Raw genomic sequence first — 144,179 nt, forward strand, 5'->3', positions numbered from 1 at the left:
CCTTTAATACACAAGGCCTCCAATTTCACTTCCTCCTCCTTTGGGTGCCATAGGCCCACATCTGGACGCTGGAGAGGAGGAGGGATCAGCAGTGCTCACCCCTCCCCTCTACATAGAGAAGCACAGAGCCGTTATTGTAACACGTGAGATACAGGACATGTCCTATATTCCTCTGTGCACAGTCACTCTGACCAGGCACCATAGGCGGCAATGGGACCGGTATGCAGCCGCAAATTGTGCAACCGCAAATTGGTCCCCATTATGTTTTTTCATATTTTTTTTTCTTTTCTCGTTAAGAACTTCTTCAGTTACAAAACTTTACAGCACAGTATGATGTAACATTTAAGAGTTACTTTAATATTACATTACATTCAAATATTATTTTTTAGTAAGTAAAAATATAAATCCTAATGTTCTGAGCTGAAGCAAATATATTATATTATATTATACAAAGCAGATATTCACGATAAAAAATTGTTCCATAAACAACTTAGAGACAAATGCCATGGTAGCCTGTAATGGCCTGATTTCAGTCACATAATTGCTTTCCACTGTGATATCCAACAAGGCAGCGAGCCAGCAGTCATTTATTCTGACATTTTCTAGCATTTCACTGGACATATTGTCAGTTGTAACAAAAAATATTATTTTTTTCCAGAGCCAATAATGTCTCATACATTTATGCCATGTGTGTACAATATCAATAACATTACAGGCAGTCCCCGGGTTACATACAAGATAGGGTCCGCAGGTTTGTTCTTAAGTTGAATTTGTATGTAAATCGGAACTGTATATTTTATAAAAAGGTAGATCCAGACAAAAAAATTTCTTGCCCCAGTTACAATTGGTGTTTCAAAATTTTTTGCTGTAATTGGATCAAGGATTATTAACAAAGCTTCATTACAGACACCTTACAGCTGATCATTGCAATCTGGGACTATAGTAACATCCAGAGAGCTTCACCAGAGGTCACAGTGGGCCTGTCTGTCTTAACTATGGGTCGTCTGTAAGTCGGGTCACGGTGTCCTTAAGTAAGGGACCGCGTGTAATAGGATCTGAATATTTTTGTTTTTTAAACTGGAATTCAAAACTTTACTAGAAGAAAAAGGTTCCTGACCTGCATTTATTGGTCCAGGCTAGTGGACAGGTTCTGGGCACACCGGCAGGTGGCTGATTCTGTTCTTTTCAATTTCATGTGACTAATGGGCAGACCTAAAGTGGTATTTATGACCTCACAGGGGCTTCCGTCCTCTAAAAGAATCAGTAAATCCATTAATACTTTAACATCAATGTGATCTGCATAATACAGTAGTAATTTAACCCATTGACTAACTCTGCTATCCTTCAGGATTATAGCTGACCACTGTGAGTCTCTTGGTAGACCCTACTATCAACTAAAATGAGGTTGACCAAAGAAGATAACTCTTTAAATGCTTGCTAATTACAGATCTAAATACATTGGGAAGATAGTCTTAGAAAAAACATGAAAAATTTGAGTCCACTTTTTATTGGACCTTCTGTTCCAGAGTCATTTTCCGAGGGCTCATCCGACTGGAAGTAGTGATGTCACTTCTGTCCTTTATAGGACCACTTAACCATTTACTGGCCATAGTGGCTATGTGTGCATGAACTGAGCATAGCCACTGAGGCCAGTGATTTTTGAGCAGCCAAGTGAACAAAGGATGTCATCAATTTTGGTTTGAAACCCTGCAGTCCTAGAAAGTCCTTTAGTAGTTGGGTTATTTGTATACCTCAACTCCCTTATAAAGTGATTGGAATAACCCTTTAACTTTTGCACAGTTGGAGTAATACTACAGTAGAAATGCATTTGCTGTACAAGAACTAGGGTCCCTAAGTTAATGAGTAATCTTCAGGGAAGCTTACATTTCTTTCTAGTCTCCATGGGAACACGGATCACATGTTGATCGGGAAATACATGGTTGTTCTGATAAAAATAAGATTTTGATTTTCATCGTTTAAAAGCATAAATATTTATTAGCAGGAGCTTTAACCATATAAAATGCAGTGTTTTATATATTAAATTGATTATACAAATATCAGTCACTTACCTGTAATTATTTAGTAGAATTTTTAAACAAGTTTTTAAATCCAACAACACAAGAACATTACCAATTAGTCATCAGATTTACTGATTTACCTGTTTACTGTGTGCAGAACCTCAGTAGGCTTCTTTGCAATGAACTCACATGGCGGCATAAAAAAATTCCCTAGTTTATCAAACCAAACAGCCCCCTCATGGTAATTTTATATAAAGCTCCCCTCACGCCCTTATAAGCAGCCTTATGTGGGGCCCCCAGCAGCTCTGGGCCCCGGCACTTGCCCGGGTATGCCCCATTCACTCAAGCCTTAAGGTGTATATTTTGCTATTATAACATTTATCGGTTTTGCTTATATGGTGTTTGGAGTAAAGACAGAATTATGTCCGGTTGAGCATGTAAACACTTAGATTATGGAGTTCTATGTTTTAAAACCATTTAATAATTGTCCTTGTGTTGCCATATTGGAAGACCAATCATTTTTATATTTCCAGGAGCTGTTGTATTTGATGTGACTTTTTGATCACTTTTAAAATGTTTTGGGGAAGCAAAGTGGCAAAGTAATGTTTTGGAAATATAGATAGATATAGATATAGAAGATAACTTAAAGGAACGCTACAATCAAAATCAAGCATGAAAAACCAGGGGCACCTACTTATAGATCCAGGCATCTTGACTGTGGTAATCTTCTTATATTTGTCCATGGCCTCTTTACTTCTAAATTCAACTCTTAAAATTCTGCTAATGAGCCAGAAGAGTTACCAGCGCTCCTTTATGCTGTAGCTTCACAGGCTGTTACACTGTCTTCACTCCTTCAGCTCTTCCCCCTCCCTCTGCCTGCTGTTATCCCATGACAGCAGACTAAGTTTCAGCAGATATTGGATACAATGTATCTACAGCATGGAGGGACTCAAGTAATGTCTCCCAGAGACCTTTAGGCTTATTAGCATAATTTTAAAAGTTGGCTTTAGAAGGCCATGGATAACAAATATAAGAAGATTACCACAGTCACAGTGCCGTGATCTATGAGTAATTGTCGATGGTTTATCGTGATGGACTTTGATTGTTCCTTTTAAAGGCATTTTCAAATAGAAAAGGAATGATTTTAATAAAATTTTTAAATAACTAATTTCTTATTTTTCAAATATGTTAAATCTTAGGGTTTATTCTTGTCATCACATACATCATACATATATACCACATGTACCAAGTACTGAAATTCGCTAGCACTGGAAATCCTAAACAGGTGAACATGTTAAATTAACCAGCAATCATTGCGTTTGTCCTGTGAACTAGGAAATTCTGCCACTTATTTCCATCTATTGAATATTCGCCATCTAATTGTCTGAATGTAAAGGTATAACGTGGTACCGTATGAATAATGTTAGCATTATGTGACATATAGTGATCAATTCTAATTAGTGGATTAATTCATGTGGAAGGAAGGAAGGAAGGAATGTGAAGAAGAAGATGACAGCCGCATAGGGGATCCTTGATACTGTGTCATGGAAATGCCATTATTACTTAGTGAACACCTTCCATGGTTGTCATCCATTTCTTACTTTGCTGACAAGGAGGACAGCTTCTTATTTCACTACAAATGTGTTTGTAAGTCTATGTTATGTACAACATGTCTTAGGCAATGGTTTTAGCAATATAGAATCTGCTTATTTTCTAATTAAATATGTATACAATCAGGGGTGTAACTAGGAGAGGCAGGGCCCCATAGCAGACTTCTGAATGGGGCCCCCATCCCCTCAGAAAATATACATCTTTGTATACTATACTTATATACATACACACTGATTTATACACTTATGTGCATACATTTATGCACTGATACATACATTTCTACACCTACACAGATCTGTCCCAGTAGCTGCCAACCACACGGGGGAAGTACATGGCAGGAATTAGAGATGAGAGATCACTAGTCCTGTCGGTTTGCAGTTCTCTCCCTCTCCCCTGACATTTCTTTATATAAGCTGATGATTCATGTTGTGTACTGCTATATACACGTTTTTCTGTACAATACGCAGGATAATATGTATGTAATAGTGCACATACTCCATTCATTAGTGTGTTAGGTGGGATGCCGGTGGCCCCCTGACACTGCGAGCCCCATAGCAGCTGCCATGGCTGCTACCGCTGTAGTTACACCCCTGCATAAAATGATACCCCAATTAAGCAAAGTAATTTTGGAATACAGAGATGCTAGCGATGCACTGTGATGTCAGAGTACAGGAATTATACACACAGTGATGTCACTATACAAGGATAATACACACATGAGGTTACAGTAAAGGTATAATACACACAATGATGTGACAGAACAGAGATAATACATACAGTCGGGTCACAGATCATGGTATAACATAGACAATTGAGAGCTTAAACGCAGAAGCATTTTGTAACATTTTGCACACTTTGCCATCAAAGTGGGTGGAAAAGTGGCCATTATTAACAGGTTTAGCCAGATTCATCAGCCTAGACATATTTAAGCAGAAATATTTCTTAGATCTCACTCTAGGAGGGTGTCGAAAGAGCAATAACATCTGAAGAGTAAGGGATCAAAGCGGCAACTAATTTATCAAACAGTTCAAGGTCACTAAGGTTCAAAGTGTATGGGGTTGCTAAGGGGCATTTTGCTTTCAGGGCATCATAAGGAATTTATTCTCTGTAGGGCTCTGATCAAGTGTTATACAATGGGGGAGTCAATAAAGACATTTCATTACTTTTATGTTAAGACAAGGGAGGAAGCCCATCTCTACCCATCAATTTATGACACTGATGGCCCTTGCATAAATACACTGTTTCCACAGGCCAATGTCATTGCCGAAATATTTTCGCTGTCATTATGATAAAGAATGTCCTTGGCTCTATTTGTAAATATGGATTTGTTTTTGAGTGTTATGCAAATTGTGCCGGGAGACAGACTTAGAAATGAATAGCTTTCTGGCCTCTTACACTATACAGATAGGAAATCTATTCATAAAACCATTACTGCATATCATTTTGTTTTATAAGGTCAAACCGTGTCTAGTAAATGTGAAGCCTGTATTACTAATGTACCGGATATAATTAGTAATTCACTGTTCGCTTTTCTCTTTTACTGAAAATCAGTGAGAACCAGTGGAATAATTCCAACATCTTCCTGGCGAAAAGCTAACTTTTCCATAATATTAATAGAGAAATGAGCTATTTCTGGTCTCCTCCAATAGGTTTATCTCAAATAGGAAGAAATAATAGGGGGGCCAACCATGTAGTTCCGATTCTGCTCCCCACTACAGGCCAGGTAGGAAGTAGAGGGCAGCATTTGAAACGGAGCAGTGATTGATCAGTGAGTGATGACTACAATATTTAGCTTTTTCACATATATTTTCATTTCACTCAAATTACAGATTTTTTTTCTACTAAAGAAACTTTGTAGCATATAGGGGCACATTTACTTACCCAGCAACTGGAGTTCACCGTAAGTGCATTGTCTGACTACAATGCACTGTGCCGCGATTCACTAAGATTGTGGTCCCAATATCCTGCATTTGTCGCTTCCCTGCTCAGGTTCAACAGGGTCCACCATCTTTTTAGTGGTACATGTAAGCGCTTGTGCTTGCAACACAATTTGAAAGTTAAACTTTGCACTCAGTCCGAATCGGTCGGATCGCCCTTTAAATTGTATTGCATGGAAGCCAGCGCAGCTGTGCCAAAAAAGGGTTGTATGAGACACAATCGCAAAGCCCCCGCTACTTAAATACCCGTGCAAGCTTTTTTTCAATTGAAAAAAGGTACACAGTCCGAAAAAAAGTGTGTCAGGGGCTTCACTGCAGCTTCATACCTGCCAGTGCCTGTGAATTAGAGTCTACAATCTTAATAACTCTGTCTCTGTAAGTGCAATAAGTAGCTAGTATTCCTTCACCTTTTTCAGCTCATCTCTTTGTTTTTAATAGCCACTCAATAGATTATATACAGCTGCAGCCTGAAAAAAAAAACAGGCATTGCTTTCTCTGAGGTTAAGGGGAGATTCAGTTAATTCAAGGTCAATGATAAACTCACATTAATATTTAATGACAAAGACAATAAATATTTGCCACCTCAATGGTGGGACTATATACGTTTCTCCCATGGTGTGGCCTCTTTTCTCTCCCAAATGAGTCCTCCCTCTAAGTTCACCCTTAGCTCATGCAGGTAGTCTCTTTCCACTCCCTTCTCCTTCCATTCTGATCTTGTTCACTTCTCTCCTTACAGTTGTTTTGGTTTATCTTGATGGGACCTTACTATGTTATTTGGGGCTTTTGGCCTCAGTTGGAAGCTGTGACCTCACTCGTCCTCAGAAGCTTTCTGACTATGTACGCTTAAAACAAAGTGATAAGATATAATATGCTGTATAAACACTATAGGGGATATTCATGAAGGCTTGTTTGCCAGTTTTCTTGTGCTGCAGCCCTGAAATAGTCATAATTCCTTGTGCCAGGTATTGTGACTTTTTCCTCCCTTACTCCACCTCCACGTCAAGTAGCTGTGAAGGGGTATGAAGGTTGCATGCCCACAGTGTTCATGCCCCGTACCTGCACACTCACCCTTTCAGGCCTGAACTGGCAAAGGTTAAAGTGCAATTCAGCCTGGCTTACCGGTACCAATCAGCTGCCGGATACATCAGGAGGATGGAGCCTCTTTGTGTATCTTGCATGGAGATAAGACAGGGATTTACTATAAGCTGGCTCACCTAGTGCCCGTGTGTTAAATAACCCCCTATGGGCCACATTTATCACTTTTGTGCGCCTAAGTGTAGTAGTTGCGCCTAAATTCGGGCGCACTGTTTTGCCAGAATTATCACAAGCTACAACCATCTGTGATAAGTATATTTTCTGCCTCTTATTAATCACTTTACTTTAACACAGTTTAGGCGCAGTTTAGGCGCAATGTTAGATTCGGGAACTTACATGTCATCCTGCTACAAGCTCCTCTCTGCTTCTCCCACAGCCCAGAATGAAGATAACACTCACAGCAGCACCCAGGTGTGTGACACCCTGCACCCAGTGACCTCCTCAGCAGGGGCTTCTCCTAGAGGGGATCCCCCAGTGCTGGTCTCCTGCTGCACCCCTGTAATTCTGCACAGTATCCCCCTCAGACACTGTGCAGAATTACATGGGGGACACTTGTTTGTAGTATCTGCAAGCTTCTGCAAACTTGTGCAAACTTCTCTTGCTCTTGCTGTGAGCTCAGCGTTTTGCAGAATATTTTGTAAATAGAAGGTGATGAACTGTAAATAGAGTCTGCAGCTCCTGTCTGCAGAGTATCTAATGTATCTATTATATGTTCCAGTGTCTGGCTGAGCTCTGCTGCTAGAAATGAGCTCTTCTGCAAAGGGGCTCAGTGCTTTCTTCTCAGATAACGCCACCTTCGGGCTGGAGTGTTTTTGCGCCCGTTTTTGCGCCTAAATACAAAAGTCGCACGTGATGAATATCATTAGGCGCAGCAAAACATCTGGAATTGAACGATAGATGAGGGAAAGCTGGTTATTTTAGCTGCGCGGCTAATTTGACGTTTAATCGCAAAAATGGCGCAAAAACGGTGCGCCTAAACGAAAAGGCGCAAAAACAACAGAAAAAACAAGTGATAAATGTGGCCCTATGTCTTTTTTCAACTTGATAATATATGTGTGCAAACAAAATAAAAACCATCATATGAAAACACTGCAGGTAATTTATGAATCAATTTATATCAAGATTTTGCCAATTTTGTTGCGACCGCTGGTATATGACAATTTACAGACTAATGTGACACTTCTATGTGATCACATCCTTTAATATAATTTATCCCAGAAACCACAGATCAGTGTGGTGAACCCTTCCAAATTCTGTATCAAGGATAGGCCGTGAGGATTTTCTCTTTTGCCTATCCTAAAATCTGATCAGGACAAGGACAATAAGACAGGATAATAAGGACAACGATTTCTATGACGGCCTTTGAGGAGTTGCTATTGATGAGACAGATAAGATGATTAATGACTTCGTCACAAATCATAAATCATTTGCCAGTCTCCAATAAACTTTTATGGAAGTTAATTATTTTACAAAAAGTTTTACCTTATCTGCCACACAGACTAATATAACTGATCCATGTTACACTTCTGGAGCGCTGCTGAGTAGTGTAGGGGGATGAACTTGTAAGTAAAATCTACCATCATGGATTATCATTTTTTTTTTGAGCCTTAAGATATTGAACATTACCAGAGCCCCTCTGTGATACAGGTTCACAGGCTGTTACAATGTGTCACCATCCCCCTGTTCCCTTGATACCGTCTGCTGTAATGTTACGTCAGCAGAGGGAGTTTCAGCACATAGTGGGAGGGGTAAAGTGCTCCTTGCACTATGTAACAGGACAGGGGTGTAACTAGGAGAGACTGGCCCCCATAGCTGAGAAGGCATGAACCCCCCGCTTCCCCTTAAACATAAAAAATCCATAGCTCCCAACTTTCATAGCAGAGAAACAACACAGAATTTTTTTCCAATAACTACACCTTTTGCCCCACACCCACACTGCGTAATTTCCCTCTTAGTGCCCTCCATCATCCCCTCAAATTGTGTCTCTTCAGCTCCCTGTCACACTATAGACCCTTTAATATTGTGCCCCCAGGTCACCCTCATAATTTGTGCCCTCAGAAATGCCCCCTCTTACTCTGCCCCAGCAGCTCCCCTCTTAATGTGCCCCCCCAGAAGCTCTCCCTTTTACTGTACCAAACAGTCCTATATAAAGTCTTCTCACCCTCTATGGATTCATAAGGTCCCCTCACGCCCATGGATTCCTTATGAACAGCCTTTTGTGGGCCCCCAGCAACTCTGGACCCCAGTACTTGCCTGGGGATGCTCAGTGTTGTCGCTAGCTCTGGGTCGGATAGTGATCCCAACTTTCGACAGACATTGCCAAATCACTTGGATTTGTTGTGGAATGTATTTGTTGAAGTTTGTGATCCTTTCCTTGTTCCTTTACAAAATTTCCGATTATAGATGACAAAGGTGCGACACAATTAGAAAATCTAATTAATACAATTATCTTTTAATTAGAATACATTGACCCCATCAAATGGTAACTTCCTTTCAATAATTGTTAAAGATGGGAGTACAAAATCGTATAATAGATTTTCTTTATTTTTGTGATGTTTTACACAATAAACTCACACAGTAGCATTTGATTTTACTTAGATAAAATACATTTATAGCAATTTACAAAGTTTTTGAATTTTTTCTGAAAACATTTGCATAACATTTTATTAAACACAATACTTTACATACAGGTCATTTTGTTGAAAAACATAGTCATATTTTATAGTCTTTATTCAATAAAGCACAGCCTCACAAAGAAATTAGTGCCCCCTTTTTTTAGCATGTAAGAAAATTAGAAATTTAAAAAGATGTCATCTGGTACTTGAATTTTTTTTTTTCTAAATTAAGGTATTAGTAGAATGTAAACAAATGTGACATTTACAAAAGGCATTTTAGTTATCAAATATTCATGCAGGTGTTTACTTGAAACAACTGATGTATCTTTTCGAAACTGATGTGTTACTGTATACTATTATTATGTTACGCCCTCTATAAAAGAAAGGAACAAAAAAAGAAGAAAAAAAGTCAGTTTTGGCACTTTAAGTATAAAATGACTTACATGGACAAAGTCCATGTAACGAGCACAGTTTCAGGGATCACTGAAACAATCAGAAATCATGTTTAAGACTTTGGAAAGTTTGAGTAGAAAAAGTCACATACCTGATACACTGTACTAAGATCACAACTTTTTGAAACTTTGACTTAGAACCACCTTATAATCCGAAATCCCAAATAGGGATCAATACAATATGAATGTGGAAACGGGATAGAATTATTGTTTTCCGACAGTCTGCTTTGTACTAACCAGTTAACACTGAGTTCAGAAACAAGATGCTATAAACTCAGTGTTAGATGCTTTAAAAAATGTGCATCACATTCATTCAGGGTTACATCCACATTGGTCTTCATCCATTGGTGTAACAAATTTTTGACTAAATCAATTTCTCAATTTACTCTTTTACAATACTTTAACTCTTACCACCCAAAGTCTGTAAGAAGTGTCAAAAGTGCTTAGTCAAGGGACATCTAGAAATTGAATCCATGGTAGCTTTGTTGTACAAAATGTTGAATGTTGGACAAGACAATTGATCAAATGTTACCGTTCTGTATGGTAGAGACACCATCCAGGGGACCCTTCATTGTAAACACATAACCATCCAAACTACTAGACCGTGACATACTTCTTTTGCAGCAAAGTCCACATATTTACCACAGTATATACCAATAAAATTTTCCTTCCGACTTTTTGTACCTATCTTCCACATTTTTGTAAACATGTGCTACAGTTTTCGACATTAATATAATCTTTATAACTTTATATCTATACTCAGAAAATATAACTTCTTCATCTTCTATATTTTGGTCTGGCAGTGTTCTCTATATCTTATATTTCTTATATATCTTATATGTTGAGGAACCGATGACCTCCGAAGGTCGCCGGAATGATGATTTATACATACTTCTTCTTAAACCCTGTTTTTGTGAGGTTATGAAAGAGGAACAATCATGAAAAGTGGTGAGACATCCAAGATATCTGAATGTCTCCCCTGTTGAGCACCTTTTCTTTAGTATGATTTGCACTCTTAATAATAAGCAGGTTACAGAAGAACTAGCTAACATAATAAAACAATTATACCATTGTAAGTGAATTACACCCACACTTTGTCAAAGTAAAACTGTGAGGACAGATCTGCACAAAATTCTGGTAAGTCAAGTGCGATTATTCCACAATAACAGAGCTGAATGTCGTATTCTGTACAAAGGCAGTCCCTACTGTCCTAGCAGAAGAACTGTTAAAAGAACTACGTAATCATAATGTGCCTGCGCAGATATGCTATCTAGACTTGTAACAAGCACCAACCTCCTCATGTTAGCTCAGAATCATCTGCAAATATAAGTATTTTACAAAAAAAAAAAAAAAATTGCAATTGAAACAATTTCTGAGATTAAGGACCAGAAAATTTCAGAATTGGCACATTCATGAAATAAAGTGTCTACGTTCCGTTCTACTTGCTCTGTAGTAAATTTTTGTAAAGTAACTGATTGTATGATGCTTTTATCCCTTCGCATTGGTTTCATTTATTTGCGTTGTGCTTTTACCTTGTCCCATTCTGCACAAGTGTGTAATTTGTTAGTGTTCAAGTCAGTATTCCTTATCCACAGACCATCTGACCATTTGTAATTTTGGCACGTGTAAGATCATTTTCTGCTTTATCTCCAAACTAATAAGAGCACAAGCTTTATCAAAGTAGAATACACTCTAGAAAAAAATTTGATGGAAACATTGTTCATATTTCTCATTCTTTGTATGTGCGTGTTGGTGATGTTCCTTTATAGAAGATGTTCCGAGTGCTTTCTGGGCTGTTACTCCTTTCAGGAATTAAAATGATGTTGCCTTTTCTTCTTAGAGTAGAGTCGCGACTTGATGCTATAGATACAGTCTCTGAGCCAATTTCGCTACCTTCTACCGGTGTCACTCGTATTGTGGTTATTCCATGAAGAAGGTGATCATTATCAATGTTGCTTCTCTTTCTTTCAGTTGTGCCAAAAGAGTCTTTTAACGACTCACAACTTTCTGAGTCCCTGTTGAGGTCATTCAATTCATAAGCTTGACGCAAAGTTCCTTTCTCAGGAGCTTTCCATTTCCATGATCCACTTCCTTCACCCTCTAGAGGCATTTGAATAATTGGCCTGTTATTTTCAGGATGGGCTTCAATCCGGACAATATTTGTTGGTTCATGTTCCGTGAGAGCTTTGTACCTGATCGATCCAGTACAACTGACTGTACTCCCCTCTGAACTTTTGGGGCTACCTTGAAGCATCCCTTGTTGTTTTGACATGGCTATGACTTGCATAATTCTTGGCTGACTATTGCTACGGCAAGCAACACTTTTCTCTGCCACCTTTAGCCACTTTGATCTGGCCGAACTACATTTAGGAGATGTAGATATGATGTTTTCATGAGTTTCTTCAGGAATATGAACGAGTTGAGAAGATCCAGGGCGTGATTGTATAGAAACTCTTGGTCCTCCAGGGATACCAGTATTATTGCAGCCTGGTACACTACCAGGTTGTAATTTGAGGTATGGATTTCCTGGTCCAATATGGTCTCCATTTACACCAACCCGGACAGGCTCAGAGCTAGATCTCATTTCTATAATTCTTTGAGGTGAAAGTCCTGATTCAGTTTCGATGACCTGCAAAGATAGTTTTCGGCTTTCATTTTTAGTTTTCCATTGAGACAACAGTTGTTTAGAGCGAGCAGAGTCCATTGAAGCATGAATAGTTGCATTTCTCCTTGCTGGATCTTCTAATGATGGTGTATGAACCCTGGGCAAAGTATTGCTAAAAGTAACCATGTTCTCCTTGCCCATGGGACTTCGAGGGGTTATAACTTCTACATCAGTACTTGCTCTTTTAATGTTTGTCAAAGAACCTGTTTCACGGTTATTTCGATTTAAGATAATTTCAGAAGGATGCGAAGAAATACCATCAATGCTGCTGCCATTTTTCCCAGGTAATATCCTACTTGCATCTTGACTAATTTCCGTTAGTGACCTCAATGGTTCTCTAAGTGGAGGAGGAGGAGGTTTCTGTGGAATGTTATCCTCACTGGGCTGAAAGTTTCCAACAGCATATAGACCCTGGAATATGAAACATTGACAACATAAAAGTACAGCTCTTAGATAAACAAGAAGAACAAGCTAAAGATCTAAGATAATAATGATAGACGAATGATAGACATAGACGTCACCTCCCTCTCCCAGCAAGGTAGAGGGAGGTGCAAGAGGCATGCATAATTAGCAGCACGGAGAGCGGGGATGAGATGCCCAGCACTCCAGGCTGCTAATTATGCATGCCTCTGGCACCACCATCTCCCATGCTGGGAGAGGGATGTGATGTCACGAAGGGGGCAGGCATAACTATACGTTTTTTTTCTAGGTAATCCTGGGTGTCAAGACTAGCAAAGGATCACCATCAAGAGGAGCGTAGGTGAGTATTAGAGATGAGCGAGCATTAAAATGCTCGGGTACTCGTTACTCGAGCCGAACATTTCCTGATGCTTGAGTGCTCGTTTCGAGTAACGAGCCCCATTGAAATCAATGGGAGACCCGAGCATTTTTTAGTAAAATTAAAAACTGAACGAGCACTGTTCAGTGCAGATGTTTTCACTAAAAGAACAGAGTGAAAGAACACTGCAGAACAGATTGCAGATGGTCGCGAACATCTGCGATCTGTTCCGGAGACACGCGTGCAGAACGATGTTCTCTGCAATAGTATTTGAAGAACAATATGTGTGAAGAACAACTTGCAGATGTTTGGAAACATCTGCAAGTTGTTCTTCACACATATTGTTCTTCAAATACTATTGCGGAGAACACCGTTCTGCAAACGTGTCTCCGGGACATCTGCGATCTGCTCCGGAGACACGGTGTTCTCCGCATATTCACACATCTTCACACATATTGTTCTTCAAATACTATTGCACCGTGCAAGCGTGTCTCCGGAACATCTGCGATCTGCTCCGGAGACACGCGTGCAGAACGGTGTTCTCCGCAATAGTATTTGAAGAACAATATGTGTGAAGAACAACTTGCAGATGTTTGACAACATCTGCAAGTTGTTCTCTACACATATTGTTCTTCGAATACTATTGCGGAGAACACCGTTCTGCACGCGTGTCTCCGGAGCAGATCGCAGATGTTCGCGAACATCTGCAATCTATTCTGCACAGTGTTCTTTCACTGTGTTCTTCAATTAAATGATTAAATTAAATGTTTTAATTGTATTTTTTTTACTGTTCTTTACTTTTTTTTTTTTTAATTAAATGCTCGTTATCGAGCAGGGCAAATACTCGTCCGAGCAACGAGCCGGTCCGAGTATGCTAATACTCGACCGAGCATTAAGCTCGGACGAGTATACTCGCTCATCACTAGTGAGTATCTGAACATGCTTTTTTTTTGCTATTTTAAATGTAAGATTTCCTTTAAAGTTTTTATGGATAGTTTGTGCAGCTCAGAAATGTCTTAGTATTTCGTTTTTTATTTGGTGATGGTCCAAAGCAAAACAACAAGTCTGCTGTTTGCAATTGTATAGTATGAACACGTTTAAATTAGGGGGTTTTTGATAATAATTTTCTTTTCATAGATGGATTTTTCTAATACAACATGCTTGACAAAGCACTATTATTATGGGGGCTGCAAGCTTTCATTTATTGTGTTAGCTTTCCAAAACATTTTGCTTTTAAAGAGAACCTGTCAGCTTCTCTTGTGGATCTGTTTTGGTAAATACATGCATTACCAATGAAATAGCAATTTGAGACACATCCTATAGACGGGTTCAATGGTAATGCCCAGATGTCAAGTTATTTAGACATTTTTAGTTGAAAACAAGTAATGGAATGGCACTCACCGCAATGACTCCTTCTAATGCAAATTTATTTGTGCATACTCACAAAAACAAGATGTGCTTGTTACAATTCATGGGGAGGGGAGGACGCAGGGACTCACAAAACGACAAATAGGACAGCTGTTTCGCGCACACGGCGCTTCATCTGGCTTGTCTATTTGTCGTTTTGTGAGTCCCTGCGTCCTTCCCGTCCCCATGAATTGTAACAAGCACATCTTGTTTTTGTGAGTATGCACAAATAAATTTGCATTAGAAGGAGTCATTGCGGTGAGTGCCATTCCATTACTTGTTTTCAACATAAGTTATGTTACATAGTTACAAAGCTATTCAACATGTTTAGAGCTTTCTAGAGAGGTAAGTTCTTTTAAAAGAGACTTTACCAATGTCTTAATCTGGCTTTTCTTGAAAAGACCTAAATAAGGGCACAACGGGCATTAACATGTATTGTACACCAGTTTACAATAGTAGCAATTTGTGGAACACGGTCAAGAAACGGTGGCTTTTCCCACTTTACACCCTGCAAATCACACTTTTATTGAAAAGTGGGTTCAGCGAGAAGGCACATAGACTTACTATAGCCTGGACCAGGATACCGGTGAAGGTTATAGCTGAAATCTTTGCCAGGCCGGTATTCCAGACTAGCTGGTTACTAGGTGAATTAAAAGTGGACTAGGATCTGCCAGACTAAATAAATCCCCATACTTAATTGGTAAAACATATTTGTGGCTTATCCAGAGTATAGTATAACATAAGATCGGGGAGGGTATGACAGCCAGGACCACGTTCATTTAATAGCAGAGCTGCAGTTTTCATATAAACAATAGAGATAGTGATAGCAAGCATAAATATATAAATTAGATATAAGTGTATAAATATTATGTTTCCCATGATTCATACTTACCAGATAGATAGCTATTCCTCCGCCCAGGAGAAAGCCGCTATATACATCTATTGGATGGTTCTTGTACTGAGTGATACGAGTAAATCCACATATAATCCCACAAATTATAAAGGAGAACACAAGCAATGGCTTCAGCAGTTTAGAGGAATCTGTAAGTGTCGCATTGAAATACATCTATAAAGTAAGGAGAATAATATTAGTATTGCATTTTTATAGAGAAAAGTTCACATCAGATTCCAATACAGTAGGAACAGTAGTTGCCATCCCATCCTATAAAACAACAGCTATGGCTGCTACTGGTCGCTACTGACGTGCAAAATGTTTTATCTAGTGAACAGATTTGATCTACAACAGTGGTCCCCAAACTTCTTGTATTTGGGGACCGGCTGCACCCAAAATATTTTTCCTGGGACCGGAACCATGGTCCATTGAAAAAGAAATATTGTGTCCAGCAAATTTTCCAACCAATATAATCCAACCAACTAATTCCTGCAGCCCCCAATCTAAAATGCCCCCTTTTCTGTACCATCCTTTACTGTAGCTCCCTTTATAGTTCCCCCTTTTCTGTAGCCCCTTCTGATAGTGCTCCTTTTTCTGTAGCCCCCTCTGCATCCCACGCATGAGTCCACCTGAGTATAAGCCAAGGCACCTAATTTAATCACAAAATAAACTGGGAATCTTAGTGACTTGAGCATAAGCCTAGTGTGGTAAAAAGCCAATACTCATTAACAAAATGCCTAGCAGAGACCCCCTCAAAAATACCCAGCCCCCATAGTGATGTCCCCTGCTCAGCCCCCATAGTGATGTCCCCTGCTCAGCCCCCATAGTGATGTCCCCTGCTCAGCCCCCATAGTGATGTCCCCTGCTCAGCCCCCATAGCGATGTCCCCTGCTCAGCCCCCATAGCGATGTCCCCGGCTCAGCCCCCATAGCGATGTCCCCGGCTCAGCCCCCATAGCGATGTCCCCGGCTCAGCCCCCATAGCGATGTCCCCGGCTCAGCCCCCATAGCGATGTCCCCGGCTCAGCCCCCATAGCGATGTCCCCTGCTCAGTCCCCAAAGTGATGTGCCCTGCCCAGCCCTGCCCCCATAGTGATGAGCACAGCCCAGCCCCCATGGTGATGAGCACAGCCCAGCTCCCATAGTGATGGGCACAGCCCAGTTCCCATAGTGATGAGCACATCCCCGCCCCCATAGTGATGAGCACATCCCCGCCCCCATAGTGATGTCACCAGCCCCCATAGTTATATGCCTTGCCCAGCACCCATACTAATAAAAAAAATGTATACTTAACTCCGATCCTCTTTTTCTCCCCACGGCTCCAGATTCTTCTATGTATGCTGCCAGTGCACACAAACTATATCAGGCGGCCAATTATTTCATAGTGTGTGGCACTGGCAGCGCACATAGAAGTGCCTCTGGCCGTCTACCGTGAGCCGCGTGCAGAGGAAGAACCAGGAGCCGTGGGTAGAAGAGGAGCATCGGAGGTGAATATACAGAATTTTTAAAGTTCCTTCGGCCGCGGCCCAGGACCGGGTGTTCCACGGCCCAGTCTTGGGCCACGGCCCGGTGGTTGGGGACCACTGATTCTACAGTACTGTGGTAAAATACAAACTGTATTTCACAAAGGACAATGAGCCAGTGAGATACTGTGCAGCAAAACTATACCATTAAATAAGAAAATAAAGTAAACATTTTTTTACATTTTTTTTACATTTTCTTATTTAATGGTATAGTTTTGCTGCACAGTATCTCACTGGCTCATTGTCCTTTGTGAAATACAGTTTGTATTTTACTACATGGAAATGAGAACATTATCCATTTAGAAGATGTCTCCTGGGATGTTGTAATTGCTTGTTAAAAAACTTAAAAGTGCTAATCGTATGCAGTTTTATATAATAGCTCATTGTAATATATGATATGTGAACGTGTGATCTTTCATTCAGGGCATTTTTTAAAGTATCTTCATAAATCTATTCACACATTTGCTAATCCTGTTATTAATTCTCTTTTTTTTAATTCACCATGTGTGTTGCTTATGATTTAATAATCTATATATTTAAGAACAATTTAGAAAAGTAAAAACTATCACCGGGTAACAGTCACAGTAACAGTTTAAAGGGAACCTGTCATCAGCATATATGCAAGTCGGAACTGTATATTTTATAATTGTAACCCCAGCCAAATTTTTTTTTGTCTCTGTGACAATTAGATTTTAAAAAACTGTTTATTGTAGTCTAAGGATAAAGTACAGTAAATTACCAACATCCATAGGTCCGTTTGTAACTAGGGGTCGTCTGTAAGTCTGGTGTTCTTAAATAGGGGACCGCCTGTATTTGTGTTCACATCTTATGCTATACTGAAACCCTTGTTAGTGACACAAGTATCCTGCTACCTTTTTTTCCTTGTCTATGTGTGCACTCTATACGACCGCTTTGACGGTTTCCACACAAAACATCCTATGTAACCAGTGGTTTGGGATAAATCCACTCAGATTCCAATGAAGAGCAAGACAGATTTCTTAAACGGCCTGTCACGGGGGACCCACTCTGCTGCACAGCCCCCGATCCGGACCTTTGTCACGGGTACCCCCACGATCCATGTCGCGGATCGTGGGTGCAGCCGTGCTCCGCTGCATGTGCTGTCCAGGCCTGTACTTACCTCTCCAGGCTCCAGGCTGTGGTTCGGTCCATGCTGCACACCTCCTGCGACTAGGCCGCTAGTCACACACACTCTCCCCGAATTTAAAGGGCCAGAGTCCTCCTAATTGGCGCTGGCATCCCGGCTCTGCCATATATTCTGGAAGCTCCCAGCATCCCCTGACGGAACTTCAGGTCTTTCTGCTGAAGAGAAAGCCTCCTGTGTGTTTCCAAATGACTCCGAGTTTCCTGAGCATTTCCAGACGCCTCCGAGTTTCATGAGCGTTTCCAGATGCCTTCGTGATTCCTGTGATGTTCCCATGTTCCTGTGGTGTCCCTGTAATCCTGTGGCGGTCCTGTAATCCTCTGGAGGTCCTGCCAGCAGTCCTTCCGAGGGTCCTGCCAGCCGTCCTTCCGAGGTCCTGCCAGCCGTCCTTCCGAGGTCCTGCCAGCCGTCCTTCCGAGGTCCTGCCAGCCGTCCTTCCGAGGTCCTGCCAGCCGTCCTTCCCGTGGTCCTGCCTTCTTGTGGTCCTGCCTTCCTGTGGTCCTGCCTTCCCTGTGTCCCTACCTTGGCTGCCACCGCGGGTCTAGTCGCACCCGTGGAGCAACCTGGTGGCTCCCCGCCGCAGCAAGACCATCCCGCTTTGCGGCGGACTCTGGCGAAGACCAGGAGTACACTTAGACTCCGCTCCCGGGTTCCGGCTAGTATCGTTATCCCCCGCGGTGGTCCAGGGAGTCCACAGACTTTAGCCTCTGAGACTCTTCCTGCACCTTAGTGCGTGACACGGCATACCCAACACATTCAGATTTTAACCTGAAACTAGAAGGTCCGATTTCTCTCATTCTATTATGGTATATGGAGATTATTCTCTACCTTTCTCTCCCCTATTTTTGGCCTTCATTGGTATACTGATTGGTATATTGAATAAATCACTTTGTTTTAAATACAGAATTAAAAGTTATGTTTTTATCACTAGGTGTATTTTATTAAAAAAAAGTTTAGTTGGAAATGCAGGAAGGAATAGACTTTAGTGCTATGAGTCAGCATGGGGCTGTGTATTAAAAAAATTCAAAAATGTAAACATTTTTACAAAAGAGGTTACTGAGCAAAATGTTAAACAGTAAGGCTACATTCACACTAACGCATGGGGGACGTATATACGGCCGACGTATATACGGCCGTTATACGTCCCCCTACGGGAGCGGTTCCGTACCCAGGGAAAAAGATAGGACCTGTCCTATCTTTTCCCGTAATACGGCGCCGTGCGCCATAGGTTGCTATGGAGAGGGGCGGGGGTGAGCTGCGCTCACCTCCTTCTCCTCTCCCCGTACACTGCCGTTGCCCGCTACGGTACGGTACGGGCGGACAACGGCAGTGTGAATATAGCCTTAAAGCATGTGAAATAATTCCAATTTACATGTTAAAATCGGGTCCATGAAAATAAAATTCTTTTGCACCTGCCCTGGACCAGGTGCAGAATTGCACCAAAATTGGCGCAAAAATGACGCAAAAATGTCACACGGAACATCTGGGAAAACAGATACATGAGGCACACTGCAAAAATGGCACAAAAACGGCAAAAGTTGCTAAAATTAGACAATTTGGCTAGCTGAAACTATGATACATGTGCCCCTGTATGTCATGTTCTGTATGTCATGTATCATTGTGAAAATAGGGCTCAGTGGTATTGTTCAGCAGCATTAGCTTTCATGGAAATCCACAGCAGCCGAGATGAGAACACATATAGTAGGTCATGTTTTTTTTCTAGTCTTCGCTGTGGTGCGCAGTGGGTTAATGTGTGGGTTTGGGCAGAATATGAAGAATTAATTGATAGTTAGGAGGTTTGGCTGCCTGCCTCTCCTGTTTCAGCTGTTCTATCTGTAGGAGGGAAAAAGATGTATTTTCAGCACAGTTAAAAGCTTGTCGTCGTGTCAATCACTGTCTGATTTTGTATTGCTTCTAAAGTTATCGGAACATTCCGTATGCAAAATATTCTGTTTTACAGAACCTTCCTGACAGATGTAGAAAGCCTTCCAAGTGACTTGAGCTATCCGTCACCCTATGTTGGGATATTTACTCTACATAAAATCATATATGTGTAATAATATATATGAAAATCACCGTTGTGATTCATTTATCATGTGTCCATTTGGCCCCTAGTACATACACCTAACACAAAACAATATATATATTGAGACAAGAAATATTGATCACAGGTAGATCACTTTGGATTAGTGAGGGCATTGCATAGGAGCATAAAAATCGTGGGGCGGTAAAGTATGGCACTGTTATTAAAGTTATAAGTTATTAAAACAAGTGGAAGAATATTTATATTGCAGGGTTATAACATACCCACAGCCATAATGTACCACCCGTCTACTACACTGAAATTCCCCAACACGTGTTTCGGCGCTAGCCTTCATCTGGGGGTAAAGTTCCTTTAACTATACTGGAGTTTTATATGTCCACCAACCAATGACGGCATCGCTCACTCACCTGTAGTGAGATGTTTATTGGTCCGAGCTGAACTATCTGGCGCACATTATCCGGAGGGAGTCCACCCCCTCCCACCCCCACCTGAGTCTAGTTCTGCGCATGTGAACCATCATGGACGCGAAGAGTCACTGTGGGACACCTGACTGGAACCAGGGTCAGGTGATCAGTGGGTGGGTCCCACCGCATATGTGCGCACCCGGACAGATGCATGAATGACAGGTGAGCGGAACACATGTATTAGGATGGATAGTGTGGACAAATTACATGGAAGAGTATGGAAACTCATCATTTTACCCTCTACATACTTGCGGTATGGATAAAAGCACAATATTGCATTGCATACAGCAGTGATATTCACATATATATTGATTGGCACATATTTCGACATCCATAAGAACATACAGTATCTACTCAAGGTATAAACTATCATGTAGCGTAATGCTCATCCTAACTGTAAAGTAATGATGTATTGTACCCCTCTGTTGGGTTTTGTGTTGTACAACTACCCAATCTCTGAGTCTCATATATAATTAAAGCACTATATGATTGATGAAAACGTGAATAATTACCGACAACCAAATCTATAAGTGAGGTTGTGAAAATAAGGTGGTAAAAAAAGTGCAAAGTGCATAATTTATAAAGTGATGAAGTGCATTATGCAGTAATGTTGATCTATGTGGCATATATCCACAAATAAAGGTGAACATATCTAAAATGTTAAACTTATATATTAGTACATGGAGCTGTAACATGAATAGTCCAAGTAAAAACTTTGAACTTGTTCCTCAGATCATTCATGACTGCTTTTCCTATCATTATGTCATGGTGCATTACTCTGCCTTTTGATGCGGACAGCAATAGGAACATCATTTGATATTACAATACCGCTGAATATCGTAGGTGTGGAAATGTTCTCCCCCTTTCTTCCTAGTTTTCTCTCCATAAACCTCAATGCCCATGTCTGTGCATTTGTGAGCTTGCACCCCATGCTGTAACACTTGCGATCAGTGCTGGCACCGATCGCAGGTGTTAACTATGTAAATGCTGTTGCATCTGCGGCATTTAAACTACTTCTGCCTTGCATGCGCTGGCATTGGGCTCCGCCATTTTGGGGAGGGTTATTTTTTCCGATGACGATTTTGACAGTGGTATTTAAAAAAAGAGTTAACTTGATGGAGGATGTTGAGCCGAACCCGGTCATGGCACAAACCTGAACATTGCGGTTTTGGTCCACCCAAGACTAGTGAGGTTACATGATAAGTAGATAAATACAACTATAGACAACTATAAAAATAGTTTATATCCTAGTAGATCACATCGTCCACCATAACATCATTACCGTTAACATTATAACCATAATATTGGGCAGTAAATTTGCATTTTGGGTTTAAATGAGTGAACAAAAAATCAACTTACAGAAATGTAAACAGCTGCGAATGCTGCCAGGGTGGCATGTTGAGAAGGGAATGATTTCCTGCCAAAAACAGACAAGCAAAATTATAGTGTGTTTGTAAAAGTTCCTTTAGAGACATAACCAATTACGCTTCAACAAGAAAGCCCTAATTAGTTTACATTCGCTTCTGAATTTGGTAACATATTTTAGTTATTCAGACTAACTCGCTTTAACCTTAAAGGGACCTTCTTCTGGATGTAAATGACTTCCTGAACATGGTAGAAATGCAGTTTTGGTGAACATATTAACAGGTATTGGTTAAGTAAATATACTTTTTATATCAATGGCCCACAGTTTGCCTGTAGAGGGTGCAGGGGGCACCGGATTCATGAATTGTGTCGCCTGTTCTTCATGAATCTGGCGCCCCCTGCACTGCTCCGACAGAATGCAGCTGCAGTTGTAATGAAATGCATCATTAAATAGACCACTGTTGCACACAAAAACATATATAATCTGTGCATGCTTCACTAAGAATTTTTAGGAAGAAATATGCATTTCAAGTTGGAAAAAGGAAAACTTTGCAAAACAATTTGAAAGTGACTCCAATTCACATTGTTCAAGAAACCTTAAAGGGGTTGTCCAATGACAACAAGTTATGCCCTATTCACTGGATAGGGGCTCAAAATTTCTGATTAGTGGGAGTGTCAGTGATGGGACCCCTGTGATCAAAAGAAAGGGGTTTTGTTGTATCCCTATTACACCCTACAAGAATGGAGTGGCGGTTACACATACGCACTGCCGATCAATTCTCTGCCAGAGATAGCAGAGCATGGCACTCCATTTTACTGCAGATTAATAGGGGAGCCAGTCACGCACGTGAACAGTGGCGTAACTAGGAGAGGCAGGGCCCCATAGCAGACTTCTGAAGAGGACCCCCTGCTGGCTTAAAAATATGCATATATTACATTCCTATATACATCAACATACAGCTCATCACTCATACATACACATTTATACACTGTTACACACATATAGGGCATATACACATCACATATACACACATAGGGTGCCATATACAGACATACAGCTTACATACACACATAACATACTGTATTTATACACACCATATACACATACAGCATATACACATCACAGATACACACACATAAACAATATATATACCACAATGTGCAGCACAATATGTATATAATGGTGCACATTCTTCATTCTTTAGTGTCAGGTAGGATGAAGGGCCCCATAGCGGCTGCTACCGCTGTAGTTACGCCCCTGCACGTGACTATTTTTCTCTATGGCGCTGATGGAGAAAACTGAGCATCATGATTGGATATTTCTGTTAGTTCTATAGGCAGGGTGCATGTGCGGCCAGATGCTCCATTCTTTTGGGTGTAATGGATCCCGATTCTCATGATCCTTGTGGGTCCCATAATTGAAACTCCCATCGTCCAGGAACTTAGTCCCTATTCTGTGAATAGGGGGTTACCTTGATGTCACAGGACATTCCCTCTAAGACATGAACTGGGATTTTGCACAACGAGTGTCATCTACAATTGCTATTTTGGAGCTGTTTCACCCTAGTGAAATAATATGCGACATCAGTAAGCAAACTCTTTCTAATGGACATTTAAATTATGTCTTTTTTTCTTAACTCAATAGATTATATATGAAAATCAATTCCCGGTTATGTATCTTCAGTATATGTTTGCATTAAAATTTTCATCCAGGAAAAATATAAAACAGTTAATCTGATAATTGACTTTACCTTCCAGCATTTATGATGGCGAGGTCTTGCCCAGAGCAAATGTCCTCTAGCACATATGGATTTTCTTTACAGGACACATTTAGGGAGGTGTAGTTAGGTTTGCAGACTGTCAAGAAATATGGGGTCTGGTAACCAGTAGATAGTTGGATAATATCAGTAATAAGAGCAGTGGAGCAAAGTCCAAATACATGGACACCTTGAAGAGAAACCAAAGAGAATTCTCAGTGCTGAACACAACAGACATTTCATTTTCATACAACAGTCATAAAAACATTGGGTTCAATGGAATAATCTGTGCTGGGTAACAAATACGCATCTATAGTATCAAAGGGAAATAGATCAGTATATCTTTAAATCACACTTAAATAACAACATGGCTCTCCAGACAAATGTAGATGAATGAAGATTTTCTTTTGGAAAATATTAATAAAATTCCTACAAAACTACTGTACATGTATCTGAAGTCCTACACCACAGACATTCATGAGAACAAGTCTGCTGAACTGATTTTGACATGGCCAGTCAACCCCCTTATGCAAACTATAACATATCAAAATCCTTGTTCTCCCAGGAGATAAGTTACTATCAGAAGAGTCTGGTAGCTGCTTAGTACTCTCCCCCAATTCACAATATCTACATGTATATGTAAAAACAATTTCTAACAAAAAACCCTAAATTGACTCAAGGAATTTATATGGATTAACACAAAGGGGTTAAAATAAAAAAGCTCTTTATTGGCATCTATTCACTGCTGCTAAGGTTTGTGCTGGGACTTCTGTGCTTGGATAGAGGGAGAGAAAGCTGATCAATATACAGTTTATATTGATCTTTATTTACTGTATATAACAAAAGCCTGCATAATTTGTACAGTTTATCAAATAAAAATAGGAACAATGGGAAATAAATCCCGAGATTTGACAAAAGTGATAAAAATAATGATATCCATAAAAAAATGTTATAAACGAAATCAACATACTCCACAGAGGTGTGCACTAAAGTCATTCCTTGTCCAAGTCATCTATTACCTTTAAACTGGGGGTCTACAGACTCGTCACCCTTAAAAATAATAAATCTGTTATTTACCCATGTGCATTCTCAGTCTTTTTTCTTTTAATTAAGGCTCATATCAGGGACAAAACCCTAAGAAACTATTGTATATGGCAAAATGAGGTCAGCACTTAGTGGTACAGAATATCCTGACCTATATACAATAAAACTATACTTTGGGAGCAGTATAATGAAGAAGCTGCTGGGAAACTGAAGGCACTGCGCTGTTGTGTTTGTTGTTTATTCCGTTTTACCCTTCTTCTGTTGTGGTTTTTATAAGACCACGATTACAGCCTAAGCTTTAGGATCTCAAGTATGTGGTAAGAAAGAATATTGATGGATGAGCATTTTACAATGTCTAGTGTCTTACTATGCATTGACTTTGCAGTACAGTAAATACAAGTCTATGGTCTCAGAAGACCAGTGTGAGTATCATTGTAGTAATTGCGGGTAGGTCTACAAAACATAATGAAATGGAAATCGGAGATGACAATGACGAGCAGAGTAAAGCGAGCATTAGGGGCCTCCTGGAGGGGTTTTATAGTAAAGTGAGGGAGATAAGTGGATTTGCAGTACATGACTGTGCTGAATGAAATCTTCTGCTATCAGTTAATTGAGAAATTTAAAATTGAAAGACAAAAAGTTCTCATTACGGCAGAGATAGAGCTACAATGGATGTACAACCCTAGACTCCACTCATCATTAGAGTCATTTTATTACCAGGAATAATAAACATTTGTAATAAGATTTTCCAGGCTAAAACATATTGATAACATATCCATAGGTCCTCTATATAAAAAAACAACAACTAATTGGAGTCCAATGCCAGGCTCCTTCAGTGATCAGCTGTCCTCAGCGGTTACACAACGAATGGAAGGGGAAGCAGACAGCTCTGTTCTAGGGGTTTACCCTGAATGGTTCCTATGTTACTACTCCTAAAGGTGTTTCCTGGGCGTCACCAGTCTCAGTTGCTGACGTGGAAGACATATACCCACCAAATCCCATTTACTATAACAGTGGTGGCAAACATATGGCACTGGTGCCAGAGGAGGGTCCTCTCTGTGGGCACCTAGGCTGTCACCCCAGCACAAAGTTCACCAGACAGGACTCAAGGCCTCCTACAGTTCCATGCCACCCTGTGTGTGCCATAATCAGTGCTGTTTTAAAGTGACATATCCTTGGCTTCCTGGGTTACAGGAGAAGCGAGAAGATGTGGACAGAGCTGGATTATCATTGGAGCTTCAACTCTGGGTTCTTAGTTATAACTATATAAGAGTTAAAATAACAAAAAAGCCCATACTGCCTTTATAATTCCCTTGCCAATTCCACAATGTCACTTCTATTTTTTTTCTGGGCCAATGGGATGATATGACAGCCAATCACTGGCCTGCGATGGTCCTGTTTCATCATGACAAATGATCTTTTCAAATGATCAACATGTTATTGTTGTCAGACGCGTAACTAGGAGAGGCAGGGCCCCATAGCAAACTTCTGAAAGGGGCCCCTCACCCCCTCAGAAAAGATATATATTTGTATACTGACATATTTATAGACTTATGCGCACACAGATCTGTCCCAGAAGCTGCTGACCACATAGGAGGAAGTAGATGGCAGGAATTAAAGATGAGAGATTCCTAGTCCTGTCGTTCTGCTGTCCCCTCCCTCTCCCCTAAAATTTCTCATCTGAGCTGTGGATTCATGCTATGTACTGTGGAAGATTATGCTGTACAATGTGCACATAACATGTATATAATGGTGCACATCCTCCATTTTTTAGCATCAGGTCGGATACCGGGCCCTCTGACATTGCAGGCCCCATAGCAGCTCCTATGTTGTGACTAAGTAAACCTAGACTGACACAGGGCTAAAGAACTATCAGTGAGGAATTTGAAAGATACAGTATGTAGTCTTTTGTTATGTCTAGTCTTGGTCTGGGCTATCAAGGGCCCACCAGAAATAATGATCCTGAAGGGCCCAACTGCAAAATATTCCCATTTCAGATATGCCCTCAATAACATCTAATAATAATATTTGTAAGCAATCCTTTAAAAAATAGACCATAGTGTCAAGTAATTACCCGGCATATCCAAATTGGTTTGCCTTCTTCAGGATATCGGGGGCCCATTATTTTGTGGTAGAGCCTGGGCTTAGTCATAGGATCCTCTGGTGACCCCATCTGACCCTGGCTACTGCTGCCCACATATGCAAATATTGTTTGGTTTTCCAAAACAATAGAAAACCCCTTTCATTGCCGGAGCATATAGATAATAACAGACAATTGTCACATTAGGACATACCTATAAACCTGACTGCTCTTCTCAGAAAGGAGTTGAAGTTGCATCCACCAGCATTGATATTTGCCTCTGCACCAATCCCATTTTTCCTCTTGGATAGACAACAATATAGAACACCTTCACCCACCATGATCTAGAAAGAAAATATAATACAAAAATTAGAAAAAGTGGTAAAAATGAAAAAAAAAATTTTTTATAAGAAAAGGAGGTTGCGTATCTTTTTTAGCGTAGGTAAGACATATTTCACAATTACATTTCTATGAACCTGCAATTTCATATTGGTGAATAAAATAGGAGTGCTTTTAGTATCTTTGTGCTGATTTGTAACCCACATGTAACATAATATAAAGAATTATAGTAATAGATTTTAATAACATATCACTCTGTTACAGGAGAACATTGCATATAGGGTAAATGGATACAGTATACACTGACAGCAGTCACAGATATTCTGTAGTGAGAGGTCAGTGTATACAAAGGCTGTTTTGTCATTAGTATCACAAATAGTGATGGGAATAACGGCTCTTCCTAGTGAGCTGGCTCATTAGGCTCTGCTCACTAAGAAGAGCCGTCTCTTCTGGCTCCTGAATGGCTCCCTACAATAGGGAGCCACAGGCTAGGCAAGTGCCCCGCACCACTCCACTTTTAACCCGATATTATCAGGTTAAAGGGGGCGTTGCGAACCGTTTAGGGGCGGGGTTAAGTGAGACATCGGCTCACTGAGGTGAGCTGGCTCACGTCGTTCACGCAGATGAGCCGGCTCTTTGTGCGAACAACCCATCACTAATCACAAAGGCCTTCAACAGGAAGAAGCCACCATGAACCAAGTGTGAGATTCTCTCCCTGCACACACTGGGGTCTATCCTAAGTGGTCTTAGCGTGGAGTTACCCCTGTGGGCAGCCCAAGCCCACCCCATATTTAGGCTGCTGAATCCAGAAATCTTGCTCTCTTTGATTACTGACCCTTCCTGGAGGAGCAGCACATGACATAAGGAACCAGGTTATATTGTGTGCATGTATATGACTTTATAAGAGTAATTACCATATAGTAGACTTTATACATTGAACCTATAGATGTTCCACGTGTTATGTGTTTTACCATATATACATAACTGTCTGCAGTGAGTGTGTATATAAGTGTATCTACATTTACAACCTGTAGCTACCATTCTTATGTGGATCTGTGCCCTGCAAGTGTATTGGAGGAGTATATATATGGTATTGTGTGTGAGCCTCTATATGTACATGTATATAGTCAGGAACGGGATGTGACTTCTGCTTCAGGATATATCCAGGAGCAGCTGTATTGTTAGAATATACAGTGTTGTATATACATACACATTATTGGGGGTCCAGGAGGGGGCAAGAAAGGAGGCCTCTGTGTGTAGTTGTGTTCTCTATGTATTTTGTATTGTATTTTATGTAGTTACTTTGTCACATGTATGTTATTAGTAAAGTCTTCATCTCTTGCTTTCCAAAATTTTTTTTGTAACTTCTCCCTTTTTGATTTGTTTCAATAAACTTGCCTTAATTTAAAAAAATAACATGAATGTGTTTATTATTTATACAGAAAAAAAGAGATAAAATTTGGCCCAAACCTGCCGAGTGTGAAATTCTCTTGTAAAGCAACAGGGAAAAGTCGAATAAACGATGATTTGATCGTGAAGACCCAGAATATGCAGGGAATGGGAGAATAAGGCGAGAGGACTTTTTTTGGACTGTCCCCTATCTTTTAATGGGAAAATGTCTTCCACAGGTATTTAAGTAGCGGGTGCATTGCGATTGTGTTGCATGCAACCTTTTTAAGGCGCAGCTGCACCTGCTACCATGAGACACGAGTTAGGGGGCGTGCCATCGGACGATCCGACTGATTCAGATTGAGCGCGGGATTTAACTTTCAAATTGTGTCACAAGCCCAAGCATTAAAAAAATGGTGAACTCTGTTGGACCTGAGCGGGGAAGCGACACATTCACAATATCAGGCGCACACTGTTAGCGAATTACAGTGGGAATGTAAGTCGAAATGTGCCCCATCCGTCAGGCAGGGTATGACCTCTACTTTCTGCTATTCCCTCTTTTATGTAAAATCTCATCCATTCATCCATAAAAACAACTCCAAAGCCACATGTAAATGAAGTGAGAACCTGAGAGGAGTCACCTTTAGAGGTTGTTGAGGGAGCATCACTTTAGATGCCAATATCCTGCGCTCAAGAGTATTTAGTTCCATGCTTTTGGTCCCAGAAACTTCTGATAAATCTCCCCCAATCTATCAATGTGACAATGTGACTCTTCTCTGCTCATTGCCTATGACTTTGGAGCAGAGGCGTAACTAGGAGTGGTCGGGCCCCATAGCAGATTTCTGCATGGGGCCCCCTTTCCCCTATAAAAGATATATGCAAATCTGTACAGACATATATACACACACATATAAAGTTCTACACTCATGCATTCACTTTTCTATACTCACACCCACATACATACATGTACAAACTTATACACACACATTTGAGTACATTTATACTCTAATATATTGAATATATACAAACTCATACCGTATATACACCTCAAATTTGCACACATACTGTATAGTACATACACATTATATACATATAGTGTGTGTATATATATATATCACACACACACTTATGTATACAGTTTAAACACACCATATACACACATCCCGCGTTTACATACAGTACATACAGCATTAACACACATATAGCAAACGCATACATACACATACATACAGTATATACAGCCTACACACATGCATACAGTATATACAGCATACACACACACATGCATATAGTATATGCAGCATACACACACATACATACAGTATATGCAGCATACACACATACATACAGTATATGCAGCATACACACATACATACAGTATATGCAGCATACACACACGCATACAGTATAGGCAGCATACACACACACATACAGTATAGGCAGCATACACACACATACAGTATAGGCAGCATACACACATACAGTATAGGCAGCATACACACATACAGTATAGGCAGCATACACACATACAGTATATGCAGCATACACACATATACAGTATATGCAGCATACACACATACAGTATATGCAGCATACACACATATACAGTATATGCAGCATACACACATATACAGTATATGCAGCATACACACATATACAGTATATGCAGCATACACACATATACAGTATATGCAGCATACACACATATACAGTATATGCAGCATACACACATATACAGTATATGCAGCATACACACATATACAGTATAGGTAGCATATACACACATACAGTATATAAAGTATATGCAGCATATTCACACATACAGTATATACAGCATATACACACAATAAATGCAGCATATACATACACATATGCACCATATACAAAAACACACATACAGCATCATACACATAAACATATATATATATATATATATATATATATAAACGTATGTACACAGAAACATGTAAATAATAGTACTTTTTTGATGTCCGGCGTGGTGGCTGTGCGGGTCAGCAGGCAGGTGTTCCGGGGAGCCATCAGACGGGTGGTAAGTTTGATGGTCGGTAAGATCGGTGGGCGGGCGGACGGTAAATTTCGGTGGGTAGGAGGTCTGCTGGGTGGCAAGTTCAGTGGGCGGGCGAGTGCGCAGGAAGTTCGGTCGACGCGCGCGGGCGGAAAGTCCAGTGGGCGGGCAGAAAGTCCAGTGGGCGGGCGGAAAGTCCAGTGGGCGGGCGGAAAGTCCAGTGGGCGGGCGGAAAGTCCAGTGGGCGGGCGGTCGACACGCGCGGGAAGAGCTGTGAGCGGGCAGGAGCAAGGGAAGTTTGGTAGGCGGTTCGTTTTGCGGACGGGCAGGCTTGTCAGTCACTCGGTGGGTAGGTGGTCCGTCCTCTGTGTCGGCCGGCGGATGAGACGCAATGGGCGGGTCAGGCACATAAGGCTATGAGCTCGGCAGGGACACAGAGGGAGGGGCCCGGGGGCACGGTATCTTTAAATTATGACTCAGCCGTGCGTCGCCGGGCCCCTTAACCTCATGGGCCCCGTAGCAACCGCTATGGCTGCTACGGCGGTAGTTACGCCACTGCTTTGGAGGTGACTTTCTATAGGTAAATTTCACAATATCCTGGGAAAATCTAGAAAGGATATTTCATACCTTACCTGAGGGTGTCTAGTGTGGTAAAAGCTGATGCCAGGTTCCCTTTAACCTTTCATTATGCCAGGACTAAGATGTATGATGTATGATCTATGCTACAAGTGACAGCAAACAGCTAGGATATGGTCTTGCATCCTGACTGATAGGATCTTAAATTCTGATTCCTTCTGAATGGTGGTAAGGTCATGCAGGCTCCGTGCATAGAACCCACCACTAGTGATGAGCGGACCAGTTAAAATTTGGGTTTGAGTGAACCCCCACCAGTAACACCTGTGATTGGTGCAGGCACAAATTGTGGGTGTAACTGATTAAGTTTCAATGGCAAAGTCGTCAGAAGCATTTAAGCACCTTGTGACACCATTTTGGGGAGGATCCACAATCTGAATTACTTCATACTGTGTCAGCACAGATTGTGGCCGGGAAATGGGTTGAGCCGAACCTGGGCTCAAACATTTAACTTGGGTCGTCTCAACACCACCCACCACTTTTGTCCTATAACCATTGGTGGCCCCTGTGGCCAGACCCCCAACATTGTAACAGTGTAAGTATGATCATCCAGTTATTGATAGGTGTAGACGAGAAACTAATACACTTATTCTCTAATTGACCCCAGCTGTCACTACTGTTATTCAGTATATTATATGGAAAATCTCATTATTACTGTCGTTCTATTTTCATTGCCTGTTACATGTAATTTTTTGGTATGGTGCTGAGAATAATTTGATAAATGTGAGACCTTCTTTATCGTAGCAATGCAGGGAATATGAGTCATCTCCTCCCTACTCCCACTGCGCCTGCAGCCAACTCTATGGCTCTTATTATGTAATAATTACCACTGACGAGCACACGGCACAACATTACGGGCAAATCTGCCCGGGCAAATCTATCACAAGCAATACAGGCTGATGTGTCACAGTGAAATACACCTACATCATGACATTATCACTTATAATAAAGTTACTGCCATGTGAATACCGGAGATTTATCACCAGCCAATGACAATTAATTTATATCAAGAAACCGTACAGGAAATTGTGGAAATGAAGAACTAGTTGCTAAGTAACCACACAAATATCTACTCTACGGGGATGGTGGATTTTCTTATAATTATTCCCACACAATTGCATCGGATCTTAGAAATTGGGTTGATTACATACATTGGTGTAATGCAGTTGGGTCTACTGGACCAAAGCAACTGGCTCAGAGAACCAAGGAGAGGTGGGATGCTCACCAAAATACTTTACACCGGGTGGGCATCTCAGCACGGCACTCCAGATTATTTTATTGTAAAACAGGGAGAAATAGACTCTCCACTGAGATTTCTGGGGCCCTAGTACAAAATTCTGCTCCAACTCCAGCATTGGCAAATCTTAATCTGCTAATGTGATATTACAGACTGACATGGAGTGGCTAACCAGAAAGCGGGTCTTCTGGAGAGTTAGACTAGTAGACTATGTAAGTTACACATAGTATAGTGAGCAGATGTTTAAAGAAGACCTGTCACTAGAATGCTACTCCTCACACCATTAATACCTGCTGGTAAAGGGTCAAAAGTAATTCATATGACCTGAACTTATCTGCCACAGAGGCACTGTACACCATAGTAACAGCCGTTTCTGTCATATGCAAATGAGTAGATAGTCAATTTCTGAAGAGAAGAGTCATGCTTTCTCTAAGCTCAGTGTCTCAAATCTCATGCTGAGCAGGCAGGAGCCAACATAAAAAAGGCAGGAAAAATTTGGGGAACTATTTTACTGGTTGATGATTTTACTTTTATTCATCAAAGGCATAGTGTGTGTGAAGGGAAGAGTGTGAGTAAGGGTTATTGTTCCTGCTCACAATTATAGGCCCCCTTTAAAGTAATTGAATTTTTTTCTGCAAGAAGTTTCTGCAACTACATTTGAGAGTATTCAGAAAACATGTGTCAGGCACTTTATTAATTAGATTCAAGGTTATAATTTTAAAAGATCCCTCTAGTGGCAGCTGCTAGCAGTCAGATATTTATTGCTTAGCTGCATTTGACCTCTACATGAGTATGTCATGGTGCTGTAAGGGCTGAGTGGAGATGGCTCATGGGCTCAGCTCTCTCCATACAGGGCAGGTGTCAGCTGTATTTTACAGAAGACACCTACTGTTTACCTGGGTAACCTGAGTGTCACTATATTGTATGTCATTGGGGGTGCTGATCGGCTCCCAAGAAAGCTGTGATTCTCTCGGAGATTCTCAGGTCTGTCATAAAACCTCATCTGTAATAGTCTCCTGGAGGCAGACTGTTACAGATGAGCAGTGTATTCTAAAGTATTATTCGATAGTAGTATTGCGCTATATTGTATAAAATCAGATCCCTTGTGGTTACAGTACCCTTAGTTAGTCTGAAATAGTAGTAAAATAAATTAATCAAAAAGTAAATAAAAAATATAAAAATGATCATCCTGGGGGCGTGGCTAGCAGCCAAGATGGCCGGACGTGTTTAGCGGAGCTCCATGGAGACCCTCAGAATCCGCAGGTTAAATCCTGAGCCACCCAGGCTAATACCGGCAGCAAGCAGTGACCCCACTCACTGTAGTCCCCGGGGACACCGGGAGCAGCTCCGACTCCGCAAGAGAGTGCGAGGAGAGGTCGGAGACCGGGCAGCCGCGGGCCAGCGTGTGCAGCACCTTGGGCGTGATACGAACCACACTGAGGTGAACCTCGGGCGCCAGTGCCGCAGCCGAACCGGCAGGGAGACCCCGCGAACCGGGCGACGTAGTTGGACAAGCTAGAGTTACTGGCGCGTAACCACGAGCGAATCAGGCTGCAAAAATGATCATCCTGCCGTGAACACTGCGACAGAAAACAATCTCTTGTCAAGAACATCACGTTTTCACCATTTTGCCACCCATGAGTATTTGAATAAAACATAATTTAGAGGTTGTGCCATTCCCAAAATGATATCAATGAAAATGTCCTTTTTAGAGATGAGCGAACATGCTCGTCCGAGCTTGATGCTCGGTCGAGCATTAGGGTACTCGAAACTGCTCGTTACTCGGACGAATACTTCGCCCGCTCGAGAAAATGGCAGCTCCCGCCGTTTTGCTTTTTGGCGGCCAGAAACAGAGCCAATCACAAGCCAGGAGACTCTGCACTCCACCCAGCATGACGTGGTACCCTTACACGTCGATAGCAGTGGTTGGCTGGCCAGATCAGGTGACCCTGGGATAGACTAGCCGCTGGCCGCGCTGCTCGGATCATTCTGTCTCTGGATGCCGCTAGGGAGAGAGCTGCTGCTGGTCAGGGAAAGCGTTAGGGTGTTCTATTAGCTTACTGTTAGGCAGGAGTGATTCTCAAAGAACCCAACAGCCCTTCTTAGGGCTACAATAACGTTCTACTTTTTTTATTTTAATTTGCATCTTTTACCATTTTGTGAGGAATTAGCAGGGGGACTTGCTACCGTTGTGTTTAGCTCTTAGTGGCACACATATCCATAGCAAAGACCGAAGTGGGAAAATTCAGTAGGGGTTGGATTTCTATTAGGCAATAACTCAGTGTCATCTCATCTGGCATAGTAGTGTGCTTCCTTTGATACTTGGCTAGAAAATAGCCATAGGAGAATACAAACAGCTTCTTGAAGCCTACAGTAGCGTTCTATATATTTGATTTCTGGTTGATCTGCTGGTGGCTGTAGTTTCTGCAGTGCATGTACTTGCCAATTCTGAGCAATTTGTAGTGAGACTTGCGACCGCTGTGTTCTGCGCTTAGTGGCGCACATATCCATAGCAAAGGCCGAAGTGGCAAAATTCAGTAGGGGTTGGATTTCTATTAGGCAATAACTCAGTGTCATCTCATCTGGCATAGTAGTGTGCTTCCTTTGATACTTGGCTAGAAAATAGCCATAGGAGAATACAAACAGCTTCTTGAAGCCTACAGTAGCGTTCTATGTATTTGATTTCTGGTTGATCTGCTGGTGGCTGTAGTTTCTGCAGTGCATGTACTTGCCAATTCTGAGCAATTTGTAGTGAGACTTGCGACCGCTGTGTTCTGCGCTTAGTGGCGCACATATCCATAGCAAAGGCCGAAGTGGGAAAATTCAGTAGGGGTTGGATTTCTATTAGGCAATAACTCAGTGTCATCTCATCTGGCATAGTAGTGTGCTTCCTTTGATACTTGGCTAGAAAATAGCCATAGGAGAATACAAACAGCTTCTTGAAGCCTACAGTAGCGTTCTATATATTTGATTTCTGGTTGATCTGCTGGTGGCTGTAGTTTCTGCAGTGCATGTACTTGCCAATTCTGAGCAATTTGTAGTGAGACTTGCGACCGCTGTGTTCTGCGCTTAGTGGCGCACATATCCATAGCAAAGGCCGAAGTGGGAAAATTCAGTAGGGGTTGGATTTCTATTAGGCAATAACTCAGTGTCATCTCATCTGGCATAGTAGTGTGCTTCCTTTGATACTTGGCTAGAAAATAGCCATAGGAGAATACAAACAGCTTCTTGAAGCCTACAGTAGCGTTCTATATATTTGATTTCTGGTTGATCTGCTGGTGGCTGTAGTTTCTGCAGTGCATGTACTTGCCAATTCTGAGCAATTTGTAGTGAGACTTGCGACCGCTGTGTTCTGCGCTTAGTGGCGCACATATCCATAGCAAAGGCCGAAGTGGCAAAATTCAGTAGGGGTTGGATTTCTATTAGGCAATAACTCAGTGTCATCTCATCTGGCATAGTAGTGTGCTTCCTTTGATACTTGGCTAGAAAATAGCCATAGGAGAATACAAACAGCTTCTTGAAGCCTACAGTAGCGTTCTATATATTTGATTTCTGGTTGATCTGCTGGTGGCTGTAGTTTCTGCAGTGCATGTACTTGCCAATTCTGAGCAATTTGTAGTGAGACTTGCGACCGCTGTGTTCTGCGCTTAGTGGCGCACATATCCATAGCAAAGGCCGAAGTGGGAAAATTCAGTAGGGGTTGGATTTCTATTAGGCAATAACTCAGTGTCATCTCATCTGGCATAGTAGTGTGCTTCCTTTGATACTTGGCTAGAAAATAGCCATAGGAGAATACAAACAGCTTCTTGAAGCCTACAGTAGCGTTCTATATATTTGATTTCTGGTTGATCTGCTGGTGGCTGTAGTTTCTGCAGTGCATGTACTTGCCAATTCTGAGCAATTTGTAGTGAGACTTGCGACCGCTGTGTTCTGCGCTTAGTGGCGCACATATCCATAGCAAAGGCCGAAGTGGGAAAATTCAGTAGGGGTTGGATTTCTATTAGGCAATAACTCAGTGTCATCTCATCTGGCATAGTAGTGTGCTTCCTTTGATACTTGGCTAGAAAATAGCCATAGGAGAATACAAACAGCTTCTTGAAGCCTACAGTAGCGTTCTATATATTTGATTTCTGGTTGATCTGCTGGTGGCTGTAGTTTCTGCAGTGCATGTACTTGCCAATTCTGAGCAATTTGTAGTGAGACTTGCGACCGCTGTGTTCTGCGCTTAGTGGCGCACATATCCATAGCAAAGGCCGAAGTGGGAAAATTCAGTAGGGGTTGGATTTCTATTAGGCAATAACTCAGTGTCATCTCATCTGGCATAGTAGTGTGCTTCCTTTGATACTTGGCTAGAAAATAGCCATAGGAGAATACAAACAGCTTCTTGAAGCCTACAGTAGCGTTCTATATATTTGATTTCTGGTTGATCTGCTGGTGGCTGTAGTTTCTGCAGTGCATGTACTTGCCAATTCTGAGCAATTTGTAGTGAGACTTGCGACCGCTGTGTTCTGCGCTTAGTGGCGCACATATCCATAGCAAAGGCCGAAGTGGGAAAATTCAGTAGGGGTTGGATTTCTATTAGGCAATAACTCAGTGTCATCTCATCTGGCATAGTAGTGTGCTTCCTTTGATACTTGGCTAGAAAATAGCCATAGGAGAATACAAACAGCTTCTTGAAGCCTACAGTAGCGTTCTATATATTTGATTTCTGGTTGATCTGCTGGTGGCTGTAGTTTCTGCAGTGCATGTACTTGCCAATTCTGAGCAATTTGTAGTGAGACTTGCGACCGCTGTGTTCTGCGCTTAGTGGCGCACATATCCATAGCAAAGGCCGAAGTGGCAAAATTCAGTAGGGGTTGGATTTCTATTAGGCACTAACTCAGTGTCATCTCATCTGGCATAGTAGTGTGCTTCCTTTGATACTTGGCTAGAAAATAGCCATAGCAATAGGATAGGATTGTTTGGTTTTAAAAACTCAAAAAAAAACAAAAAACACAAAAAAAAAAAAAAAAACACAAAAAAACACAAAAAAAAACAAAAAGAAGTAAAAAAAAAAAAAAGTTATAACTCTCATTTTAAAAATGTTTAACCCGAGGGCTAGGGGTAGAGGACGAGGGCGGGGACGTGGGCGTCCAACTACTGCAGGGGTCAGAGGCCGTGGTCCTGGGCGGGGTGAGACACCACCTGCTGATGAGGGAGCAGGGGAACGCCGCAGAGCTACACTCCCTAGGTTCATGTCTGAAGTTACTGGGACTCGTGGTAGAGCACTGTTGAGGCCAGAACAGTGCGAACAGGTGATGTCGTGGATTGCTGACAATGCTTCGAGCAATTTGTCCACCACCAGTCAGTCTTCCACGCAGTCCACCCATGTCACCGAAATCCCCACTCCTCCAGCTCCTGCACCTCAGCCTCCTCCCCCCCAGTCTGCCCCCTCCCAGGAAAATTTGGCATTTGAACCGGCATACTCTGAGGAACTGTTTTCTGGACCCTTCCCACAGTCACAAACCACTTGTCCGGTTGCTGCTGAGCAATTTTCCGATGCCCAGGTTTTCCACCAGTCACAGTCTGTGGGTGATGATGACCTTCTTGACGTAGTGGAAGTGTGTAAAGAGGTGTCCGACGATGAGGAGACACGGTTGTCAGACAGTGGGGAAGTTGTTGTCAGGGCAGAAAGTCCGAGGGGGGAGCAGACTGAGGGATCGGAGGATGATGAGGTGACAGACCCAAGCTGGGTTGAGAGGCCGGGTGAACACAGTGCTTCTGAGACGGAGGAGAGTCCTCGACCTGAACAGGTTGGAAGAGGCAGTGGTGGGGCCAGACGGAGAGGCAGGGCCAGAGCTGGTGCATCAGCGCCACTGTCAACTAGTGAAGCTCCCGTGGTGAGGGCTCTTGCGGCGAGGGCTAGATCTTCAGAAGTGTGGAGGTTCTTTAAGGAAACACCGGATGACCGACGGACTGTGGTGTGCAACATTTGCCAAACCAGGCTCAGCAGGGGTTCCACCACTACTAGCTTAACTACCACCAGTATGCGCAGGCATATGAATGCTAAGCACCCCACTCAGTGGCAACAAGCCCGTTCACCTCCGGCCGTGCACACCACTGCTCCTTCCCCTGTGTCAGCTGCTAGTCAGCCCCCTGCCCAGGACCCTGGCACAAAAACCCCATCGTCGCCTCCACGATCCTCCACAGCATCCACCAGCGTTCAGCTCTCCATACCCCAGACGCTGGAGCGGAAACGCAAATATAGTGCAACCCACCCGCACGCCCAAGCCCTTAATGTGCACATCTCCAGATTGCTTAGCCTGGAGATGCTGCCCTATAGGCTAGTAGAGACCGAGGCCTTTCGCAACCTCATGGCGGCGGCCGCCCCTCGGTATTCGGTCCCCAGCCGCCACTACTTTTCCCGATGTGCCGTCCCAGCCCTGCACCAGCACGTGTCAGACAACATCATCCGTGCCCTGACCAACGCCGTTTCTGACAAGGTCCACCTGACCACGGACACGTGGACGAGTGCTGCCGGGCAGGGCCACTATATATCGCTGACGGCACATTGGGTTAACTTGGTGGAGGCTGGGACCGAGTCTGACCCTGGGGCTGCTCATATACTGCCGACGCCGAGGATTGCGGGGCCTACCTCGGTCCAGGTGTTTCAGGCCTACTATGCCTCCTCCTCCTCCCACCCCTCCTCCACCTCCTCCTCCGAACTACCATCCGTGGGCACGGCGCCATCAGTCGGTAGCTCTAGGCACAGCAGCAGTGCCGTCACTAAGCGACAGCAGGCGGTGCTCAAACTGCTGAGCCTAGGCGACAAAAGGCACACCGCCCAAGAGCTATTACAGGGCATCACGGCGCAGACTGATCTGTGGCTGGCACCGCTGAACCTCAAGCCGGGAATGGTTGTGTGTGACAACGGCCGTAACCTGGTGGCGGCTCTGCAACTCGGCAGACTGACACATGTGCCATGCCTGGCCCATGTGTTAAATCTGATAGTGCAGCGTTTCCTCAAGACATACCCCAATCTGTCTGATTTGCTCACGAAGGTGCGCCGCATCTGTGCGCATTTCAGGAAGTCCAGCCCAGATGCTGCCACTCTCAGGGCAGCGCAGCGCCGCCTCCAACTGCCCGCTCACCGACTGTTGTGCGACGTGCCCACGAGGTGGAATTCAACACTGACCATGTTATCCAGAGTTTACCAGCAGCGCAGAGCGATTGTAGACTGCCAGATGTCAACTTCCACCAGAACTGGTAGTCAGGTCAGTCAGCTTCCTCAAGTCTACAATGAGGAGTGGACGTGGATGTCTGATATCTGTCAGGTGCTGAGTAACTTTGAGGAGTCAACACAGATGGTCAGTGGCGATGCCGCCATCATCAGCCTCACCATCCCGCTGCTTGGCCTGTTGAAAAACTCTCTGGTCAGCATGAAGTCGGAAGCTTTGCGCTCGTCACAAGAGACGGGGGAAGAATATTCCCTTGTTGATAGCCAAAGCACCCTGAGGTCTGTTTCTCAGCGCATATCGGAGGAGGTGGAGGTGGAGGAGGATGAGGAGGAAGAGGAGGAGAATGTTGGCGAGACACAAGAGGGGACCATTGTTGAGTCCTTCACTGTTCAGCGTGTATGGGCAGAAGAAGAGGAGTTGGAGGAGTTGGAGGAGGAGGAAATGGACAGTCAGGCCAGTGAGGGGAGTGAATTCTTACGCGTTGGTACTCTGGCGCATATGGCAGATTTCATGCTAGGCTGCCTATCCCGTGACCCTCGCGTTCAAAGAATTTATTCCAGCACCGATTACTGGGTGTTCACTCTCCTGGACCCACGGTACAAGCAAAATCTTCCCACTCTCATCCCTGGAGAGGAAAGGAGTGTGAGAATGCATGAATACCAGCAGGCCCTGGTGCACAAGCTGAAACAGTATTTCCCTTCTGACAGCGCTAGCGGCAGAGTGCGTAGTTCTGCGGGACAAGTAGCGAGGGAGAGTAGGCGAGCAGGCAGCTTGTCCAGCACTGGCAAGGGTACGCTTTACAAGGCTTTTGCCAGCTTTATGTCACCCCAGCAAGACACTGTCACCTGTCCCCAGTCTCGGCAGAGTAGGGCTGATCTTTACAGAAAGATGGTGAGGGAGTACGTAGCTGACCATACCATCGTCCTAAATGATCACACAGCTCCCTACAACTACTGGGTTTCAAAGCTGGACATGTGGCACGAACTGGCGCTGTACGCCTTGGAGGTTCTTGCCTGCCCTGCCGCTAGCGTCTTGTCCGAGCGGGTTTTCAGTGCAGCTGGTGGCATCATCACCGATAAGCGTACACGCCTGTCGACTGACAGCGCTGACAGGCTGACGCTTATTAAAATGAATAAAGGCTGGATTTCTCAGAATTTCCAATCTCCACCAGGTGAAGGAAGCTCAACCTGAATAATTGATCCACTCCTCCTCCTCCTCCTCATTTTCCTCCTTCTCCTCCTCTTTGTACAGTAAAGCAGAGGAAAATGGCTATTTTTTGACAGGGCCCACTGGCTCTTGCTATAGTACTTCATGCATTTAATTTTTCTGGAGGGCCACCTACCCGGTCCTCTGTTTGAAACAATTTTTGTGAGTGCCACATACAGGCACTCAATCTATTCCATTTTTCTGGAGGGCCACCTACCCGGTCCTCTGTTTTAAAAAATTTTTGGGACTGCCACATACAGGCACTCAATCTATTCCATTTTACTGGAGGGCCACCTACCTGCTCCTCTGGTTTGAAACATTTTTGGGACTGCCACATACAGGCACTCAATCTATTCCATTTTACTGCAGGGCCACCTACCTGCTCCTCTGGTTTGAACAATTTTTGGGACTGCCACATACAGGCACTCAATCTATTCCATTTTACTGGAGGGCCACCTACCTGCTCCTCTGGTTTGAAACATTTTTGGGACTGCCACATACAGGCACTCAATCTATTCCATTTTACTGCAGGGCCACCTACCTGCTCCTCTGGTTTGAACAATTTTTGGGACTGCCACATACAGGCACTCAATCTATTCCATTTTACTGGAGGGCCACCTACCTGCTCCTCTGGTTTGAAACATTTTTGGGACTGCCACATACAGGCACTCAATCTATTCCATTTTACTGCAGGGCCACCTACCTGCTCCTCTGGTTTGAACAATTTTTGGGACTGCCACATACAGGCACTCAATCTATTCCATTTTACTGGAGGGCCACCTACCTGCTCCTCTGGTTTGAAACATTTTTGGGACTGCCACATACAGGCACTCAATCTATTCCATTTTACTGCAGGGCCACCTACCTGCTCCTCTGGTTTGAACAATTTTTGGGACTGCCACATACAGGCACTCAATCTATTCCATTTTACTGGAGGGCCACCTACCTGCTCCTCTGGTTTGAAACATTTTTGGGACTGCCACATACAGGCACTCAATCTATTCCATTTTACTGCAGGGCCACCTACCTGCTCCTCTGGTTTGAACAATTTTTGGGACTGCCACATACAGGCACTCAATCTATTCCATTTTACTGGAGGGCCACCTACCTGCTCCTCTGGTTTGAAACATTTTTGGGACTGCCACATACAGGCACTCAATCTATTCCATTTTACTGCAGGGCCACCTACCTGCTCCTCTGGTTTGAACAATTTTTGGGACTGCCACATACAGGCACTCAATCTATTCCATTTTACTGCAGGGCCACCTACCTGCTCCTCTGGTTTGAACAATTTTTGGGACTGCCACATACAGGCACTCAATCTATTCCATTTTACTGGAGGGCCACCTACCTGCTCCTCTGGTTTGAAGAATTTTTGGGACTGCCACATACAGGCACTCAATCTATTCCATTTTACTGGAGGGCCACCTACCTGCTCCTCTGGTTTGAAACATTTTTGGGACTGCCACATACAGGCACTCAATCTATCCCATTTTACTGGAGGGCCACCTACCTGCTCCTCTGGTTTGAAAAATGTTTGGGACTGCCACATACAGGCACTATCCAAATTAAATTGTCTCCATAGCAGCCTCCACACGTTGTCTCCATTGCTACCTCCAAAAGTCGTCCATATAGCTGCCTCCATACATCGTCCCTTTATCAAACGAGGTGTGTCAGGCAGAAATTTGGGTTGTTTTCATGGATTCCACATCAAAGTTGTTAACTTTGTCGCCACCCTGCTGTGTTATCCACAAAATATACTGGCAAACTTTTACCATTTAGGGATATTATTTCAGCGCTTCTTGCGCATCTGTTTACATTCCCCTCACCCGGCATATCCTAAACTTATAAGAACGCTACTACACTTGATCTTATACAAAAGGTTCTTAGAAGTGCTGTTTGGGGAGTAGCCTAGAGACAGGGGCTTGGATTGGCGAAAGCTCGCCTGGCAGCGGAACGCCAGCTCCATGCGCATCATGCGCTTCTTGCGCATCTGTTTACATTCCCCTCACCCGCCATATCCCAAACTTATAAGAACGCTACTACACTTAACTTGGTGCAGGCTGGGACCGAGTCTGACCCTGGGGCTGGTCATATACTGCCGACGCAGAGAATTGCGGGGCCTACCTCGGTCCAGGTCTCAAAGGCCTACTATACCTCCTCCCACCCCTCCTCCTCCTCCGAATTACCATCCGTGGGCATGGCGCCATCAGTCGGTAGCTCTAGGCACAGCAGCAGTGCCGTCGCTAAGCGACAGCAGGCGGTGCTGAAACTGCTGAGCCTAGGCGATAAAAGGCACACCGCCCAAGAGCTATTACAGGGCATTCCACATCAAAGTTGTTAACTTTGTCGCCACCCTGCTGTGTAATCCACAAAATATACTTGCAAACTTTTACCATTTAGGGATATTATTTCAGCGCTTCTTGCGCATCTGTTTACATTCCCCTCACCCGCCATATCCTAAACTTATAAGAACGCTACTACACTTGATCTTATACAAAAGGTTCTTAGAAGTGCTGTTTGGGGAGTAGCCTATAGACAGGGGCTTGGATTGGCGAAAGCTCGCCTGGCAGCGGAGCGCCAGCTCCATGCCAAGATCCAACTAACATAGTTTTAACTGCAGCACCTTTAATCTACTACTAGTTCACTGCCTCCATACATGGTCCCCTTATCAAACGAGCTGTGTCAGGCAGAATTTTGGGTTGTTTTCATGGCTTCCATGTTAACTTTGTCGCCACCCTGCTGTGTAATCCACAAAATATACTGGCAAACTTTTATCATGTACCGATATTATTTGAGCGCTTCTTGCTCACCTCCTTTGGTTCCTCTCTGCCACCCATTGGTTTGAAGCCTGAGTCCATTTAGGGTATGTCGCCATGACACTCTCTAGCCTGCTGCCGCTGCCTCTGCATGCCGTCCCCTATAGTGTCAGGGTCAATTATTGGATGTTTTAGATGCTATCTAGCTTCATTCTGTCACTCTGTCATGGCCATGCTGTTGCCCATAATTTTGGCATAATGGTGCGATTAGGCAGCCTCAGAGGCATCCATGCATGCTGCCCCTGCTGTTTCCTGTCCATTTCCGTGGTGTTTCCATCCTTTTCTGAGGTTCCCAGGTGTTTGGCCAAGCTTCCCTGTGCAGAGCCTTGGTCCCCTTGAAAAATGCTCGAGTCTCCCATTGACTTCAATGGGGTTCGTTATTCGAGACGAGCACTCGAGCATCGGGAAAAGTTTGTCTCGAATAACGAGTACCCGAGCATTTTAGTGTTCGCTCATCTCTAGTCCTTTTATAACGCAACCAAAAAAAAAGTAATCCTTACACAGCTCTGTAAACTTACAGGTGACAGAATGGGGGTCATTTACTAAGGGCCCGATTCTCGGTTTCCCAACGTGTTACCTGAATATTTCCGATTTGCGCCGATTGTACCTGAATTGCCCCGGGATTTTGGCGCACGCGTTCGGATTGTGGCGCATCGGCGCCAGCATGCACGCGACGGAAGTCGGGGGGCGTGGCCGAACGAAAACCCGACGGATTCGGAAAAACCGCCGCATTTAAAAACGGAAAATGTGTCGCTCGGGACGCGCTTACCTTCACTCAGCCCGAGCCGGTGAACTCCAGTGTGTTCAGATGCTTTTCAGTGCAGCAGCGCCACCTGGTGGACGGCGGAGGAACTACCTTATTAAATCCCGGCCGGACCCGAATCCAGCGCAGAGAACGCGCCGCTGGATCGCGAACGGACCGGGTAAGTAAATCTGCCCCAATGTTGCAATACAGGGGCATTTTTTCATAGCTTTTTACAATTAATTTTTAAAAGTATTAAGACATATCAAAGCTATTTCTGTAATCACACTGACCCAAATAATAAAAGGTCAGGTGTCATTTGGAGCACACAGTGAAAGCCATAAGTACAATGCTCATGAGAAAATGGCACGATGGGGGTCATTTACTAAGGGCCCGAATCGCATTTTTATGTCGGGTTACCCGAATATTACCGTTTTTCGACGATTTTCCCTGAATTGCCCCGGGTTTTTGGCGCACGCGACTGGATTGTGGAGCATCGGCGCCGGCATCCACGCGAGGGAAATCGGGGGGCGTGGCCTTCAGAAAACCCGACGGATTCGGAAAAAAACCCCTTTTTTTTTTTTTTTAAAAGTGTCGCTTGACACGCGCTTACCTGAACCCAGCAACGGATCGTGAACTCCAGGGAACTCTGATGGACTTCAGCGCAGCAGCGACACCTGGTGGATATCGGGCGCACTACCTTAGTGAATCGCCAGAAGACACGAATCCTCCTCAGACAACGTGCCGCTGGATCGCGAAAGGACGGGGTAAGTAAATCTGCCCCAATATATATTTTATTTCAATTTTACCAGATATTTGGTAACATTTTTCAGATGTACAGTACACTGCAAGGATTATTAAATGGTGCCACTATAAAGTAAAATCTGTCCCACAGATAACGGTCTCTCAAATGCAAACTGTAAGGCCCCTTGCCCACAAGCATTTTTCTTGTGCGAGTCCAGTGTGAACCAGTGTGAGTCCAGAACGCCTAACCCAGGAACTTGACTTCTGCTTATTGAGCCACATTTTGGCACCATTTTCTCTGGCATTCCTGCTGTTGTTTCTGGTTAATTTGGTAGGATGCCACGACCCATGGAAGTGGAGAAATTAATTGCGATGGTCCAAGAACATCCTCTACTTTGGGACAACAAGATTAATGACTACAATGACAACAATGAAAAGGAGCAAGCAGCTGGAACATTTGTAAGGGGCTGTTTCCTTGTGAGTGGCACAAGAGTACCAGCATTGCTTGTGCCAATAATTTTGCCTGTCCTTGGTTTTAAGAGAAAAAAAGAGCAAAATCACATTACACTCACGCATGCGCAGCCCACCTGTCAGTACGGCTCTGGTATGCATGTCCATGGCTGGCTCTACAGTTGCACTGAACATGCGCCAGTGCACAGACGGCTATCTCTCAATCACAACAATGCCCTGCACGTAACTGGTACATGCGCTGTGAACCTGTAGAGCTGGCTATAAAAGTGCCAGATGGTGCCGAAATAATAGGTGGACTGTGCATGTACAGAAGTTTTAAACTGCAGAGTAATGGCGTAAAGCTGGAGGCAGTGCGGAGAGACGTGGGTCCGAGCCAAGGGAGCCATGAGGAGGCAGGGGAACTTGACTGGATATGAAAGCTCTCCCGCCTCCTTGACAGGATAAATGAAAGACGACAAAAGGAATAAAAGATGTTTTTATCCCACAGCAGCAATGCAGATTATCTGGATTAGAAGCATTGAGATGACTTAACGGTGTTCTGTAAGACATAGCTCTTTTTTTTTAGCTGGTTGAAGGTGACAGGTTTGCTTTAAGCATTACACTGTAACTAATATGCAGATAAAATGAGTTAGAAACCCAATGATTTGGCTGAGAATGCATGTGACCTTCACGGGTGAAAGGGAGTAGCAACTGCCAGGCTCTTGCAATTCTTGTAGAAATTCCACTTCACTCCTGTTTCAGTATTTGATGGTGCCAAAATAGGGTCCCAACCCAGTATGCAAGTAAGGATATGGAAGATAGCACTCAATCCAATTTTGAAAATAAATGATTTTATTCTTGTACCAATCCACTTTAATATATTTACATGATGTTTTGGTCAAGAAGACCTTCCTCAGATGCGGATTGTAGTGTATAGCGATCCTAAACCTGGAAGATAGAAGCGGTATCCGCCGCTTCAGACCTTGACTGTGTGTCAGCCTTGTTCTGGTCTCAGAACACACAGCCAAGGTCTGAAGCGGCAAATACCGCTTCTATCTTCCAGGCTTAGGATCGCTATACGGTACAATCTGCATCTGAGGAAGGTCTTCTTGACCGAAACGTTATGGATTAAATGTGGATTGGTACAAGAATAAAAACATTTATTTTCAAAATTGGATTGAGTGCCATCTTCCATATGCTTAGGCTCTTGCAATTCAACATGTCACTGAGAGTAGCCCTTCCCTGATTACAATAAAAGTCATCCAATCCTATTAAAATTGGTGGGTCAAGTTGATTTTACTTATATTTGTAAGGCCACTTTAAGGCCTACAGAATGTGTTTTAGGGTCCTTAGCTACTCATTTTTTCAGTGGCTAGCATGCTTCGATTCCATTACCCATGCTTGAGTTGACTGCCCAATCTGCAAAAGGTAGAGAAGGTCATACTCCTGCTCATCGTTATGGTTCAGGAAGTCTTTTTCTATAATCATTGGTGCCTGACGACACAGCATGCATAGGCGTAACTAGGAGAAGCAGGACCCCATAGCAGACTTCTGTATGGGTCCCTCTTCCCACTTAAATATATATATATTTGAATACTTACATGTGAGTTACAATCACACACATTTATACATTCATATACACATACATTCATATACTTACAGCATAAACACACCTTATACACACATACAGCATAAACATACAGTACAAACATACCATATATACATAGATCATATACACACATCTACACCCATTCAGCATATACACATCATATATGCATACATTGAGCAAATACATATCACATATTCACACACATACAGAAAATACAGTATATACCCACCACCGATATAGCAAATACACACCCAATACCCCAGATGCCTGGGCCCCCTCACACTGTGGGTCCCATAGCAGCTGCTATTGCTGCTACCAAGCAGCATATGTGCCTGTGCATGATGCTGTAGATGGCTTATTTTACTGATGGATGTCGTAAAGAAAATACATGAAAGAACAAGGTCTATTGTTTTGTGCTACAGAAAAACTTCTAAGACTGACTATATTTCTAGAAGATTCATATGTAGCAGATGGCAGGTTCCATATTCAATATCTGTCTCACACGATTACTGGACTTACTGGGTTCATCAGCAGAAGTGGCCAAGTGTTAAGTCTATTACTTTGTTACTGATGTTTTACAGTAGACGGGTTGTGTGGTTAATCTGCTGTCAGTGTTCAGAAGGAAGAGAAACGCTCGAGTAAAAACCCCTTTGTCGGAAAATTGATGAAATGCCAGAAATAAAGGAAAAAAAATTCAACGGGAGATGTTCACCAATTGGATAAATTAAAGCTGTTTACAGCTGAACTGGTTCACCCAGCCGTGGTTCAGTTCAATACGCTATATGATAAATGAGATTTCACTGGATTAGACAGGGATGCTGAAATCTTCAAATCAATGAGATAATCTGCAGGTAAAGGGTCAAGGATGTCAGACGACTGTCAGCACATAATATGCCCACTGACCTCTCGTTTCTCCTTTACCCTTTCATGAATTATGATGACCTCTACAAATTGTTTTCCTCCATGAGATTCCTGACAATATAAAGAATCTGGTATTATTCCACCTCAGTAAGTAGACAATGGGGGGCATTTATCAATTTGGGCACAGGGTGTCGCTGGAAACATGCTGTACTCTTCAGTGGGATGTAAGTTTTTTGCACAAGGGATTAATGATTTGGGGCACAAAAAGGATTAGAAATATTTCCCCATTCATGAAGTTAATTTATTCATTCACGAAATAGAGCTCTCTAGTCCAGCTTTTAGCTGCTCTTATTTTGCAGCAAAAACTGAGCCACAAAAGGAGTCAGAAAACTAGAAGTGACAGAAAAGTAACAAATTCAAAAGCAGCACCAGCATTTTGCGTCCCGAAAAAGAACAAGTCGTGAATGTCAGAAAACCACCAAAATATTTTTTTGTGACTCTTCATTGAACCCTCTCCAGCTCCAGAGCCTCCTATTTATGGTGCCCAGAACTGGATGGCATATTCCAGGTGAGGCCAAAAAATGCCTTGTGCAGTGGTAATATTACATCCCTATCCCGAGAGCCCATACCACTTTTGAAACCTGACACGATCCTACTGGCTTTAGTGGCAACTGATTGACATTGCATGCTGTTATTTAATCTATGATCTACCAGTACCCCTAGGTCCTTCTCAACAAGGGACTATCCCAGATTTACTCCCCCAAGGATTATTGTTGCCAGTGGATTATTAGCCCCCAGGTTCATAACCTTACATTTATCCACATTGAACCTCATTTGTCAAGTGGATAACCAAACTCTCAATTTGTCCAATGATACTTCTATATCATTAATACATATATTAAATAGTAGTGGGTCAAGCACAGAACCCTGGTGACCATTCCGAGTAGGAATCATTGACCACAACTCTCTGGATACGATCCTTCAGCCAGTTTTCAATCCAATTGCAAATTATTCCTGACAAACCAATAGACCTTGTTTTACCCATCAGGCGTCTATGAGGGACAGTGTCAAATGCCTTTGCAAAGTCCAAGAACACAATATCCACAGCAGCTCCTCCATCCAGGCATCTGTTCACCTCTTCATAGAAGCAGATCAGGTTAGTCTGACAACTTCTATCCTTAGTAAACCTGTGCTGGCTGTCACTTGTTATATCATATGATGCCATATAGTCCTGTATGTAGTCTTTTAGTAATTCTTCCAATATTTTCCCCACAACTTAAGCTTACAGACCTGTAATTGCTTGGCAAAGGTTTAGAGCCCTCTATAAATATTGGCACCATATTTGCCGTGTGCCAGTCACTTGACACTGTAGCAGTCATTAGGAAATCTTGATGAACCTGTATCACACTATATCAGAACAAAAATTTTGGAGATACGGGACTCTTTATAATAATGGAATTATGTATGTAAATTAATCCTTGTGGGCACTTTATATACATGTATAATTTGAGGACCATAAAAATGACAGTAATAGTAAAGCCATTTATTGATGGGGGCTATATATAAAACAATTCATAGGCTAACCATAGCATAATTTGTTTAGGGGCTATATTATACATTGTGCTATATATGTCATATTTAATATATGCAGGAGCTACAGTGCAGTTTTATTATGGAGTAGTATATTTGATACATGTGGGAAACACAGTGTGGTGAGTTGCAGTGTAAGGGGTATATATGGTATATATAGTGGGCAAAGCATGGTCAACTTTGTTGTGGGGGAAATATTATTATTAAGAACAGTTAGAAACTTTGTTATCCAGGTAAAACTATACTACCCTGTTTCCCCGAAAATAAGACAGTGGGGGTCATGTACTAAGGGCACGATTCGCGTTTTCCCGACGTGTTACCCGAATATTTCCGATTTGTGACGATTTCCCCTGAATTGCCCCGGGATTTTGGCGCACGCAATCTGATTGTGGCGCATCGGTGCCGGCATGCACGCGACGGAAATCGGGGGGCGTGGCCGATCGAAAACCCGACAGATTCGGAAAAACCGCCGCATTTAAAATAAAAAATCTGTCCCGGAGCTTGCACTTACCTTCACTCAGCCCGGCTCGGTGAACTCCAGTGCGTTCCGATGCTTTTCAGCGCAGCAGCGCCACCTGGTGGACGGCGGAGGAACTACCTTAATAAATCCTGGTCGGACCGGAATCCAGCGCAGAGAACGCGCCGCTGGATCGCGAATGGACCTGGTAAGTAAATCTGCCCCAGTGTCTTATATTAATTTTTGCTCCTTAAGAGGCACTAGGTCTTATTTTCAGGGGTTGTCTTATTTGTCCATGAAGTAGAATTTACATTTATTGGTGAACAAAAAATCATCTTCTAAAACATCCTTATAGCTCTCCAAACTCTGAATTATTGGAATATTTGGCCCTAACCTCTCATATTTAGCAATAGCACTTTCCTTAAATTACCACTTCATGTCCAGTAGTTGCTTGTAGCTTATTGGTCCTGCAACAGTCAGTAATTTTATTCTGCAATTCTTCACCCATGTCACAACCTATTGTAGCATCTAAAAGATCTACTAATACTAATGTACGGCTTGGGGGGAGATGTAGCAATGTCTGCCACTAGGTCTTATTTTCAGGGGAGGCCTTATATTTCTAAGATTGAACAAAATTGTACTAGGTCTTATTTTCGGGGGATGTCTTATTTTAGGGGAAATAGGGAGAGATATGCTGCATAAACCTGAAGATATCTGGCAGACTATTCTTTGGAAACCTCACAGTTGGGTGAAGTCATTGTGCACTTCTATACCCAAAGGAGAAGACTGTCACCTGTGGGGATTCCACTTCTGCCTGTCTGATGAGTACTGGAGTCACAGACAATGCTCGGTCTGGGTAGCGTTTCATCCATAGTGATAGTGAGCCAAGTTTTCATTCTAAATTTTGTCCAGTGACCTCATGGTAACAGAGTAGTTATCAGTTATCCTAAATTTTCATCAGTTCTTATAAATGTTGTCAGCATTTTTAACTTGTAACACCCTGCTTGTAAATCTTGAGCCATACACTGGAAGAGAGGAACAGAGAAATTTATTACTTTATCATTTATTTTACTACCTCCCTCACAAGTGCCTAGAAATACCCAGTTTTAGACTCTCATATTATAGGTAGGTAATATATCAGTAGGGTGGGCTCCTAGAATCAATTTCACTGGGGGACCTAGGGATCCTAGTCCAACACTGCCCAAAGGTAGCCACCGTTTCTTCTGTGAACCTTTTTCCTCATGATTGCCACCTTCCACTATATGTATTTTTTACTTTCTATCTCACGGTTCAAAGTTCTAAGAACTTTCATTTAATGTTTTATGAAAAAAAGAACATTCTAAGACGTCAGGTATTCCTGCCTCCTGCAGTGTACTGTGAGGCTGAATGTACCTCATTGTTAGCAGCATAAAGACTCGGGTAGAACAGAATCCACTTATGCTTAGCAGGAATATTTTCAAAGCTGTGTGGATGGAAAGTGTACTTTACATTATGCATCTACAGGGTCTCTATACTGTAGAGTATATGGTTTTCAGTAAATAGATGTTGAGGGACAATTATCATAGTTTTGTCTCTCTGTGGTGAATTTTTGAGACATTTGGAAGCTCTTTTTTGCACCTTATGTATGATCCTGTCTTTTTACTTGTGATACATGTTCAGTTTCTCCCATCCTGGCAGGTGCAAATTTTGGCTTTTTTTTAGACTTTTTGTTGCAAATGTCTCAAATCCACATGGACACAAGCCACGTGAGGGGGTTATATACAGGAGAGGACACAAGCCACGTGAGGGGTTTATATGCAGGAGTGGACACAAGCCATGTGAGGGGGTTATATACAGAAGAGGATACAAGCCACGTGAGGGGGTTATATGCAGGAGTGGACACAAGCCATGTGAGGGGGTTATATACAGGAGTGGACACAAGCCATGTGAGGGGGTTATATACAGGAGAGGATACAAGCCATGTGAGGGGTTATATACAGGAGAGGACACAGGCCATGTGAGGGGGTTATATACAGGAGTGGACACAAGCCATGTGAGGGGTTATATACAGGAGAGGATACAAGCCATGTGAGGGGTTATATACAGGAGAGGATACAAGCCATGTGAGGGGTTATATACAGGAGAGGACACAAGCCATGTGAGGGGGTTATATACAGGAGTGGATACAAGCCATGTGAGGGGGTTATATACAGGAGAGGATACAAGCCATGTGAGGGGTTATATACAGGAGAGGATACAAGCCATGTGAGGGGGTTATATACAGGAGAGGATACAAGCCATGTGAGGGGTTATATACAGGAGAGGATACAAGCCATGTGAGGGGGTTATATACAGGAGAGGATACAAGCCATGTGAGGGGTTATATGCAGGAGTGGATACAAGCCATGTGAGGGGGTTATATGCAGGAGTGGACACAAGCCATGTGAGGGGGTTATATACAGGAGAGGATACAAGCCACATGAGGGGGTTATATGCAGGAGTGGACACTACCAATAATTTGGAATTTGAGGCTGTGTCCTGCATTTCTAAGCCCTCTAGTCATACCCCAGGGAGATGACGACATATGAGGTTGCGGTCACACTTGGTGTTAGGGCTGCGAGCACACATTTTGATTGCGTTTTGAAACCTATTACAACAGCTGAGGAGAGGTGATTTGCCTAATTACATTACTGTTAACATTTGCATTTACAAAACGCATAGTAAACACAATGTTAACACATGCATTAATGTCACGTTTATATAGCATTTTGTAAACGCATATGTTAACAGTAAAGTAATTAGGCAAATCACCTCTCCTCAGCTGTTGTAATTAGTTTAAAAACGCAATCAAAAAGCAACGTCTGACCTCACCCTTAGAAGTAACCAATACATTTAAAAAAAAATGTAAATGAAAAAATTTCAGAATTTTCAAAAAACAGGTTACTGTGAAAAATGTTAAACATTTAAAGCATGTGAAATAATTCATATGTTAAGATAGGGTCCATGAATAAAATGCTTCCTTTGCACCTGCCCTGGACCAGGCACAGATTTGCGCCTAAAAAGCCGCAAAAATAAGCAAAAAAAGTGATACATGAGGGGAAAGTCACACGGAACATCTGGGAAACTAAGGCCCCTTCTACACTTGTGTTTTTCATCCACGTGTTCTGAGCATGATTTTGGCGTGCAGAACTTGCATTGCACTCTGACCCATTGTAATTAATGGGCTTTTTCAGACTTTTTCACGCACACATGCGTTTTTTTTTTAAACACACGTTTAAATCTCAGCATGCTCTACCTTTGCAAGTCACGCACGTGAAAAACGCAACATACAAGTCTATGGAGATGCATCTGCAACATCCCCCACCGGGGGCCTAGCCTTTTCTCGGGGTCTGGAGTCAGCCGGGGCCCGCGGTACCTGAGTGGCTGGCCGTTGCGGCCTAGGCACGCTAGTGTCACGGTGCTTGGTATGGGGAACCGGAGGGCTGTCCTACAGCCTGGCAGGTCTCCAGCAGGTGGTGTGTGCAAGAAATGATGAGGGAGAGGCTGCTATAGTGGTTCTCCCTGGGGAAACCATTTGGTGTCTAGAGTATGGGTGGACAGGGTGCCCGTGATGGTGACAGCCGTAGTAGCAGGGACCAGACGGAGGCAGACGTTGAACAAAAACAACTTACAGTTCTTTACTGGAACTGACAGGAACCGCAGCAACGTGCCTTAACAGGATGGTAGATTGCTGAGATGCAGTTGGAGGGAGCCACAGGATGTAGATCATCAGCCTGGATGCCAAAGGCATGCTGGGAGATAGCTGTGTCCTAGTAGGATGCTTCAGCTTGTCCTGGGTTGCTTCAGATATCACCCTTGAAGGTAGGATGAAATCCCTTTCCTAACTAACTGTTTCACTACAGTCTTCAGCAGGGAGCTGGGCTCACCTGCTCTGGTCTGATGTGCAAGCTGCACTGACTCCTCAGAGTCTCTAATCTGAGCGAGTGAACTCTCTCCTCACACTGCACTCTCTTCTTCAGACTCCTGGGTCTGACTCTCTCTCTAGAAGTTTCCTGACCAGGGTTTTTGTTACTTCCACTGGTCAGGTGGTGGCTACTCCTCCAATTACTTCTCAGCTCACAGACATTAGGATAACACATGTGATTGGATGATACATCTTACATCACATCAAAGAATTAACTCCTACCTTACAGGGCAGGATCTACCACTGCAATGCCCATCCTTGTGAGGTATTTGTTATGTAGTGACCTGCTGTGGGGTTGATCAGACCCTTCACAGGCTGCAAACTATATGGTGGGACGTATACGCAACCACTTCTCTGCCTTGCATCGGCGAGGGTGCTGCACATCAAAAACGCATTGCACTCTGAGACACATGCAAGTCCAATGCAAGTGCAATGCATTTTTCACTCATCAATTGCCATAGAAAAGATAGAGCTCAGCCCTGAGTCCTTTACAACTGAGACACTGAACAAACTCTGACTGAAAACTGATTGAACTCTGATGAGAAATGTCAGTTTTTCACTGACCAAACACTGATCGCACCCTGATCAGACTCTGATGTGATCTGCAATGCAAGTGTGGAAGGGGCCTAAGATACATAAGGCACATTGCACAAGGTGCAGACCAAGGCGCACTTGAGAAACGACAAGTGAAAAGTCGCAAAAATGAGACAATTTATTTCCCCCGTCGTCTCTTTAGCTTTACTGTGTGTCAGTGTTCTTTAATACATACAAGATGGATTTTTATCTCCAGTTTTGAGGTATAAGGAAGAATAAATAATGGCTGTACTTACTGTTGCTGCAGGTCCTGCGAATGCCAAACAAAGCAACATGAGGAAAGGGATAGATTCTTGGGTAGGTTCAATATAGGGCATACTAAGGCTTCTGTCATAGCAGCTGAATCCTGAATGAACTGGCTTGAAGACATCTGTCAATTCCAGGAAGTACAGGCTGACCACCGATGAGGCCAGGATGGGGAGCTATGTCAAAAAACAGACAAAAAACATTAATCAATATGTGCACTACGGACAATAATTTTATTTTCTGGCATTATGAAGGACACCCATTTTTGATATCTATTTTTTGTGATTTTGTGGACTCCAGACTATATTCGATAAGTAATCCCTTAAACTTTTTGATCCATAATAGAAATCTACATCAGTAGGCAGGTCATCAGAACTCGTGCTGTATTTGTCCACTGGATCCCCGGGTGAGGTCAGTGAGACACAAGGCCTTCACCTGCTTTCCATAGTATGAGCAAATCAAATACAGTACATGGATTTGTACATAAAAATGTATGTGATTTTATTAATAAACCAGAAAATTTTAAGGCGTAACTAGGAGAGGCTGGGCCCCATAGCAGACTTCAGAATGGGGCCCTTTTACCCCTTCGCCAGACAGTCTTCTTATCCCAGGGAGGTTGAGGGCACATATCTTTCCCAGTAACTGCAAATCACATGGGGGAAGAAGATGACAGGAAGCTAGAGATAAAAGATTATTAGTCCTACCATCCCCTCCCCTGACATTTCCTATCTGAATTCCTGACTAAGCTGTAAGCTGAGGAAGATTTCACTGTTTTATGCATATCATGCTGTACAATGTGCAGCATAATATGCATAAAATGGTACACATTTCCCAGTCTTTAGTGTGTCAGGTCAGATACCGGGGCCCCCTGACACTGTGGGCCCCATAGCAGTCGCTATGGCTGCTACCACTGTAGTTACAGGCCTGAGAAAATTATTAATTGAAACAGGTATATATAGAAAACCAAAGAAATGTTGTCAATTAATAAGTAATGTACAGGTGTGTCCATTGTTAACATATTTTCCATCCATTGAAGTATCATATTTCTCAAGAATGTAATGTAATCATTTACAATATCGCACCATGCTAAAAAATCTATTGATAGGCTGTAGTGTACAAAACAATCACTGGGTGACTGCACATATCAGACATCACTATGTGAGGCATAAAAATATGGACATGTCTGGGAATAGGGAGGTGGTACCCTTCTGAACAATACAAGTGAAAGATATGTAGAGCCATATATCCCATTAGACACCGGAGACCCAGTGTCTGAGGGGTTAAGTTGTGGAGGAAGTTTTAATATTTTCATTAAAATCAATCTAACAATCTGTCATTAGATGTGATCCAGAACAGGATTAATGCTTTTTGTGGAGATTGTACACCTTTTAATGTATACAGAGTCTTCAAGCCCATGCGTGCTCCATTGGGAATTCTGGGTAAGGAATTTAGAAATAAGAGTGAAAAGGCAAGCTGTCCCTCACTGCTATAGTGAATAAGACGATATCCTCTACATCAACGTGTGACTTTTAAGAAGCCTAGTCACATAACGTGGGATAATAAGAAATGGGTGCACAAGGGGTAGTCATGGTATATAAGAGTTGAGGAATTAACCCCTTAACGACTTGGCCTTTTTTAGTTTTTTCACTTCCATTTTTCACTCCCCACCTTCAAAAATCTATAACTTTTTTATTTTTCCACACAAAGAGCTCTGTTATGGCTTATTTTCTGCGTAACAAATTGCACTTCGTAGTGACGGTATTTAATATTCCATGGTGCGTACTGGGAAGCGGGAAAAAAATTCCAAATGCAGTGAAAATGGTGAAAAAACACATTTGCGACGTTTTCTTGTGGGCTTGGATTTTACAGCTGATAGCACATTGTAATGAATTGGTTAAAAGACCCGAAGCTGTCATGGCAACGGATCACCGCTCCCCGTCGGCTAGCACCGATCGCGGGTGTTACCGGTAAGCCTTTGCTGCAATATGCAGCAAAGACTTACCGGCTATGGAGAGGGCTCGGCCCGCGAGCCCTCTCCATGCACCGGGACCCGGTCGGGAAGGGGTTAAAGGGGTTTTCCACTGTCATAAAATACATTTTATTATTTGTACAATGTTTCAATATACTTTCTGTATGCACACATGGCTATTACCGATCAATATAACATCACTGCCTTCTTCCTGTACTGGTGCAGAGCACAGGGCAGATGCTATTGTATTGAATCATGACAGCCACAGGCCCTCCTCTCCCTGCGGGCCCGGTTGCACCTCCTGATTATAAGGTGTTTGCAATAAACCTTTATTGTTAATTCTTGTTCCTTTGCCAATCCAAACTTTTTAGAAACCAATAGGGACCAATAAATACAATTTGTCTGGAGTTACACTAAATATACCTGTTCCGACTTACATACAAATTCAACTTAAGAACAAACCTCCAGAACCTATCCTGTACGTAATATGGGAACTGGCTGTATACGCAATTTAGATACAAGCAGTATCATTGATGGCTCGATAGCACATGATAGAACAACACCACCAATCCCACTACCACGTGCTTTATAACAAGTAGTAAATTGAGAGGTATGTTGCTCAGGTGTAACATTATGGAGGAGTTATCATCCAATCACTTTATGATGATGATGATAATGATTATTATTATTATTATCACAAAGCAATATTATAATAGTTGATGTCTCTTGTCAAATCCAACCATATATACTGGAGTATAAGCCTGGTTTTTCAGCTCAAAAATGTGCTGAAAACCCAAACTCTGCTTTTTTCGAGTAAAAAAAATATAGGTTTTACCAGGTTTTTGTGGTAAAATTAGGGGCCTCGGCTTATACTTGGGTCAGCTTATACTCGAGTATATATGGTAGGTCTTTAACATGGGTGTAATTAGGCTTAGTGCAGAGGGCAACCCTGGAGGTATAATATGAATAACATGTGACTTTCATGTGATCGAGACATAGTAGAGGATAGAGGCAGATTTTTATCATTTGTCTTTTACAATAAAATGAGGACAAAAACAATCAACTTTCTGTACGAGGACCTTGAAGCATAAGTAGTTCAGACATTGCAGTATAAATGTTACCCAAACGCAGTTTCTTTCCCCAAGGTAATGACACGAGGGCCAAAAAATGTGACATCAGCTGCTCCAAGCAGAAAATGCCATGAAACATTATTATTTTTCCTGCTATGTTTCCTATAGCCCAAAGCTCTGCTGGAATAACATGATGTACAAATACTCCCATATAATCCGTACAGCTGGGACAGAAATATTTGCTTTGTCTGGGATGACGGATCATGTTTACAGGGATTTTAGTATTTGTTTTATCATTAGTAGTATGTATTTATTTAAAAAAGAGAACTATACAATCTTCTAACATACATCTCACATACATCAGGCCTCAGACGCTGCTCTGCAGAATGGTATTCTCAGGGGTATTAAGCTTGTGGATCTGGATCGGGGATGCCAGCTGTCCTGAGCTCTGTCTGCCTGTCTGCCAAATGTCTAGTAAATGGGAAAAGGTATGAGATCTTGGTAATGGCTCAGCTAGGATGGAGAGTAGAAAGCAGTAGTGGATTATAATATAGGTGGTTTGGGTAACAAGCCTTCTAGGGGGCCCATGACCACCCAGAGCAGCCACCAAACTTTATACTGAGAAGGAACTTCAACCATTTAAATCCTTGTAAACCTGCATACATGTTTAGAGCCATTTCAAGACCTTTGAAGGTCCTCCAAAGGTCCTGAAAGTGCAGATTGAAAGAAGGCAGAAGAGACGCATCCTCCATTCCCCTAAAGGCTCGATTTTAATACCGTATGTAGGAAGTGAATTTCAGTCTCGTCAAGGCTATAATATTCATACAGCCCAGGGACTTTAGCCCTGGCCTTCATCTGCCCTTGCTAGACAGGGATGGAATAATAGCCCTCCCCAGTGGATGATACAGCAAATAAGCATGCATAGTTGTTTTTCTCCCCACTCCACAGAAAAAAGGGTGGGCACACCAATGACCCTCCTCAGCTGCTCATTGGCTGAATAGCATCTCCTAGTGTGAAAGTGGAGCATAAAGTATAGTTTTAATATAGAGCCTGGCACATATAAGCTCCGTTTAAAGCTTAAAAAGTTGTGACAGGTTAAGGTATGCTTCAACTGAAATGTGCAAAAATTTGCCCAGACTTAGCACAATTATGGTTTCATGTTGTACGGATAATTTAATATTGATGTGACATCTGCACCCAATCGTGAATTGGCATCCTTACTACCCTGTTATGAGTAGTACTTTATGTTTTACACCATATTGGATGAACCTTCCTACTGTATTTTGTTTTGTAGGAAAAGAAAAAGAAAAAAGAAAAAGAAAAAATCTCCGCACTACCCTGATGCCGATATTGGGATAAACTGACAGTGGGTGTGCTAATGGTGATATACAGATGCCTACCTGTTTTAAGCTGAAAGGAAAAAAGAAAAAAATTGCACTAATTCACGCTGTAAGTCTGAAGTAAATTCTAATATAAAATATATTTATTACAGTACTTAACACATCAAATGGGATATACAAACAAATGTATGCTAAGTGAATTACACATCTAATTACAACTGATATAACATGTTAATAACAGTTAAAAGCATAAGGTAGACATATCAATATATATAACATCTCTCTAGATCGCAGGCTGGGCTAAAAAGGCAGAGGGGCACTAAAGGGCCCATAAAAATGATTGATATAAGATAAGAAACAAGTTTGTAACCGTGGGTATTTTTATAAAGGTCCTTGACTGTATGGTGTTACAGATGCATTCTTAATTGGTCACAAAAATCTGGGTGTTCAGAGACGGACTGACATTTTGTATCCTTAAATATTACAATCTCTCCTTTAGGGTGACAAGTATTTCCTTTATAATGTTTGTAGAAACAAGAGAAAGGGCAGTAGAAATCCTGTGCAGACTTAGGACACATACAAAAGAATGATATCTTCTTTAATGTCAAATTTGTTGTATTCAAAAGATGTTTTAGCTGTTTGCAAGATACGTTCAACTCCCGGTTTCGCCGTATTGCTGGTATGTCCTTCTTAAAATCAACTGCCACGTTCTTCAGGCATGGGGCTGAATATAGCTGAATATAATATACTTTTAGAATATAACACAATGTTTATAGGCATGAACAACACAAACAAGGAAGAACATTAAATCATCTATTAAATCCTCCATTTACCTGGCTGTCCCGGATCCGGAGACTGACAACTTTGAACGTTGTGACCGTGATTAGACGGAGTGTAACCGACCTGCGCATGCGCACACGAATTTGGAGGACGCAGAGACAGACACCACTGTCCCCATGCCCTAAGAGCGTGGCAGTTGATTTTAAGAAGGATATAGCAGCAAGAAGGACCTTTATAAAAAATACCCCCGGTTACAAACTTATTTTTTATCTTATATCAATCATTTTTATGGTAGAAGTGTGCCCTTTAGTGCCCCTCTGCCTTTTTACCCCAGCCTGTGATCTAGAGAGATGTTATATATATTGATATGTCTACCTTATGCTTTAACTGTTATTAACATGTTATATCAGTTATAATTAGATGTGTAATTCACTTAGCATACATTTGTCTGTATATCCCATTCAATGTGTTAAGTAATAAATATATTTTATATTAGCATTTACTTCAGATTTACAGTGTGAATTGGTGCTTGGTGCAATTTTTTTCTTTATTTTGTTTTGACCTTTTTTTGTTTCTTTGTTTGACTTTGGCTCAGAAAGGGAATGTCACCCAGTTGTCACTTACCATCTATGGTAGGATTGGCATGTAGTTAGAGACAGCTGGTTGAATCTACTGTTAGGGCTCACTGTCTGTGTCTTCCATTACTCTTTCTTTTGGTTGTATGTCCCCTAATCAACAATGGATTTATGTAATTTTTTCTACTGTGATTTTTGGCTTATTCCCCAAGCTTTCCAGATTTGTGATTTGGAAGCTTTTAAAATGTGTACAAAATCTTTGCACAAAAGGTTCCCAATCCCAGGGTTACATCAAAAGAAGCAAAAAAAAAACAAACAAATGTATAGTCTGGCTGCATCTTTTCATTTGAATTCATCAAAATTCAGTGAATTTACAGAAACGTATTATAGAAAAATGATCAATACTCTTGCATCTGATTATTATATAGGACAGAAACCTGTGACTTAAGAAAAACAGAAGAAGATAAATGCATACATAGTGCATGCCTCCCCTTTTTTCTACTGCTTTGACTCTCAAAATTAGCTATTTAGTTGGGGTACTATTTATTTTGAATTCCCAATATTGTGATATTGATGACCCTGCCTAAAGGCTAACTTCAGTCTATGAACTACAATCCATATGTTGTTTTTGAAAGGACCCAGCAAGCAAGAAACCGAGGGATATAAAGGAATCTGGTGTGGGCAACGGTAGATCCTCATTAGGCCTTTTGGGTGGTCACCAAGGGTCCCACGTTCCTGGGTCCATGGCTGTTCACAATGTTGCAGTAATCTTGACATGGACCAGGAGAAGGTTCTTATATCACATTATAGCTTTACAGCACCGCTGTGTTCTGTCTCTATCCTTGGGTCTGGTATACAGTAGATGCAGCGGATGACTGCAGGGGTGAAGGGCAAAATATGTCTTGGTTGAAAACATTTTGATTGGAAGGAGAAGTTGTCAAGGCCAGAAGTAGACAAAAAGGAAAAAGAATGTCTACCATGAGACATGCATCACCTGACATGAGTCACTGAATGTAAAGGGCACCTGCCACCCTTCCTGACATGTCTTCCTGACGAGTCTACAATCCTGGTATATGTTTACTTGCTGTGTTCAAAATGTATCAATAAAACATTTTTTTGTAATATTATTTAATTTACTCTTTGGCCAGTCACAGTCATACACACAGGCACATGGGCTATGTACAGACTGCAGCTGTCACTTAATGGTTAAATAAAACCATCAGAAGCCTTACAGAAAGTCTCTGTAGTCTCCAGCCCAAAATGGGATTTACTGTTTCCCATGTCAGAGTGATGTCACAGTCAGATTGACTGCATCAATAGTAACAGACAATTATTGCTCGAAAGAATAGCAATAGAATAGAATGTTACTTAATTCATAAACATGTTTCAGAATGGAAAATGTATTTTCCAGTATTTCTTTATTAAGATTTTAATATTATGTAACACTGGTACATAAATTTCATACATTAAGACAAATTAAGGACAAAAGGAAAATGGGAACTTTCCTGCAGAATGCTATAATGTCAGGGTAGCTGACAGACCCTCGTAATTGTTATCATGTCTGTAATGTCCAGACCTCAGACTAGTTGGGTAGACACAGTGCTGCATCTACTATGAAGCCAGCTGAGCCTTTGGCCTCAGGCCTCTTTTGTGATATCAAGCTAATGGCCCTATTTGTGACTGACAGTCATCTTTAACTGAACAGCACAGAGAGAACAGAAATTTCAAAATATAAAATACAAGATATATGGAGTCTATATACTTAAAACTACATATTAATATTTTAGGCTCCTCTTGCTCTATAACATGCTGCCTTCAAAAAGGACTGTTATAGTGAAAGGATCACGTTAAGGACATTAACTATGGTGACATCTAACTGCTGGCACCCACACCAAACATAAGAGCAGTGGTCCTGGTTAAGAATGTGTCCTGTCGTTCCATTTAATGCTATGGGAGCATTGGAAATAGCAAAGGACAGCGCTTTTCTATCTCTAGTACTGGGGAGATAGGTGAGTGCTATGCTCTGAAATTTTCAACACTCTTGTATTATTGAATGAAGCATCAGAACACATTTTCATCCTACTACTTCATGCAACAGAGCCCCTATTCCATTTACGTGATTGGTGTAGGACCGTTCTTGTGATCGGTGGGGTTCCCAGGAGTTGAGTTTCCACTTATTAAATTATCATCCTCTATTTTGTGGATGGGGTTAAAAATCAAAGTTGGTAAGTTTCCCCTCAATCCCTGCACAGTTTTATGCGCAAATTTAAAAAAGTTAAATAAAAATAAAAAGTAAAATAAAACTCTTACTGACTTAAGTAGGAAACTGTGTTATTTCAAACACATTATTTTGTGGTGGTGAGAAAAAATAACTACATAATATACCGTACATATGCGAGTATAAGCCGACCCAAATATAAGCCGAGACACCTAATTTTAACACTATGAACTGGGAGAACGTATTGACTCGAGTATAAGCCTAGGGTGGGAAATGCTTTCCCTCACTAATAAAATGTACAGCAGCAACCTCCCCTCACAGCCTCCCCTTATAAATAAAATGTGCAGCAGCAGCCGCCCCTCGTGGCCTTCCCTTAATAATAAAATGTGCAGCAGCAGCCTCCCCTCACAGCCTCCCTTCAATAACAAAATGCACAGCAGCAGCCTCCCCTCACATCCTCCTTTCAATAATAAAATGTGCAGCAGCAGCCGTCCCTCATAGCCTCCTGTCTAGAATAAAATGTGCAGCAGCAGCCTCCTTTCAAAGCCTTCTTTCAATAATAAAATGTGCAGCAGCAGCCGCCCCTCAAAGCCTCCCTTTAACAATAAAATGTGCAGAAACCGCCTCCACTCGCAGCCTCCCCTCAATAATAAAATGTGCACCAGCAGCCTCCCCTCACTAATTAAATCTGCCATAGCCTCCTTTCACTAATAAAATGTGCAGCAGCTTCCCCTTGCTATTAAAATGCAGCAAAGTATATAGAGTAAGTAAATAAGTTTATATTCAGATGAATCTATTGTATTTTGTATCTACTTTAAATATTGATGAGAATGATCCCCACTGCTTTTTTATGCTTGCTGTATGTAAAATCTGTATAGTCTGACATTAAAAGGGGTTCTACATTTTGTGTTAAAAATGACTATAAAAAATATTCTTGACCCCCTCAATTCTATATACTTGAGTCGGTCTCATCTCATTGGGCTATTGCTGTATGATACACAATTGAGGTAGGTTACTGCTGAGGCTAGTGATTTTCCCAAAACATCATGTCAAACAGGGCTGATGCAGTCAGTGCCAAGCTGCTGGTTCTGGAACACAAAGGTCAAGTATTTTTAGTGTCATTTATTATTTTAATATGTGATGCAGTAAAATCTGTATGTGTTTTCTCCGGACAACTGTGTACCATCTGTAGGTATTCTTCCTCCTCACCAGTAGATGGCAAACAACATTGCAAAATGCAATGTAGTCAGCCAGAAGAAGGAGGGGTGGAAAAAAATTCCAATGTCTCCCTGTGTCTTGTACCAGTAACCTGAAAGAAAGGCATGTGGTGTATGTGATTGTTTCTCACAGTGTGTATACCGTATTTATGTGTATGACTGTATTTATTTATGTGAATGCGTTTGAAAGTTTTGGAGCAAAATCGGGTTACTAGCAGACTTCTTCAGAAACTAGAAGCGTCAAAGGCTAAGAAATAAACAGCTTTTATGACAGCAGGAAAGTGTAGAGGATCCATTCATATTCACAGCTCCTTCTGAACTCCCTTGTTGAGGCCAAGAACACCACTGGCACAAATAGCTGGAAGAAGTTGTGAAATCTCCATTAACAGATATGAAAACAATAGTGGTTCTTCCTCATAGAGATTCTGTATAATAATGAGACTGAATGACAATGATGGCAGAATTCCATGGAGTGAGGTTGGAAATGCATTTCCTCTAGAGTTTTCTCATTTTTGTTTGGAAATGAATAACTCATCCATATGAAAATATAATGAAAATACCTGACCTGCGGAGTGCATGTGTTTGTAGCATTCATCTTACTCTGAAGGGTTTATTTTAGAAATATTGGATCAGAGCTAAAATGTATTCCATAATTCTTTTTTTTCCAGGATTACTTTATTAGTTTTACATTAAGGATGTCATATACAACATCCAAAAGGAACATGAAATATAAAGGAAAAATTTATACTTCTTCTTGTTGGATCCCTTTTTGGCTCTAGTTGAAAAAATGCATCATGTAATGGATACTGGACGATACATCTGGAGCATCAGGTAATAAACGATGGGGATCATGAAGACCTGATCTTTTCATCCTAGTATGTATGATGAGGAAGGCCACAACAATAGTGGATTATAATATAGATGGTTTGGTTGTACCCCAGGGCCCAAGCTTTTAGGGTCCCCATGACCACCCACACCACCTACCAAATTTCATATTGAGGAGGACCCTCACTCATGAAATCCTCAAACAGCTGTTTCCAGTGATGTAACTAGGAGAGGCAGGGCCCCATAACAGACTTTATGGGGTCCCCTTACCCTAAAAAAAGATATACATATTAGTAAACAGTCATCCTCCATACACCAATAAGCTGATTCTAGTACCATATGTAGGAAGTGATTCCAGACTTGTAGGGGGCCATTATATTCATACAGTCCAGGGCCTGTACTACATGTCCAGAAGCTAACGCTAAAGATCCAGCAGAGGCCACCCTTACCATGCCTCTTTTTAGGGGAAAAACCACATTTGTGAAAAAACATTTTTCCAAAAATAAAAAGCTACATTCAACAAAACTTTTAGTTAAAAGTTTATGTCACCCAAAAGAAGACCTACTTTGCTGGTACAGTAATTCATCTTCTACATGTCCACCATTGCACACCAGCAGCCTGGCTCTCATTTCTGGCTCTGGCCTCTTAATGTATCCCGCAGGGTCCAGCGCTGCCGGTGAATTTTCACATTCAAAATTCCCCAGCTGCAGTGAGTTCGCAGGGGCAGAGACAGGAACCCCTGCGCCGACCCCTACATGCCGACCTACCACCTGGGCGTGAAGGTCGTGGATTGGGGGTGAAAAATTGCAAGTGCTAGCAATAAGCTAGCATTTGAAATTATTTCAGAGCTTCTATCCCCCATGGTATAAATGTCTTAATAATGGAGTTGCAGTATTTACTATGACTTAGATTTAGACTGGAATACCTTCTGGTAATGTTTTGGAAACCCCAATACACAGAGGTGACCATTAAGTGATTACACTGATTTCAATAAAATAATTTTGTTATTTTACATATCTTACATATTCACTATGTAAGTGTGCTTCATTTACAATCTTCATCCTGGTCGCAGATTTCCTTTAATTGCTATTGACAACCTTCAAAATAGATACAAGATTCTGAGTGGAATAACAATTTTGATTGTACATGTATTGATGTGACCCAGTCAGAACAAACCTGGCTTAGCACAGGTTTTGAGATCTTTAGTAGATTGGAGGTTAATTTCATTTTAGAAAAGTATTTCGATTTGCTGAGATAAGAAACGTAGTGTGGTGGGTAATGAAAAGGAAAATTGAGAGTCACAAGGTGCGAGTTAGGGTTTTGCTAGAAAGGTCTTCTGATTTATTAAAGTTAATTTTAGTCCCTGTCATCTAGATGAATTCCTATGGAGAAGCTGATACATTGTGAAGTTAAGCAAGAGGTATAGTCAGAGTAAGATATAAATCTTAAGAAGCTAACATAAGATTGTGTTCATATTCATATTCCAATACCATCCCATAAGTAATCTCAGATCCTCAGATTCAGCTTCACTTTACAGTCATTCCCCAGGTTATGTCCTGTGGTTTTGTTCTTAAGTTGAATTTGTATGTAAGTCGGAACTGTATATTTTATAATTGTAACCCCAGCCAAAATTATTTTGGTTCTGTGACAATTGGATTTAAAAACTGTTTGGTGGCGTAAGAAGCAGGATTAACAATAAAGCTTAATTGTAGACACCTTTGATAACTGTTAGAGCTGATCATTGTAGCCTAGGGCTAAAGAACAGTAAATTACCAACATCCAAAGGGCCGTTTGTAACTTGGGGTCATCTGTAAGTCGGGGACCACCTGTATTACCAACCGTGTCAGACTGTCCCCCAGAACTTTCAAACCTTCAAAAGTAACCTGAAAACCCATCTGTTTAGGAACGCCTACAACATGCAATAACTCCACTGCTTTGAAGAGTGAAGGGTTTAACTACTAGTATAAAACAATGCTGGAGAGAAGTGACATCCCTCTTCTTATGTCCTAACTGTAGGCCAAGAGATGTCTATCTTGCTTGGGCCTGCAGTCATGTCTTCTGTCGTACAGTAAGCGGTCTCTATACAGGCAGTCCCCGGGTTACATACAAGATAGGGACTGTAGGTTTGTTCTTAAGTTGAATTTGTATGTAAGTCGAAACTGTATATTTTATCATTGTAGTTCCCGACAATTTTTTTTTTTGCCCCAGTGACAATTGGAGTTTCAAATTTTTTTGCTGTAATAGGACAAAGGATTATCAATAAAGCTTCATTGCAGACAATTTTAAGCTGATTATTGCAGTCTGGGACTATTTTAAAGCATCCAGAGAGCTTCACCAGAGGTCACAGTGGGCAGAGGGGTCTGTCTGTAACTATGAGTTGTCTGTAAGTCGGGTGTCCTTAAGTAGGGGACCGCCTGTATTGAGTTAGAGGCCTGCGATTCTTATAATTTAGCTTGATACAAACTACTACCTTTCAGAAGTTATTTGAGGGGTGTTATTCTGGGATTAATCTTAATTGGTCTGTGTGTATCAATGAAGGTAGGTAGCAAATTGATTAGAATAATTTGTGAAAAAACAATGCGACCAGAGATGAGCAGAGCTATTTGTTGTTCATAGATATGGTACAAATTTGCTGATTTTCTAGGGTCGATTCAGAATCCATTTTTTTTTACAGGACTAGAGGGGGTTATCAATTTCTAGAAAAATTGGAGCAACATTGGTTCTGACCGATTCAATTCTGACCCAAACCGAATCTTAAGAGAAATTTGACGTAGCTTCAGCCAATAAAATATTTCATGATTACTTAATCTCTTGCCATTACCCATCAGATATAAGCATTTTTCTTAATTAAATGTTTTTTACCAACAGAAGATATTTGAAGCAGGCGGCAGTAGTTAGATGGTTCCCTAGGGTCTGGCAGGAAATAAGATTCAGTTCTGAATGGAGTGGGTGCTAATAAATTCTTCCATTGCTGAAGTTCCTTCAATGTTTAATGTGCCACAAATAGACATAAAAACCCAGCTCCCAGCTTGAGTTATGGTTAAGGCCACAGATGCCCCAGATTAAAGCAATTTACCCTTAGCAAGTTACCCTCAGGCTCCTCTATGATAACCACAAAAAAGGGCCTTGCTTGAATCCTGAAGAGCAGAGGAGGATAAAGGTTACTGCTTTCTGAATTCTGATGTGGATAGCTCAGAGGATTGATGGGGATAAGGATGAGGAGGTCAGAGCTACCCAGAATTATTTCAGTACTGCTCATTATTTGTTACTTTAAAGCCAAAGGTGCTGATAATAAACCTAGAGATACTAAGCTGAAAGTGAATCTCATGTTAGCAATACCATCCAGAGAGTTATATATCTGACTGTGAATAATTCGGTTTTACAAACGACAATTGAGAGCCATGTGGCAAGAATTGAGAGATATTGGTGGCAAGAAGCAAACTGCACACTATTAGTATATATGTTATTCCACTCAATTTTACTGGTCATTATTAACCAATCACTGATTACAAGTGAATACAAAAATACCTTTGTGTATTTTATCTCTTCTTTCTAATTTGTTTTTCAAATTTCTGCTGAATTCCCACTTGCTAGTTCTGTGTGATGTCAGATTATAAACATACTCTATGGAGAAGTGCTGAGGGAGCAGCTAGGTTTCCAAGATTATAACAAACCCCTTCCTCTGAGCTAGCAAGGCTACTAGTTGTTATTTCGTTAGCTATTAGTTGACCTGGCTTAGTAGGAAAAAGTCCTCTAGATAGCAGGAACTTGAAGCACCTCAGCAAGGACCCTTGATCATTTTGGCAGGCAATGATCTCAAATGAGCCATATTGGCTCTGCTACATCAGCAGCAAAGAATAGCAGGATGCAGTTTTGTTTGTAGCTGAAGAACTCCAGCCTAGTGATGGGTCATGAACCAACTCTTTCGCATGAACGACGATAGTCAGCTTCCTTCAGAGTACCGATAGCTCACTTTAATGCGCCCCTAATCCGCTCACCATGCCGCCTTTAACGATATAAAATAGGGTTAAAAGTGGAGTGGGATGACTGGCTGGACTGAGGATCCCTATTATATATTTAATAGGGAACCATTCAGGAGCTAGAAAAGCCGGCTCTTCTCAGTGAGCAAAGCCTAATGATCCAGCTCACTAAGAAGAGTCGGATCAGAGCCGAAGCCGTTACATTTAAATATCAATAGAACTAATAACCCTTTGGTATACATACATAGGAATAATGTACATTATATTCCATCCATTGCAGAAGGTAGCAGCAAATGGCTCAGCAAAATAGCTGGGCAGAGTGTATTGGCTCTTAAAGAGACACTCAAGAAATGATCAAGGACCAAGCTCCAGATCATTACACAGACATTGGACCCAGATGCCAAATTCACTTCCCAGTTGCAAACACTAATGGCAAAGGAAATTCCCGTCCTGCTCCAAAGTGCAAAACAAAGAGAAGAATGGTCACCAGAGCCGTGTCACAACTATGAGAGCAAACACAGTACTCTATGGTCAGAAATCCAGTGGGAGTGGGCAGGACTCTCTGATCCCAGGCCTAAATAGTGAGTCAGTACTCAAAAATCCAAACATCAAAGGGAGCAGGGGACTAGTGTAAGAAACTGGCTTATACAGTGGGCCAACTAACTATGAGCCAGAGCTTATAGTGCAGGGAAGAGAAGGACCTGGTTCTAATCAATCCAAACAGCATAGACAACTAACACCATGTTCACACTTGGGTAATTCAGAAAGGCATAATAATACAATCAGCGCCTCCACAGCTGGATACCAAGGACAGAGAATGACATTAACACATATTACACATATATTGACCAAAAACAGTGTTACACACAGTACTTACAATTTCTGCAGAATTTATTGAAAATATGTTCACTTTTAAAGCAGCGATCGACAACTTTTTTGCCCCAGAGACCTGTATAGGACATGCTCATTTTGCCGAGAGCCAGGGTAAAAGAGGTTGGCAACGGTGGGTAAGACTAAATGACTGGGGAATGACTGAGGTAGTGGGTTCTTGACCATGGTGCTTCTCCTCCTCACACCTCTCGTTGCTCAGTTTAGGAGTGACCATTGGGTGAAGATGTGGTGGAAGTGCCCGGGTGGTGCTACTGTTTCCTGCATTTTCCAATGCCCACGCACCAGCTACTGCTCCTACCTCATGCTTTTTCTTTGGCTCAAGATTACAATGTCCCAGGCCTGGCATTGGGCCTCAAACTGATATCTAGAGATATCTAGAGAATACAAAAGTTTTATTTATAAATGGCTTAAAGTAGAAAAAACTTGACAAAGTAGAATGAACAGAGTGGAAGGGGGTAAAAAAAAAAAATATGGGACTAAAATTTGATAAAAAAGGGGAAAAAATAATAATCACGAATTTAAGAATCCTAAAAAGGCCACAAGAGAGACAGAAAGTGTAGCACTGCAAGGTGTGCAATGGCTCGAATCTTCCTACTTTTTTCCTTTTATGCATTACACATTACTTTTTGTTACCCAATAGAATGAGAGAACACTGTTTTAAGGGATAGAAAAATCCTAGACACTGGTCTAGCAGTAATAAATCATCCAACTTATTACAGTTGTAATATATGTAACCAGTGGTATAATTTTACCGTAAAGCAGATTTCTGCTGCAATGTACATTTATAAATTTACAAAACATCTTTTATTCAACTTAATCCAGACTCAGAGACACTTTGGATACATAAAGGGTGAACACTGTAAAACACGACACTTTACACTTTTTAGAGGCTTATTTCGGTCGCACTGAATTGCTTGCAGCATTCAACGCTTTGCTAATTACTCCAATAATTATAGTAAGTGCTGCCTTCTTTCTGAACTCGTTTTAGACACGGATGCCGTCTCTCCAATAATTAGGAAAGTGTTTGTTCTAACACTAGATATCAGCCTTTCATACGGTGCGGTGGATGAGAAGAATAAATTAAGCAGTTGTTTCCCCGTGTGGTTCATGAAAAGGTACTGTAGCAATTCACCAAAATATAATTACAAACAATGCAAAAGGTCAAACTTATTCCCACTGATCAGCCATAACACTGAAGCTGATGATAATGAAAAACATTGAGTAAAATGTTATAATGGCCAAATAGTGGGATTTATTGGAAGCAAGTGAAAAGTTAGTTCTTCATGTGTTGGAAGCAAGAAAATTGGCAAACCTAAGGTCCTAAGCTACTTTGACAAGGTCCAAATTGTGATGTCTACACAACAGGTCTAGAACATCTCCAAGTGGAGAGAGAAGAGTGGTTACTGCCTACCAAATGAAGCAGTGGAAGATTATAATGTAGGCATTTGGGTGGTAGCCCGGGGCCCAAGCCTTCTAGAAGGCCCATGGCCACCCAAACTACCCACCAAATTTGATCTCCACCCATAAAATTTTTGTACATCTATTCTCGCTCTCAAACCTCCAAAGGTCATTAAACCAGAGATGGAAAGCAGGCAGAAGCTTCTGCTACCATATGTAGGAAGTGAATTCCAGATTTGTAGGGGTTATAATATTCATACAGACCAGGGCGCCATTGCAGTTTTAATTCACCCCTGAGAAGAAGTTCAAGGAAGAGCAAAGAGTGATCTCTAAAGTTTCTCTGCAAACTCTTGGGACATGGCATTCATGTGGATTGTACCAACTGCTTTTTCCATTAGGGAACCATGACACGACTTGCCAAGACATTATTAATTCATACCCACCCCTCCCCCCAAATGGCAGAAATCAATTTAGGACATCCAAAAGATATCTCAATGTCCCTAGATAACAAATATAAGAAGATAAATCAATTTAGGACATCCAAAAGACATCTCCAGGTGCCAATTTATACACTGTAAATCTGATTAGTAAGTAAGTCTAGGACAAGAATAGGACAAAGTCAGGTAGAATTTTGCTAACTATGGGACAATTTACTTCTGCCTTTTGTTTGTTTTTTAACTCTTTCTTCTGGATCAACACTGTCGGACATGATGGACCTTCTGCTTCTGTGATATAAGTGATTGATGTTTTTGAACCAAGTATAATACCAAAGTGACTCCTGTTTCTTTTGGAGTACCTCTGCTGAAGCATGATCATGTGAGTCTGGCGCCGATTGGTGTCAGTGAACTATAAAGCTTCCAAGGCACCACAAGATTGGGGAGGACCCTATAAACAGGCACTAGTCTGGATAATATTTTTGGAATGTAATTTCCTCTGCTCAAATAAATGTAACAAAATCATGTAATCCCTGGTCACCTGGCACAGCACCCCACAAGATCAGTGTAAGTACCCTGTAGTGATACAGTGAGTGCTCCTCTTTGGTACATGAACCGCACTTTGAAAATTCAGACTTCGGCTATGTGAGGAATTTGGATTAAAATAACAATAGAAGACCTAAATGTTATTGTGTAATTTTTCCTTCCAACCACTAACACTGTGAGTGTCAAAATATGATTTCCAATAAATAATTCACATCATTTTGACAGTAGTAGGTTACATGATATTGATCTCCCCGTGTGCTCCGTATGAATTAATAATTAAGGTGAAGTGCTAGATCCTATGGCACAAGGACTTGAAATGTGAAAAAAGAATTACTAACAATTATATTCTGCAGAAATCACCTGTCCACAGAATTCTGTCCACCTTTTAAAGATATGAGATCTTCAGGGGTTATGGATTTCCGGTGATGGCTGCTTCTGTTTCTAAGGCCAGTGGTAGTCCAAAAGTCCAAAATTCAAGAACTCACATCTTCTTGAATCATTTAACATTAAGGGCCACACTTACAAGCTGTGATTTAGTCGCAATTCCCGGCACAGTGCTGACTTCCACGCTAAATTCGGCGATTGGGCGGGGAGGGGGCATTGCAGGGTCAGACGTGCGGGGGGTGGGGCAGCATTATACACGGGCGCATTTAGCCCCAACATATGATAAATGTGTCCCTATGGTTTTTCCCACTCTATGTACTGGTTAAATTATTTGACTGCAAGGGAATCATTCATACAATGATTTCATAGATCGTGCACCAGAGTAAAGTCACAACAGAGGAATAAATAGTCCCATTGATATCACACAGAAAGAATGACATCATAGCACAGGATAGTGATGTCATAAACTAAATGATGAGATCTGTCATCGCAATAAGGGAATGTAGTGTAGAGTGTCACATAAAAGAGATAACTAATACAGTAATGTCTTTGATAAAGACTAAAGGTCATAGTGATCTCAAAGCAAAGATATAATAAATCCTACACCTAAAAGACAATAGACAAAGACAATACTATGACATCATCCTACAGGCATAGTCCTTTGTGTGCCAGAATATCTCTTTACGTTGTAGAAAAATTGTTGACTGTATATTTCTGCTTTTTATTTTTCATGTACAATCTCTGTATTGGATTTCCATCAGAGGAGCATTTAGGCACAATGGATCGTACATGCACATGACAGTTTAAGTCAAATTGTCATAAATTGAACAAAAAAAGTATTTTCTCCACATTTATGAAATGATTGATAAATGTTTTAAATCTTTTTAAAGGTAAAGTGTAAAGTGCAGCATTTCATTCACACAAGACGATGTACTAGCAAATGTCTCTTTGCCAAAAGGCAAATTTGTCTGAACCTGTCTCAATTTGTCAAATCTGTCTTGTCTGAACAGATACGGTTGTAGCATATGATCTGGCTGGATTTGATAGACTGTCTGGTATGTTTGGGGTGGAAGGTGTTATTTCTCAGGTTGAGTCTCATGACCACAACCCTGTGCTTGTTCTGTGGAATTGGACCCACGTGCTGGTCAGATCCCATGAGCCGAACTCTGTGTAGTGGACAGTGAAATATGATGCAAGGACTCCCCTGCATGCTACCTGAACAGCAATAGTAACACTATTTTAACTGTTAAAGGGCTAATTGCCCATACAACATTTTTTTAAATCAGGTAATGTTTATTGACAATCAATAATAAATGACAGTATACATATGTACACTTGTTATATGTTGGTATTACAGCTTTTTGTACAGGAATAATACACAGGCAAAACAAGAACAATCCCTTCACACAATACAACTCCACCCTTCCTCCAAGCCCGGTGATCCAGCCCTTTGTCCAGTCACCAAAAAAGGCCCCCTGTAGGAGTGTCTCATCTAGCATCACATCCATACACACATATTTCAAAACAGAACATTTATAGTCCTAACAACCCACCAGGTCTGGCTCACAACCAACATCTCTACAGTTCTTCAGAGGCGATCCCTTGGCATTGCACCCATTTCTTCCATTGTTTTTGAAACTTAGTCACAGCCTTTCTTTTAACATACCCTCTCAGTTCCATATGGATAGTATTGTTCAACATACCCTTTTACCTCTCATATATCTGCAGGGGTGGTATCTCCAGCCAGTGCCGAGCAATAGATTTCCGAATTTGGTACAGAATATTTGCCACCGCCAACTGTTCCTTTTGAGAGATATTCAGCTGTCCAACGCAGCCAAGAACACATATGTTGGGTTCCCTCGGGGCCCGCACCGGAAATACCTCATAGATGAGCCTGATCACACCTTCCCATAGCTACGACAAGGAAGTGCAAGACCAAAACATATGCATCACATCCGATTCATCCGCCCCACACTTGGGCAGCATGCATCTCCAGCACCCCTATCAGTCTAAGCACCAACGGCGTCCAATATACCCGATGTATAAGAAAAAGTTGCAATCTCCTCTGCGCTAAATTTAGGGACAATATACCAGGGGATGTTACCACTTCTTCCCATTCCTCATCCAACAAGGGACCAACCTCTTCCTCCCATTTCCTCCATACAACATATTTTAAAAGCGGACCGTCTTCTTTGTCCCAAGTTCCGATGCCAGTGCTCTGGTCTCACGGATTATAGTGTGTCAGGACTGAAATTAAGATGCCGCCTTCATTGTGCATTTGATGGCTAATCCACACAAGTCAGGGCATTGTTAGTCTTTACAGTCACATGCAAATTCACTACATGTGATCACTGCGGCCAGAGATGCCGGACTCGCCTACAATTTTTATTCTATGGTAATTGGAAATGTCAGGAAACAGGGAACCAACACTGGAAGTAGTAAATTGATAGGAAAATATATTTTTTTTTTATTTCCTACCCCAAAGCATCACTCTGGGAAAGATACTTTTCTCCATCCTTGAACCGCTCATCTGATTGAATGTCACTTTCACTTTTCCATGCTCTGCTATTCCACAATGTCGCATCACATGGCATTACATGAGACACTACCATCTCTGCCAACTGTGCAGACAATGTGATAATATAAGACCTTCTTAAATAATCTAATAAATCATAAGTAAAGAAGGCTGTGTGATGTTTTTGCAGTTTTTGCTTGGTCTCAGATGCAGAGGGTTTGTCTCATAGTCAATGAAGTTTCATTATATGGGAATTTGACTTCTGTAATTCCAAGCAGTTCACAGTAAGAGAAAAGAAGAGAAGAATTTAGGAAATTTTCAGATAGAAAGTAATACCTTAATGAGGTGGTACTAGCTGAACCACTGTACATATTTAACAACCCATTCCAACCACACTAGCAAAGAAATCCATAGATGTCCATGAATTATGTATAATAACATACAATCGGTTGAGTACATTGCTTATTGTTTTTTTTAAACAATTGGAGATGAATAAATCAGGTCTTCCTGTAGCTCTCGACTGGTGATATTTCTTGAATTACTCCCTTGAAATATTATGGAAAGCACATGGTCATGGCTGATTTATGATGGAATGATATTTTTCCACTTCCAGATTATTGCCCCAACACAGCTCACTGTAGTTTAGAAATTGTTCTGTAACCAATGCCATCAATTCCAACAATGCAAAGTTCTTGAGATAGGTTACTGGTTTTACCCTAAACTATCCAATGTTGCTTGTGTGGCACCTTTTTAATGAGACAGCTGTACTAGCTGAAATAAAGGTTTGCTTTCTAATTACTGATAGATTTCAGCTGGTGTCATGACTTTCCTTGGCTCTTCATACCTTCTTTAATTTCTCATTAGTATACATTACTTCAATTATGGACATATATGGGTTAATTTCTTTGCCAGTGTGGATTGGATGCATTGTTACTGACAATAGCACCTTTAGAATGATATTTACTTGGTTCAATACCCATTTTTCCTACTGTGTTTCTATTTTGGGAACTTAAGTGCATTGAAAGGTGGAGTAAAATGTTGCTCTGAATAAAGAAAATCCCCTTAAATTAGAAAATTATGAGTGCTAGGTATAAATTGAAACATGAACATTTATGTGTGGGATTAATAACACCATTCAACACAAGGAGTAAGATAAGAAATATGAGTTAATGAGATTTTCACATTGTGCTTCTAAAATTTTTTCTAAAATTAATAAAACTAATCCACTAATGTCAACTCGTCTTGCAAAAATAAAATGACACTTTACACAGGTCTATGCTCTGTAGTATGAAAAAGGTATTGGTATGAGATTATAGCCAAATGAAAAAAAACATTTCGCACAAAAGGTTTTCATCTTATAAAATGTATTAAAACATAATAATACCTACATAAATTTGCTATCCCCTCGATTGTGCCAGTCCAAGAAAGGGGATTTGTTATTTAGAACAAAAAGTGAAAGCCATAGATACAAAGCCCACAAGAAAATTGTGCAATAGAGTGTTTTCTGCCTATTTCACTTTTTAAACTCCAATTTGGATTTTTCTTCCTGCTTTCGAGTACACAGCATAGAACATTGAATACTTTCACTAAAAATTACAATTTGTCACACAGAAAAATAAAAAAAGTGATGGATTTTTGAAGGTGGGGAGCAAAAAATGGAAACACAAAAATGAAAAGAGGGTCTCATCTTAAGGGTTTAAAATACTTTTTTTTAACTCTTTTACTAAGTAGTTAAACCAGGAAAGGTAGACTATGGCAATTTACACTATTGTAAAACAATGGGGGTATTTAATAAGACTGGCGTTTTAAACACCAGTCCCCCCACAAGTGTTCTACATGTCAGATCTACTAAGAGGCATTTAGGAGACTAAATAAAATATAGTGTTTATTCACCTACCCGCCCTCCATCCTACCCTAATGCCAACCCTGTCACACCCAAAGTGGTATGACGGGGTGGAAATCTGACAAAAACTATCAAAAGATCAAAAATGATGAGCCTATGATTATTTTACATACAATATTTTCCTTGTCACTTTAAGGTTATACATTAGAAAATGTTATGTTTTTTACAATAAATACCAGGGACTTACAAAAGGCAGAAATGTTCTGTATCACAAAAAACCTGACAGATCCACATAAAAAAGTTTAGTGTCACATCCCTGGACACATAAAACAACCTTTGCACCAACACATGGGTACTTTTCAGACATGGTTGATGAAGGCCCCTAATAAGTGGAAATGTTCCTTTTTGTAAAAATGTGACATTGAAAAAATTTGTTGATGCTGATCGTTCTTACATGACAGAAAGTATTGGCCTTTATTCTGCACAGTTAGTGTAAGTACACATAACAATACAAATGTTGACTTCACATTTACGGTAACATGTTGTCACAATTATGTCAAGTTAATGTTTGTTAATTACTCATATTTTCAGCCATCCGCTCACATTAGCATTTTGTGCAATTGTGAATTTTGCATCCTTGGCTTCCATATTTCCATGAGATAACTCCTACAGGAACAACTATTTTCAACTTTTTTTGTAAAGATGCCATAATTTTTCTTTCTTAGGGTGTGGACAAGGGTAGAAGTTAACATTTTTATCAATGAACAAAATTACAAAGAAAGTAAAAGGTAATTAGAGCTAGGGCTAGGGTAATTAGGGCTACATGCATAGGACCATATTTGGGATCCATGAGCTAGCAGAACAAATTGTGGTTGGCTCATGGCCCCATTGAGGTCTCATAGGCACGGTCACAGTGAGGTGGGTTGCTGCACTGTTAATGTGCCTAGCCAGTACCATTATTTTCGCATTGCATTTCCTTCTAGTCAGGGTATGCTCCAGGTTTTAGTAGGCCCCTGGGTGATAGAGCCTCAGTGGGCTCCTTTGCAGTGAATTAAAAATGCAGAAACTAAAACAGTCTCCTGTTCCATATAATATTTCCTAGTTTATCGTACCAAACAGCCCTTCCCATGGTTATTTTATATAAGCTCCCCTAATCCCTATGGGTTCCTTAAATACAGCCTTTATTAGGGCCCCCAAGCTGCTCTGGGCCCTGGCACTTGCCCAGGTATGCCCAGCGCTGGTGCTGGCCCTGCTCCTAGTGTTGCCATTTTCTGTCTCACTAAGAGGCAGAACTTTAGCTGTCTGTATGGAATCTGGTTCTTACACTGAAACAAGGCTTGACACATGCATAATACTAGGGGCCTTATTACAGTATAACATATGTACTTGGATCAGTTGACACATTTACAGATTTCATACTTGAAGACATAAGGCTGGCTTCTGGCAATGCATTGTGATGAAGAATGAAATTTGTACTATAAATGATGGGGATGTAACTTCAGACAGGTTGATGTTGACTCCACTTCAATACCTTCAATGTGATCTTCAGAATTTGCTACAGTTAAATGACAGGTCAAAATGTTTCCTTCTTTATAGAAAGTGGGTTACTACTAGAGATGAGCGAGCACTAAAATGCTCGAGTGCTCGTTATTCGAGACGAACTTTTCCAGATGCTCGAGTGCTCGTCTCGAATAACGAGCCCCATTGAAGTCAATGGGAGACTCGAGCATTTTTCAAAGGGACCATGGTTCGGGAATAAAATGTGTTAATTAATTGAAAAAGAATGTCTTCTGATAAGTTAGCAGATGTATGCAAACATCTGCAATCTATTCTTCACTGTTCCGCGCGTATATTATCTCCCGACAAGTTAGCAGATGTGAAGAACAGTGAAGAATAGAATAAAAACAGTGAACACAGGATCATTTAAGTGAAAAACACAGTGAAGAACACAGTGAAGAATAGATTACAGATGTTCGGCACATCTGCTTACTTGTCGGGAGATACACTGTCCCGGGATCCGCTGCTCTTCTTCCACTGAAGTCTCCCCGATGTCTCCGTGCTGCTCCCCGATGTCTCCGTGCTGCTCCCCGATGTCTCCGTGCTGCTGCCTGATGTCTCCGTGCCGCTGCCCGATGTCTCCGTGCCCCGATGTCTCCGTGCCGCTCCCCGATGTCTCCGTGCCGCTCCCCGATGATTCCGTGCCGCTCCCCGATGTCTCCGTGCCGCTCCCCGATGTCTCCGTGCCCCGATGTCTCCGTGCCCCGATGTCTCCGTGCGGCTCCGTGCCGCTGCCCGATGTCTCCGTGCCGCTCCCCGATGTCTCCGTGCCCCGATGTCTCCGTGCCGCTCCCTGATGTCTCCGTGCCGCTCCCCGATGTCTCCGTGCCGCTCCCCGATGTCTCCGTGCCGCTCCCCGATGTCTCCGTGCCGCTCCCCGATGTCTCCGTGCCGCTCCCCGATGTCTCCGTGCCGCTCCCCGATGTCTCCGTGCCGCTGCCCGATGTCTCCGTGCTGCTCCCCAGTGTCTCCGTGCTGCTCCCCGGTGTCTCTGTGCTGCTCCCCGTTGTCTCTGTCCTGCTCACCGTGTTCTTCAATGTGTTCTTCACACATATATATTGTTCTTCACATACTATTTTGTTCGCACCGTTCCGCGCGTATCTTCCGACAAGTAAGCAGATGTGCCGAACATCTGTAATCTATTCTTCACTGTGTTTTTCACTGTGTTTTTCACTTAAATGATCCTGTGTTCACTGTGTTCACTGTTTTTATTCTATTCTTCATTGTTCTTCACTGTGTTTTTTTTATTAAATGCTCGATCTCGAGCAGGGGAAATACTCGTCCGAGCAACGAGCCGTTTCGAGTACCTTAATACTCGAACGAGCATCAAGCTCGGACGAGTATACTTGCTCATCTCTAGTTACTACCAACCCTGGCCATATTCCTTAAACAACGACCAATACAAACCACATACAGTTCCCTGTACTTACTCTCCAGGAGTACAAGAGGCCTCAGGGCAGCTAATCCACCACTAAACACTGCTAAAACAAACCCATCAATATCAACAGCATCAACAGTATAGTACAATACAGATAAGGTTGGGTTGTTATACAGGCAGAAACAAAGCATATGCATATATAAATGTAGCAATAACAGGTATCACAAAAAATAAATTCTGAATATTATATATCCATAGTCCTTTCCATAAAGGTGGTTGGGATATTGTCCTGCCATACAAGCCAGCCTATATGATGACAATGGAGTTATTTAAAGTGGCTTAGAAGCCGTGAAAAAAATCGCAAATGCTAGCATGTTACTAGCAATTGTATCCAACAAATGTGTAGCAGGGTGGTATGGGCAACTTTGCAAACGTACCCCCAGCTATACAAATATCAATAACCAAAGTTTGAACAACACAAATATAGTAAATGCATTTTATAGATTAATTACACATTTTTATTAAATTTCAAAGGACATAATTACAACAAAGCCATCAGTAAAAAAAACTGATTAAAAGTATGTGTGTCCCAATACATGTTATCAGTTATCCTATCCTTTCAGTATGAAATTGAATATTATCATGATAGGTAAAACCTATATTACTGTAAATATAACTAGCACATATTAGGCCCCTTCCACATTTGCGTTTTTCACGCACGTTTTCTACGTGTGCTTTTGACGCGCAGTACTTGCATTGCACTCTGACCCATTGTAATCAATGGGCTTTTTCACACTTGCATTTTTTTTCACACACACACGAGTGTAAAAAACGCACCATACAAGTCTATGGAGACGCATCAAAAACGCATTGCACTCTGAGACACTTGCAAGTGCAATGCGTTTTCCACGCATCAATTGCCATAGAAAAGATAGAGCTCAGTCCTGAGTCCATTTCAAGCGCAATATCTGCGCGTGAAAAACGCATTGAAATTGCATTGAAAATGTGTGTGAAAAACACTGAACAAACTCTGACTGAAAACTGATTGAACTCTGATGCAAAATGTGCGTTTTTCACTGACCAAACCCTGATCGCACCCTGATCAAACTCTGACGTGATCTGCAACGCAAGTGTGGAAGGGGCCTTAGGCATAGGTATAAACTTAAAGAAATACATTGATTATACCATAGCAAGCAGATGGACACCACTGTGCAGCCCCGACACGTGTTTCACAATATAGGCTTCCTTTGGAATTTAATATAGATTTGTAATAAATCTATAAAATGCATTTACTATATTTGTGGTGTTCAAACTTTGGTTATTCATATTACTAGCAGTTGTGATTAGGGCGTGAAGAGGCGAGAATGGGGTGTGGCCGGCGGGGTAGTAATCTGACGTGGGGTGTTCATGACCCCACACTGGCGCACTCTCTGAAGCCAGCGACTTTTCACGTGTGGCCTGAGCCTCTTGATGTATCCGGCTGTGGTGGAGCGGCAGCGGTGCTATCGTGCCCTGTGCGCCCAATTGTCTTGAGGTATTTTGACATACTGGGGCTTATTTACTAAGGGTCCTGGATCGCACTTTCGTCGGACTGTTCGCGATTTTCGGGATTTGCACAGCTTTGATAGGTATTTAATAAGGGTTTGGGCAGGGATTGTGTCACACGTGATTGGATTGTGGTGCAGCTGCGCTGGCTTCCATACTTCAAGAATCGTGCCGCCGGACGATCCGACTGATTCGGACAGAGGATTTAACTTTCAATGTGTGTCGCAAGACAATGCAGTTGCATGCACCAGGAAGAAGAAGGTGATCAGTGATCCGGTGATCAGTGCATTATAGCCAGACAATGCACTTTCGTGAACCCCACGGTGCGGGGGAAGTTATTGTGCTTCACATTGGGGCACATTTACTTACCCGGTCCATTCGCGTTCCAGCGGTGGCTTCTCGGACGAGCGTTCGGGTCTTCTGGCGATTCATGAAGGTCCTGCGCCCGATGTCCACCAGGTGTCGCTGCTGTGCCGAGGTCCGCCGAGTTGCGTCGGAGTTCACTGATCTCTTCCTGGTGCATGTGAGTATGGCCCGTGCAACCAATTTTTTGTTTTAAATGCGTCGGTTTTTACGAATCCGTCTGGTTTTCGTTCGGCCATGCCCCCCGATTTCTGTCGCGTGCATGCCAGCGCCGATGCGCCACAATCCGATCGCATGCGCCAAAAACCCGTGGCAATTCATGGAAAATCGGCGCAAATCGGAAATATTCGGGTAACACGTCGGGTAAATGACCCCCATTGTGTTTAGACTTTGGACCCAATGGTCTATATTTTTATGCCCTAATATTGTAAAGATTACTATTACCCATTTTATATATACCTCAATGCTTAATCTATAACATGCTCTCCCACCTGCCAAATGTGTTGTTTATTATTCTAGAAACTTCTGAGCCCATTTAGTCACAGAACCTAGTTGTTATGTACTGAATCTATACTTAATGAACTATACTGAGCCAAATATTTAAATAAGTGGATAAATGCTACAAAGTACCCACTTAGGCCATGTTCACATGTCTGGATATGTTGTAGCTTCTATACTGAAATACTAAGAAGAATCTGATGATATTTCACAGCTAATACCATAAAACGCCATGTTTTCATAGCCTATTCACATGCAACGGAGAAATTCATATGGAATGAATTGCTTTGGACCCAGATTTGATGGCACAGCCACTTCAGCGACCAGCATGTGACCAATATAGCCAATCAGTTGCCTTCAGTGATCACATGACACCCTATTACTCCCACCAATCAGGGATGGAAGCCATGATGCCAGCAGTATGTGACCACAAAGACTGATTAGCTGTAGAGGACACATGCAGGCTAAGATGAGGGAAACCACCAGAATATCAGCGCTGGATAAATAACTATAATTTCTTTTATTATTTTGTATAAAGAACAAATAATCCCTTTATTAATCAGTTTAGTTTTTTACTTTGCCAAACAAGTTCTCATTATTATAATCAAATAGGTGGGCGGCAAGCAAGAGCAACACATTTGTATCCTAAAAACCATCTGTTCTTGGGAACATTTTGATGTCCGCATTTGGCTTCAGACCAGTCTCTGCATGTGTCATATTATTCATATCCTGAGAATTCCAGTATAAATGACTTTTTATTAAATAGAAATTAAAAAAAAAAGAAAAAAAAAAAGAAATAGTGTCTAGAAGAAAATTAATTAAAATAAATATCTAAAAAATTATGTTTAACGTTTGAAACATTCTCTGATGACCCCTTCCTGGTGCATCTGCCTAGTATCTCCACTATACCATACTCGTATACATTCCTAAGAATAAACCATTGACCAAACCAATGTTCATTTACACTTCTTGTGTTGAACATTCATATAAAACATTAATACTATGTTATCAGTCTTTTTATAGCACTATAACATGTGCTGGCCCACTTGTAGATATAATGGGTTGGGGTGTATTATTTTTGTAGAGCAAGGTCTGTTTTCTGGCGCCCAACTTCAGTGTTGTTTTGCACTGTGATTTTTTGAGTCGCAAGAGGTTAATGTATTTGGCACAACGCAAGATGAAAAAAGTGGTGTCAGAAATGACTTTCTACATTCAGGAATGGGTTTATAAGTTGGTAGACTTGGTTTTTGTTGGTTTTAAGCTTCATGCACATGTACAGCTATGCTAGGCCCGGCCAGGACCTGGACATGGAGAGGTTGAGGGGGGGGGGGGAGTGCTGCTCATCCCTCCCCTTTCCATAAGGAGCAATGCAGCTGGGATGTACTTATGGCAAAAGATACAGCATACGGGGGGTAATACTGCTATTCAAATGGATGGCCGTATTGTCCATTAAAATGATTAGGGCCTAATGCTACCCGTACTAAAAAGTTCATGGGCAAGAGCCCTTAATGTGCTACAAAAATTGCGCCAAAATAAGCTGTCAGGAACCTAGAAGTGCAGGAAAAGTGTCTGGGGAAAAAAAACTGTGCCCAAATTGGGAGACAAAAGTGTTGGAAAACTCAGCTTTTTTTGGGTTGACACTCACAATTTGCCAAATTGCCTCAAACTGAACCAAGGGATCTCTCAACAAAACCCAGTCGGTAAAAACACATTCCCCCAATGAATGAATGGAACATTCACTGTATTTGGCTCCAGTAAAATGCATCAGAATTTGGAAAAGTAACACCAACATTCTTAGGGTCTTGTCAACGTGTTGCTAAAATTTACCATACTTCACACTCACCAAGAGTAGCTACATCTTGGAGGTACACAGGCCTCTCATTTTCTATAATAGCTAAGACTTTGGCTACATTCACACTGCCATATGGGGGACGTATATACGGCCGATATATATGTCCCCATAGACGGCAATGGGCTCACGGCGCCCTACGGGAGTGGTACAGTGCAGGACACGTGCGGCACCATACCGCTTCATACCCCGTAAAAAGATAGGACATGTCCTATCTTTTCACGGCATACGGTGCCGTGCCCCATATATCCCTATAGAGAGGGGCGGGGGTGAGCATGCTACGGTACTGCTACGGCACTGAGTATGAATCCAGCCTAAAAATGTAAAAGACACAACAATGAGCCACCTATAAAGCTGGCTGTGCACATAAATACATGTACAAACTGCTTGCACATGTATCTATAAAGTGTCTGCGCCAGATTTGCGTCACGGCTGCACTTTGTCTGCCGCAACACCAAACTCTGCAACTAAAGGGGCGCTCCTTTGCTGATTCTCACTGGGTGCCAGATTTAGGGTGAAATCCTCACATAATTGTGTGCCGATCGTGCTTCATCTGAGTTCACAATTTTTTTGGTGCACTCAGTTTAAGCACATTGGGCGCATGCAAAGTGTGCCGAAATAATCCGGCACACTCTGCAAATTAGTGAAGCTAATTGCACTATATGCAGTTTGCCTCACTAATGATAAATGTGAGCCAATGTGAGCAAATAAATCAAATTATTTGACTGTTTTTGCTGCTACAATCTGTTGGAGATTACCACCATTTTATCCCGACTAGTTTATATTGAATTCATTTCTACTAACAAGTATTTCATACATCATCTTTGAGAAGACCATCTCAATAGATCACTTGTCAATGCCATTTTGTGTTGTCACCTGATAGTGGTACTTCTGTATCTCTTCATAAATAACAAGTAAGGAAATTTGGTTAATCTTTCTTACGATAGGAGGCATCATTCTGTATAAAAAGTCAGTAAATGATCACACTGTGGGACATTCTTCATCCCACCGTAGATCTTTAGGGATCAACAGTTGTCAAATGCTGTGATTCGTATATGGAAACCACATGTAGTAAGCATCATCCATGGCTTCACTACTGATCTCCTCCTTGTATGTAATCTCCTGTCACAACGTGTAAAGCATTTACTAGTGGGCCTGCTCTGCGGAGATAGTGTTGTGTTAAGAGATAGATAAAAAAGAGAAAGAAAGGTGGTAGATACTGTAGATCGATAGATAGATAGATAGATAGATAATGAATATGTAGATAGATAGATACTATATATATATATATATATATATAGAGAGAGAGAGAGAGAGAGAGAGAGAGAGAGAGAGAGAGAGAGAGAGAGAGAGAGAGAGAAATGCATACAATTATTGAAAGACAGATAGAAAAAGATAGGTAAATGGACAGATAGATAATGAATACGTAGATAGATAGTTAATGGAAAAATAGATTGTAGATTGATGATATATAGATAACGGATAATACGATAGATAGATAGATAGATAGATAGATAGATATGAGATAAATATGTGTATATATGAGAGTATTTGTCACAATGAGAAGCAGTACAAGGGGGATGTCAATAAACCTATAAGTTCCTCTCTCCTTTTTAACCACCAGGGCCACATGACGTGCCAGAAAGTGACATCCATGACAATATATGTGGCCTGTGTCTGAACTCTGGCTTACATTGCAATTCCCTTGCTTTATTATTGATAGGAATTCCAGCAGAATCAGCATGGCCTTCCAAACAAGCAAACCTATGTGACCTTCATCAATTCCTCCAAAACACCACATCTAATGATGTTTGTGTCCCTCCGGGATTCTGTGTCTCCTTCCATGTGATATGACAGTCTATGATCTCTGGTTGTGACAATATTGTAGACCCAGATGTCCACTATCTGATTAGACACCTAAAATCTACATACGGTCAGAAGTAAATCTCTATGTACAGTATCCTGCTGACAGTCAACCTCATCAGTGATGTACATTATAGTACATGTCTGCTGCTGGTTTTGAATGAAAAGGATAGATCATAACATGCAGAATTATATGTTGAAGGAAATATAGGAGAATAGATCCTCCTTGTACATCCTGATCACAATATCTATCTATAATGGATCACCTATCGGGATCTATGCGATGTTGGTTGTAGATAAGGAGAACCATCTCTCCGGCAAGTGATAGATGCAGAATCCCTGTCGTTTCATTGTCCATAAAATGGTAGGAAATTCCGATTTTTAAGACAGAAGATCACAGATACATGAACGTGCAATAATAAGAATAGGATTCTCTGTTCACTTACCTCCACAAAATAAAAACATGGGAGCAGGGTGACGCTGTCTTTTGTGACCCTCATTTTTTGCCTTTCCTTTGCAGACATGTTTGTTTTTCCGGCAGATCCCTCTCTTTCAGGCAGGCGGATTCAAAATGATTTTCCTTTTGCAAATCTAAGGCTCGGTGTTGCTGTACCATTCCCTAGTGCCACCTATGGAGTGTGCAGCATTTGCTTCCTTTTTTTTCCTTCTCCCTCTCCTCGCTCGCTCTAGCTCAGTCTCTCCTCCTCACCCCCCTCTCTTACTCCCTTCTCCCTCTCCCTTGCAGCAATTCAAGTTCCCACACAGTCAGAAAATTATTCATTACGCCTTACAGAAACAGCAATGGCTTCCATACAGAACACCCTCTTGCTCTCTGCTCGAGCTCTCAATAAGCTCCTATTCACTTAATCATTAGAATTCACAGCTTATTGTCTGTGGGGCTGACGTCAAAGGAGCCACAGAGAGCAAAGGGAGAAAATGCCCCGGCTTCTGTGTGTTACCAGGTTATGGATGCTCCAATCTGATCCATCTCTCCACCTACAGAAGATGTCACCCAAAGGCAACGCGACTCCGCAGTCAAGTGACCCAGGGAGAGATAAAGTGAATCATTTTGGAGGATCACGTGTTATATGTTGTAGAATTCACACATTTTTTTTCTGTGTTTAATCGTAGATCTAAGATCCCTCCCAGATAAGAAACAGTTGTTAAAAAAACAGATATCTGTATAAATACATTTATGACAAAAATGTGATGATCGATAGATAGACAATAAATAAATAAGTTACTACACATATCGGAACTTTTATGCTTTCTGTTGCGAATTAAATCCCGGATTCCTAGATAATGGGGCTCATTTACTAAGGGTCCGCGGACAGCACTATCGTCGGAATATCCAACGATTTCCAATGTGCGCCGCATTTAGAAGGGCTTTTTGTCGCATGCAATTGGATTTTGGCACATAGGCGCCGGCTTTCACGTGACAGATCCGACAGATTCGGACAACGCACGAGATTTAACATGTCATATTGTGTCGCAAGACACGCACTTACATGCACCGGGAAGAAGAAGGTGAACTTCGGCGGACCTCAGTGGGGAAGCGACACATGCAGGATATCGGGTGCATGATCTTAGTGAATCGCGCCGGACTTCGTCCTTGACGGACAGTCCGGATCGAGGATCGCAGCAGGACCAGGTAAGTAATTGTGCCCCAATATGTAATGAGGTTTTAGTAAGGTAATGTGCAGAATCATTTTTTTTTTATTTAAACAAACCTGCCACAGTAAAAATGCATTGTAATTAGAGATGAGCGAACATACTCGTCCGAGCTTGATGCTCGTTCGAGCATTAGCGTACTCGAAACTGCTCGTTGCTCGGACGAATACTTCGCCCGCTCGAGAAAATGGCATCTCCCGCCGTTTTGCTTTTTGGCGGCCAGAAACAGAGCCAATCACAAGCCAAGAGACTCTGCACTCCACCCAGCATGACGTGGTACCCTTACACGTCGATAGCAGTGGTTGGCTGTCCAGATCAGGTGACCCTGGAATAGACTAGCCCCTGCCCGCGCTGCTCGGATCATTCTGTGTCTGGATGCCGTTAGGGAGAGAGCTGCTGCTGCTGCAGGGATAGCGTTAGGGTGTTATATTAGCTTACTGTTAGGTAGGAGTGAGTCTACAAGAACCCAACAGCCCTTCTTAGGGCTACAATAACGTTATACTTTTTTTTTTTTTATTTGCTTGTGGCTGGGCTTGTGTGCTCTCATTGTAGGCTACAAAATAGCCATAGGAGAACCCCAACAGCTTACTTAGGCCTACAATAGCGTTATATTTTCCTTTTTTTTGTTTGCTTGTGGCTGGGCTTGCTGGCACTAGTAGTGCAGCTAGTACCATACTGTGAGGAATTTGCTGGGAGACCTGCGACCGTTGTGTTTAGCTCTTAGTGACACACATATCCACCTCAAACACCGAAGTGGGACAATTTATTAGGGGTTTGAGTAGAATTAGGCAGAGTCTGCTGATTTTTTTTTTTTTTTACCTTTATTTCATTTTATAGCTCAAACTCATCTTGCAAAGCACAAAATCCAGTTGTGTGCTGTCAGTGTAGGTTAGAAACTAGCCATAGCAATAGTTTTGTTAAAAAAAATAAAAAAATTAAAAAAAATAAACACAAAATTTTTTTTTTTTCAAGTTTACACTTTAATTTGGAAAATGTTTAACCCGAGGGCTAGGGGTAGAGGACGAGGGCGTGGACGTGGGCGTCCAACTACTGCAGGGGTCAGAGGCCGTGGTCCTGGGCGGGGTGAGACACCACCTGCTGATGGGGGAGCAGGGGAACGCCGCAGAGCTACACTCCCTAGGTTCATCATGTCTCAAGTTACTGGGACTCGTGGTAGAGCACTGTTGAGGCCAGAACAGTGCGAAGAGGTGATGTCGTGGATTGCGGACAATGCTTCTAGCCATTTGTCCACCAGTCAGTCTTCCACGCAGTCCACCCATGTCACCGAAATCGGCACTCCTCCAGCTCCTCCACCTCAGCCTCCTTCCCCCCAGTCTGCCCCCTCCCACCAAAATTTGGCATTTGAACTGGCATACTCTGAGGAACTGTTTTCTGGACCCTTCCCACAGTCACAAACCACTTGTCCTGCTGCTGCTGAGCTATTTTCCGATGCCCAGGTTTTCCACCAGTCGCAGTCTGTGGGTGATGATGACATTATTCACGTAGTGGAAGAAGTGTGTAAAGAGGTGTCGGGCGATGAGGAGACACGGTTGTCAGACAGTGGTGAAGTTGTTGTCAGGGCAGGAAGTCCGAGGGGGGAACAGACTGAGGGATCGGAGGATGATGAGGTGACAGACCCAAGCTGGGTTGATAGGCCGGGTGAACACAGTGCTTCTGAGATGGAGGCGAGTCCTATAGCAGAACAGGTTGGAAGAGGCAGTGGTGGGGCCAGACGGAGAGGCAGGGCCAGAGCTGGTGCATCAGCGCCAAATGTTGCCCGTAGTCAAGCTCCCGTGGCGAGGGCTAGATTTCCAGAAGTCTAGAGGTTCTTTAAAGAAACACCGGATGACCGACGGACTGTGGTGTGCAACCTTTGCCAAACCAGGATCAGCAGGGGTTCCACCAGTACTAGCTTAACTACCACCAGTATGCGCAGGCATCTGAATGCTAAACACCCCACTCAATGGCACCAAGCCCGTTCACCTCCGGCCGGGCACACCACTGCTCCTTCCCCTGTGTCATCTGCTAGTCAGCCCCCTGCCCAGGACCCTGGCCCAAAAACCTCCCGTGCGAAAACCCCATCTTCGCCTCCACGATCCTCCACAGCATCCACCAGCGTTCAGCTCTCCATACACCAGACGCTGGAGCGCAAAAGGAGGTATAGCACAACCCACCCACACGCCCAAGCCCTCAACGTCCACATCTCCAAGTTGCTTAGCCTGGAGATGCTGCCCTATAGGCTGGTAGAGACAGAGGCCTTTCGAAACCTCATGGCGGCGGCCGCCCCTCGGTATTCGGTCCCCAGCCGCCACTACTTTTCCTGATGTGCCGTCCCAGCCCTGCACAAGCACGTGTCAGAGAACATCCTCCGTGCCCTGACCAACGCCGTTTCTGACAAGGTCCACCTGACCACGGACACGTGGACGAGTGCTGCCGGGCAGGGCCACTATATATCGCTGACGGCACATTGGGTTAACTTGGTGGAGGCTGGGACCGAGTCTGACCCTGGGGCTGGTCATATACTGCCGACGCCGAGGATTGCGGGGCCTACCTCGGTCCACGTCTCAAAGGCCTACTATGCCTCCTCCTCCTCCCACCCCTCCTCCACCTCCTCCTCTGAATTACCATCCGTGGGCATGGCGCCATCAGTCGGTAGCTCTAGGCACAGCAGCAGTGCCATCGCTAAGCGACAGCAGACGGTGCTCAAACTGCTGAGCCTAGGCGATAAAAGGCACACCGCCCAAGAGTTATTACAGGGCATCACGGCGCAGACTGATCTGTGGCTGGCACCGCTGAACCTGAAGCCAGGCATGGTTGTGTGTGACAACGGCCGTAACCTGGTGGCAGCTCTGCAACTCGGCAGACTGACACATGTGCCATGCCTGGCCCATGTGTTAAATCTCATAGTTCAGCGTTTCCTCAAGACATACCCCAATCTGTCTGATTTGCTCACGAAGGTGCGCCGCATCTGTGCGCATTTCAGGAAGTCCAGCACAGATGCTGCCACTCTCAGGGCAGCGCAGCGCCGCCTCCAACTGCCCGCTCACCGACTGTTGTGCGACGTGCCCACGAGGTGGAATTCAACACTAACCATGTTATCCAGAGTTTACCAGCAGCGCAGAGCGATTGTAGACTGCCAGATGTCAACTTCCACCAGAACTGGTAGTCAGGTCAGTCAGCTTCCTCAAGTCTACAATGAGGAGTGGACGTGGATGTCTGATATCTGTCAGGTGCTGAGTAACTTTGAGGAGTCAACACAGATGGTCAGTGGTGATGCCGCCATCATCAGCCTCACCATCCCGCTACTTGGCCTGTTGAAAAACTCTCTGGTCAGCATGAAGTCGGAAGCTTTGCGCTCGTCACAAGAGACGGGGGAAGAAGATTCCCTTGTTGATAGCCAAAGCACCCTTAGGTCTGTTTCTCAGCGCATATCGGAGGAGGTGGAGGAGGATGAGGAGGAAGAGGAGGAGAATGTTGGCGAGACCGAAGAGGGGACCATTGTTCAGTCCTTCACTGTTCAGCGTGTATGGGCAGAAGAAGAGGAGTTGGAGGAGGAGGAAATGGACAGTCAGGCCAGTGAGGGGAGTGAATTCTTGCGCGTTGGGACTCTGGCGCATATGGCAGATTTCATGCTAAGCTGCCTATCCCGTGACCCTCGCGTTCAAAGAATTTATTCCAGCACCGATTACTGGGTATTTACTCTCCTGGACCCACGGTACAAGCAAAATCTTTCCACTCTCATCCCTGGAGAGGAAAGGAGTGTGAGAATGCATGAATACCAGCAGGCCCTGGTGCACAAGCTGAAACAGTATTTCCCTTCTGACAGCGCTAGCGGCAGAGGGCGTACTTCTGCGGGACAAGTAGTGAGGGAGAGTAGGCGGCCAGGCAGCTTGTCCAGCACTGGCAGGGGTACGCTTTACAAGGCCTTTGCCAGTTTTATGTCACCCCAGCAAGACACTGTCACCTGTCCCCAGTCTCGGCAGAGTAGGGCTGATCTTTACAGAAAGATGGTGAGGGAGTACGTAGCTGACCATACCATCGTCCTAAATGATCACACAGCTCCCTACAACTACTGGGTTTCAAAGCTGGACATGTGGCACGAACTGGCGCTGTACGCCTTGGAGGTTCTTGCCTGCCCTGCCGCTAGCGTGTTGTCCGAGCGGGTTTTCAGTGCAGCTGGTGGCATCATCACCGATAAGCGTACACGCCTGTCGACTGACAGGCTGACGCTTCTCAAGATGAATAAAGCCTGGATTTCTCCGCATTTCCATTCTCCACCAGGTGAAAGAAGCTGAACCTGAATAATGTATGCACTCCTCCTCCTCATTGTCCTCCTTCTCCTCCTCTTTGTACACTAAAGCAGAGGAAACTGGCTATTTTTTTGCCAGGGCCAACTGGCTATGGTACTCTATGTATTTAATTTTTCTGGAGGGCCAACTACCCTGTCCTCTGTTTTAAACAATTTTTGGGAGTGCCACATACAGGCACTCAATCTATGTAATTTTTCTGGAGGACCAGCTACCTGCTCCTCTGGTTTGAAAACTTTTTTGGACTGCCACATACAGGCACTCAATTTATTTAATCTTTTTGGAGGACCAGCTACCTGCTCCTCTGCTTTGAAAACTTTTTTGGACCTCCACATACAGGCACTCAATCTATGTAATTTTTCTGGAGGACCAGCTACCTGCTCCTCTGGTTTGAAAACTTTTTTGGACTGCCACATACAGGCACTCAATTTATTTAATCTTTTTGGAGGACCAGCTACCTGCTCCTCTGGTTTGAAAACTTTTTTGGACTGCCACATACAGGCACTCAATCTATTTAATTTTTCTGGAGGACCAGCTACCTGCTCCTCTGGTTTGAAAACTTTTTTTGGACTGCCACATACAGGCACTCAATCTATGTAATTTTTCTGGAGGACCAGCTACCTGCTCCTCTGGTTTGAAAACTTTTTTGGACTGCCACATACAAGCACTATCCAAATTAAATTGTCTCCATAGCAGCCTCCACACGTCGTCTTTTTAGCTGCCTTCACACGTTGTTTCCATTGCTACCTCCACACGTCATCGCCATAGCTGCCTCCAAAAGTAGTCCATATAGCTGCCTCCATACATGGTCCCCTTATCAAACAAGCTGTGTCAGGCAGAATTTTGGATTGTTTTCATGGCTTCCATGTTAACTTTGTCGCCACCCTGCTGTGTAATCCACAAAATATACTGGCAAACTTTTATCATTTACCAATATTATTTCAGCGCTTCTTGCGCATCTGTTTACATTCCCCTCACCCGCCAGAACCCAAACTTATAAGAACGCTACTACACTTGATCTTATACAAAAGGTTCTTAGAAGTGCTGTTTAGGGAGTAGCCTAAAGACAGGGGCTTGGATTGGCGAAAGCTCGTCTGGCAGCGGAGCGCCAGCTCCATCCCAAGATCCAACTAACATAGTTTTAACTGCAGCACCTTTTTTTTTTTTTTTAAACTGTTTTTAAACAATGCAGTAACTGGAGTCACCCAGTCTCTGCTAATTAACTTATACGGGGAAGTCTGCGCTCTAGATGGAATAAAAGCAGCGCAGACTATCGCTTCACAGCAGAGCTCTTTTCTCACATTATGACAATAAATCTACTTTAGACCGCCAAATAGCATATATCGCTCCTTCTAGAAGGAGGGCACAAGCTTCATTAAATGTTATACAACTTTTGCGCAATATTAAAATTATATGTAATTTCCCCATAGAGGGGTACAATACTGTGTCAAACACTTTTATGTGTGAATCAAAGTTCAAATATACTTAACAACCGGCGTAACCTCAAGGGGTGTAGATACCCTGATCAAGGGCAGTTAGTGCTGTTCCGGGCCTCTGGGCCTGTGCGGTCTCCTCCTAGTATTCAGCCAATCGTCTACCTCAGGCGCAGAAGCAAAGAATTGGACACGATCTTCATAGACGACTCTTAACCTGGCTGGGAAGGCCATGGAATAGGGAATCTGTAGCTCTCGTAGTCTCTTCTTTACCCCTGTAAAAGAGGCTCTTGACTTCTGAAGGGCTGCGGAGAAGTCCGGAAACAAGGATACTGTATTGCTTTGATAAGTGATGGATCCCTTGCGTCTTGCTGCACTTAAAATGGCGTCTCGATCTTTGCTGCATAATATGCGCACCAACATGGGGCGCGGGGGTGCTCCCGGGGGTGGCGTCTTGGCGGGCACTCGGTGAGCTCTTTCCACAGAATAAATGGTAGAGACGGAGAGATCTGGTAGCATTTCTTTGAACCATCTTTCCATAAAAAGTATAGGATCAGTACCTTCGGCCCTCTCTGGAAGTCCAAGGACCCTGATGTTATTACGTCGTAGACGATTTTCCAAGTCGTCAGATTTCTGGGCCCACATTTCAGCTGCTTTCTCAAGGGCCGCAATCTGGGCTGGTACAGGAGCATTATCGTCTTCTATGTGAGAGATTCTTTCCTCTGTGTCTTTGACACGCTCTCTCAGCTTCTGCATATCTTGCCGTAAGAGCCCGACATCCACTCTTATCTCATCTATTTTGTTGGTAAGTGAGACTGTGGAGTGTTGGATTTCTGTCAGAAGTTGTGTGGAAACCTCTTTGAGCGTTAGCTCCGGCTCACCTTCCACTGCTAAGGAGTCATCAGATTCTGAGGCCGCAGGCGCAGCACGTGCAGCTGTGGAGGCCGCGGCGCCATCTTGGGATTTCGGTCTGGCGAATTCCTTGAGCTTCTCTGCAGCCGCAGAGGTGCGGGATTTGCTCATGGCGCTTCGTCCTCGGTAAGAGGGTCGTTTAACCCGTGTCCAGGGTATATTGGCGGTCTCTTTACAGCAGGATTTTGGTAGCGAGTCAGGCTCTGGAGCGGAGCTCTGCTCAAGTGCGTCCGCTCATGCCGGAAGTTAGGTCACGCCCCCAACTGCAGCACCTTTAATCTACTACTAGTTCACTGCCTCCATACATGGTCCCCTTATCAAACGAGCTGTGTCAGGCAGAATTTTGGGTTGTTTTCATGGCTTCCTCATCAAACTTGTTAACTTTGTCGCCACCCTGCTGTGTAATCCACAAAATATACTGGCAAACTTTTATCATTTACCAATATTATTTCAGCGCTTCTTGCGCATCTGTTTACATTCCCCTCACCCGCCAGAACCCAAACTTATAAGAACGCTACTACACTTGATCTTATACAAAAGGTTCTTAGAAGTGCTGTTTGGGGAGTAGCCTAGAGACAAGGGCTTGGATTGGCGAATGCTCGCCTGGCAGCGGAGCGCCAGCTCCATCCCAAGATCCAACTAACATAGTTTTAACTGCAGCACCTTTAATCTACTACTAGTTCACTGCCTCCATACATGGTCCCCTTATCAAACGAGCTGTGTCAGGCAGAATTTTGGGTTGTTTTCATGGCTTCCACATCAAACTTGTTAACTTTGTCGCCACCCTGCTGTGTAATCCACAAAATATACTGGCAAACTTTTATCATTTACCAATATTATTTCAGCGCTTCTTGCGCATCTGTTTACATTCCCCTCACCCGCCAGAACCCAAACTTATAAGAACGCTACTACACTTGATCTTATACAAAAGGTTCTTAGAAGTGCTGTTTGGGGAGTAGCCTAGAGACAGGGGCTTGTATTGGCGAAAGCTCGCCTGGCAGCGGAGCGCCAGCTCCATCCCAAGATCCAACTAACATAGTTTTAACTGCAGCACCTTTAATCTACTACTAGTTCACTGCCTCCATACATGGTCCCCTTAACAAACGAGCTGTGTCAGGCAGAATTTTGGGTTGTTTTCATGGCTTCCTCATCAAACTTGTTAACTTTGTCGCCACCCTGCTGTGTAATCCACAAAATATACTGGCAAACTTTTATCATTTACCGATATTATTTGAGCGCTTCTTGCTCACCTCCTTTGGTTCCTCTCTGCCACCCATTGGTTTTAAGCCTGAGTCCATTTGGGGTATGTTGCCAAGACACTCTCTAGCCTGCCGCTGCTGCCGCTGCCTCTGCATAGTCCCCTATAGTGTCAGGGTCAATTATTGGATGTTTTAGATGCTATCTAGCCTCATTCGGTCACTCTGTCATTGCCATGCTGTTGCCCATACTTTTGGCATAATGGTGTGATTAAGCAGCCTCAGAGGCATCCATGCATGCTGCCCCTGCTGTTTCCTGTCCATTTCCGTGGTGTTTCCATCCTTTTATGAGGTTCCCAGGTGCTTGGCCAAGCTTCCCTGTGCAGATCCTTGGTCCCCTTGAAAAATGCTCGAGTCTCCCATTGACTTCAATGGGGCTCGTTATTCGAGACGAGCACTCGAGCATCGGGAAAAGTTCGTCTCGAATAACGAGTACCCGAGCATTTTAGTGCTTGCTCATCTCTACCTGTGACCTTCTGGTGATTGTGGCCAGCCCATTATATTCCTTCTTTTAATTGACCCTCCCCAGCAGACAATGGCGTAGAATATAATGCTTGCGAGTTAATTCATAAAACATCTTTAGAATTTTGTTACAGATGTTGAGTGACTTAAGTTTCCTGAGGAAGTTCATTCTGTCGGAAGCTTTTTTGAGTGCCATGTTGCTGTTCGCCGTCCATTCTAGCTTATCATCAGTTACGACATCAAGAAACTTAGAGATATGGACCTGGTCGATGGCTCTACCTTTGATTAAGATAGGATCATGGACTGTTTTTTTCCTCCGTAGGTCTTTGACCATTTCTTTACGTTTTTTCAACATTTAGTAGGAGGTTATTACCTTCACTCCATTCCACAAATTTGTTTATGACTCCCCTGTAGGTTTTTTCCTCACTCTCCCTGATTCCTGTTTTTTTAAGTAAACAGGAATGGAGATAGTACAGTGCCCTGTGGTGCTCCTATGTTACTCTGTTACTGACCAAAGTTTTAGATTTTTCTTTGCCCATAAGGATATATTGAGGTCTATCAATCATATAGACTATAGTCATATATCCAGTTAGTGATTGCCTTGTCAGTGCTCAGATTGGACAGTTTATCCCTCAATAGAACTGGGTTGATGGTGTTGAACGCGCTAGAGAAGTCGAAAAAGTAGTACCACTGTTCTCTAGGTATGAGTATGTTTTGTGTAGCAGGAAAAGAATGGCATCATCCGCACTCATCTTCTTATACGCAAACTGTAGCAGATTGACGCTTCCACTCACATATTGTGGCGCCACAAACTAGACCAACCAAAAGGAGGTGCAAAGTACAACTCTCCAGTCTTATACTGCACCAGGTTAATCGTCGGCACCAGACATAGGGATTAATCAGCAGAGAACTGTCTAGTTTTACTCTGCACTGGTCTAATGACCAACATATTAATACATCTCCCCCATTGACTTGTAATGTATCAGGGGCCATAATCTACATCCCTGATTCTATGTAACACTTCATGCATTGGTGAATAATACTAGTTTTATCCAATAAACATTTGACTTTGAATATAAATTTGAATATTAATAGACTATTCTCCAATTTTAACAGAAAATAATAGAATAATGTATATATAATCATAAATAATGTACTGTTTCACAAATCATATTTTTATAAATTATATTAAAAATGATTATATAAAATAGATGCAGGTGTATAGTCAGTGCTATGGTCTAGCGCCACATTACAATTCTGCTTATTAGAGATAAAACCAGTCTGCTGACTATTCTGCCCTTATCCTCGTAGCTAAGCTCCCATAACACAGCTCTGTGTCCTGTAAGGCGTACTACATAGAAATGAATGTTTAATGTATGGTACAAATGAATGTATATTACAAGAGTAAACTGATACGAGCCAAGTGGAGATACTTGCATGTATATTATTTTTAGGATAGAAATATGTGTGACTGATGTTTCAAAAAAGAAATTTTGTTAAATAGTTGAATACTTCAAATGAAAAAAGTTCATAATATATCTTTATCTTATGAGCCCTCTCCGGCTGGCTTGACTATTGCCATTCATAGAAGTCTTTGGAGATGGATAGAAGCAAAAATAAGAAGTAAAAATAAATAGAATCCGACAAGCTTCATGAGGTAATAGTTTAACAGATATCTAGATATGCTGCCTCTGACACTGTATTTTGACATCTGTGAAATTATGATATGATGGGGCTTATTTACTTAGGGTCCCGCCGGGAAAGGGATTTAGTAGCGGATTGTGTCGCACGTGATCGGATTTTGGTGCATTGGCACCGGCTTTCATGTGACAGAAATCGGGGGGCGATTTAACTTTAAAATTCTGTCATAAGATCAAGCACTTACATGCACCAGGTAGAAGAAGGGGAGCTCCGGCGGACCTAAGCGGGAAAGCGACACATGCAGGAAATTGGCGCACAATCTTAGTGAATCGCGGCAGAGTTCCTTCTGGTCGGACACTACGGATCAGAGAACGTGCATTACCGGGTAAATAAATGTGCCCTAATGTCCTTTTTTAGGTCTACAGCTTAAAAGTATTTTTGCATACACAAAATCAGAATTGGTCAAAAATCCTTCCAAATGGTAACATTTTAAATTAACAAGCAAAATATGTGTTTATAGAGAACTGGTCAATTTAAAAAAAGAAAAATATTTATTATACATATAACTTTACAAAACATACTTGAGAACTACTCTCCCCCACTCATCCCACCAAAACAATCCAATACCACCCAGGCCCACCTAGTGAAGCATAAGTACAGTAAAATATATCAAGTGCTATGTATATATTTTGGGCATAACCATACATTTTTCATTTTTCCCTACTTGACTTGCCTCCTGTGTGAACCATTCTCTATTGATAAGTCTCACAACAAACATCATTCTTTAAAAAGATTTTAGCAGCTTTTTCCCTTTGTCTACACTGTTTTTCAAGTCTGAGTCATCACCTAGTTTCCTAGAAAAAGAGATCAGTATTCCTATTCCCTGTCTATAATGCCTACATTTACAAACTTCCCTCCTATAACTAAAAATCTCATTGAAAGAGTTTTCTGTATTTTAATGACTATAAAAATATGTAGATTTACACTGAAGGCATCAAAACTATGAATTAACACATGTGGAATTATATACTTAACAAAAAGTGTGAAACAACTGAAAAAATGTCTTATATTCTAGGTTCTTCAAAGTAGCCACCTTTTGATTTGATTACTGCTTTGCACACTCTTGGCATTCTCTTGATGAGCTTCAAGAGGTAGTCACCTGAAATGGTCTTCCAACTGTCTTGAAGGAGTTCCCAGAAATGCTTAGCACTTGTTGTCCCTTTTGCCTTCACTTTGCAGTCCTGCTCACCCAAACCACCTCGATTTGGTTCAGGTCTGGTCATCTAGTGTCTCCTTCTTGGTCAAATAGCCCTCCATCCTGGAGGTGTGTTTGGGGTCATTGTCCTGTTGAAAAAGAAATGATGGTCCAACTAAACTCAAACCGGATGGAATAGCATGCTGCTGCAAGATGCTGTGGTAACCATGCTGTTTCAGTATGCCTTCAATTTTGAATTAATCCCCAACAGTGTCACCACTAAAACACTTTAACATATCCAAGTGATTTTGAAATTGTTTTCTCGTGACACATTGTACTTCATGTTAGTTAATGGTATGTTTTGCATTTATTTATGAGAAAATCAGAAATTTGGTGAAAATTTGGAAAAATTCTCAATTTTTGAATTTTTCCACACATGAGTCATAACAGCAAAAAACTGTAATAACTAACATTGACCGAATGTCTACTTTATGCCTCTAGGATTTTTAAACATACTCTTATTTTTGTAGGATGTTATGGGGCTTTGAACATTAGGTGCAATTTTTCACATTTTCATAAAAAACGCAAAATCACGCTATTGAGGGACCTGCTCAGGTTTCAGGTCACATTGAGAGGCCTAAATAAGAGTAAAACCCCATAAATTACCCCATTATAAAAACTACACCCTTCAACGTGCGTAAAACAACTTTTATGAAGTTTGTTAACCCTTTAAGTGTTTTACAGGGGTTAAAACAAAATCGGGGGCAATTTCGAAATTAACATTTTTTGGGCTAAATGAATGTGCTTTTCATAAAATGTACAAATTCTCAGCAGATAAAATACCAAAACGCTCCACAAAATTTGATACCCAATCTCTCCTGAGTATAACAATACCCCATATGTGGTGGTGACTGCTCTATGGGCACACGCCAGGGCATCGAAGGGAAGCTGCGCCATTCAGAGCAGATTATTCATTGTCACTTTTTATTGGCTATACAATCTTAATTTTTTTGGCAATTTGGACATATAAGGGCTTATTTTTTGCGACATGAGATGCACTTTACAAATACTTCATTTTAGTGGGTCTGTAGCTTTTTGATGAGATTTTATTAACTCTTTAATTTTTGGAGGAAAAGAAAATTGTCAATTTTTTTTGTATCTTTTGGGGGTCGTACACTGTACACTAAAAATACTATATAATCTTTATTCTATAGATCACTACAATTACGGTGATACATCATTTATATAGTTTTTATATATTTTTACAATTTTATTGGAAAAAAAACAAATATAAAGAAAATCTCATTTGTTTTTGCGTCGCCATTTTTTCAGAGATAAAACTTTAATATTTTTTGGTTGACAGGGCTGGTTTAGGGCTTATTTTTTACGTGTTGAGTTGTCCTTTTCAGTGGTACCATATTGGCGCACATAACTTTTTTTGATCACTTTTTGGAACATTTTTGTGAAGGGATTTTATGAAAAATTTTAATTTTTGGCAAGTTTTTTGGGTTTTGTTTTTACGGCGTTCACCGTACGGGTCCAATAATGTTTCTGACTTATTGTACAGATTGTTAAGGATGCGCGATGCAGGGGGTTTTGGTGATTTTTTAGCTTTTTTTTACTTTATTAGATGTGTATAGGGAATGTTTGTTTATGTCAAATGTCGGGAAGGGGTTAAAGGGGTATTCTCATGTATAGTGTTCATGACATGTCCAGACAATATGTCATAAATACATGATACTTCTGGATCTTCCCCCTCCCCCCATTATTAACAATGGGGATTTGCTGGTATATGGGGAAACAAAAAGCTCCATAGACTTGTCAGTGGGCTCCCATTTTCCATTATCTATTTTGTCTTTATGACATAACCTGTGGACATGTAATAAATACTATATGTATGAAAACGACTTTAACAAAGAAAGTGACAAGGGAACAACAACAAAGCATAATAACATTGCAAGCTAAGCAATAAATATTGAAAGTTACTTAAAGCATAACTCTGTAGCTATAATGATTCGTACTGGATTGTTATATGTGATTCACCCTTTAAAACGCAAACAATGATGCTATTTTCTTAACAGAGTTATGGTATTTTTCTGTTCTGCTGCTACTTGTCAAAAATCTTTCTCACCAGCAGTGAAATGGGTGAAAACTAATCTCTACCTGTATATGCACTGAAGTCCTCAAATTGAGTCTGCCTCACTTCCCATGACACTATTCTGTGTCCAAAACTTCTACATCAACACATCGGAACATTCTCAGCTCTGCTACTTCTCTCAGCTACACAAAGAGCACTGTCACATGACCTCTCATACCTCTCTCCTGTCTGAACAGGAAGGAGCAGCCCCTCCCCTGTATGAGTCCATATCGCTAAATACTCTACGAAATGATAACAGAAATCAGCACAGACAAAAACTACAGCTGGTGCAGACCCAGGCTAAAATGAGGAGGATAGCGAAGAAACTCTAGGTATCTGAAGGTAATGAATATTATAGGCAAAGTTGTTCTACATCCAAGAGCTACTGGTTTGCATAAAAAGAAAATGTTGTAGTTGTTTAAATACATAATTAAACAATAATAATAATAATACAATGCAATATAAGTGCAAGAACAAGAATTCCTAAAACAAAAGTAATGGAACTCTCAGCTTACAAATTGCTTGAATCCATCTTGCAGGTGTGCAGGTTGCTCCATTTGGGCTGAGGGATGCTAATAACACATGAAAAAACTTTTGGCTTTTCACACCAGATGCAGTTTAAAATATCACTTTCGATTCACATATTTTCGAGTAAGAGCGTATCGCATGATCGAAATACATACGTTTTTTTCCACTCGCTTGTTTCCATGCACCTCTTGCTAATGTTAACATTTATAAAGAAGACTGAATAATAAAGATGAATCAAAAGTGCGGAAAGCCAAACGTTTTTCATGTGTTACAAGCAATGCCTCCTCTTTTCCCCTCAGCACAGTCCTAAGCAAAAGAGTAAGACTGAGCTGCATTACCATGCTGAGGCCTCTATAAACAGCTCATCAGTGGGGGTGTTGGGAATGAGACCCCCACCAATCTTATATTTATGGCAAGGATTGGTCACCAATATAAACATCATGGAAACCCTCTATTGGTTTCCAGCTGTTACTTCCAGTAACAGAGTAGTATTTCTTTTAGCTGTTAATGTGATTTGTGTGTTTAGTAGCTGAAAAGGGGGAATTTTCCATCTCTGGTCCTTACGATAGTCTAATGATACTAAGTTACATAATCAATGCAAGAAACTGTCCAATCACTGGAATGGATTCAGTATTTAAAATGCCATTAAGCATAAGCGAGCATTCAGCGCTATGTCATTATAGTATAACTGACTGCTGTATGCAAGGTCATGTCAGTAGCGCGAGGCAGATGTTGCTACTACAGACGTCTTCCACAATTACGAGACATTGTCCCTGGATGGCCTCTCTTCATTATTTATACATGTAGGTCAGTCCTTTAAAGAAGCAGGGCTGTAGTAAAAGCTTCCGTCACCGGATTAATCCGTATCTCTGGCTTGTAGTAGATTTATAGTCAGCAGTTTATTATATACTTGAATAAGATACATCATTGAGTATATAGCGTGAAGGCAAATCATTTACACGGAGATACTGTTATCAAACAAATGTGTCTATATTGGTGACTGGTACTGTACACTTATCACCTTTATAGCTAGACATGACCCTTCCCTACTAAGCCCTGATCCCTTGCCAAAAAGCAAAAGTTAAGCTTTGTTGCAGGTAGTGAAAGGTTTGTGTTCCTTAAAGGAGATATCCAAGAGATCTAGAAAACTGAGTAATGTGCGAGGGGGGGAGTTTTGAGAAAATAAACATGTACTTGCCTCCTCACGGTGTCCCACACTGCAATCCCCGTGCTGTTAAGTTTGAAAACATTGGGGCACATTTATTTACCCAGTCCTGTCGCGATCCCCGATCCGGATGGTCTGACGAAGATGAAGTCGTGCGCCCGAGTTCCTGCATTTGTCGCTTCCCCGCTGAGGTCCGCCGGAGTTCACCTTCTTCTTCCCGGTGTATGTGAGTGCATGTCTTGCGACATAATTTGCGATGGTTAATCCCGCGTGTTGTCTGAATCCGTCGGATCATCCGATGGCACGGCCCCCGATTTGTGTCGCATGAAAGCCGGCGCTGATGCACCAAAATCCGATAGCGTGCGCCAAAAAACCCTGTTAAATGCAGCGCAACACGGAAACCGACGAAAATGCGGACCCTTAGCAAATGAGCCCCATTGTGTGTTCAAATTTACCAAACATCCATGGTGTGCAACTCCGTGCTTTTCCCCTGTTTGTTTTCAGGAGCATGGACACTGGACCAGTTTCCAGCCGGCCAGACCCACCTGTAGGATAGGCCCTAGGCACATAGCTGTTGGGCTAATGACTGCTCAAAGGTGGCTAGCAGTCCGAATACAATAAAAGGTGTGTAGCACCTTTAATTGGAGGTTGCTCTACCCTCTCTCATCTTTATTCATCAGAGGGATGTGCTGGGGGCATGGCTAGTAATGTGGGCGGTACAAGAGGTGGGCACATGCTTAAATACTCTGAATAGCAGAGACTAGGTTTTCCCGCGTGTTCTGTGCTGTCTGAGGATGCGCCGTTGTCTGCAGGCCGAGGGTTTAGTATGGCTGCGTCACTCCTGATGGAAACCACCATGGCTGCTTCCCCCTGCTGTACTGGCTCCTACAACCCTGCTCCAGGCTCTGGTAGGCAGTCACCGCCGAGTCCTCTCTCCTGCAGAGCACACAGGCTCTGCACCCCCATTGTCCCACCACCTCCTCTGCAGAGACAAGCCATGGCCTGCTCAGTCACACCAGGTATGGCTGTCTCCTGCCACCTCTCCCCTATCATCAGGGCTGTCTGGCAGTAGCTGTAATGAGTTATCACCTGCCCCTGCCTGTACTACTGTACATGCACTCACCACATGGTCCTTATAGTGCTTGTACTCACCACATGGTCCCCATAGTCCTGCCAGGGCTTAGCTGTAGTCATCTCCTGGCCCCAGCAGCTGCTTGTACTACTGTACATGCACCCACCACATCACCTCCATAGTGCTGCCAGGCAGGGAGTAGCTCCTTATAGTGCTTGTACTTACCACATGGTCCCCATAGTCCTGCCAGGGCTTAGCTGTAGTCATCTCCCGGCCCCAGCAGCTGCTTGTACTACTGTACATGCACACACCACATCACCTCCATAGTGCTGCCAGGCAGGGAGTAGCTCCTTATAGTGCTTGTACTCACCACATGGTCCCCATAGTCCTGCCAGGGCTTAGCTGTAGTCATCTCCCAGCCCCAGCAGCTGCTTGTACTACTGTACAAGCACCTACCACATGGTCCCCATAGCCCTGCTAGGGCTTATCTATAGTACATATCCTGTCCTGGCACCATCACTTACAGTGCCCTGAGTAGCACACTGCCCCTCCCCCACCCTCACTGCCCTCTGCTTCTAGCAGCATATTTAACCCTTGAAGTGCACTGCTACCCACTCCTGGGGATTGGCGCAGTCTGGGGATTGGCGCAGCTCTTTCATATCTAGGTCTTTAAAATCCGATGGCAGCGCTCTGTCCCGCTGTCATTCCCTCAGCCTCCATAGCCGCCAATCTCGCAGCGGCTCCACTAGGTCGTCATGCAGCGTTCCAATTCCTCCAGCGCCTCTTGTGGTCCACACGGCTGTGATCAGAGCACTAGTAGCTCCCGCACCTGTTGGTGAGTTCCTCTGCTGCAGGTTTGGGGGTCTTTGTCTTAATCTGCAATTTTGTGTCTTGTAGTTCACCTTTGGGGATGGCGTGGGTATGGGGCAAACGCTTTCAAAAGAGAGGTAGTTTGCTGAAGCGTAACATATATTATCGTCACATCTATTATCACCCCTAGCAGTAGTAGCGTTAGTGATACTTATTTCTGTGATGTTTCTCCGCTTAGCACTTACCTAACTGATGACACCAGGTCTAGATCCTACATAACCAGCACTTGGACATTTGGTCCTTGTTGTCTCTGGATTTGGTGAGTGCTTACAAGCAGCGCCATTCTGAGTGCAGTGTCATTAATTAAATCAAAACACCCGAAATTATGGTCATAATTATATTCAAGTTTTACCAGTTTTTGGTTGCGATATTACACGGAAAATGTCCTGATCAGTTTCTCCCCTTCCCACGGGGATTTGACTGTCTGAGATGTGATTTAGGAGGAGGTGAAAGTCCTGGTGTTGGTTAGGACTAGAGATGAGCGAGTATACTCGTCCGAGTATACTGCTCGGTCGAGTATTAGCATACTCGGACCGGCTCGTTACTCGGACGAGTATCTCGCCGGCTCGAGATCGAGCAGTAAATTAATAAAATAAATTGAATAAAAGTATTTTTATTGTAAAAAAAAATATTACACATGTTTGCAGATGTTTTACTTGTAAGAACACATTGAAATAACACTATTCTTCACTTTCCAGGTGTTCTCGCGTGTCTCCTGCTAAGTTAGGAGATGTGCATGAACATCTGGAATGTGAAGAATATTGTTCTTTCAATGTGTTCTGCACTTAAATGGTCCTGTATTCACTGTTTTTAATGTTTTAATTCTATTCTTCACTTTGCAGCTGTGCGCGCGTATCTCCGAACCTATCGGGAGATACGCGCGCACACCTGCAATGTGAAGAATAGAATTAAAACATTAAAAACAGTGAATACAGGACCATTTAAGGGCAGAACACATTTAAATAACACTATTCTTCACTTTGCAGCTGTGCGCGCGTAACTCCGAACCTATCGGGAGATACGCGCGCACACCTGCAATGTGAAGAATAGAATTAAAACATTAAAATCAGTGAATACAACACCATTTAAGTGTAGAACACATTGAAAGAACAATATTCTTCACATTCCAGATGTTCGTGCACATCTCCTAACTTAGCGGGAGACACGCGCGAACACCTGCAAAGTGAAGAATAGTGTTATTTCAATGTGTTCTTACAAGTAAAACATCTGCAAACATCTGAATTTTTTTTTTTTGCACTGTTCTTTTACTGTTCAGTTTTATTAAAAAAATGCTCGGGTCTCCCATTGACTTCAATGGGGCTCGTTATTCGAGACGAGCACTCGAGCATCTGGAAAAGTTCGTCACGAATAACGAGCACCCGAGCATTTTAGTGCTCGCTCATCTCTAGTTAGGACATTAGTACTAATAATAAATCTGTATATAGTCTATCATATTCCATAGCGCTGTACAACTCATGGCGCATATATACAAGTTCTGAATAATACGTATTTATAGAGCGCATTGTCATATTCCACAGATCATCTACAGATCATTACCTACCTATGCGGACAAAATAAGATGTTGCAGGGTCAGAATGACCAATAGGAATAAGGACCTTGCTCACAAGAGCTTACAGCCTTTTTAATACACTTCATAGGTTGTATTTTATACCCTTCATTTAGCAGCTTTATAAATAAAATAAGACATAACAGTGAAATATCGTGATACAATGAGTGAGGGCCTGCCCCCCAAGAGTCTATGAGGAGAAGGGGTGATGAAGATCGTGATGGGGCTGGTACAATAATCACAAGAGCTTATAATCTATGAGGAGTAGGACACAGGAGGTGGCAGCACTGGTACAATGGACCAGGCATTCATTAATGAGATCACATAATCGAAGTAAATAATTCTGGATTATGAGGTTACTGATGTGTGGCTTTGGGCCACGATTACCACTTTGCCCTTAGTTGGGGCATCTTCCTTTTGCTTTTCTACCCTGGGGTTTCTCAGGGGGCAGTGCATAGGTCTGCTTTATGCTGTACAGCGGCCACTGTCTATTTACGGTGCCTGTAAGTCTGCCGTGTATAGTACAACTGTTGGGGCAATCATTGCACCATCCAGTGTCCTTGTCCTGTGGCTGCTTCTTCCTGCCCTCAGAGTGGGGTACCCAAAAAAGGGGAGTATTTCATACATAGGGCACGTTTCTCCTAGACGCATTTGTTCCTCATATATTTCTCAGTTTCTTCAGAATTTTTGAAGGTTGCTCTTGGGATTTGTAGAGCAGTTCAGGGTGATCCACCATCCCTCACCTGTGCGGGTCCTAAAAGCATTATGAAGGATCTGGTATTGGTATCTTATGTCTCCCTTGTTAGAGTGTTTAGTGGGTTTACAAGGTGAGTCCAGGGCCCTTATGGCAAATCGGACGCTGAATCTGTCTTATGCTTATTACCTATTCCTGAAGTGTGTCCAGTGATTGGGTTGCCAGCTGGATGATGTCTTATTAGATCTTGTTTACCGGTGGGCGGCTTCATTTGTTGTTAAGTGGTTTTTGGTGGGTCTGGTGGGATAGGGGTCCTCTTCTCTGGTTACTGGTACTCTCATAATTTTCTGTTGTTCCTTGTGACTCTCCTCATTGAAGTTACCTGCTTATTTTCTTTTGTTTCCTTCACTTTGTTTAGGTTGTCCCCCCTTCAGGTGAATCCTATTTTAGTCGTATTGGAAATTTATTTTGGGGACGGTATTACAATGCCTTGCACTGTCTTGTCATCCTGTTTGTGCGTGTCTGAGTTGCTTTTGCAGCGTGGTCAGTCATGGGCCTTCTGGTTTCAGTATGTCAGGTTATGACGATGGGTGGGTTTTTGCTAGTAGGGGCTCCATGTCCACAATGGTTGTAATCTCCCTGCATTGAAGGGTTTGGATCATTAGCGCCATTGAGGTTTTTAGAGCTGTTTTTGTTGATAATAGCGGACAGATGTGTTGTAGGGATGCTGATGCCTGTTCCTGGCCCTGGCTTTATGTGGATGTCATTTTGTTAAGTAACTTGATAAGGGGTATTGGGCTGGCCTTATGGCCTTTTTTGGGGGTGAGACTTGTCATGTTATTGAGGTTTCCTTGTATTTCAAAGTTTGTGTGCGTGGGACTTGGTGTTGCTCCTGCACATCAGTTTCCTGCAAGTTGTTTACAATTTGCTGCGGTTTTATGAAGGGTTTTAGTGAAGTTGGGCTCCTTCATAGGAATGTAGTTCACTCTCTTAAAATTGGCACTGCACATACAGCTAGTGCGTAAGGACTTTTTAGTTTCGGGGGTGGTATGGATAAGGTGTTGGCGTTCTAATTGTTTTACAGGTTATATCACTTTAATTTTGCTTCTTTGCTAATCATTATCTTTTTCAGTTTTCACTCAAGCATGTGAATACTAGGACACTTGTGTGTCTATTGGGCAGATCAGCGCGTGAATATCCGTCTGGTTGGTGGAACCTTGGGCTTCTATGGTACCAACATCTGTGGGTGAGGTGTCCGGGTGCTTGCAAAAAAAAATTCTTAAGGTTACGATAATCGGCCATTATTCAGTAGTCGTCATTTAAGGGGTGTCGTCATCTGCTACATGCGCCTTAGGCGACAGATTACACTAATCCAGCCCGACCTGGAGCGATTGCCGTTTTTCTTCTGCTACCCGTAGTTGGCGTGGTAGGACATAATCATGAGGGCAGTATGGTACGGGGCTAGCGATGCAGCAATAGTTGATGTGACAATACCTGGGTGTCGCAATTTGTTTGCGCCAGAGGAAGAGTGGTGTATCACATCAGCTGGTGGGCACCAGTGATTGTTTGCTGTTACCTGTTGGCGTCCATCTTTCGGACACCAGGTTGGAATGGAGATGGTATGGTTTTTGGTTGGCTGGAGGTCGGAGGGTCATGTAGTTATGGATACATGACCTCCTCCGTGGCGGTTTTTTAGGGGTAACACTGCCCTACATGCCCTTACATATGGCAGGCATACAGGGTGTTATCTGGTGTTATGTAAAGTGGAATGGTTAAAAGTGTGTATATATTCAAACAAAGAAATGGTTAAATTATCAATGGTTTCAATACAGCTGTGGCCGACCCACAATTGAGAATGGTTAAGCAATGGTTTCTTTGTGGTTATTTATATTTGGGGTATGCGGTATTAAAGGGGCCAATCCGGCTCCGGGTTAGTAAGTGTTTATTATTTGAGCAGTCCACCATATCCCAGTGCTGGCCTGAAACAGGTCTGAGCACCGCTTCCATGCCCCTGTAAACAAACACAAGGACACGGCACAGAGAGACCACAACACTTTTAAGCAGCCTATGGGTCACATCACTCAGTTTTTTATATCTCTCAGACTATCCCTTTAACAAAAAGTAGGTCAACATAATAGAACCACCGCAAAGCCTTTCTCAAAATGTTTTATTAAAGTTATGCTAGAGCGATAGAAGCTACTGGATTTATAAAGTTATTACTTCTTCTGCAAACCCCCTAGAAAGAAAGTGGCGAATATTATTTTCGCTGATTAAGAGTAGGAAATAGTGGATAAAGTTAGAGGAAGTTGTGTGAAATTTGGAGAGTAAAAGAAAACTGGCAACTAAAGAATAATTAATAGGGAACCTCTGCTGGTATAGTAACTATCTGACATCAAATGAAGTCAGAACTTAATCATAAATATTGGATCAGTCTGTTAATAATAATAATTATTATTTTGCACACAGATTACGCAGCGCTGCACAGAGCTTTCCAAATTGGTCCCTATCCCCAATGGCGCTCACAATCTTATCAACCTACCAGTATGTTTTGGAGTGTGGGAGGAAACCGGAGGACACAGTGGAAACCCACGCAAACACAGTGAGAACATACAAACTCTTTGCAGATGGGTGGGACTTGAACCCAGGACCCCAGCGCTGCAAGGCTGTAATGCTAACCACTAAGTCACAGTGCTGCCTAGTCTCTTCAAAATGTATGGATTGAGACAACAATAATTTAAGGATCAATAATCTAAAGGTTATTCAAAACATCCCATAGGAGTAACAGAAATGGCTTCTTCCGCACCTCTATCATTGGCTCCTAAAAGAGTCTAAATTGTAAACAGCTTTTTAAGTTTCAACCATAGAAATAATCCAATGGTCCAGACAGATTCCAAAGCAACTTCAATCTTTATTTAGTTAAATTCTCACATCCACAGTGTAATTCCTTGTCTCCACCAACGCGTTTCAATCGGCCAAGCCGTTCTTAGTCATGGTCTGTCTGAACCTAGTCGTGTCTGCAAAGTCATACACCCTAGAAATGATCCGCCTGTGTTGAGATGGGTGTGGATCAAGGTGCAAGAAATTTGCATGTACGAGTGTGGTTCAGCATAAAAATACTATTCAATGCAAGTGCTTACAAATATACATAACATACATCTTTATTACAAAAATGTTATTTAAAGGAAACCTACCATTTCAGATCGTCGGTGTAAGCTGTAAACACCGAGCACCAGCTCAGGGTGAGCTGGTGCCGGTGCTTAGTTTCGTTAGTGTTATAAACCGCGGTATCGCGGTTTTAACACTTTTTAAACTCTAGAACAGAAACTGCTTCGGCACTGCGTGCGCAGCACCGAAGCGGCTTCTACTATAAAGTTTAAAAAGTGTTAAAACCGCGATACCGCGGTTTATAACACTAACGAAACTAAGCACCGGCACCAGCTCACCCTGAGCTGGTGCTCGGTGTTTACAGCTTACACCGACGATCTGAAATGGTAGGTTTCCTTTAACCCCTTAAGGACGCAGCCTGTTTGCAGGTTAAGGCTCGCAACTTTTTTTGGAAATTTGACCAGTGTCTCTTCCTGTGGTAATAACTTTTCAACGCTTTAAGATATCTCTGTGATTTTGAGATTGTTTTCTCGTGAGACATTGTAGTTTATGTTAGTAGTGTCATTTCGGTGATCCGTTCCTTTTTTGGGGGGTAAAAATTCAAAAATTTAGGAAAAATTTGAAAAAAATGACTATTTTCAAAGTTTCAAATGTTATAATTTTTAGACAAAAAGTGATACCACAAATTTTTTTTGATAGAAACCTTTTGCCATTGGTCTTCTTTTTATATCCATAATTTGTTTTACGTTTCCATTATTTTTATGGATGTGAGAAGGTTTGAAGTTTTAGTAGCAACTTCTCAGATTTTCTTGAAATTTGAAAAATGCGAACTTTTTGGTGATCAATTCAGTTTGGAAGTGCCCTATAAAGGCTTATGTACTATATACCCCCACAAGTAACACCATTTTATGAACCTAACATCTCAACCTATTCAAATCAGCATTTAAGAAGTCTGTTAACCCTTTAATTATTTTTCCGGAAGCATATGAAAATGGAGTGGAAATTTTGAAATTTCAATTTTTGATTTCAATCTTTCCAATTTAGCCCTAAAACGGATACATTCAGAAGGAATTTGAGGTAAATATATATTCCTAATTTCTTGCCCTGCTTCTTCCGAGTACGGCAATACCAGACATGTGGATGTCAGCTGCTGTTTCCCCGCACATCGATGTCCAGAACAGAGTTAGCGATACCGGGAATTTGGAAGGCCAATTTGGCTGCAAATATTTTGTGGTGCCACAGTGTAATTGAAGAGCCCCTGAAGTAAAAGTACAATAGAAAACCCCCCAAAATGTCACCATTTCGGAAACTAGACCCCTCAAAGAATTTATCGGTGGTTGTGGTGAGCATTTTAACCCCCGACACGCTGGTCAAAATTAAATGCAAAGCAAATGGTGCAGAGTAAAAATTGCGTTTTTATCTCAAAAATGTCATTTTAGTGCCTCATATACTGTGCCCAACCCATGCCACTTTAGACAAACACCCCAAAAATCATTCTGCGGGTTGTCCTGAGTACGGCAATACCACACATGTGCCAATAATTTACAGACTGGGCACACAGAAGGGATGAAAACGGAAGGAGTGAAACTTTGATTTTCCAGCTCCGTTTTCACATGTTTGGATTTGGAGTGCCATGTCATGTTGGCAGGGCCCGTGAGGTGCCAGTGCAATAGAAACCCCCAATAAATGATACCATTACGGAAACTAGACCCCTCAAAGAATTTATCGGTGGTTGTGGTGAGCATTTTAACCCCCGACACGCTGGTCAAAATTAAATGCAAAGCAAATGGTGCAGAGTAAAAATTGCGTTTTTATCTCAAAAATGTCATTTTAGTGCCTCATATACTGTGCCCAACCCGTGCCACTTTAGACAAACACCCCAAAAATCATTCTGCAGGTTGTCCCGAGTACAGCAATACCACACATGTGCCAATAATTTACAGACTGGGCACACAGAAGGGATGAGAACGGAAGGAATGAAATTTTGATTTTCCAGCTCCGTTTTCACATGTTTGGATTTGGAGTGCCATGTCATGTTGGCAGGGCCCGTGAGGTGCCAGTGCAATAGAAACCCCCAATAAATGATACCATTACGGAAACTAGACCCCTCAAAGAATTTATCGGTGGTTGTGGTGAGCATTTTAACCCCCAACACGCTGGTCAAAATTAAATGCAAAGCAAATGGTGCAGAGTAAAAATTGCGTTTTTATCTCAAAAATGTCATTTTAGTGCCTCATATACTGTGCCCAACCCGTGCCACTTTAGACAAACACCCCAAAAATCATTCTGCAGGTTGTCCCGAGTACAGCAATACCACACATGTGCCAATAATTTACAGACTGGGCACACAGAAGGGATGAGAACGGAAGGAATGAAATTTTGATTTTCCAGCTCCGTTTTCACATGTTTGGATTTGGAGTGCCATGTCATGTTGGCAGGGCCCGTGAGGTGCCAGTGCAATAGAAACCCCCAATAAATGATACCATTACGGAAACTAGACCCCTCAAAGAATTTATCGGTGGTTGTGGTGAGCATTTTAACCCCCGACACGCTGGTCAAAATTAAATGCAAAGTAAATGGTGCAGAGTAAAAATTGCGTTTTTATCTCAAAAATGTCATTTTAGTGCCTCATATACTGTGCCCAACCCATGCCACTTTAGACAAACACCCCAAAAATCATTCTGCGGGTTGTCCTGAGTACAGCAATACCACACATGTGCCAATAATTTACAGACTGGGCACACAGAAGGGATGAAAACGGAAGGAGTGAAATTTTGATTTTCCAGCTCCGTTTTCACATGTTTGGATTTGGAGTGCCATGTCATGTTGGCAGGGCCCGTGAGGTGCCAGTGCAATAGAAACCCCCAATAAATGATACCATTACGGAAACTAGACCCCTCAAAGAATTTATCGGTGGTTGTGGCGAGCATTTTAACCCCCGACACGCTGGTCAAAATTGAATGCAAAGTAAATGGTGCAGAGTAAAAATTGTGTTTTTATCTCAAAAAAGTCATTTTTGTGCCTCATATACTGTGCCCAACCCATACCACTTTAGACAAACACCCCAAAAATCATTCTGGGGGTTGTCCTGAGTACGGCAATACCACACATGTGCCAATAATTTACAGGCTGGGCACACGGCAGGGGTCAGGAAGAAAGAAGCACAATTTAGGTTTTCAAGCTTCGTTTTCACTAGATTGGTAATGGGGGGTACCCCCGAGGTACCAGTACAATAGAAACTCCCAAGTAGTGAACCCATTTTGGAAAGGGCACCCCTCAAAGAATGTATGTAGGCTTGTATGATCATTTTAACCCCCAACACGCTGGTCAAAATTGAATGCAAAGTAAATGGTGCAGAGTAAAAATTGTGTTTTTATCTCAAAAAAGTCATTTTTGTGCCTCATATACTGTGCCCAACCCATGCCACTTTAGACAAACACCCCAAAAATCATTCTGGGGGTTGTCCTGAGTACGGCAATACCACACATGTGCCAATAATTTACAGGCTGGGCACACGGCAGGGGTCAGGAAGAAAGAAGCACAATTTAGGTTTTCAAGCTTCGTTTTCACTAGATTGGTAATGGGGGGTACCCCCGAGGTACCAGTACAATAGAAAGCCCAAGTAGTGAACCCATTTTGGAAAGGGCACCCCTCAAAGAATGTATGTAGGCTTGTATGAGTATTTTAACCCCTAAGGTGCTGGCTCAAATGTAATACAAAGTGAGTAGTGCAGAGAAACAGTTGTATTGCAATTTATCAAATATGCCATTGAAGTGACAAAAGTATTATGCCCAACTCATGCCACTGGGGAAAAACACATCAAAAATCATTCTGCGGGTTACCCCGGTTAGGGCAATACCCCATAGGAGGCAATAATCTGTAGGATGGTGACACGGCAGGGCTCAAAAGGGATTAACTTGTTGGAGCACAGACATTGTACTTTTTTTTTTCTTTTTGGCATCATGAAAGATTTGTAGATGCCAATAGGGGCCAGTACAGTAGAAACCCCTAAGAACTGACCCTATTTTGGAAACTACACCCCTCCATGAATTAATCTAGGGGTATAGTTAGCATTTTAACCCCACAGGTGGACCCCTGAAAAAGTGCAAAATGGATAGTGCATAGTAAAAAATATCTATTATGTCATTTTGTGCCCAGCTGCTGCCATGGGAGACAAACACCCTAAAAATCATGATGCATGTTTTCCCGGGTAAAGCATACGGGACAGTAATCTAGAGGCTGGGCACATGGCAGGGCTTAGAAGGGAAGGTGCGGCATGATGTATAAGCTGTGCGTCAGGGTAACAACAGGGTACTCTAAAAATCCAGGGATGTATGATAAATTCGGAAGCAATCTTTCATACATAACCCTGGTTTTTCTGGGCATGTCTCACAGTGATGAATGGTGTCCTTCCGAATGCCATTTTTGGAGCACACCCTGCACCTCTTTTGTGACCTTCCCTTGCTGGCTGTTTGGGGAACTACTCCTGGAAAGTGCTGCCCTGGTACAATACGTGATGTGGCCTCACTTCCAGATGTGCTAGCACTCCCCCCTTCCTGGTCTCCAAAAAGAAAGTACTTTATTACCATCTCTTGAAATTCCAGGAAAGTTCCCCTCTGGCCGGCATATCGATGCAGCACATAAGCATTATACAATGCCATCTGCATGATGTGCACGGCCAGCTTCTTGTACCACACCCTCGACTTCCGCATGGCATTGTACGGCTGAAGCACCTGGTCAGACAAGTCCACCCCTCCCATGTATTTGTTATAATCTAAAATACAGTCTGGCTTGGGGGTTTCTGTACTGGCACCTCGTACTGGGACAGGGGTGGTGGTGTGCTCATGTATTGTGGTTAATACAAGGACCTCTCTCTTGTCCTTGTACTTAACACACAATACAGAGTCGCTGCATAGTGCCCTGCTTTCGTGCCTTTTAAGTTTTTGCCCAAGCAGCGACTTAGGGAGACCTCTCTGATTTCTGCGTACAGTGCCGCATGCCGCAGTATTTCTGGAAGTGAGGCACTTGAACAGGGTGGTGCTGGTGTAGAAATTGTCCAGGTAGAGGTGGTAGCCCTGGTCCAGCAGTGGGTGCACTAAATCCCACACTATCTTCCCTGTAACACCCAGGAAGGGGGGGCATTCTGGGGGCACTATAGAGGAGTCCTTCCCTTCATATACCCTGAACTTGTATGTGTACCCTGATGAACTTTCGCACAGCTTATACATTTTCACACCATATCTTGCCCTCTTATTGGGCAGGTACTGGCGGAATTGAAGTCTCCCTTTGAATTGTACCAGGGACTCGTCTATGCTCACATGTTTGGCGGGAGTATATGCCTGGGCAAACTTGGCACTAAAATGATCTAATATGGGCCTGACCTTAAATAACCGATCATAACTGGGGTCACCTCTGGGTGGGCACTGTGTGTTGTCAGTGTAGTGCAAAAACTTATGGATGGCTTCAAAGCGCATCCTGCTCATTGCCATGCGGAACATGGGGGTGTGGTACAGTATATCTGTGCTCCAGTAGTCCCTGATTGAAGGCTTCTTTACTATCCCCATAAGGAGTATTATGCCCCAATACTTGTACATCTCTGCTGCAGTGACAGGGGTCCACCTGTAGGGTTGTGCATAAAAGGACGTGGGGTTTTGGGCAATATGTTGTGCAGCGTAGAGATTTGTCTGAAATATAATAATATTTAGCAGCTCCTCATCAAAAAAAAACTTAAAAAAGTCTACAGCTCTGAGCCCTGTCGTGTCAAAGTTAATGCCAGGATGGCCCAAAAAGTCAGGGACCTGAGGGGTATAATTATCTGGGGCTACCCATGTGGGGTCAGTGGAAGCCCCAGACGCTTCTCCTGCAGAAGTCCCAGAAACTTCTCCTGCAGAAGTCCCAGGCACTTCTCCTGCAGAAGTCCCAGGCACTTCTCCTGCAGAAGTCCCAGGCACTTCAATTGCAGAAGTCCCTGGAACCCTACGGCGCCTTCTTGGGGGTCCTTCCAGGTCACTGGAAGATGAGCAGGAGGATGATGATAGGTAAAAGGGACCATCATCCCCACTAGCTGACTCGGTGTCAGAGGCAAGCATGTTATATGCCTCCAACACGGTGTACGTCTTCTGAGACATTGCACACAAAAAAAATAGAGAACTGGAAAAATTAGATAATGTGCACCAAACTACACGGATAAACCGTCTAGCAGGCACACAAAAAAAAAATATAATGCACACCAAACTACACGGACAAGCCGCACAGATGGCACACACAAAAAATAATGTGCACTAAACTACACGGACAAGCCGCACAGATAGCACACAAAAAAAAAAGATAATGCGCACCAAACTACACGGACAAGCCGCACAGATGGCACACACAAAAAATAATGTGCACTAAACTACACGGACAAGCCGCACAGATAGCACACAAAAAAAAAAAGATAATGCGCACCAAACTACACGGACAAGCCGCACAGATGGCACACACAAAAAATAATGTGCACTAAACTACACGGACAAGCCGCACAGATAGCACACAAAAAAAAAAAGATAATGCGCACCAAACTACACGGACAAGCCGCACAGATGGCACACACAAAAAATAATGTGCACTAAACTACACGGACAAGCCGCACAGATAGCACACAAAAAAAAAAGATAATGCACACCAAGCCACACGGACCAGCCGCACAGATGGCACACAAAAAATAATGCGCACTAAACTACACGGACAAGCCGCACAGATAGCACACAAAAAAAATAATGCGCACTAAACTACACGGACAAGCCGCACAGATAGCACACAAAAAAAATAATGCGCACTAAACTACACGGACAAGCCGCACAGATAGCACACAAAAAAAAAGGTAATGCACACCAAACTACACGGATAAGCCGCACAGATGGCACACACAAAAAATAATGCGCACTAAACTACACGGACAAGCCGCACAGATAGCACACAAAAAAAATAATGCGCACTAAACTACACGGACAAGCCGCACAGATAGCACACAAAAAAAAAAGATAATGCACACCAAGCCACACGGACCAGCCGCACAGATGGCACACACAAAAAGTAGCTATGTACGGGTACACCTACGGCGTTCTGGAAAAAAATATTACCAGGCACCGAAAAAAAACCTATGTGCACCGCGCAAAAAGGCGCTACAAATGCACCTAGCTTGCCCTAAGACAAACTAACTACCGCTAAGATTGCTAAAGATTCTGTGCAGCGCTATTCACACGGCGCACTGAAAAGTGCGTCCAGTGCAGAACAACGCTAACACAGCGCACTGAAAAGTGCGTTTGGGTTCAGAAGGGACAGACAGGGAAAAACGGAAGACACGTGGGATCACACAAGGCGATCACACAGGGAACACACAGGACACAGGAAAAAACAGATAGGATGGGAATTTGTAGGGAACAATAGGGATCAGATAAGGATCAGAACACTATTTATAGTGTAAAAGTGTATTTTGGTGCACACAGTAACGCTCTTTCCTCTCTCCAGCGATACCAAACCAAAATGGTGCCGCTGGAGGAAGAGGAAAGTGCTAAAAGCACGTTTTTTTGCCTAAAATCGCTGTAATTGGCCAGTCAGGTTTGACTGGCCAATCACGGCGATCGGCGGGCGGGACCAATTTGATTGGTCGGGTGACGGAGACAGGAACTCCTCCTGCCTCTGTCACCCAAATTTCAGCCCGATGTCACCACGTCTCGCGACGTGGTGACAATTCTAAAATAGTATGCGCTCGCGCAGTAGCTGTACTGCGCTGAGCGCCAATAGTGGGAAGCTGCGCAGTACAGCTACGGCGCGGAGCGCTAAGGGGTTAAAGATACATATATAGAGGAAAAGAAACCTCCAATGCCAGGGCAAGAAGGGTGCCACTTGGGTTGCTCACGTGATGAGATCATGTGATGAAGAGTCGGATACATGATCACGGCTAGGAGATGGTCTCTGTCCGGGTCGACTGACTCAGGAAACAAGCGATCTCCCCCAAAAAAGGGAAAAGCAGAAAGTCCACGGGTGTCAGGCATCTTGGTAAGTATGAAATCTTGAAAATCTTGATAATATTTTGCGTGTCTTCGTTGCCGTGACAATCCGAGGGGCATCGTTGGTAACCAAAACGCATTTGAATGAATAAATGGACATAAATCAAATTTGTTTTCATATAGGTAAAAATATTTAAAAAAAAATTTAAGTCAGTGCGGCAGATTGATCAAGCTGTCTGAAAGTCAGACTATATCTAGTTGCCCATGGCAACCAATCACCGCTCAGCTTTAATTTTACAAGTGCTCAACTATAAATTTTCTGACTTTCAGACAGCTTGATAAATCTTCCTCAATGTATGCATTTGTTGATGCTTTTATTCCAATGTGTTTCCAAACACAACAGAAACGCATTGTGCGAACAGCCTTAATAGTCTATACACCCCCCCCCCTACCCCAGTCTATATACAGCCCCCAGACTATATACAGCCTATACAGTCTATGTACAGGGTACCCCCTGAAGAATCGTGGGCGAAATGCGCGTTGGGGAGTCCGCAGGGCAACTTCACTGTGCGATAAATGGGTAAGACACTTGTCTTTGATTTTTAGATTCACTGCTGATGTGCACACTAGTTACCATTATTATTGTGATACATTACTGAATTGATACTGTTTTGTGGGTTTGCTCATTGAGAGTTGGGTGACATACCCTTTCTTGCACCTGAGTGACTGAGCCCGGTTGGACTTGCTTTTTTGGATTCTCTTTATTGCATCAATTGTAATATGATATCCAACCAAAGAAGCAGCAGCACTCCACGTCAGAGTTCAAAGGTGTTTATTCACCAGGTGAAAGGAAAGCGACGTTTCAGCTAACTCAATGTAGCTATTTTCAAGCAGTGATCACAGTGTTACAAGGCGGGTTTAAATCCCCCGCAGGATGTGACGTCAGTGATGACGATTATCTCGTTAACAATATGACATACATACAAAGTTGTGTAGAGTACAAAACATATTTCATAATTACATAATATATCCGCAGTGATGTGACAATATCGTGCATAGTTTGTGACATAAAAAAAGGGAAGAAAGGAGACACGCAACACCACAGCGTTCCAGCTCCCATAGACTCAATGGATAATCTGCGCATGTCCGGGCGTTGCTAGGTAACCTCCCAAGCTTTGCCTGTGGGGACTATTGAGAAAAAATAAAAATAAAAAGAAGAAACACCTTGGAGTCTACCTTGTCCACTCAAATGAAGTCAACCAAGTAAGGCCGTGCCTGTTTCCCCCGTTGGGCGCACATCGGTCGAGGTCCCTGTCACTCCGCTCCCTCTTCCAAGATGGCCGCTGCCACACCGGCACGATATTCACGCGAGAGGTGAGACTCCGTCTGTGGATGCGTAACTGTACATGATCGTTGAACCTTGACAGGCGCGTCCGGAGCAACTCCTCATCCGAACGTATAGGCACGGCCTTACTTGGTTGACTTCATTTGAGTGGACAAGGTAGACTCCAAGGTGTTTCTTCTTTTTATTTTTATTTTTTCTCAATAGTCCCCACAGGCAAAGCTTGGGAGGTTACCTAGCAACGCCCGGACATGCGCAGATTATCCATTGAGTCTATGGGAGCTGGAACGCTGTGGTGTTGCGTGTCTCCTTTCTTCCCTTTTTTTATGTCACAAACTATGCACGATATTGTCACATCACTGCGGATATATTATGTAATTATGAAATATGTTTTGTACTCTACACAACTTTGTATGTATGTCATATTGTTAACGAGATAATCGTCATCACTGACGTCACATCCTGCGGGGGATTTAAACCCGCCTTGTAACACTGTGATCACTGCTTGAAAATAGCTACATTGAGTTAGCTGAAACGTCGCTTTCCTTTCACCTGGTGAATAAACACCTTTGAACTCTGACGTGGAGTGCTGCTGCTTCTTTGGTTGGATATTGGAATATAGCGGTCTTGGATCGGACCTGCCGTAGCCTGCACCCATCGGGTTGAACCCCTTTTTCTACTGTGCCGCCCACCTACACATACTGCAATTGTAATATGATGATATTTATCTTTGGCTTTTAAAATATACATAAAGCTTGTACTTTGTTTTACAAAGAACGTTCCAACTCCTTTTTCTTGTGGTAGTATATTTGTTATATTGAAGTAGATCTTTAATGTGAAGGTGGAAGGCTATATGCCTAGTCCCTTAATGTAGCATAATGAAGATAATGTATTTAACTATATACAGTCCACACAGCCCCCCGCCCCCTCCCATCCACTAGTCTATATACAGCCCCCCCCCATCCACTAGTCTATATGCAGCCCCCATCCCCCAGTCTATATACAGCTCCCTCCCATCCACTAGTATATATATGGTCCCCCATCCACTAGTCTATATACAACCCCCCATCCACCAGTTTATGTACAGCCCCCTCCCATCCACTAATCTACATATACGGCCCCTTCATCCACCAGTCTATGTACAGCTCCCTCCCATCCACTAGTCTATATGCAGCCCCCCATCTCCCAGTCTATACACAGCTCCCTCCCATCCACGAGTATATATACAGTCCCCCATCCACTAGTCTATATACAGCCTCCTTCTATCCACTAGTCTATATACAGCCTCCCATACTATATACAGTGCAGGTACGTAGGCAGCATTTGATGACGTCATCACACGCCGCCTGGGTCCTCCATAGAATACAGAATGGTGCAGACACACATTGCATCTATTGATATGGTGCCGGCTAGACTGTACTCACGGTGGGCGACTAGGGTGGCCGCCTGGTGGCTCATGTGGTCCTGGCTTCGGGCCCTTATTAAATGAGGGCTCTGGGCAATTGCCGTGATTGCCACGGTGAATCGCTGACCCTGATACTACATATAAAAACACTTTTTATTGAACAATAAAAATTTTGGATACATTCCCATAACATTTATGCCCCCTCTTTGTAATGAAATGGAACAGTGAACAACAATAGCCACCAGTGATTGAATGCTTCCAATATTCAGTGTGTTTCCCCCAGTAAAGTAACTGTCTTTACAAGGACCGTTATATTACTGGGTACCTCCCTGAGAATACGGTCAGCAGGGGCTGGAGATGGATGCATTGCTTTATGTCCCCCTCTAAGCTTATATGTCACACAGCAGGAGGGAAAGACGCACCTTGCTATGTCTTCTAACCTGTGTTTCCCACAGTATGCAATGTACTCAGAGGCGAAAAGGATGAGAGTATAAAACCAGAGTATTCCTTGCGTATGCACTGAGCACATAAAATAAATGAAGTCTGAACAGAGCCTTATACCGTTTTAGTATATACACAATATTATGGCTCATATGATATGAACTGTAAACCTCACATGATGATGAATCACATCTCATATTGTATTTTACTTGCAAATGACTGTACAAGAGGAAGCTGTGTCATTGTTATAAGATCTCTATAGAAACACTAAATCAATTTGTTCGCTTCCATCCCTTCTGCAGAGAGATACAGAATCCTTTTTTTGTAGAGTTTTTATTAAATATGCAATACATACATTGTATGCCATCGTACTGTAGACACAAAGTGGACTGTGTGTGTAGGCTGGGGAATTTTACTTTAAAGGGATTATGAAACCAAATAGATTTTTTTTTCCCTTTTAATTGTATTTAACACAAAAGAAGTAAAACTTACCTTACTAATCCTCTGTTGGTCTCACGCCAATATTTCCCTAGGCCCATTCAAGCTAATTTTACCAGCCTCCAGCAATGTTATACTGTTACATAACCTCTCCAGCCTACATTTGGCAGCAGCAGTGGTCTTAAGGGTTCTAATTCGTCACCGCTACAGCCGACTGCGTACGTTGTTTGTGAGAACCTTGTGTCATGGCTTAGGCCCAGCAAACAGAGACTGGTGGGAAATCAAAATAAAGATACCATAGGAGTGTAGGGGGTTGGTAAGTTGAGTGTTGTTTTTTATAGTATTGTAAACTTTTTCTATGGGGTTTGACAACTACAACAATTATACTTGGTCTTTGGTGAATTTTCTCATTGATCTCCTTCTGATTGTTCTTTGTATGGGGATAATGAGCGTTAGATCCACACTGAACTGATATTTATGTCTTCTTGTAAACTTAAGTTATTAATATATTTTCAGAAAAGAGGATCAGTCAACCAATGTAATCGTTCTTGGATGTTTAGATGTGTATTGGTTATACTAGCCAAGGCAGTGGTAACTATTTATTTTTAAAAAAGTACAATTGTGTAAGTAATGTACAGTATGAGGGGAATTCATCAAGACTGGAGCTTTGGATGGCCGCCTTAAATCTCGCACCTGTATCTACTAAGAGTTAAGACCAGGTTTGAAATGACAGCAATTTTGCCTATAGTCTCCGACAGTTTTCAGAAAATGTGGCGGGCCGGGCATTCACACACCTGCCTGCCCTCCACCCGCCCGTTCTCGCCCCGCTCTCTGCCCGGAGGGGGCAGGGGGAGATCCATGTGCCTTCTGCTCCAGAAGACTAGTGCAGAAGCATAATAAATCTCCTCCAATGCATTTTTGTCATTTATCTACAGCAGACAAGCTGATTTTTTGCATGATAATTTGCATAACATGAAAGTTTATGTGCAAGTCAATGGGGCACATTTACTTACCTGTCCCGTCGCGATCCCCGCTGTGCGTTGTCCGACGAGGATTCGGGTCTGCTGCGATTCACTAAGATCGTGCGCCTTATTTCCTGCATGTGTTACTTCCCCCACTGAGGTCCGCCGGAGTTCATCTTCTTCCGGTGCATGTAACTGCTGATCTTGCGACACAATTTCGTTTTAAAATTCCGCGGTTTGTCCGAATCAGTCGGGTTGTCCGACGTCCATGCCGCCCGAATTGTGTCGCATGCATGCCGGCGCCGATGCGCCACGATCCGATCGCATGCGCCAAAAACCCGCGGCAATTCAGGGCAAAATGGTCGTGAAGTCGTGAAACCCCACGAAAATGCGCTGTTCAGACCCTTAGTAAGTAAATGTGCATGACATCCATAGCAAACTGTATTATTCCCAAAATAATATTAGATCACAGGTGAAACAAATTCATAACAGAAATAATAGAATTTTGCCTGAAAGAAGCGACAAAATTCTGCACAGATTTTGTGCAATTTACCTATGGATTTTTTTGCATAAAAATCTGAACTGTGTGCAGCCTCAGATGCACCAGAACATTTATAGGACACGAGCAGTTGAAAAAGTGGATCTAATAGTAATCTAAAAATACAGTGCATGATTTTGTGCAGTAAAAACATTGTGCAGTCCGACCCTTCAGCCATACTTTTACTACTTAGAATAGTAGATTAGCAAGATCTAGAGGTGGATAGCAGGTAAAGTGAAGGTTCATAGTAAGCAGAGTTTGTAGTCTGTAACCACGGAGACAAATGTTTTTGCAATGGAGCTTGTTCACAAAATGCTAAGATATTTTTTATACAAACAAATGGCGAGGTGGAATAATAAATACATGCTTAATGGCTTAACAGTCACAGTCATATAGTATAAGTGTAATAAAAACTGTAAGTAAAATGCTAACAATTTCAATTTAGATATTGCATATGTTATTACAGCTTCTAAATCTAAGCAGGGAATGATATTTGTAAATTCCTTCTGGAATAGATATATCCCGAATCATGTAATTAGACTTCCTAAAGGTCATGCTTGATAGTAAGGGGGCTGCCTTAAAAGGTAATAAAAAAGGTGTGGTTTTCCATGTCTTTGCTAGAAGAAATTATTTACATGTTTCCCAAAATCCCCTAGTGGAGCATCAATGGCTTTAAGTCTGCACACACTTGCAAGGTGGTCTCAATTGGCAGATTCTCCCTACTGAGAACTCTTTCATCCTGATCTTAGACAGTTACCTAGAATTTGCATATGGGCACATGCATATAGCACAACAGGTGAACAGTACAAAGCCTCACAACATATAAGCATTTCATTGGCTTGCAGTTCCTTAAAGCACAACTCCTAGCTCTTGTGGTATAGGACAACTTTGCCTATCACTTTTATTACTTATGTCCTTATGTCCTGCTGTTTATTTGGTATGCTCCTCACCTTAGCTTGGCCCTACAGTAGCTGTCACTCTTGATGGCGCTGCCTATCTATGTGAAACCATCCTTTTCTATACAAGAATTTCTATGACGGGAGTGGCTGCTGCCCCCTTCTTACACCAGATGTGATACTCTCTGTGTATAGCTGGAAGAAGAACTGTGGCTGTGCAAATCTGTGGATGCCGAAGTCCCCTGCAAAGCTTAGTGAAGTAGAAGGTCTCCTTTGTTCTCTATCATTTCCTCCATCCAAGCCTGTAACTGAGACATAAGTTTCCCTGTCTTTCTCTGTACCTCAAGCTCCATACACTCCTTTGCAGCAAACCTCCCCAGAGACTCTGCTCTTCTGACATTGGGGGTCATTTACTAAGGGCCCGATTCGTGTTCTCCCGACGTGTTACCCGAATATTTCCGATTTGCGCCGATTTCCCCTGAATTACCCCGGGATTTTGGCGCACGCGATCGGATTATGGCGCATCGGTGCTGGCATGCACGCGATGGAAATTGGGGGGCGTGGCAGAGCAAAAACCCGACGGATTCGGAAAAACTGCCGCATTTAAAAAAAGAAAAGTGTCGCAGAGCTTGCATTTATCTTTACTAGGAATAGGCGGGTGAATTTGAGTGCTTTCCGATGCTCTTCAGCGCAGCAGCGCCACCTGGTGGACGTCGTAGAAACTGCCTTAATGAATCCCGGACGGACCCGAATCCACCGCAGAGAACGCGCCGCTGGATCGCGAAAGGACCGGGTAAGTAAATCTGCCCCATTATCTTCACAGCAGGGATGCTATTAACCATTAGTTCTCACGCAGCACAGACTATATGTCTGCTATATATTACCATGTAACTACTTCACTGCTGGTTTCTACTACTTTTTCCACACTCCACCATGTCATGGAAGCTGACAGTGTCTATTTAGTCCTGCATGTACACTCTATGCAGTAATCAGTGGTTTACTTTTTGGAATCTCACTGGATTTGTTGATAAACTACTTCATGAGAGAACACTGAGCATCATTGAAAGTGAGAACAGCTTATTATTGACTCAGCTTTAGTGAGTCCACCCAGGAGGTTTGACTCCGCCCACTTCACTGCTGCTGAGAAGGATTTTTGACAAGTAGCTTCAGGATAGAAAATTCCATAACTCTGGAAAGAAAAATGTGAGAAGGAAAATACAGGCATTGTTGTTTTGTTTCGAAAGTATGTGATTTTTTTTGTGCTGTTAAACATGCACAACACAAGGAAGGAGCTTGGTATCTGGATGTGGATTTGGGCTGCGACTATTGGGCCCCATTGATGGGACAGATATAATAGTAGTGAAGAAACAGCTTAGGCTATGATCAGCTGCCCATAACAGATAACTTCCTGAAGTGCATTATCCAACACTTTTGGGTGATAAATAAACTGACTCTTTGTCAATACCTTCCATTGCGTTATGGGCAGCACATCATAAACAAATTTCGTTTTTTTTGTTTTATTGTCTTCTTCACCACTTTGCCACTTTTTAAGTACAAGGCAGAAAAAAGGAACCAGCAATCCTGGTGATCACACATATATCCCATATGCCTATTCTGATTACTTCAAAACATTTGTTATAACACATTTCCATTCTTTTGCTTGGAGGAAATGGTGTCAGCCGTAATGCCCAAAGGAGAACATGAACATGTTATGTGGCAACAACTGTGTCAACATTGTTTATATTTATCTTCCTCTCTGTAACAGGTATATGAATATCTTGAACATACAAAACAAAAGACATTGTGACTCATGAATATTTCATACTCGCTCTAGCTCCTGGCGTTGCCCGGGATAGTAAATAACTGCTCTTAGCTATAACAAAATAGAATGGTTTAACAAAATATATTATATGTATTTATCTCTGTTTCTGTGTCTCTGACTGACTGTCTTTGACTGTCTCGGCCTGTCTGTGACTGCCTCTGCCTGTCCCTATCTGTCTGACTGTCCTTGTCTCTGATTGTTTCCAACTGTCTCTGTCTACAACTGTCTCTGTGTCTGACCACTTCTGTCAGTGAGAGTCTCAAACTGTATCTGACCTTCTCTGTGTGTCTCTGCTGTCTCTAAGTGTCTTTGCCTCTGACTGTCTCTGTCTCTCAGTGTCTCTGACTGTGTCTGTCTGTCTCTATCTCTGACTGTCTCTCACCATTTTTGTCTTTGAGTGTGTCTCTGACTGCCTCTCTTTCTGTCTCTCACTGTCTCTATCTGTATCTGACTATCTCTGCCTGTCTCTGACTATCTCTGTCTGTCTCTGACTGTCTCTGACTCTGGTTTTCTCTAGCTGTCTCTCATTGTCTCTGACTGTCTCTGTCTCTATCTGTCTTTGTCTCCAGCTGTCTGTCTCTGACTGTGACTGTCTCTGTATTTGTCTCTAACTGTCTGTCTCTGACTGTGACGGTCTCTGTATTTGTCTCTAACTGTCTCTGACTATCTCTGTGTCTAACTGTCTCTGACTGTCTTCGTCTCTGAACAGACTTTGTCTGATGGGAGATTCATCAGAAGTGTCTGAGAGCAGCACTGTTCTAGTAGCCTACAACAACCAATCACAGCTCAAGTTTCATTTTTATACAGCTATTTATAAAATTATAGTTGATCTCTAATTGGTTTCCATAGGCAACTGGAAAAGTTTTAACCAATTAAAGATCATAATTAATGACCTGTGGCAAAATATCAACCAATCACAGCTCAGCTTCTAACTCCCACAGCAGCGGACAATGGCTCCTGTATATTGTGGTTAATAAGTGTACTTTTGGAAGCACAGGGTGAAAATTTTGGGTCAAAACTTAGGCTGTGAAGTTTCCTGAGTCATAGAAAGCAGCTGTGGAAATTTGGTGATTGTAAACGTGACGATGCAGATTCCTTTAGCGGACGTAGATACATACACACATATACTCAGCTTTATTAGATGATGAATCAGATCCACTGAAATGTTATGCCATTGTTGAGCGTTGAACATTTCTGTCTTTGAGTGTCTTTTTCTGTCTCTGTCTCCAACTGTCTCTGTATGTCCATGACTATCTATGTCTGTCACTGCCTGTCTCTAATTTTAGTATTCTATGACTGTCTCTGTTTGCCTCTGACTATTTCTGTCTCTAATTGACCCTGACTGTCTCTGTCTCTGACTGTATCTGTCTCCAACTGTCTGACTGTTTCTGTCTGAGTGTCTCTGATTGTCTCTGTCTCTATTTGTCTCTGACTATCTCTGTATTTGTCTGTGACTGTCTGTGACTTTCTTTGTTGCTGACTGTCACTTTGTCTGTGGGGAGATCTATCAGAAGTGTCTGAGAGCAGAATTGTTTGAGTTGCCCATGACAACCAATCAAAGTTCAAGTTTCATCTTCCCACAGCTGTTTATAAAATGATAGCTGATCACTGATTGGTTTCCATTGGCAACTGGAATAGTTTTACCTCACTTCTGATAAATCTCCCCCTATCTCTGTATCTCTATCCACCTTACCTCACACATGAGCTTTGTTATACTCATTGCCTGTAGTAACCAATCACAGCTCAGAGCTCATATTAATGACCTGTGACAGAATATCAACCAATCACGGCTCAGCCTTTAACCGCCACAGCAGCAGCAGACAATTGCCCCTGTATGTGGTGGGTAATAAGTGTATTTTGGAAAGCGTGGGGTGAAAATTTTGTGTCTAAACCTGGTCTATGATGTTCCCTGAGTCACAAAAAGCGGCTGTACAAAATTTGTAAACACGAGGCTTCAAATTCCTTTAGGGGACATAGATACACACATACGCTCAGCTTTATTAGATGATGAATCAGATTCGCTGTAATGCAATTGTTTCATGAAAAGAAATTCAAATGGGTGACACAAAGAAACAGTAGGATTTATGAAAAAGTAGATTAAAAACATTAAATAAAAAGCATTGCTTGCCCATTCTTACCGTCATGATGTCTCTCATTATTGCCCATTTGATAAAGTATACCTTGTCTGTTTTTTTTAATTATTTTGTTCCCATCGAAACAACACATGAAACCTGGAGCATCTTATTTTACTCTGGACCCTTCTTTCACATTTCTGTCTAGAATTTTATGAAAAAATTGAAAAAATTAATAGTTGGGGGCGTGACCCTATCTGTGTTGACGGTTTAAGATTATGCAGGAAACATCCCTTTGATATGAGCAATGGTACTAACCAGTTGTCACATAGAAGTACCGCAGATTTCTTATTGTATAGCCTATGTTATACACAAGAACTCGCAGAACCTCTTTATTTAATATATATTGGGATAGACATTGATTCTTTTCATTAAACAACTCTCTTCATAGCAGCAACAGAGAAGAAGAGAACATGGCAGAAATGGAGAGATTTTGGTTAAGTTGATACTTAAGGAACTTCAATTTTGAATCATAAACATGGGTTTCCATTGCTTTAAGCAGTTGCCTTCTTCTTAGTTCTACTTATGGTCATTGAGTTCTGCTCGTTAGTTAATGATGTATGACTCATATGGCAGACGATGCAGGGTTCTTGTACTTGCTGGAGCTAGCATGTTGTCACGCACATCTGTTCTATGAGGCAGGCAAACTGTGACCCACTCAACCTGAATATTAAGCAGCTACGGATTGAGATCATCACAAGTGCATTCTTTCTAACTCTTCAGAGTGAATCAGAAATAGTATCAATTGTCTGAATTGAGCTATAGGTTTTACCGACTAAATGCTAAGATAATTACCAAACTAATTTAAAGAAGTTAGCTTTCTAGTTGATTGGATTTTGATATTCATGACTTCATTGGTCACCTTTTTCAGCATCTGAACCTATACATCATATGGAGTCATAAGTAGATGGCTCCATACCATCCATGAAGCGAGTTGAGCCTCTTGCTTCAAGCAGCACCACCTGCAGATAGATGGGTGGAAGCATCAGGGGCACAATTATCTGCTTTATAGCAGGACCTGAGATCTAAGAATAGTGTCTCTTCACACCCAATGTTAGCACTGATGTGAGACACTTCATGGAAAACACATTTCCAAAAAATATAACCTGATAAATAACTTTTGGATGAGGCGGAGGGGGCACAATTTCATAGCTCGCCCTAGGTAGCAAAGACTTTCGATGCATCCCTGTGAACAACTCCCATTTCAATGAATCTCTGAGCTGTACTGCCATTCCCTCATGCTTCCACTACTCAGTGGATAGAGGCTTCTTCTTCCAGAACTGTCTATTGGGTAGGGTCTGGTGTCAGAAAAAGGTGGTTGGGGCCTTGGGTGTCCTTCAAATAGGTCACAGTATCAAAAAACTATAATGCAGTCAGACAGCCAGTAATCTATGTCATCAGTTTCAGAACTACAATCAGATGGGAGGAAGAAGGTTCACTGTCTCCCAGGGCTGCCCTTCGGACAGAGAGATCCTACTTATCACATTGAGTACTAAAATTACCCTGAAATTATGCCATAAATACATGATGTTGGGGAGCCCAGTTCTGGAACCCAAACCTATCTAAAATGGGGGCCCATATGGAAGGTGAGCTGTGGATGCGCAGCCACTCGCCATTAAGGTCTATGAGAGTGTTGAAAATCGCAAAGTGCATAGTATCCTATAGATAAGAGTAGAGAGTGGTTACATGCTCCTTTAAGCAGGGCTGTGCAAAGGGTTCCCAATTCTCAAGTCACAGAGGTGGGACTTATAATGCATTTTTGACATATCCGGCGGACAAGCTCTTGATTGTCAGATGGATGGTCCTGGACTGAAGCGGATGCACAGTAACTAGAGTATTCTACAGATTATGTGCATCATTTTTACAGCCCTCGTACAATTATTCATGTTTTACTATGTATGCAGAATGCACCATGTAGACTTCTGCTTACTTTGACTATATTTAAAACTGTTGGCCTTATTCTAGGTCAATGCCAAATCTGTCTTCTCCATAGGGAAATCAGAGACTACAAAAATATTGCATTTCCAAGCAGATCTTGTAATTGGCCAGCTCCGTAAATGAGAATCTCAAAAGAAAAAGTGTACAGTCATTGTAAGAGGTCATAACAAGTATATATTACAGTTAGGATGCTGACTCAAAGAGAGTAGTTACCAGGAAATTAATTATTTTTTAAGGGGAAAAATAAAGATTTGATACATGATTTTGCAAGTTGACCCACTGCATAGAATCGAGAGGTCATCTAAAAACAAAAGCCAGAAAATCACAAAATTATTTTGCTTTATAGCCATGCTGGAAGACCCAGCCACAATTTATCTCTAATGCTCTTATTTAGGAAAGGAGTTTGTTAGCCTAAATCTTGAGATATATGGCCACATCCATCCTACCTTCAATATGATGCAGTTGTCCTGTCCCTTTACAGAAAAGCAACCCTTCTTGAGGTTGTAATCTTCCTTCTTGTTCTTCTTCCAAACATGCCATTTGGATTTGATACCAAAAAGGTTCCGTTTTGGTTTCATATGTCCACATGACCTTCTCCCATGCCTCCACTGGGTCATCAAGATAGTCACTGCTGAACTTCAAAAGGGCCTATACATGCGGGGGTGTATGCAGTGGAACCTTACATCCCCTTCATGATTTTAATCCATAATGGCACATTCGGGCACTTTTACTTACCTGTCCCGTCACGATCCCGCCATGCGTTGTCCAACGAGGATTCGTGTCTGCCACGATTGACTGAGATCCTGAATCCAATTTACTGCATGTGTCGCTTCCCCCGCTGAGGTCCGCCGGAGTTCACCTTCTTCTTCGCAGTGCATGTAAGCGCTGATTTTGCGACATAATTTGCTATTTAAATTCTCCGGTTTGACCGACGTCCACGTTGCCGATTTGTGTCCCATGCAAGCCAGCGCCGTTGCGACATAATCCGATTGCGTGCGCCAAAAACACGGAACAATTCAGCGCAAAAAGGATAAAATTGCAAAATCCAACGAAAATGCAGCGTTCGTACCCTAAGTAAATCTGCCCCATTGTGTTTTGTCTTGCAGACAGGGGTTCCCAGCTTGCTGCAGGTCATTGACCAGTCCTCTTGTGCAGTTATGGGATAATTTCTGATCTTTTTAAGAATCATCCTAACCGCAAGGTCAGATCTTGCATTTAGCGCTGGACTGAGGAAGACTGAGACTCTTCTATTTTCTAATAATTGTGCTGACAGTTGTTAGCCACTGACCCAGCTGCTTGTCTATTGTCCTGTAGCCCATCGCAGCCTTGTGCAGGTCTACAATTTTGTACCTGGTGTCCTCACACAACTCTTTGGTCTTGGTCTTGGTGGAGAGGTTGGAGTGTGATTGACAGAGTGTGTCAACAGGTGTATTTTATGCAGGTAAAGAGATCAAACAGAGGCAAACAGGGATCAATAAAGCTTTATTGTACTGTACTGTAATTAGTGCAGGAGTGGGAGGAAATTCTGAAAGAAAAACTAACAGTTCTGAGAAAGACAGAATTCTCATTGAGTCTATGGGGGTCATTTACCCGAATCGCGTTTTTCTGTCGGGTTACCCGAATGTTACCGATTTGCGCCGATTTTCCCTGAATTGCCCTGGGTTTTTGGGGCGCGAGATCGGATTGTGGCGCATCGGCGCCGACATGCACGCGATGGAAATCGGGGGTGTGGCCGCCAGAAAACCAGACGGATTTGGAAAAACTGCCGTATTTAAAAAAAAAAAAAGTGTCGCTTGACACACGCTTACCTGCACCCAGCAACGGATCGTGAACTCCAGTGAACTACGACGGACTTCAGCGCAGCAGCGACACCTGGTGGACGCCTTAGTGAATTGCCGGAAGACCCGAATCCTCCACAGAGAACACGCCGCTGGATCGCGACAGGACCGGGTAAGTAAATCTGCCCCATAGTGGATCTATGAGTAAGTGACCCTGGTTTATCATGATGAATGGAAGTGCCCCCCCCACACTCCAACTGGAATAAGGAATCTGATTGTATAGAGATCTCTGCTTCTGAGGAATGGATTTGTTTCTTCAATAATAAAACAAAAACCTGAATTTTGGCCAGTCACCAGTTATATAATTATTATGTAATGATTATTTGTGTGAACAAACAACTTTTATTCTTTCTTATTTGAATAAAAACATTTTAGATGATTGGATTTGCACAGAATTTGTTGAAGGACACATCTGTTGTTTGAGGGTGAGTGGGTGATTTTTGTGTGTATCTTTTTGACTATACAGGTAGTTGGAACTTTAGTAAGGATTATAACAATGTGACAGAATGTGGAGGGGAGGAACAGTATGACAGATAATTGGTACAAATAAATAAAATCAGTCCTAATGTTGGACTTTTTCCAAAAGCTAAAAGATATTTACAGCACAGTCTACCCTGTACAATAACATTACATTGATTCTTCTATCACCATACACTGGAATTATTTACTGTACGAGCAGTGAGACTATGGAACTCTCTGCCGCAGGAGGTTGTTATGGCGGACTCTATGTACATGTTCAGGAGAGGCCTGGATGACTTTCTGGAGAGAAAAAATATCACAGGTTATGGGGGAAAAACTTTTTTAATTTTTAAAGTTTGGACTTGATGGACTTTTTCTTTTTCCAGCCTTATATACTATGATACTATGATTTATAATGGTTCCTGTACATAAGAATTGATATGTAAAGTAATCTGACAATGACAGGGTGAGTCAAAAGTCTGAGGGAACCCCTTTATTTCAGAAAAGAACATGCCTAGAACATGGCCATCTTGTAATCCTCTATATTTTTGGCAATGGTGGTCATGTAGTAGATCAAAGAAGAAGAAATCAATTGCTGCAATAAGATTTCCAATCAAAAGTTATCAGCATAGAGGTTCTCCATAAAGTCTCATGCGGATTTGGAACCATTGAACACAGCGCCCCGAACCCTGTGGTAAGCACCATTTACCAGTAGTGAAGCATAATATACTGTAGGCAGTTGGGACAATAGCCCGAGGCCCAAGCCTTTTAGTGGCCCATGGCCACCTAAAACACCCACCAAATTTTATGCTGAGAAGGACCTTCAGCCAAGAAGTTCTCATACTTCTGTTCCTACTCTCAATACACATGTACACAAGAGCCATTTCAGGACCTTTAAAGGTCCTCCATAGGTCCTGAAACTGCAGATAAAGAGCAGGCAGAAGGGACACATCTTCCATTCCCCAAGAAGCTTGTGCAACCCCCTGCCAACGCATAGGCAAGGTGGTAGTTGCGAATAGCTCCCTCTCCAGATGAGGAGCTGTTAGCAAGAAGGATCACCTCTCTAGAAAGTCTCTAAGTACTGGAGAACGTATTGATTGCAGCTGTAGCCACTGCCTGGTAAGGCAAGAGTTAACAATACCTAATGCTATTGTCCAATGTTGTTCTTGTAAAGCTGGAAGCTGAGTGAAGGAGTGCTGTCACCTGGCCAGGGGAGTATATAAACTCCTGGTGGGTTTATGGAGAGACTCCATCTTGGAATCAAGTCTAGTCAGAGTGAGCAGCACATGTCAGTGCTTCACCAGCCAGTGTCCTAATACCAGGAACCACAGGTGCCTCAGGCCAGAGATGGCACCCAGGGCAAGTCAGAAGACTAAAGCCCAAAGCCAAGATCCACCACCCAGACTCAGTTCCATCTCTACCAGCACAGGCTGAAACTACTACCAGGCTGCGTGTAACCTTCCTGTGGACCAGCTCTCCATGACTCTTCCAGCAAGCCAAATTCGCAGCTGAAACCTGCTGTTGAATAAAGAACTGTAAGTTAATTTGCTCAATGTTGCCTCTGTCTGATCCCCGGCTGCTTCACCACCATGGGCTTCCCCATCCATCACCCAGGGATTCATCCTACAGATACTCAGGGGTTGCCCAAGGGAGAAACTATTGCATCAGCCTCTCCCTCTATATTCCTTGCACACACCACCTGCTGGAGACCTGCCAGGCTGTAGGTCAGCCCCCCAGTCCGATTCTGGGCCCCATCTGCCTCCAGGCCACAAGAAAAGGCTAGACCCCGGTGGGGGATGTTGCACTTGCTTCTAGTACCATATGTAGGAAGTAATTCCATACTTGTAGGCGCTATAATATTCATACAGCCCAAGGCCCATGACGGTCTTACTCCACCCCGTCATGGACACCACATGAAATAGCTGCACTTCATTCTTTGTTGCTGTAACTTTCTGTGTTGATAACTTCAGAATTTTTGAATCACTGGAGATATTGCATGTCTGATTTTGGCAATCGATTTCCAAGACATTTTTGATCTTCTTTTATATAGCCATGTACATAGGACATAGGCCCGACATCCATTACTGCAGTAGTCAGCATTTTTCATTTTGTTTCTGAAATAAAAGAGTGTTATGAGACCTTTTAATCTCCGTTATATACACCATAGGGGCAAAAGTATTAGACACATCTTTTTATCACTGAGTCCAGATGTTTAATTCAGTCCCAAGCCATGCGGCCGGCCTCTACAAACATTTGGGAAATAAGTGTATTGAACTTGAATGGGTTACTATAATAGGAAATCTCCTCCCTACAAGCAAGACCAGTTCTAGCAAAGTGTAAGACCTCACAAAGTTACAGAGAGGGATTGGAGAATGTGGTGGAGATGTATTGTCCATAAACCTATCGATGCTCTACAATGTTCCAAACACCCTCTAGCGTTAACATTAGAAAAATAAACTGTGTGTCAGTAGCTTTGTGGCATGGCTTGTCATTTCCAAGTAGTTATATACAGGACTTTCATCATAAAGAACAATTCAAGCATTCAATGGAGTGGTGTGAAGTTTAATGCAAATGGAGCAGAAGTCCTGGAAAGCCCCACAATGAATTTGTCAGGTCTACAGGGCCTGTATGTGAAATACCCATGAGGGGGCTGTATATAAAATAACCATGAGGGGGCTGTTTGGGATGATAAACTAGGGAATATTTTATGGAACAGGAGACTGTTTTAGTTTCTGAATTTTTAATGCCGCCACGTGAGTTCACTGCAAAGGGGCCCACTGAGGCTCTGTCGCCCAGGGGCCTACTAAAACTTGGAGCCAACCCTGTAGGTCTACAATAAAGTATAAATCCTTGCTTTGTGTTAAAAAGCCCTGGAAATAACTGCTTGGGCCCCCAGATATACAAAATCCACCCCTGTCACATGCCTAACACCATTTAATTCAGTGATTGGCTGCTTTGGTCACTAAGGGTGAATGGGTTTATGACTATAGCTACTTTTATAGTTTTCAACAATTCCTAGCTTTGGGCTAATCTTTAATAGCACATAAGCATATAAGATGTATATGCTCACATTTGCTGCCTGCTTTATAGAAGATCGTGATGATCTCAAGGTATATTACCCACTAATACATTTGATGTAATAGGTTTCTATAGAATGAAATGACTGAAGAACTCAATTATACTTTCGTTTTCAGAAATCGATGCACGTTACGATCGGTAATTACATTACTGTAAATGACCTGTAAGCCTGAACAATAGCGAGCAGTCTGGCGTTTGAGCAGACCCCTGACAGTGGTCTCGGTTGCTTCATTGAAGGACACATAATAAATAAACAATGGCGCATATTTAAGCAGGTGGATGGTGCAGAGCGTAGATCCAGGACACCTGATCTCCATATCGTACAGCTTGGTGACAGACACAATTAGATGATGGAAAGTAAGCTGAGACCTACACCGTAGTGTAGATGGTAATTTGTCCCGCAGCACACTGAGTCATATTAGGATCTGGAATTGTCAAATGTTTCCGTAATATATATGTATTTAGCATCATTGTGAAAGCTGAAGCTAGAGGAGCTGTCCAAGGTAGGAACCGCAACAACCTCCTCCTACTCTCTATTTCCCTCATTACTTACAGTTTTATGTCTGGATTTACACCCACACAAAAAATACTAAAATGTAGATGGCATTTCTTAGCATAAGGAACCTCTACGTCTTCTATCTACATAGTTACGGCTCGTGTACTTATGAGGATGTAGAAGTCGCCTGAGCTTCTTGTGCAATCTCCTAAGTGATTGGAAATATTTAATAGTGTCAAGAGAGTCAAGGTGAAGGTGATGTTTTTCCACTGACTCTTCACCTTCAGTTGATCAGATATCCTCAGTGTTCACTTTAAGGTTGGTACATGAGGACTGCTGAGATGTTACCACTGTAGATTGTTATCTGAACCTTCTCCTAAAGCATCTAATCTCTTGGTTAAAATTTCTATTCCTTTCTTACAATGACTGTTGTGTGACCCTCAACACTAAAGTTGTTGTTCCATTTGATGCCAAGAGTTTTTTCATTATCTGGTCTGAATGTTGGTTCCTATCAAAATGAATTAAATTAAACACACAAAGATATCCAAGAAGATGTCATAATGTGTTATAGAGTAGTCAGCAAATAACAAGCATCTGTTAATGTGATATATAGCTAGATAGTAAAAGCAATTGATAGATAAGCATAGATAAATAGATGATGTATAGATATATAGGTAAAGTACATACAGCTGGATGGATAGAGAGATGGTAAATTGATAGATGACAAACTATAATGAATAAATAACCAATGTGAACAATCAAGTAAACTTTCTAGATGGAAGGGAAGATGAGTAGTTGTAACACAAGTCTGGAACAGGTTTTCTGAGTAAAAACAAAGTTGGGAAAATGGGCAGGTAAGCACTGCAAAAGCCAGAACCATTGGGTTGAAATTCAAAAGTCTTGTCCATCAGTTTTCTGCACGTCACTTTGGGCATGATGGGACAGTAAGGAGTTAGACTTGGATGCAAATGCCCTGGCCTATATTTATTACAGTCTATGCCAGAAAACCAACTATACATCAACTATAGCTGTGCATTGGTGTGGGGGAAGGTGGGGGAGGTGGGGGACATTCATGCTTTAAGCATGGTGCAAAGAAATGCATTGTGATTCCAAACATTCCTTTATTATTACTGTCCATTGTGCAGTTTATGAGAAATTCTCATTTTAGTTTGTATGCTAATGAGGCAGTTGGTGCACCAAGATCAAGTCTTTAACAGGGCACTGCTATAACTTTCTGGACCACATTCCTCTCCGTCAGATGAGCAGGAGACTTGGCTGACACTGGAAAAAGAGGGAGGGGGTTTAGGTGTGAGTCTCTGTTCTCTGGCAACTTAGGACCCAGGTGCACCAACTGCCTCATTAGTGTATGGATTAAACTGGGAATATCTTGGAAATAGCTTAATGGACATCTATAATAAAGGTATGTGGTATATTAATGTGCATTTAACTACAACATGCAGCTAACAGATTGGTGGAGGCGGTTGACTCTTTATTGGTGTATTTCCATTTAGGGCATTTTTTGCATCACTTCAATGTAAGTAATCCTTATGTGATAAGTAATCCTTATTCGTATATGTGGGGTGCCACATTTGAGATCCCACCTTTTCGAATTATAGTTGCTCAGTGACCACTTTTCTCCCCATTTCTGCAGGCTTTAATGAAGATATCAGTCTATTCAGCATACTTGTCAAATTTACATATAGCTCCCGTATAGAAGCAAATAGGATTATCTTCTGGAAGATATGCCAACATCCAAACAGAGATATTAGTACAAAAACACTATAAAAATATGATAAAAAGCCACAGTTGATTACTATGGGTGCAAGTAGAACCCCTACTTTCTGATATTGGTTTTTCTACCACTATCTGCCATGTGTATTTTTATCCCTTTAATTATTTAAGGGTGTTGTTTTAGGAAAATAGCTATCCAGATGCCTTTTCATTAAAAAAAAGAATATAATAATACAAAGAATCCTTTATTTATACAGCTCCATCATTTTCTGTACTGTTTTACAGATTATGAAGGACATGTATAAACTAAATAAGACATTATAGAGTTAGGCCGCTTCGACACGAAAGACATGAAAACGGCCGTATGCAACTGCATCATAACATTGCGGTACGAGCTGCATACTCTCCCATGCCTTTCAATGGGCAATACATCTGTCCATTTTGACTGTACCGTATTGTAACTTCCTACAACGAGATAAGTACAAGCACACGTTGTGTGAAAGACGCCTAAGAGCATGGCCAGATAAAGCCATAGAATGAGAGTCCTGCCAACAAGAGCTTCCAATCTAGGCCCAATTTAGATACTAAAGATGTTATAGAATGGAGTCACCTACTCAGGATTCCCCTCCATTAAAGCTCCTCTTTTTCTGGTGTTCCAAATGTGTTCTTATATTATTGAGATGACCATTTACCTTAATGGTCACCGTGTATTTCTACATGTCCCTGGTTGGCTCCTCACAGCTTCCTAAGCAAAGTTATTTTGGAAGAGTTTTTTTCTCATGAGACCCATTTAATACTTCGAGATATCTTACAACGAGACTGGAATTTCACCATATTTAATTAGAGTGCCGGAGATAGCTTTCTACTATCATGACTTACATTTAGCCTTAATAACCTACATGTTAATATGAGTCCTGTAAGTTAGTGCAAAGTCTATTTGTGCATCTAATAAAAGAAAAGAGCTACTTTATTGTTCTGCGCAGCCCTTCTTTATTTGTTACTGTTGATGAACTTTAATAAGAAAGCCTATTATATTTTAATTAAAGGAAGTCCCTGGGGAAGCTTTGAAATGCTGCCGAGAGCCGGAGATCCTACATTGTGTCTCTACTTTGCTGATCAAGGCTTCCTTTTTACTGCATTATCTGTAACTATAGAAAAAACGGGTTGCTAGAAAATAGATTCATATAGGATAGCTACGCTAACATAGTATTGATTGTCTGTATCCCCTAAGATAGATAAGGTTATCATTAATGGAATCTACCATCAAGATCCATCATGATAAACCAGGGCACTTACTCATAGAAACATAAAGAATCATATATGCTTTATGCAGTATCAATACATTAATATATACACGTATACCATCCAAAAAGAAGGGGAAAACAAGTAACCCCAGATGGAAAAGGGGCAACCACAGAGTACAAAAGCCACCCTGCTCTGAAAGCCCAGTGACCAGCAAATATCTAATGACTCAAAATTCAGAGTCTAGATCAAGAGTAAAGCAGATGGGGGTGCAGAAATCCATTACTCAATATACTTCTTGACGATGCATCAGCGAAACGTGGGTCGGGGTGTAATCCATTGGCCCCCCTCCCAGGATCGCCCACTGACTGACCATCACAATGCTTTTGGGTGAGTTTACTTTGTGCACATGGACCTGTCAAGCCAGAAGGTACCTCCAGGCTTCATTTTTAAGTTATTAGGTTTTAGGTTATTGAGTAATGGATTTCTGTACCCCCGTCTGATTTAGACTCTGAATTTTGAGTCATTAGATATTTGCTGGTCACTGGGCTTTCAGAGCAGAGTGGCTGTTTTACTCTGTGGTTGCCCCTTTTCCATCTGGGGTTACTTGTTTTCCCCTTCTTTTTGGATGATATCCATGTATATATGAATGTATTGATACTGGAATAAAGTATATATGATTCTTTTCCTTTGTTTAGTAGTAGGTTGCTATTTAAGGGCTGACTGAAATGTACGATAGAATATAGGGGTTTCTTTTTTGGTGTTGCCACTCACTCATAGATCCTGGAACAGTGACTGGTAATCTTCTTATATGTGTTATCCATGTCCTCCTTTCTTCTAAAAATCTTCTTTTAAAATTATGTTAATGAGCCAGAAGGGCACCAGGGAGCCCCCTCCATGTAGCAAATTCACAAGCTGCTAAAGTAGAGCACTTCCCCTCCCACTTTGTGCTAAAACTTCCTGGAGTGAGATAACATCAGGTAGAAAAAGGGGGTAGTGCTGAGGAAGCAAAAGGGAAGGGAAGATGGTCTGGCAAGCTGTGAAGCTGCACCATGGAGGGGCTCAGGTAACAACCCCTAGAGCCTTTCAGACTCATTAGCATAATTTTAAAGGTTGATTTTAAAAGAAAGGAGGACATGGATTGATAAAAGAAGATTATCACCATCATGGTGCCTGGATCTATGAGTAAGTGTCCATGGTTTATCTTGCTTGATTTTGATGGTAAATTTCCTTTAAACCTTTTTAGATTAAAATGCACTGTGGTCCTGGACATAAAATATTATATGTCCAGATATGATCTTTAAAACTTTATGTACACCGAAGTCAGTAAGTAGTTTACAATAAGTGATGGTTAGTGCTCAGTAGTGATGAGCGGACCCTCTCAGCCGATCGTGGGTTTTATTTCTTTAAATGCTGCCGGTTAATAAATGTGCATGCTCACCTGCAGTTACCTGAGGATCACTGCTCCTTGTGACATCATTGGGGAGTGACAACCCAACCCAAACCTCAAAGTCTGGGTTTGAGTTTGTGGGGTTCAAACCCATGATGTTCACCACTAGTGGCGGAACAAGTCCCCAGTGGTCCCTGATGTAAACTTAGAATCCGGGCACCCACATACCTAAACAATTGCTGCCAACCCCATCCCACACGTTATTCTTCAGAATACATATATGCCATATATACACTGAACAGACAGTGTACATGCAAAACACACACATAGAAACACAGCACCCTCTACACACACTATATATATAGTACATGACTGTACAATACTAATAATATTACAGTAATGAATACACCAGATACATAAATGTATACCAGCTTGGAAACTACTGCACATTACTACACAGCACTAAAAATTACTACACACCAGGGCTGCCATAAGGCAGATGTAGACATCAATTACTTACAGTTACAGTCACTTACAGTTTTAGTTCTAACCTTCAGCCTCTGATCTGCATTGGTTTTCATCTTGGTGGCTCCTCACAGATGACAATTCTTCTCTGTCAGTAACAGAACTTTAATAACTCTGGCCGTGACTTATTACTACAGAATTCACCACAAGGCGTCTTCAGCTCTGTGTAGCATACGTCGAAACTGCGTCTCTAAAAATAACACGGTCACTTACAGAGTCATCTCACATGGATAAAAAGAATGTCCTTATTATATTTGGCACCCACTTATTTTAATACAGTAGAGACATCCTCAAGCTAATTCATGTTTACTCCCTTTCCCTAATAATAAGCAAAGCAGTACCCCCATTAATTTATATGCAACACTGCACCCCATCTTTAATCAAAGTAAAAGAACAGCACCCCCTCAGCATTAATTGTTAATTAATATGTAGCATAGCAGGCACTCTTAATAGTTAATTCAATACATTTAGCTAATGAATAAACTGTTCTGCAACCCCCTCCCCCCTAAATAGACTGTTCAGCAGTCTCCAATTATCCAGCAGTCTTCTATTACTATATGGTCAAGGAGCCCCCTCCACCTTATAATATACTGTTAAGGAGCCCCCCACTATAATATACTGTCAAGGAACACCCCCCCCCCCCCCGCCCCTATAATATACTGTCCAGGAACCCCCTTATAATATACTGTCCAGGAGTCCCCCCCATAATATACTCTCCTAGACCCAATGTAAGAAATAAACTTGTTACTTTCCTTACCCCCGTGGTCCGCCGCTCCCCTGTTCCATCTTATATTTCTGGACATTGAGTTAATAATATAGAAGGTGATGATATGACAATTGGCTAAACTTATTATTAGGGTTCTTAATGCTGTTGATAGCAAGTCTTAGGGCTTTTAGGATTGCCAAGTCTGATATATTTTTTCAACTGTAAGAATTGGAAGCCACAATGTATGAAACTACTACTTAGTTGTTACCATGACATCAAATGAATGTAGCGGTAGATTCTAACCTGACAATTACAACCAGGGAACATCAGCAGTGGAGGGACATTGTGATAGAAGCATTTATTATACATAATTTCAGGCTCACAGTAATACCATGTCATCCTTTATGATAATAATGTTATGTTTACGTTTCATATTCGGACCATTTATCAAGGATATCAAATGTACGATGCTCTATATATAGCATATTATGAATTAAGAAACATGAGGGGCACCAAGGAAGATAGATAATGGAATTTTAAAAAGTGATTTGTCCTTAAATTCACAAAGAAAATGAAAAGATCCAAGCAGACTTGTTTGTATTGCGCCATGGAGATCATAGGATGATGTGCGACATATACTTGTTTTGCACTATGGCTTTAATAGTTCTTACTTACAGTTTGAAAAACTTAGATTTTTTTGGTATTTGTTAAATACATTTCCCTAATATATAAAATAACTTAAAATAACAGATTATTCTTTCTGACAAGTTCTCATTTCGTAAGTCTTTCCCGATTTCCATTCATTTTTCCTCAACTGTTCCTCCTCTCCACGCTCCAGCAAGAATAAGAGCCCTCACTAGTTGCCATTTAAAAAAAATTGTACAAAGTGAAACAGAAAAGATTCTAATTCTATTTAGTGTTAGGAAAATGGGAGATTTGTACCATAGTGACATATCGACAAATAGATTCACAGTCTTGGGGTTTGTGGTCGCACAACCATTCTTTGTCTGTGAAAAACAGACTCTGCACTGCCTGGATTTCCCTTATGTGCTGGTGGTTTAGTGTTCCAAATCTCCCTATAGCTAGTCCCTCTGTGCCACTGCTAAAAAAACTTTTCTACTTTCCACATTTGGCTGCTCCCACTAACACAGTGAGGCCGGTGTACTATGCCCCGGTTACACTGTGCATGTGTTGGGGGGTTGAAGCTTGCTCAATGAACTTGGGATGCTCTGCTCTGGCTTCATTGAATTGCCGCACAGGCACGGGGGGCACCAGAGACGGACCTGGTGTGCCTCATCAGACTACTCTTCAGATAAGTATACACGTTTTTTTTTCATAGTGGGCACCAAAGGTTCTCTTTAAAGGAAACCTACCATGAGGAATCTACTATCAGAAGTAGATCTGATGGTAGATTCCTCCTGCTGCCTCTGTCCTAATCTGTAATTTAATTATCCTAGAACCTACCTTATATACTCGAGTATAAGCCTAGTTTTTCAGCACAAAAAATGTGCTAAAAAACCCAAACTCGGCTTATACTCGAGTCAAAAAAATAAATATATCTAAACTCACCTTTCCGACGACCCCTGTATATCTTCTGTGCGATCTGTCTGGCAGCTGCGGCAGGCTATATACACTGGGGCAGGGTCTGGCAGGCTATATACACTGGGGCAGGGTCTGGCAGGCTATATACACTGGGGCAGGGGCTGGCAGGCTATATACACTGGGGCAGGGGCTGGCAGGCTATTTACACTGGGGCAGGGGCTGGCTGGCTATATACACTGGGGCAGGGGCTGGCTGGCTATATACACTGGGGCGGCTGTGACCAATGCATTTCCCACCCTCGGCTTATACTCGAGTCAATAGGTTTTCCCAGTAATTTGTGGTAAAATTAGGGGCCTCGGCTTATACTCGGGTCGGCTTATACTCGAGTATATACGGTAATCTAAGTTGTTAAAAAAACTTTATTTTAGTAATATGCAAATAAACTGCAGAGGCTACTGGGGTGTGTACTAGCTTGGCCGGGCACTGGGAGTTAAGGCTACTCAACGTCCCAGTAGCCTCTGCAGTTAATTTACTTATTACTTCAATAAAGTTTTAACAAATTAGGTTAGGTTTCAAGATTATTAAATTACAGATTATAGCAGAGGCAGACAGGGGGAATCTACAATCAGATGTACTTATGTAGATTCCTCATGGTAGGTTTCCTTTAAGCCAATCCTATGAGAAAATATCAAAATGAGGATTGTGGAACATAAAGAGCATTTGTGCTACTAACCTCGTAGAAAGACTGCAATAAAAATTGCCACATCTGTATATGGGACCAATGCCAGATCAAATGACTAATCTTTGACCATTACACTGCAAATACATGTTCCAAATCTTTCATAGCGTATATAAATGATGTAAACATTTTTTTTTTTAAAAACACTTTTTCTAGTTTTTATGCCAAAGTGGACAGTGAATCTATTGGGAAAGGAAAAATATTAGTTATTCATTTTATTTTCCTTTCCTTCTAAATCTACTCTTGAATTTGGCCTGAAAAACAGAGAAGTGGAAGTTTATTTTTTGTAATTGTTGTGTTTCAAACCACTCACAAGAATATATAAAAATGAAAATGGTTCATATATGTTGTAATGTCATTGGTAAGTAATCGTGGTCTGGTAGGTATAGATTATAAGAATCAACCATTTTTAATGCCAAATAAATCTGCACTCATTGATGTGTGCCATATGGGACTCCTGGGATT

At 42.3% G+C, this 144,179-nt stretch overlaps 1 protein-coding gene across 1 annotated transcript; it reads right to left on the minus strand.

Annotated features, from left to right (window-relative positions):
• Window positions 1-9,184: 9,184 nt before the first annotated feature.
• Window positions 9,185-87,068, minus strand: PLPPR4 (phospholipid phosphatase related 4). The gene is made up of 7 exons (XM_072129166.1): window positions 86,495-87,068; window positions 55,001-55,186; window positions 27,123-27,252; window positions 23,779-23,974; window positions 22,022-22,079; window positions 15,471-15,644; window positions 9,185-12,804 (listed from the first exon to the last, which is right to left on the minus strand). The coding sequence occupies exons 1-7, from the start codon at window positions 86,570-86,572 to the stop codon at window positions 11,458-11,460; spliced, it is 2,169 nt and encodes a 722-aa protein (XP_071985267.1). The 5' UTR covers window positions 86,573-87,068; the 3' UTR covers window positions 9,185-11,457.
• Window positions 87,069-144,179: the final 57,111 nt, after the last annotated feature.

This window comes from Engystomops pustulosus, chromosome 10, assembly GCF_040894005.1.
Source record: "Engystomops pustulosus chromosome 10, aEngPut4.maternal, whole genome shotgun sequence".
NCBI lineage: Eukaryota > Metazoa > Chordata > Amphibia > Anura > Leptodactylidae > Engystomops > Engystomops pustulosus.

Coding starts and splice junctions, on each gene's coding strand:
- PLPPR4 (XM_072129166.1), bottom strand. CDS start 86,572: ATGTCTGCAAAGGAAAGGCAAAAAATGAGGGTCACAAAAGACAGCGTC. Junction 23,975..27,122: donor AAGAGCAGTCAGGTTTATAG/GTATGTCCTAAT, acceptor TTTCTCTTCAAG/GTGTCCATGTATTTGGACTT. Junction 15,645..22,021: donor TCGCAGCTGTTTACATTTCT/GTAAGTTGATTT, acceptor CTTACTTTATAG/ATGTATTTCAATGCGACACT.